Source organism: Nannobrachium achirus, assembly GCF_963921795.1.
Source record: "Nannobrachium achirus genome assembly, chromosome: 12".
Classification (NCBI taxonomy): Eukaryota; Metazoa; Chordata; class Actinopteri; order Myctophiformes; family Myctophidae; genus Nannobrachium; species Nannobrachium achirus.
In genome coordinates this window covers 51344814-51459957 of record NC_137832.1, presented here as the reverse complement: position 1 = coordinate 51459957, position 115144 = coordinate 51344814, and the positions used below count along the sequence as shown (strand labels likewise).

Here is a 115144-nt window from a genome sequence, read left to right as displayed (position 1 = left end):
ATTAGCAGTTTGCATAGGAAAAGACATGACCGTACATTTCAGATAGAAGGTCTACGAATAGGATTTAAACCCAAGAAAGCACAATGGCTTGTTTACATTGGGGTCCTTTGTACTCAGTTCATTGAGACATAACATGACAGGCAAATATACAACAATACTGAGCAACTGAACGCATCATATGACGGTCAAGTGCTCTTTTTCAACAACGCCCTGCTTCACATTGACACAAAAACCTGGGAACTGAATGTCTCTCCCCATCTTTCTCTCCCTGTTCCTGTCCATCTCCACTGTTCCACTATGAATAAGGGCTGAAAAGCCCCAAAAATATCTATAAAAAATAAGTTCTCTGAAAAATCGTGAAAATGTGTGCAAGTCTTTGAATATTTTGACCTGATTCTTTAAATGTCTTCTAAATCCTTCTAAAGTTTTTTGAAAAGCCTATGTTTCTTTGTCAGTGGTGCTCAAACATTTTCATGTGAAGGACCCCCAAAATTATATGTATTTGGCCACGGACCACCATGTAAAATATTTCGTTCCATGGACCCCCAGAAGCAAAATTTAAGTTACAAATGTTACATATTATTCAAAGATTTGCACACATTTTCACGACTTTTCAAAAATAGATGTGAGCTTGTGTATCTGCTATTTTTCAATAGCTAAAGTATAAAACAATTCCAGGCCTAAAATGGGTTAAAGAATCTATATTTGAAAAGGCTGAAAACCTTGCTGCTGTGCTCCACGTTGTCCAGCAGGTGGGCGGTCCGGGCGGGGGCGTCGTGGTCGGTGGACAGCGGTTCGGACGACTCCCGGCGCTGGTCGGACACGCTGAGCATCGACGAGAAGGACGGCTTCGTGTTCGTCAACTACTCTGAGGGACAGAGCAGGCCCGGGCCGGCCCACCCCCATCACCCCCACCCCCACCCCGGGGGTCCTCCACCTCAGCCCAGCCCTCACACGGCCCCCCAGAGCCAAGCGGCCCACCACCACCACCAGCCCATCACCATGGAGGCACGCTCCTACAACCAGCTCAGGGCAGGTGGGTCATCCGACGTCAGGATCTGCTACACCAGGGGTTCCTAAACTCTTTTGTCTCAAGGCACCCCATAAATATTTTTTTAATCCGAGGCACCCCTACATTATAATTTTCACTCCCAGCACCTTATATTTATAGCATATCGTCGTTGTCGGGTGGAAACCTTGTATGTCCAAAACCGTTCGTTTTGTATTTATCATCTATAAAATGGACTAAACTAGTGAAAACAGCAGATCTACAAGCACACGATGCGAGGCGTTGTGTGCTTGTAGATCGGCTGTTTTCACTAGTTTTGTGCGACAGTCTTGAAGCAGGGCTTTGCTTTACCAAAAGACGTACACATTTGAAACTTGGAGATACAAGGTTTCTGCCCGACAGTGGCGATATTTTAGTGATTATGTTGCGAGGAAAACGTTGAGATAATAGCCATTTTTGGTTAGAACTGACTGAAAATAAACATTCTCAAGTGTTATCAAATTATCTTGCGGCACCCCTGGACTGCCGTCACGGCACCCCAGGGTGCCCCGTCACCCACTTTGAAAACCCCTGCTCTACACAGTCAAATCGAAATTGCAGATTCATTGTAACTACAAATCTGACTGAGGCTAGAGGTGTGGTCCACAACTCTGGCCATGGTGAAACAGTAGAACCAGGGAAAACATCTTTGATTGTTGTCCTGGTTTATGTCCAGCCGCCACATAAAGATACTGTACATGCAATTGTACTGTTTTACTGTGCATTTAGCAATTACAAGCAGGTGTTGACAGTTGACACTACTGGGGGAGGGGTTAGTGTTGGGGGAGTGATATGGGGGGGGAAAATTGCAGATTTTCCCAAAGCAGATTCTCTCTGCCTTAAGTTTAAAATGATCATATCTTCTTCAGATATCTTTTACGGATTTCAATGAATTTGAATGATGCATCATTTGAAAGCTTACCTTTGCACTTAAAAAAAATTGCCCCTTGCGGCCCAAAGCATTGTACCCATGTACGCTCCATAATATCCATAATCTTTCAGAAAACAGGTAGAAAAGGGACCCAAGGCTCCGTCTGTATCCGTACAGTACATGTTTTTAACGTTGAGTATAAACAGATGTGAAATGTGGCTGTACAAGGCACCAGTGTTTGTGTGTGTAGACTTGATCCAGGTCTCACCTGGTGCATTGTTAACGTGTGTGTGTGCGTGCGTGTACATGTTCTCCGGAGCAGGCTACAGATGGGAGCGCCAGCTGGTCTTCAGGAGTAAACTCACCATGCACACAGCATTTGACCGCAAGGACAACGCTCATCCAGCCGAAATCACCTCACTCGCCATCTCCAAGTATGACAGCCGTGCCTGTGTGTGTGTGTGTGTGTGTGTGTGTGTGTGTGTGTGTGTGTGTGTGTGTGTGTGTGTGTGTGTGTGTGTGTGTGTGTGTGTGTGTGTGTGTGTGTGTGTGTGTGTGTGAGAATTTGTAATGTGTAATTATGTTGCTCTTAACTCATTGATTGCCCTTTTAAAGATGGCCGCCAAGTACCAGGCTGCCACGTTCCTAAATTTCTAGTGCACAGAATTTTTTTTAGTGCACGGATCGTGCACGCCCATGCCAAAAAAATCCGCTTGGAAATCCGTTCAGGCATTAATGAGATAGAAGCCTTCAAAGTCAGACAAAACAAACATTTTGCCATTTTGAAAGATGTGTTTGTTATGGGGCTAAACATGCAATTTCGCGATTGCGATCATGCCTAATACATTTTAGGCATTTTTGGAATTTTTTTTATTAATTGAAAAAATAAAAAAATAAAAAATGGCTGCCAATTCGGGAAACTCGGGCTGTGGCAGCCTGGGACTACTGTAATAACTCGGGAAACTCGGGCCTTGGCAATCAATGAGTTAATATTATCTTAGATCCTTTCAACTGCTTTTCTGCCTTCATAGATATCGTTGTTGTTGCGATATACTATGTTGTTAGTAATTCTTATGCTTTCATTTATATGCTTTGCACATACAACGTTCACATACACAACACTGTTCATGCATAAAGCAAGTTGAATTTGGAATGATGGAATGAATGCATACATAAATAGAGAGAGTTGTGCATCAATGCAGCAACCAGATGTCTGTTAGCAGGCAACACCCCCCCCCTCTCTACTCTCCTATTTTCACTGTCTCCTCTCATCTCCTCCAAATCTTCCCCTCCTGCCAGCGTGCTTGTCCTCCATTTATTGTATATGTGTTGTATATGTATATGAAAATGGACGACCTACAAGCTAACGGCGCGCGGCATCGCGACATATCGCGAGATGTCGATCTCGAATGAATTGCGGCTAGGCAACATATTGATATTGCGATGCGAGATTGTGAAGACCTTAGCCCTATGTGAAAAGGTAATGGCAAAAGTAGATGATCTGTTGATGGTCTTTCAGGGCGATTATTTTATGTGTTTTTCTGATAATATTTGGAATTTTGACAAAGAAACTTCCACCACAAGCCAACATGGCGATGAACCCTGTGCTCTCTCTCTCTCTCTCTCTCTCAATTCAATTCAATTCAATTCAAAGGGGCTTATTGGCTTGAGAAAGCAAACATTTACACTGCCAAAGCAGAAGTGTACACAATACAATACGATCAATCAATACACTCCAAACATAATATGTACAATTGAAGGGAGTAAAACAGTTTTCATACATCTGCGTGCAGGGTGTTCCATTTGATATCCTTCTCCACAGCAGCTCACCAATCTTGCTGCTGTGTTTGCACATTGTTGTACTTAACCCTGAGCAGATATGGGAGTTTGTTTTTTTTTATCATTGGGCCATGTTTTCAAGCTCTCCTTGGGTGGTTATGATCTGTGGGTAGTATGTGTCTCTGATGTCTTGGTCTCGCTCTGTGTCTCGGTGGTTACAGGGACCACAGTAAGATCCTGGTGGGGGACGGGCGTGGCCGCGTGTTCAGCTGGTCGGTGAGCGACCAGCCCGGCCGCTCGGCCGCTGACCACTGGGTTAAGGACGAGGTGGTGGACAGCTGCTCCGGCTGCGCTGTGCGCTTTTCGCTCACCGAGAGACGCCACCACTGCAGGAACTGCGGACAACTCTTCTGTCAGAAGTAAGCTTCTTTTTTTACCGTGGATTTAATCCTGTAAAACCTGGAACCCTTAACTATTATTTATGCTTTAGCTATTAGAGAATAGCAGATCTATAAGCTCACATTTTTTCAAAAATGTTGAAAGATTTGAGCAAATCTTTGAAGGTACTGTATACATTTTCAAAGCAAACATTTGTAACGCAAATCTTTTTCTCTTGGTCCCTGGAACAAAATATTTTCTGATGGTGGTCCGCGGTCAAATACATATAATTCTAGGGGGTCCTTGAAAAGGTTGAGCACCACTCATATCCACGGGTTTCCAACGCCCCATAGTGCATTGCGCAGACGTTGAGGACAATTCTTCTAAATGTCTTCTAAATGTAGTGGTGGTGCTCAAACCTTTTAATAATTGGTCCTCACTAATGCACATTATAAGATGGGTACCATTTCTGTCTACTCACTGTGTCTCAGAGGAGAGAAACCTGCCCAGGTTTGATCATCTGAAACCAGATTTAAGAAACCTGGGGCATGTATTTCAACGTGCTACATTTCCAGGGAGAGAAAGCCTATAGTTGCCACCATCAGGTCGCAGTTACTATGAGCTGCTCATGTCCATATGTCCATGAGTGTGTGTGTCACACTAGTAGCAATCAGCGATGCGCTGACGCACACACACAGAGACACAAGACCTGGCGGTCGCTCCTCGCCCTTAAGGCGTGTTATTTTGGAATCCCCATTAATAATGTAGTTGGTAGGCAGGTTTCTGAACTGTCCACACCCCCAACAAGACACAGAGTGAGTAGAGTGAAATCGTGCCATCTTATAATGAGCATTAGTGGGGACTGGGCAGTGCCAGCTTGTCTTGGGGAGCCAGTGACTTTTGGCAGCTCAACCAGCTCTAGCTGAGCGCTTCTGTAGCATTTTCTATGACCCCTAGGTGGCAGTCCAGCTACCTGGTGAAGTTTGCAATCCATCAGTCTGTCTGTTCTCTGGGTTTTAGTGCATTTTGGATGCCTCCAGTCTAGGGCAACAACTAGCTATTATTCTATCCAACACTCTTTTTGAATAAACCCATTCTTTATTATAGGTATTTTTTTATATAAACAAATTGATGCAAAAAGCTATCAATTAAAATTGATTGGTCTGATGAATCACTTATTTTTTGTGGTATAATAGTATCGCACAAAAATATAGGTTGTTTGGAAACTTTTTAATATATTATTTGAATAGAACGAAATGTAATTGTTTTCTCCCTAAAAAAACTAAAGGGCGGTGTCATCCACGGTACTGTTAAATTGTCAAAGTCAAAGCAAAGTACGTATAAAATGCCAGCGGTCATCCAATGATCCAATCTCGTTGTCCCCTCTCAGGTGCAGCCGTTTCCAGTCGGAGATCAAGCGTCTGAAGATCTCGTCCCCGGTGCGGGTGTGTCAGAACTGTTACTACAACCTGCAACATGAGGACGGCTGTAGAAACTAAAGACCCCCACACACACACCTACTGCCCCTCCCCCTCGCCACCCCGCCTGTCCCCGTCAAAGCCCCATCTTCCATCTCTGTGTCCTTTTCCTTCCTCATTTTAACCTCCGCTTAGACATCCAGTAACGACACATATAAACCTAACGCAGTGGTCCTCAAAGTGTTAAATCCAGAGGAGGGGTCTCCCTGAGGAGGTTCCAGGGGGGGTCCCTAGATAATTGTTATGGGACCCAAAAGGACCCTTACAGGTACGTAACTCTGAGTGTGTCCAAATGGAACCAAATGGCATTTGGTCCTTGAAATGATTGAACGTTTGAGAACCACTGGCGTACTGTAACATACTTACACACAAACAAAACTAAAAAACTAAAAAAGGAACCGGGAGTGGGCAGCGGTTCAAATAAAACCACACCTCCACAGCCCGGCGTCCCGTACGTCAGGTCAGGTCAAACAGCCCTCTGCTTTAATAAGCCTTCTACGACCCCACAGTTAGAACGGGGAGCGAGAAGAACCGCGGAAACAGACTTTGTTTATATTGTAAATAACTTAAAAACAACAGCCTTTTTAACTAGACGAAAGAAAAACCCAACAACACGAGAAAGAACTTTAAAAAACACAAAAAAACGAAATCGTCATTGCCTGTAACATAGCGTTGTGACTAACCACTCCTGGCTTTAAAAACAAAAACTAAATGATTGTGTGTGTAGTCGGTATTCACTTTAGTCACGGAGAGTGGGTGGGGGGGGGGTTCTTGGGTTGACTTTTACTAGTGGGACCTAGTTATGCAATGACTTAATTTTTATTTTTATTTTTTACGTTTAATTTCTTTGTTTTACAAATGCGATTTATGTTGTGTGTGTTGCCCACTGTATCAAAACCATTGCCATCGAAGAGAGATTGTTTCATTTATTTTTTCTTTCTTTACCTTTTTTGCCAAATTTGCTTTGATATATCATGTATGTAGCACACAACGACCAACTAGTATGTCTTTTTTTTATTTACATCCCTCTATCATGTCGTTCAGATCGACTTCCAACTTGTAGATTGTTTTGATATTGCTGCTGCTTTGTGAAGACTGGAGACCTTATCATTTCAGCTAATCTTTATTTCTCATATCGAGTGGCTTTTTTTAATGCATCCCCAACCTTACACTATAGCCATGAGATCATATGATAGGGTAGCTTGTCATCGAGAGGGGAAAACAAAAGGTTCAGCGACTGTGAAATATTGAATACTGAAAAGAAAAATTACATTTCTGCACAATTATAGTCTGTCCCCCTTGACACAGCAAAGACTGTGTCCATTTAGCTTTGAAAGTGTACTGCATTCGCACTGAACTGAACCCAGCTCACAAACAAGGGATATTGTAATTTTTCTGTCTTGTCGTTTTGTCTTTGTTCGTTTTTTTTGTTGTCGTCCTGGTTAGATTCCGTGTGGCACATTTCACATTTCTCAGAACCTGTGGCATTATTTCACTAAGATCACACCATGTCGTCAAACCCTCGTAATGTAAAAGATCTACGTTAACCCCGACATCATACACGAGCAGCAGTAGAATTTGTACATTCATTGTAGCGACAGTTAGGTGAGCAGTGAGCACCTTTTTCTTTTTTTGTTCTTAAGAACTCCTTTTATGTCACTGTCTGTCCCTCAAAGGAGAGAGATGATTTCTATTGCGAGCGCAAGGTGTAAATAATCAGTTTAAAAAGATCAGAGCTATGACAGAGATGAGATGTATTATGTATACTTTTTGAAAAGGTAACATCTGCTCCAAACAAAGGGCGCAGGATGTTTTGTTTTTTGTTTTTTTATTCTGGGGCATTGAGATTCTAGGCAGAAGCAACAGTACTGCTGTAGAGGTGTGTGCGTGTGTGTGTGTGTGTGTGTGTGTGTGTGTGTGTGTGTGTGTGTGTGTGTGTGTGTGTGTGTGTGTGTGTGTGTGTGTGTGTGTGTGTGTGTGCGTGCGTGCGTGCGTGCGTGTGTGTGTGTGTGTGTGTGTGCGTGTGCGTGCGCGTGTGGAACTAATGTAGAGCATGCAGGGACACGAGGGAACGTCACACATTTGTTGGAGGGAGGATCGTACAGCGTGAAACTTTACCTGATGTGATGCAGAACTTTTCTTTTACTGTCACAACAATGTCATGCCTAATTTATACTCCCCATCACATGACGGCGCCCCGTGTCCCGGAAATGGCCGATCTACAAGCTCACAAGGGAGCTGGTACAGTAGATCGACTATTTCCGGCCCCGGGCCGCATTCGTTCGAAGCACGTATAAATCCGGCTTTTGATGTCAGTCCTCACAAAAAGGGTTTTTCTTTTTTCACTCCAGAAACCGTCAATTTTTTTTGTCGAATCCTTCCCCTTATTGTGTCTATTTCGTCTCTGATTCTGTGGGCAACTTATCTGCACTCGAAGCTGCTTTCTTTGCTAGAAAGAACTATTCTTTATAGTTGTTTTTTTTTTGTTTTTGTTTGTTGTCTCCCCCACTTGTCTTGACACATGGTGAAAACGTTGAGCTGTTACACAAGTGCAGTGGGTTTACGATTCTCCTTAAAGCCCGATTCATACTTTGAAATGACAATATGGTGTTTCATTTTCATTTTAATCTTTTTTCTTTTTTTGTCTCGCGACACTACAAATTTAGCCTTTACTACACTCCCTTTCAAGACCCTTGCCATATAATATGCACTCTTATTGTTATTAATGTGTCATTCTAATATGTACTGTATCCACAGTAGCGTGCAATCATACCATCTCGCTGATAACGTTTTAGCTGCCGCCGTGGCGCATTGAGAAGCCGTAGTGGCTTATTATTTTTATTATTATTATTATTAATTTGTATTATTATTATATCAATCAGTTTCTTTGCACCTTCAGATGTACAAAAACTTGAGAGGAATCATGACGTTTTTATTGTATGCAAAATTTTTATGTTTGGGGCGTTATCATTTTTTTAACAGAAAGGTTGCATTTCGTCGGTGAAAAATGAACTGTACAAAGTATTTATGCAATGATACTGGTTTTAGAGTTTTTTAATGATTTATTGCAATTTCAGCAAGTTTTGTTACTTGTTGCATGTCTATTAACACAGCTGACTTTATGTGTCAGTACATTGTACATGTTCTTGGCATTATTATTGTTTTTTGGGGGTTCTTTTGGATTTTTGGGGGGATTGGGGGGATTCCGAGGAATTGTCCGTTGAGTTGTTCTCAGCCCCTTGTGATAGGTTGGCCTGACAACGGACGATCTACAAGTTCTGCAACGCGTCTCGCCACGACGCGCTGTAGAGCTTATAGATCGGTCGTTTTCACGCGAGTGGACGGAGTTATGAATTAAAAGCATTAAAGGACTAATGAGAGAAAAAGAAGAAAAAGAAATCGTGGATTATTTTGGCGGTCTTGTATGTAGGGCCGCATTACTACCGTTTATCTGGTGTGCAATCTGTGATAGCTGAATGTTCCTTGTATCCTTGTGTTCAGTACAACCAACAATAAAAGAAAATACAAATAAAAAAAATGTAGAGTTAACCCCTACAGAAAACAAAAATGTTACAATAATGCAATAGATCTGGTACTTATTCTTTTAATTTCATTTCAATAAATAATTGCTGTTTACCACTTAAGAAATTGCTTGGTTGATTATTTCCATCCAGGGCAATCTGTTTACACTCGGTTCATTCAGGTTGTCTATAAGTCTCCTATAAAACAAGTCGGTTCACTCCTACCAGATAAGAGTTGATTGATTTTTTTTATATTCATTTAAGGATATCCATGGTCATGTTACATCATTTTTCAATGTAACATTTCTTTCATTGTCCATAGGTTTTTATAACATACAAAAAACAACAAAAAAAAGATATCAATTGGCAGAGATAAAAAGGGGTGCACACATGGTAAAATACATTATAATACACATAAAAAGACATGAGAGAGAACATACAAGTTGTGAGCATTATTTACTAAGATAGATCACATGAGTTTTGGTCACTCAATTCTTGCCTCTACAAAGTCTGGTCGTAAAGCCCGAGACCCAAAAGAAAGATTAGTCTTTTCACCCTTTTAGCCTGCCCTATACTGTAATGGCACGCCCCAAAATTGGGATGTCAGGGTTAAAGCTATACTTGAGAGAACCTGGGAGACTCAGACTGGGATGTTATCACTTTATGCTGGCAGGTGGCAGTTCTGAGACAGGCATTCAATGTGGCATTATGGTTCAAGTATATTCCATGTTTGGGATTTCAATAGTTGGGTCTGCTTCCATCTTACATTGCAGGAGCAAAAAGGGCTGCATATTATACTTCACATGGTTGTTATTATATAGACGACAGAGGACAGTGTTATTTGAAGACTTGAAGAGGAGAAAATTCTACCAGCTAAACTAGTTTTCTTTATGTTGATGAAAAAGTATGCCAATGAAACAAAGGAAAAAGACTAATAATTCATGTAAATGCTGGGTAATTAATGAAGGGCGTGGCAGAATTGAAAGGAATGCAGTGTCACAACAGTTTGATGCAAAGGTGCCTAACTTTGATCAGAGGTGAGGAGGAGGAGGTCTGATGGTGAGGCTGTGGATCAAGCATGTCCATGGGTTATGCTTGTTGAGTGTTATCATTTAGTTGTTATTGTTGGACACTTTGAGTCCAGTCCAGCAGTTTGCGAGATTTTACACGCGCACACACACACACACACACACACACACACACACACACACACACACACACACACAAATAAAAATGATAAATAATAAAACATTTGGTCTAATGCAGAGTAAAGGTGTGCACTAAATTAGCAACAGTTGCAAAGTCAAAGTTAAAGCTAAAGTTAACATGTTGTGTTAGTATTAGCCTTACTAGATTAGATGCCTTACATGGATGTATTTTATCGATCTTGACATTTTAAATCGATAAATTACACCTACGAGAGTCTAAGGCTATGTTAGTATAGCCTACTACTGTATGTTTGGGTGAGATGGAGGAGGTTGTGCAAAGCATTTGATATAAGCATTTGTTTGTAGTCAATTGATATTTTTTGAAAACCCTATAGGGACATTTTATAAAATAAATGTGGAGCCCACAGTATAGTTCTAAATGCAAAATAACATACACATTTATGTTTATATTGGAGGTAATCTTCAACACAGTACAATGTTGAGTACAAAATAAAATGTTATGGGTCAATTTGGTTCCACATGTATATAATAGGGAGGGTTAAATTGTCACTGATGATTCTTGACAGTGTGTACCCTTGTTGCCCCTTGTCATTTAGATTTCTAGGGCAGGGGTCTTCAACGTTTTCAGGCCAAGGACCCCTTAGTTGAGAGAGAGATGAAGCAGGGACCCCCACATCCTTTTCATAGATTCCATATACCGCAGTTTCATTATTTGACAGCACAATCATCAGTAGGCCTATATTTTGGATTCATATCAATTTGTGTTTTCAGATATTAAACCTCTTGAACTGTCCATACTTAATAAAGTTGACCTTTCACTATGTACTTAGTCTGCACTTTTGTTTTTCCCCTCTACACCAAACCTCTTTGCCAAAAATAGCCGATCTACAAGCTCACAATGCCTCGCAGCGTGAGGTGTTGTGAGCTTGTAGATCTGCTATTTTTGGCAAAAGTTCTCAGAATAAGGACACTAATAGGGTTCAAGTGGTTAATATAAAAAAGGAGGAGCCCCTATAGTAACTCTGAGGACCCCCTAGGGTCCTGGACCCCCTGTTGAAGACCCTTGTTCTTGGGACTATATAGGCTATAGTAGATATATGGTGATTTGTTTGCACTTTGCCCCTGTGTAGGTCTGAAAGCAGTGTGTTGGCAGTCTACTCTAATGCTGCATGCCTAGCTGTCAAACCTGTACTGAACCTGTATTCACACGCACGCGCGCGCACACACACACACACACACACACACACACGGAGGCTAGTACTGGATCAGCAGGCAGGCTGCAGTAGGCAGGCAGGCATAGAAACAGATGCACAACATTAAACGTGTTGTGTGTGTGAAGGTTTTTAACATGAGCAACTATAAATACCCGAGCGACAGAAAGACAGACGTTAAATGAAGTAACGGACATCTCGTCGGTTGAATGAAGACGGATTAAAAAAACCAAGGACATTTTTAATCTGGAAGGAAGGAGGAAAAACTAGATTGTTGCGTTGATCGCCTCCCTCCTCTCTCTCTCTCTGGGAATCAGTCTTTTTATATGTGAGATAACGGTGAATAAAGAACACAGATCCAGCATGACGGAGCTGCGACATCGTGGCGGAGGGACGGAGGGCGTCAGTGACAAGGTAAGGAGACAGATGTCACTGGGAGAACGGTGACTTTTTTTTTAGAGGGATCTCTGTCTGTCATCCACTGAAGTCTCTCACACACAGCAATGGAAGCTAACAGCTAGCTTCTGCTCTCCATTAGCTAATGAGCTAGTTACGCGTTACGCCGACACCGGTGACCCGTCGAAATCTATAACCCCCGGTGCTTTATTATAGCATGACATATTTGACAGGGTTTGGAGTAAACTGGTGGTTACACCTGGTTTGTTTTATTATGGTCTTTACATTAAATTAATGGCGAGGGGAATGTAGTGTGTGTGTGTGTGTGTGTGTGTGTGTGTGTGTGTGTGTGTGTGTGTGTGTGTGTGTGTGTGTGTGTGTGTGTGTGTGTGCGTCAGTGCGTGTGCGTGTGTGTGTTACTCCAGTGTTTACAAATGTCACCAACGTAAACAAACACACACAGACACACACACACACACACACACACACACACACACACACACACACACACACACACACACACACACACAGCTAGACATCAATAAATAATCTGGAGAGTCGCAATTTTCGATGAGTCACTGGTTCTGGTGTAATGCCAGGCTGAGCCGTCAACGTCCCAAGGATCTGCTGGTCATAATATTGACATTAAAGACAGTCAGACACCGGTTAGCAGGTTATTTATTTGGTCTCAACGCACTGGTCTTCCCACACGTGTCCGTTGTGTCGTGCTGTCATCTTGAGAAGGGACATCATTTGTTTAGTTGTCACTTTGTTTAAATTCAAACCATAAGTACATGAGCCCAGGCTTGGCTGCTTAATTTAGCCTCATCATCACCAGTGTTGGGCAGTAACTAGTTACTTGTAATGTGTTACTGTAATAGTAGGCTATTACTTTACACAGTAACGATTACTCTGCAAAAACAGTAATATACCATATTTGTAAAAAAATAATAATAATAATTATATAGGCCTATTGCATATTACTTTTTTTTTTTTTACTTTTTGTTGCCTGTCTTTTGAAAACATTTCGTTTAAAAGTTCGAGAGATTGCTGCTATATTATAGCCATTTTGGCTGATTAGTGACTCTTATTATGATTATTATTAAAAAAAAATGATTCAGTTCTGGCCAATTAGATTGTGTGTTTTTGCTGTTGGGTTAAAAGTAATATGTAATGTAATATAATATGTAATATATTACTCTTGATTCCATGTAATATGATATTACTTTTTTAAGAAGTAATATGTAATAACTACTCTCCTGCATGAGTAATATTGCCCAACACTGGTTGTCACTTAAATTAGCTTCATCAACACAGTAATGTTATGTCATGATGATGATGATCATGATGGTTCAGGTTCATTTAGGGTTCTATAATGTTATGTTATATGGCAGCTATAACTATGCTTTTAGATTTGTATTGTGACAATTTGATTTGGGAAAAGTCTTTGGAGTGTTATTTAATATTGTGATATACTTATTATTTACTAGTCCTGTGCCCGTGGGTACGTGCACAGGGGTGTGCACAGTATCTGAGGGATTTAATGTAGGAGTCTCAGTCAGAAGTAATGTTGGAGTGCCCGTTGGGCAGATCTTTATGCCCATATATGGTGTTCATGTTGGAGTGCCCGCTGGGCAGATCTTTATGCCCATACATGGTGTTCCGTGTCCAGGGCAGTCTGTGATGTCAGTACTATGACGTAAGAGTATGATGTGATGTCAGCATGCAGACAGACGGTTACCATCCATGGCGGAGAAACTGTGTAGTATCAGTTATGTCACCATGCAGATGGTCAGACGGACAGACATTCGCTAAATTGATAGTTGGATAGATATTTGTGACCATTAATTATGAATTGAGTAAAAGGACCCCAATGTAAGCAGGCCATAATTGTGCTTTCTTGTGGTCTAAATCCTCTTAGTAGACCTTGTATCTGAACTGTACTGTCCTGTACTTTTTCCAATGCAAACTTCTAATAAAGTATTCAATCAATCTATGAATCAATCAATCAATCATTATTACTGTATCACCCATCTACAGTGTATGATAGCAGCAGTGACTGATATAATATCAATTAGAATAGAATATTCATTTGATTCATTGACTGAATACTTTATTAGCAGTTCGCATAGGAAAAGCACATGACAGTACAGTTCAGATACAAGGTCTACTAATAGGATTTAAACCCAAGAAAGCACTATGGCTTGTTCACATTGAGGACTTCTTTGTAATCATTTCATTGAGGAAATGGTGGTCCTCTGCCAAATACATATCATATTGTGTATTTGGCCGTCACGAGATAATTTGATAATATTTGAAAATATATGATATTTAAAAATATATTTATTATCATTTTAAACTTGAATTACAAAGTTATTTTCAATCAGTTCTAACCAAAATGGCTATTATCTCGCTTTCCTCGCAAAATAATCGCTAAAATATGCTATAAATATAAGGTGCTGGGAGTGATAATTAGGAATATAATAATGTAGGGTGCCTCGGATGAAAAGAATATTTATAGGGGTGCCCCGATCCAAAAAGGTTTGGGAACCCCTGATCTAGGGATCCCATAAGAGAATATTTAACAAGATGTTTAAATATTTTCCAACAATTAAAAAAAAAGAAGGAAAAAAAAAAAAGAAAAAAAAAAAATATATATATATATATATATATATATATATATATATATATATATATAGTATAGTATATATATTATAACTGTATATATTTTCGAGTAACTGAAAAATTAAATGTAACTTAAATATTTAAAATGCTGATAATGTTCCTGGGTATTATATCCACTCAAACCCCCCTTTATAGGAATAAACAACATGTCTTCTTTCATCATATCTCGTGCTCCCCTCTTGTGAAAGAGCCAGCCATGCTGCATCATCAGCTAGCCTAGCAGCTAGTTCTAAATACAACCCAACACAACAGTGTTCCGCTCCCCTAGAGGTCTGTGAGTGTTCTCCCTCCTGGGGGTTGATTCAGAGGTTAATTGGATGAGACGACCCCACCCTGCCCACAGTCATCCCCTGATGCATGATGGGTAGGTTAGTAGGGAGGCAGTGATGATGGAAGAACTACTCACAGGTTATACTTAAGTTTATAATATATATATATATATATATATATACACCGTAAAGTGTCAATACTCTATTAATGTAGCTATACTCTGTTACAAGCAGAAGTCTCTTGTTCACTTGAGAAAAAGTGCAAAAGTATTGGCATCAAAATATACTTATAGTACCAAACCTAAAAGTACTCATTGTGCGGATTGTCCCCATTTCAGAATTTCAAAATGTCCAAAAAACATTTTGAAAATAGACGATCTACAAGCTCACAATGCGTCGTTTCACCCAGATGATGGCTAGGCCTGTCACAATTATTACATAATCGCCTAATCGCAATTATTTGAGGTAATCACAGTTATTTCGCATAAAAGTCATAATCATCATTTCCATGTTGAGAAATGTTCATATAGTTTCAAACACTTGCAAAAAGTAGTGGAAATCGCGATGTGTTGTGAGCTTGTAGATTGGCTATTTCCACTATAAATGTATAAAGAATAAAGTTATTAAATATGCCAAACATTATCATTATCTTTGTATATTTAGGTTATATGTCATATCTGCCCTGTGCAACTTCAAAGCCAAACAGAAATGTAATTCTTATTCATTTATTCGTGTGACAATTAATCGTCACGTAAAATGTCATAATCGTGACAACCCTAATGATGGCTCCTCAGCTGGTTATGATGAGCGATGGGTGGCAGGGGGGACAGGGACAGTTAGGGGTTAAAGGAGTAGTTCACTCCCAAAATTTGTCTGTCCCAAATTAATATTTTTTTAGTTTTTGTCGCATTCAGAATGCGACAAAAACAAAAAAATATATATATGATTGAACTCAAGTCTCCATGGGGTGAGTAATCGATAGAAAACTACTCCTTAAGTGTCAAGCTCACTTCAACACAAAGAACCGGGGGAGTCCGGCCGGGGTACCCTCTGTTCCTTCGCTTTCTCAGACGGCGCCTCCTACCCATTCAGTTCCGGCCAGACTTGGATTCGAACCCAGGATCGCCTGTTTACTCGACAGGCTTCTTTAGCCAACTAAGCCACAGTGCCTCCTAAATGACGCAGGGACTTAACCCCAATCCAACCCTTGCCAAGGGAGCAAGGGAGCCCTATTGGGTATCATATTTATATTCTTTGGTATGACTCGGCCGGGGATTGACCCCCCCCTCGGTCTCGCTCTAACCACAAGGCCACTGTGCTGGTTCAATAATAGGCTACTGTACTTCACGGTCCCAGCTGTGTTCTGTTTAATATCACATACTGTGTAATAAGGGAACACACCAGAGCACTTCTCTCTCTCTCTCTCTCTCTCTGCATCAAGCAGCTTGAAACTGAGCCAAGGACTTGCTTCATTCTGAGTGACCCAGAAAGGCTGCTGGCCACAGCCAGCCCCTCCCACATGTGTACTGTAGGTATGTGTGGTTGGTTGTCAGTCCTTGATAGTGATGTATTACCTCTCCTACACCTCTGACCACTTATGCAGCGTGCGTGTGTGTGTGTGTGTGTGTGTGTGTGTGTGTGTGTGTGTGTGTGTGTGTGTGTGTGCGCGCGCACGCACCACTTATGCAGCGTGCATGCGTGCGTGTGTGTTTCTAATCTAGTTTCTATTAAGCTCATTGTATTATTATTTTAGTTGTGTACTTACTATGCTCGGCTGCAAAGTTGAACATTTACAGTGCTCTGTCTGTTGACTGTACATACTGTACATCTACTGTATGTTTCCAAATAGTAGTCCGGACGTTGAATCAGCAAAATCATTTTGAATGCTTAAAAGCGTTTAAGTGCTTAAAAGAACCGGCCAGCTATTTGCGATACTTATTTGCGTCCATTTGATTGGCAGTCGATGCGTACAACGGTGTCAGACCTAGGGATGGGACGATATGAACATTCCATATCACGATTATTGTGACAAAAAACGATATTATCGCGATAATCTAAATCCTGAGGTGGATTATCCTGAGGTGGAACGTTGCGACGCGTTGTGAGCTTGTAGATCGGCTATTTTTTGGCAAAGATATTTGATAGAGAGTGAAAAAAGAATGTATTTTATTAAGTACCTTTTACCAATTATAAAGGGTTTAAGTGGTACCGGATATGCAGCTCAGCAAATAAAAGGTGAATTGATCCCAGTGCATGATGGGGGACGATATCGCGATAAATTAAATCTCCACGATATGATTATCGTGAGTGTTTTTTATCACGATAAACGATAATATCGCGTATCGTCCCATCCCTAGTCAGACCCCCGGCGATTATTTGGAAAATGCTGTATTTTCTCTCTTGGCGATGTATGTCTCCCATGATACCAATAGAGCCCCTTTCAATTGAACTCAATAACGAGAGAGAGAGAGAGAGAGCCTTACACTGCACACAAACTAAGTCCTTTCATAGCTACAGTTGCTTAGCTCTGTGTGTGTTTGTGTTTTGATGTTCTCACACACAGTGCCACCACACTTCACAGCTCATTAATGTCCCTCCTTGTCTGTCTCCAAGCTACAGCTAACAGCACAGATAGCCTAGATATGGCAGCCATCAGCCAATGATTTCTGAGGGAATAAACATTCAAGCCATTAGGCCACACACACGCACGCACGCACGCACGCACGCACGCACGCACGCACACACACACACACACACACACACACACACACACACACACACACACACACACACACACACACACACACACACACACACACACACACACACACACACACACACACACACACACACACACACACAGTGTGTGTGAGTGTGTGTGAGTGAGTGAGTGAGTGAGAGAATGGTAATGTAACGCACACATTCTAAAACAGTTTTGCTCAAGTAAATGCACCATTTGTCATTCAATTTATAATTATTTTCTTTTTGCTCCGGACCCACATGTTATCCTTGAAGTCACAGCTACTATTCATAGATAAAGTGTTCCCCAGGCAGTCACAGTTGTTTTCACACCGCTAGCAACCACCTGGCTCTAAGGATGGGGATAACATGTCAGTCTGTGTGTAACACTGTTACCAAACAACATACTGTATCTCAACCTGCTCATTGTTGCCATGGAATGTTGTGTACCCCGCTTCACAGTGGTGTAAAGTAACTAAGTACATTTACTCAAGTACTGTACTTAAGTACAGTTTTGAGTACTTTTTACTTTACTGGAATATTTCCAATTTTCAGTACTTTTACTCTACTCCACTACATCTCAGAGGCAAATATTGTACTTTTACTCTGCTACAAATATTTGAACTTAGCTTTTATAGATTTTGATTATTACTACAAAACAATGAAAACATACATTAACCACTTCAGAGCTTTACATTTCGGCCATTTGAAAATAGACGATCTACAAGTGAGCTTATAGATATTTATATGAGCTATTTTCTAAATATTTGTATATGTTTCATGCAATTTTGAAATCTTGTGAAATGGGACATTCTGCATAATGAGTACTTTCTGCTTTTGGTACTTTAAGTAGGCTTTGATACCAATACTTTAAGTAAAACATATGAGTACTTTTCTCCATCACTGCTGCTTCACGCTCCTCAGGGCTCAAGAGTACAAAACCTTTAATCCCTATCCAAGTGGATTAGGTTAGGATGATTTTTACTTAGACTTATCTCAGCAAACATTATGTCAATATAAGAAATATACATTTGATTAATAAAATAATATATTTATAACACCCAAAATCGAAATGTGATCCACTGGGATCAGGGATTAAAGGTTTTGAACTCTTAGGGCCCGGAGGATAAACCTATAACATTGTGAGTAATCCCCTTTACTGACCTTTACTCTCTAGTGCCACCCTCAGGCCAAAATGTCCACTCTTTCCACTCAAGATCTATCATAATCTAGGACAGTGGTTCTCAACCTGTGGGCCGGTCGGGACCCCCAGGGGGTCCCCAAATTATTTTGAGGGGTCCACAGATGTTTAGCTGAATGTTAACATTGTTTTCTCACTCAACAGTAAACAGACCAACATACATAAGTGTATCTGCACATTTCTAAAGTGACAAATGAAAGACCTTTAAGACATTTTTAGTACCTCTGGTCAAACATTGACCAAATTGTCAAATATTAGAGACAGAAATTGTGAAAATAGCAGATCTACATGCTCACAACGCCTCGCAACGCAAGGCGAACAGATGGGGTCAAACTAATGTAAGGCCAAGTTCCAAGTGCTCGTCAGGGTGGGGGGTCCCCAGTTTAAATATGATTATTTGGGGGTTCACGGCCTTAAAAGGTTGAGAACCACTGATCTAGGAGGCTAATTGGCAGATGAAGCATACTGATTTTGATTTTGTCTATACCGGAAATGCAGGAATTACAGAGCTACAGTACATGACCACAGAATAGCGGAATGTCCTATACTTCCTGTACATCCAGTTAGGAACTTTCAACACTGGCTTGGGTTGCCAACTACAGTACCTGGAATTCAAATAAAGAACACCCAACCGACCATGCGTCCCTTATTCCCAAGAAGAATAAGGGGTGACAGGCTAGAAAAAGATGAAATCTCACTATATATTACAGTATTTGATCGATTGATTGTTATTAGAGGTTTGTGTAGGAAAAGGTACAGTACATGACCCTACAGTTCACTGGTACAAGGTCAACTAAAAGGATAAACACCACAAGAAAACTTTAGGGCTTGTTTTGATTGGGGTCCTTTTTTAACTCGTATAATATTGAATGACAAATAAAACACAGTACTATGCAGAAAATATCATTAAAACAAAGTAAATAATAAATGGTATTTACAGTAGAAAGGTCAGAGGGAGGTTAGGGTTTGTCTGTTTTACCAGTTTCGAGTAGCAGCCGCCTGTAAGTGATTTTCAGAGCAGTTTTAAAGGAGGGTAGGGATTTACACTTATTTTAGTAGGAGACCGAATTTAACCCTTTGTTTGAGCCAAATCTGGGTTTGACGTGATCTGTGGAGCTGCCTCTGGTGTTGTAATTGTGGACATCCTTGACGTATTGTCAGGTACATGGGTATCTTAGTGGTGGTGTAGTGTATCTTGACTTGTACACCAGGGGCCAGTTGCACCACCAGAACGTAAGTTCTGCCCTAAGTTAGGGAGTAAAGTCCTTACTAGAGGCTTAGTAACTACTAGTTAGTTTGTAACTAAGTGAGTTACTAACAGGTGTTGCACCACGACTTCTTAAGGCATAACGTAACTAGTAATGCGTAAACTGTTCCTAAAGAAATGTATAGTCGCATAAAATGACGTCATAGCTCCCGAATCCAATGAAAACTAACTGTTTCTAGTAAGGAAATAAAGCTTGTATCGTCTTTTGTCAACAGAGACCTCCGTCTCTCCACTGGCATGTACACAAGTCACTGATATGCGTGCACAGGGCGAGCGCATCCCTGCGCACTGCCCTGCAAACGGATTGTATCACAAATTATATTGGCCTCATACATTTCCCCCCGTTGTGAAGTAACGCAGGGCAATGCATACACGGGGGAAGAGAGCGCGGCAGCGCACCGTTCAATTCGCTGTTGTGCTGTATGCAGTGGTTGAAAAGTACTAAAATTAATTAAAAAAGTATCAATCCTGCAATATTAATAGCAGACACATCGTGAGCTTGTAGATCGGCTATTTTCAAATGGCCGAAATGTATATAGGGCTTAATGTATGTTTTAAACAGATGGGTCGTTTCATTGTTGAATTAATTAAATAGCCGATATAATGCTGTCTGCCACGTTAGTAGTGAAGTTGCTCTACTCCCCTAGAGATAGGTTACTTAGTAAAGACTTAGTGCTGCCCAAGGGGTGGTGTAAATATTTAGTTGTTACTTAGAGATACGTAAGAACACATTTGTGTGGTGCAACACCTGACATTTTAGTAATGCGTAAGTCTTGACGTAGAAGCCATTTACGTTACAACTAGGCTACGTTATAACTTAGTAACAGCTGGTGCAACCCCGCCCTGGCCCATTGCAATGCTGTACACTCATTATATTAACCCTTTAAACTACAGCATATCCATATTCTAGGGGGAACCATGGCCAAAATAGCAGATGTACAAGCCCACTTGTGATCTTGTAGATCTTTAATTATTATTATTAAAACATATTTTATTTTTATTTTTGTAATAAAACTGTATCAAATAGTATGTCAATAAATAGAAAATAGAAAACAACAATGGGCATCTTTCCCTCACCCCACCCCAGTATAGTAGGGAAAATGTAAACTCAACAAGAATATGTATGTAATATGCATTCTTCCTTTTCATTGGACATTTCTCATACATTTGCGTCTAGTCTGCAGTTTTTCTGAATATTTGCAGCGCTATTGATACTGTACCAGTGACGCTTCCTTCGACGTATCTTCTTGATTCTGCATAGTGGACACACGCACGCACGCACGCACGCACGCACGCCCGCCCGCCCACACACACACACACACACCCACACACACACACACACACACACACACACACACACACACACACACACACACACAAACACACTTCATCTATGGCTATGAGCCAGAGAACCACTTTTGGTGCTATTTATTTAGCACCATTTATATTCATTGTGAGATATGATCTACTGGTTCACAAAGTTCAACATAAGGTTGATGATAAAAATGTACCACTTCTGTAACTTGGTCACTTCTCTCTTATGGTATCTTTTGTAATCAGTTTCCTCCCATAACGTGTGAAAAAAGCAAGTAGTGTAAAAAATAACGAGAATAGTTTCATAAGCCATATGCAGTACAATACTGACTGTAGGGGTCTTGCCCTATTGATTAACATTGAATTTGTATTTATGTTACTGTTTTTTTGTTTTTAGTTTTTTTTTTGATTGACAGATGACCTTCAATACTACTTATCCTCCTATATGATTTTACAAAATTCTCCTCAAAATCTCTCTGTTCTGCCCGGTTCTCCTCCTTTAGCAATTGTTCTGGCATCGACCATTAGCATATGGTCGTTGTCGGGTGAAAACCTTGTATGTCCAAACCGTTCGTTTTGCATTTTTCATTTTAAAAATGATTCATACTAGTGAAAACAGCCTATCTACAAGCTAGATCGGCTGTTTTCACTACTTTTGTGCGACGGCCTTTTACGATGAAGCAGGGCTTTACTTTGCAAAAGAACATACCAATTTCAAACTTGGAGATACGAGGTTTCCACCCGACAACGACGATATGCACAAAATAATGATGCCGGTTTTTCACTTTCACAAAATGTAAGCTGTTTATTGGCGTTTTTTATGTCAACTCCGGAGACTCAAGAGTTAGGGCTATGGGACCTATCATCGTCGCACATAGGCTACTTTAAGATGCTCATACTGTATCCCCAGGACGGGTATGGTCTAGTTCTTCTTGGCTGACTTTTGTTTCCAGTCCACCCATGATGACATGAAGTTGGTGATAAAATTAACCACTTCTTAGTCATACTTCTCTTTTTTTTAATCTTTTGTCTTCAGTTTTTTCCCAAAAGCAGTTTCACAAGCCTGTTCAGTACCGACCATACTGTATACTGTATGTAGGGATGGGATGATATGAAAATGTCATAGAAATTGTGCTTTACGATATTATCGCGATAATCTAATTATAGCCAACATCCATATATCCTGGGGTGGAATATTTGCCCAAAGATTGCAGATCTACAAGCTCACAACGCGTCACAACGTGTTGTTGTGAGCTTGTAGATCAGCATTTTTTTGGCAAAGAGATTTGGTAGAGAGTGAAAAAAGACTGTATCAAGTACGTTATTGTATCAAGTACGCCTTGAAATCAATAAAAAAAAAGAATTGAATTGAATTGATTAAAGATTATATTTGAGAACGTTTAACTTATCCGTTTATAGATCTTCTGCTTTTGAATTATTTTAAAGCATTTGCCTATAATGACCAAAATAGAGCTGGGACACATGGTACCGACGTCATTAAAAAAAGATCTTTCTAATATATCGGTAGGGTTCCAACCAGCCATAGCTACGAGCTAGTTTCCACTGCTTCCAGTGGGCTGAGTCAGCCCCATCTCCCTGACTTGTTTTGCTATTTTTCAGGGTGCTACACACACACACACACACACACACACACACACACACACACACACACACACACACACACACACACACACACACACACACACACACACACACACTCTGTGGTGCTTCCCAAACAGTAGAGTCAGCAACAAGCCTCAGCAGTCTACACAGTGCACACCCCCACCGGTGCGGTGAGGCCCATGCACATCACAGCCTGTTTACACCTAACTTTTGGGGGGCGGCAGGGGCTCATGGGTAGAGCGGCCAGTTCGATCCCGGGCTCCCCCAGAGTTGGTGTCGAAGTGTCCTTGATAGGGATGGGACGATATGAAAGGTTTCATGTCAAGATTATTTCGACCAAAGAAATTGCGATTTACGATATTCTTGCGATTATCAAAATACCTCCTGGGGCGGAACATTTTCCCCAAAATAGCCGATCTACAAGCTCACACATTGCGACGCGTTGTGAGCTTGTAGATCGGCTATTTTGGGGAAAATGAGATTTGATAGAGAGTGAAAAAAAGAGTGTATCAAGTACGTTATTTCCAGGTCCGTTTTTAGGAGGCAGCAGGGGCTCAGGGTTAGAGGGGCCGGTAGAGAGGACAGATGGAGAACCACAAGGTTCCCAGTTCGATCCCGGGCTCCCCAGAGTTGGTGTCGAAGTTTCCTTGAGCAAGACTTGTACAGGTTGGTTGTCAAGTAATCTGTCGTAATGGAACGTCTTCTCTTCCCAAATCTACTCGCCGAAAATAGACGATCTACAAGCTCGCAAGCTGAGCATGTTGATTAGCTTGTAGATCAGCTATTTTCGGCAAATGTTTGACTATTCTAACCAAAATGTTAATGTTCTCCTGCCATATGACATACCCAGAATAGCAGAATAGGGAGACTATGGTACGCTCATTTGTTCAAAGGAATATATCATATAAGGTTTATTTGTCCACCACACACAATGTCCCCTGCAAAACCCCTTCAAAACAGCATGCATAATGTACATTTACATACAGCTTTTGCAGCAGTTTTGAAGCCAAACAATTACTTTGTGAAAAGTGCAAATATTCATCCTTTCTATTGATGTAGACCCCTGTGTAGGAGCGTAATGGAGGAGGGAGTTTGCGTGGTCTTCTTTGACTGGCTTCAGAAAACGTCCTGATTGGTATGGGGTGTTTTTTTATGGTACTTTATGGCCCTCGTTGGAACTCTAAAAGCTGGCTAGTGGACACCATTAAACCCTAAAGCAAGCAAACCTCTCCCTTTGAGTTCATTCTGTCTGTCCTTCGTTCCCGTACATCTGCAGTTACGCTCTATGAACTTAAATTGAATTAAAATAAATGTTAAACCGAGAGATGATCTGCTCAAATTGTTGTGTTTTTGTTCAGGGAATCAGCTTTCCTTTGACACTACTAAACAACGGTGTGTTTTAAACTGTGCTAATGTGATTAACACAGCAATCAGAGATGTCAGGAAACGTGATGGCGTTCATATTGGGCTGCGTTCATGGCTGGAGTGAAGAATGGCTAGTCCTGTCTTGTTGCTTGCTCTCTTCGCCGATATGACCCATTGACCCTACACACACACACAGACACACATTCTCTCTATCTCTCTCTCTCTCGCTCTCTTCTCTCTCTCTCTCTCTCTCTCCCTAAGCTCTAACTCCAAGGTCAATATTTGTTCCCATTAATTAGTCAGCACATAAGTGTGTGTGTGTGTGTGCGCGCGCGCACGTGTGTGTCCTGGTACCATGCATTCTCAGTACCATGTTGGAGAATGTTGCGGCCTCCTGCAGAGCTGTGACCTTGGCTAGGTTGTGCGTGCGTGTGCGCGCGCGTGCATGTAGGCTGACAGACTGTGTGTGTGTGTGTGTGTGTGTAGTCTGTCAGACTGATTGTGTGAGACCGGCGGCTGCACCGACGTGACAGCAGGCCGCTAGGCGCTCTCTGCAGATCTACATGAGCTTGCTTGATTGTGGAATAGCCAAAGTACAAAATAATAGTTAAAGTGGTTAAAATCTAATTTGACACAGATGTTTTCCTGGTCTTAATGTGTTGAGGGCTCCGTGTCATGGACCTGCATTTGAATAGGGGACAAGGGCACAAGTTACGTTACGTTGTGAGAGCTTTTATACAGTAGTTCTGCTTATTTTCTCACGATTGTTATTAGCCCCAGAATCGGGATGATGCTTGCGGTTCAAGTGGTTCAGATAAGAAGCCTCCCGTCCCACGACAACTAAGTAGAGAACAATAAGTGTGTTGCAGAAGTGGCTCAAGTGTCTTGTAATAGTAATAATAACTGTATCAAGAGCCCGATACAAACATGCCTGTCTGTTCATTCGTTTATTTGGTCCTGGAATTTCAGGGAGGCCACGAAGGCCATGGTCCCTCAGTTTGGCCTGGCTTATGCCCCTCAAAAGAATGGCATGCCCTGAGGCCATAGTGGCCTGAATGCCCCAGCTGACTGTACCACTTTCTCCTCTGTGTCTTTCTTCTCCTCAATATGTAGACTAGACACCAGTGTCTCTTTCTAGTCATGTAGACACCAGTGTCTTTTGTTGAGATTCTGAACTCCCCTGACTGAGTCTTTAAACCAATCAAGTAACTTTGATTGGTGCAGGGCTGAGCATGGATCAGATTGTAAATACCATCATTTATTTCACTGCTGATTGTCATACATATGAAATAATCCATAACCCTTAAATTCAATTAATTGTTTCAATGGACTAAAATCTTGTTTTATTTGATGGCCTTCCTGCCCTGGCATTTGGCCTTTGCACCCTCCCGAGATGGACAAAACCAAAGGCCAAGTGGCTTTGACCCTACAATGACGAAATTCCAGGCCTACCTGTGTCCATTTCTTTTTGACTTGACACTGATTCAGAGCCTCTGGCGCCAGAAAGGCAGTTAGGGTTAGGGTTAGTATTTGGTTGGTCATTTCCAATATTGGATGACATTAACCGAGCAAACAAATCCCTTGATTATTATTATTATTATGTGCCACTGACCGGCAAACCCTTGCTGCGACCCAAAACAATGTCAGGCTAAGCATTGGTTTGACTGATACAGAGAGGGCTTCAGCCTGTTTGTGTTTGTTGCCTGTCCATGTATGGTCGTCCTGAATTCCTCCTCTGGGTGTGTCCTGTGTGGTCGGACAGGCCAGGCTGCATACCGGGATACCGTCACTGTGTATCGATGAATGCTCACCCACTCTGTTGTTGTCTGCTACAAGTGGAAGTATTACAGTAACAGTGTCCTAACAGTCTCATTCTCTCTCAACGCTATCTTAGTATCTTAGCTTACTGCCAAGAGGTTGGAGCCAGAAGATTCAGACTGTGTGTGTCTGTGTGTGCATGTGAGCTTTCTCACTCACGTCAGGTGAACAATTACTTTCAACATACCCATCTAATACACACATTATTTTTATTATTTTAATATTTTGATGTGCCATGAGGGGCCAACATATACTATTCATTCAAGGCAAGGTTATTTGTATATCACATTTGAACACAAGGCAATTCAAAGTTTTGGCACAAGTAGCTGCATTGGGAAGTTCTTATATGGTTTATGGTTGAGTCATAGACCCGCCACCGGCCCCCCATTGTTTCTGGGAGTTTGTTCTATACAGTACTGTATGTGGTGGTGCAGAAAAAAACTAACGCTGCTTCTCAGTAACTCAGTAAATGAATGACTGACTGTCAAAGTGTCACTCCCGCTGAAAACAGCCAGCGATGTGCCTGTATCTCATTTCTGCTTTGTGCTGTCCTGACAGACTTGGTATATAATACAGCCCTCAATAATGCAGGCAAAACATACTGTCACTGTGGGTCGGAACCCTTATATGACCCAAACCGACCCTAACCAAAATGAGAGTTTTGAGATTTAGTCACAACTTCACAAGGCACTGTTTCAGCATGCGGCTGTTACCATGGTGGCGGGCGGTATCATTGATGTCAGACATTTCCAAATTTGGGAATCGTTTCAGCATGTGGGTGTTACCATGGCGGTGACGCATGCGCAGTACAGGCGGTGGTATCAGTTGTGTGTAGAGTGGAAACCACGTATGTCCAAAACAGTTACTTTTCAGGATTCTAATTCAAAAACAGTAAAAGTAGCAGATCTAATTGAGCTCAAAGCACGTTGCTTTGCGGCGTGTAGATTTTAAATCTGTTACTAACCACACAAAATTAGAATATGGAGATGAGAGGCAGCGACGTAGAGAAATACGTAAGCAGTTTACAGTTTGTAAGTGTTATCTTTTCTACATTTGTCTGATGAGACTGTGTGTGGCCTGATTTCAAGTCCACTGCAGTAGAAACATGAACGATAAAGGACTCATGTGGTGGAATCAGAACTGCTGTGGCAAAGAGCTAGAATACCTGCAGGTTTATATTACTCTCACCATGTGGTTTGACAGAGCGATTTTGGCCTGGGGAACCAGAGTGTACTGTAGCTGTGTGTAGCAAATCAGCACTAGTCCTCAGGTCATGGATTCTGGAGCATAGTTCATGATGCTGCTAAAACATAACAAACGCTGGAGGATGCATATTAAAGCCGGGGATTTCTCTTTCAAACCTGGACCCTATTTTTAGATCTCCTTTTGGAACACAAACAAAAGGTGGGGTGTAATATATAATTGGTCCATTCAGTGGCCTCCGGCCGTTTCATTTCTGGAAGGGCAAGCTGGTAATGCCAACTACTGTATGTTGTTGTTGTTGTTGTTTGTTTAGTTTTTTGTACAAAAATACATACAGTATCTTCAGAATGTCGAGCTAGGAATGCATCATGTGTACAACCAAATGTCTGTATGCCATATTATGGGCTATCAATTTTAAAGAATACTTCGCTGTTTTTCATCCTTGTCTGTCTTTCGGTAGACTACTCTAGTCTAGTGTACACAACACAGCCCACGTTGTAGACAAACACAGGCAGGGATGACATAATAAGGCTCATTCATACTCCAAGGTGCGGTGAGTAGCTGCTCACTTTTAGGTGAGTAGCTACTGACCTTTTGTCGGTCAGTAAAAACAGAGATGTGTCAGGATGACACACCACGGTGAGTTGATACTCACCTAAAACTGACCGACACAAATTTGCTACTCACCTAAAAGTGAGTAGCTACTCACCTCACCTTGGAGTGTGAATGAAGCTTTGCTGAGCTGCTGGTCACCTGCTGGTGGTGAGCTGCTGGTCACCTGGCTGTGAGTGGCTGCTGTTAACCTGCTGGTCCCCTGGCTGTGTGGGGTGGCTGTGGGACCGTAATAAGCAGAGTAGGCCAGCTCTTAAGCCTCCGGGAAGGACATCATCTCTGGCTCATGTCCTGAGAGAGAGAGAGAGAGAGAGAGCGACGCACGCACGCACGCACACACGCACGCACGCACGCATGCACACACACACACACACACACACACACACACACACACACACACACACACACACACACACACACACGTCTCTCTCAGTGAAACCTGGCTCTCACCGGGCCCTGAAAGGGCCATTAAGTTATTTTTATATAGTAGCCCTTCTTCTGACATTGATATCTCACCAAGTGTGTTGCATACAGTACGATTAAGACAGAACATGAAGCATAGAAACTACTGTAAGAGAAAAGACTGCATAATCACTGTGGTGAGTAGCAACTCACCTCTCACCCTGACACATCTCTACTGTGTCAGGGTGTCTCTAACGTTACGGAAATATTCCTGTAATGTTTCTGGATCCCATTCCTTGATTACTGATGCCAATCCCGATTTTGGAGAGTCACCAATTACTGATGTTTTGACCGATAATATATTGTATTGTAAAAAAAAGCGCCGCATTGTGACACATAGTAAACCTGTAATTCGGCTATTTTTGGTGAAAACATTTTGTGTAGAGAGAAAAAGGCAGTCCAAGTACAGTTGCAAGTAAAGAGGATTGATTGAATCACGTGTCCTGCATGTTCTGTTTACCAAAGAGCTGGAGAAACGGGAAGATCCCTGTTACTGAACCACGTAGCCAGACAACTATTCCACAATCTCTGAATGCTATGTAGAGTCTGGAACTACAACTCCTGAACGGCGTAGTAATGGAAGCTGGCATTTCCGTTCATGACAATATATTTTAAAATGTCATTTCTGCTAAGCAGCAAGCTAAATATGCTTAGATGATTTGTATTTATATTAGGATAAATGTGCGCGATGTTAAAAATGAAACGGAAGTGGGGAGGAGGCTTCACTTTCGCTTTAACCGGGCACTCATCATAAGAACTTCCGTCCCCCAGACTGTCTGACGGGAGCATTTGCAAATCGCGGAGTCAACAGTCTGGCCACGCAGAGTCAACAGTCTGGCCACGCGAGACTACTGAACCAGCAATGATTACAATCAGAATATAAAGCTTTAACTTTTGAACACCCAGAAGTTCCCTAACTAGTTCCACCAAAATGGTCAATCCCATGTTCCTGCAGCCAAGAAGTTCCAGTGTCAGCCAGCAGACCTGTAATGGATCAGTCTGGCTGGGATCAGTGTTTCCCTCATTAAAGTCAGAGTTGGAGTCCACACTCCACCGGCACTAGAGACCCTTTTCCACTGACATGGCCCAACACCACACCACTCCACACCGCCCATTTGTGCCAGGTTTTCCACTAAGGACCTGGGTGGAGTGGTGTGAAAGTGGTATTAAATGTGGTACTAAAAACTATCCAATCCAGACAGAGTAGGTCTGAGCTAGGCCAAACAGGGCCAAACACTTCATAATGACTGATCACTCTCTGACTTTTCATTTAGACCCCCAGGATATAGTTGTAATACATGATAATAGATTATATTGTGTTATAACCACTATTATAATCTATTATAGATTTGGTTCCCATGGCGAAACGTCTACGCAGCAGACGTTGTAGCTACAACGTGGAAAGGGAGCTTCTGGGCCTGGCGTTGTAGAGACGGCTGCGACCGAGGGCAGGTTTATATATAGAGCGCTGATCATTTCTGGTTACCGTTACCGTCTGCCTTAGCCGCCCATTGCTTAAAGTCGCTCGTGTCAGTCACACAGTACTGTGTGCCTGTCTGATACACTGTTCTCATCGGCTCACATGGGGTCGTCTTGTTAATGTTTGCATAAGCCTGCACGATGCATGTTACGCATTTTAGGCCAGTAGATTTTTGCTATTTTCCCCAATATCACTGATGTGCGACAAGTAGTTAATCGGACTAATCTAATTGGTCGATTATGAAAAATCTTGTTATCTATTTTATGTGTATATATAGATATAGATATAGTATCTAGAGAGATAGATATATAGATATTGTACAGAAATTGTGCTTCTTGATTTTTTTATTCATCTAAAAAGTAATTGATCGAATAATCGCTAATCAATAATTGATATTTGCAGCCCTAGAAACAAGTGATTTAAATCTGAGTTTATTTTTTACAAATGACGCCAATGAATTAATGATGATTTGGCTTGGCTCAGCAGGCAGGAAGTTAATATCCGAATGGGTTCCACAGGGAGAGAGAAAGAGGAGGAAGCCGTGTGTAAAAGGAGCTGGTACACTCCACCAGAGCACAGCCAAATCAGGCAGTGAGCCACACGCCGTTCTGTTCACAGCAGCAAAAAAATAGCAGATCTACAAGCTCGGTAAAATAATGGTTCGAGTGGTTCAAGTCTAACACGACACAGATGCTTTCCAGCATCTGGTTTCTTTCCAGGTCTTAATGGGTTAAAGATTCATTCAAGCTAACCACTTGAACTCTAGCATCCCTTTTCTTGGGGGGGGGGGGGGGGGGGGGGTCTTCGCCAAAAAATAGCCAAACTACAAGCTCACAACGTGTCGCAACACAACATATTGTGAGCTTGTAGATCGGCTATTTTTTGGGGAAGAGTTGTGGTGTAAAGCGGGAGCCTTCAATGTTTTTCAGGACCAAAGACCCCTTACCAGAGAGACACAGACAAACAGACAGACGAAGCCCCCCCCCCCCCCCCCCACACACACACACACACACACACTACATAATATTGCATAAAATGTTTTTTGGTTTTTAGAAAGCCTGCCATGCAACTTGATGATAGGCTCTCAAAGCTAGATCACCTTATTTAGCTGAATGTCTCGTCATAGACATAGTATCTGTTGACAGAGAGAGAAGTGAGACTAGCTTGAAGTAGTCCACACAAGTGTTCTTTTAAGGTTAAGCAGTTGTCTCCAAGTGCTGCTTCACCACTGATGGCTTCCAACTGGGGTCATGTTTACTAAGTATAGAGGGTTCAAGTGGCCAATAAAGGTTGCTGTCCTGCTAACCTAGCAACATGGCTATAGCCTTTCACCTTGGTGTCTGTGTGCTTTCTGTGATGACATGATAGCATGCCCCGGCCGGCCCTCTGGCTGTCACGGTGAAGGCTTAATAAAAGCTACAGTACTTCATCCCTTTTTTGATGTTATTTTGCTTTTGGTATTTCACAGAATATACGTAAGCACTGTACTTAAGTACAATTTTGAGGTATTTGTACTTTACTTGAGTATTTCCAATTTCCAATACTTTTACTTCTACACCACTACATTTCGGATCCAAATATTTTACTTTTACTCCGCCACATTTATTTGAAAACTTTAGTTACTAGTAGCAGCTAATATAATATTATAAAACATCCATAAACCACTTTAGCTCTATTTTATACCAGGCTATTTGAAAATAGGCGATCTGCAAGCTAGCAACGGCGCGTTGTGACCCTCCTGTCATAAGGGTCATGACAGAATTCCTGTTAACATTTGTGTGTGTGTGTGTGTGTGTGTGTGTGTGTGTGTGTGTGTGTGTGTGTGTGTGTGTGTGTGTGTGTGTGTGTGTGTGTGTGTGTGTGTGTGTGTGTGCGTGTGTGTGTGTGTGTGTGTGCGCGCGTGCGTGCGTGTGCGCGCACGCCTGGGAATGGAATACAACCACCCTAAGGACTACAAACAATTGAGTGACATCTAGACCTACCTGGACTTTTTTTTTGTAATGCTGCTATTTGTCCCAAATTGACTGCAAAAGATTGCTGCTATTTGTTTCAGTATATAACAACACAATGTGATACAGCTCTGTTTACACCAGCGGCGTAGCCAGGATTTGCCAACTGGCTAGGCCTGGCACAATGTGGGTGTGCACAGATGTGAGCTCGTACATCGGCTATTTTAAAATAGCGAACATTTAAATATTTACAGGGACATCATACAGTCATTTGTCATGGAAGTGGACTTCCCAAGCAATATGGGGACGTTTTAATTTTAGAAATCATAAAATAATAATTGACTAAGCTATGATCAAATCAAACTGGTGTCTTTCTTTGATTCCTAGATAGCCGTGCATCGCCACGCCGCACCGTGCATTGCCGCGCCACACCGTGACGCGAATGTTTTAGTTATTTTTGGTTGGGCACGAAAACAAAATGGGTGGGCCTATGCCTAGTCAGGCCCACCCGTGGCTACGCCGCTGGTTTACACAATGCTGTACCCCTTTTTAACTATATATACAATCCCCATTTTTGAATTGAATTGAATTGTATGCACACAGGAGGCGGAGGCAGAAGACAGACTGGGTCTTCCGGGCGAGCCAGAGCCAGAGGGTGAGGGTGAGGGCGACAGTAAAGTGGACACTCCGGACGTCCCGACCTCCACAGCAGACACCGATAACACTCCACAATGCCTCAACAAGGCCCTGGAGGGCCTGCCCCCCAGGTAACCCTGACAACCGTCCCATTGTTTGTTTGTTCCATGGATCTGTCCCAGTCCTTCCTGGCCGGAGCACCGTAGTCGTCATTCTAATCAATGGTAGAGGACGAGGAGGATGTTGTTCTCTCAAACTGTTTGAGACTGTTCTTTTTCACAAGAGAATATAGTACTGTGTTTGGCTCCTCAGGCATTGTAGCGGCTATTACCAATGCTGCGAAAACAATATAGATACATTCAATTCAATTTATTTAAGTGTCAAATAACAATAACATATATATTTTTTTGTTTTACTTTACTGGAGAATTTCCTGTTTTCAGTACTTTTACTTCTACTCTACTACATCTCAGAGACAAATATTGTACTTTTACTATATGTATATCCATCTCTTAGTCCAACTCGCAGCGGCAACTCAAGACTACACTTCTCAAGCAATTAAATAGGGATATTGGGCAATAATTCCGACGGGCCGTTGGTCCGTTCAGGTTAGCATTTCACCATGTTAGCATTCACCAGCGTCGGCAGGTTAGCATTTCACAAGGTTAGCCTTTACCAGTGTTAGTTTTACTGAGGTTAGGGTTAAGGTTAGGTTTAGGTGGTCGGAACGCACGTCTGCATATGGACGCGGACGCCAGGTCATAGGGGCGGGGCTGAACCAGGGCCAGGTCAGAGGGGCTTAACGGCTCTGGAGGAGGACAGTGATAATCCTCACGCTGCTGCTGACTGCTATTGATCTGCTGCGCTGCAGCACCAGGTCTCTCACTCTCTCTTTCTCTTTCTCTGCTCCCCTGTAGGGTGGTTCGATGGATGAAACACCGCAGAGAGAGAGAGAGAGACAGACAGAAAGAGAGGGAGGGGGGTAGTCAGGGAATTTTAATAAAACCCTGGGAATAAATTCCTTACCAAACGGTTTCTTCACCAATGTGTTGGTAAAGGTCTCTAGTAACATATCTAACAAAGATTGAAATTCAACATCCCTAGCAAAATGTTTGACAGCTAGGGTAATTCTGGGTCTCATTCACTTACTATACACTGTACTATAAGGGAAAAAAATCACTCCCAAAAATATGCTTTAAGTAGCATGTTAGGGGTCTAACTGGGTGTTTTTAATTATTCTGAATCCATTGCAAGCATTTGTTTTGCACGAAAAACATTCATTGGGCCAAAAACAGATGCAAAAAAACTATGGTTTAGTGATGAGTCATCACTTTTCACAAGGTGTATGGGCCCATTTTTGGCCCAAGGGATGTTTTTCGTGCAAAACAAATGCTTGCAATGGATTCAGAATAATTAAAAACACCCCTCACATCCCAATTAAAGCTTATTTTTTTTATTTTTTTTACAAACACATTGGTGAAGAAATTGTTTGGTAAGGAATTTATTCCCACATTTGACAGATATTCTGCTAACTTTCCCTGACTAGGGAGAGAGAGAGAGAGGAAGCGATAGAGAGGGAGAGGGGAGAGGAGGAGAGAGAAAGCAATAAAGCGATATAATAGAGAGGAAGGGAGAGACAGAGAGAGAGAGAGAGAAAGTGAATGAGAATGCAGTGCTGGGTGACAGCAAGCTGTTTTGTAATGACACAGCTGTTTTCCCCCCTCCATTCACACATACCAGCCTGGAAGATTATTGTTTTCGCCACCAGGCCCCACACTGTTCAAATCCTGAGAGCTGATTTAACTCAACACGTCCCATGTTGTGTACAGTCTCCTGAGTTGACTGCACTCTCTGGCTTTTTAATTAACGCTGAGGATTTTACTGTGGTTTTGTAGCTATTTTTTCCCCTACTTAGTAACAACAGGCTGCAGCCAATGCATTGTTTTGGTTACAGAATCAGAATGTCAAAACACCTTCTACTGTACACGGAATTACTGTGGCTTTGACATCTGTTGCTGTGATGACAACAACACAACAAAAACAGTTATTCTATTGCGACCGTCAGGTCGCAGTTACTACCAAAACCTCCACCGGCTGTCTGTCAGTCAGTCAGTCTGTCAGTCAGTCAGTCAGTCAGTCAGTCAGTCAGTCTGTCTGTCAGTCTGTCCGTCACGTCACACTTTTCCCCAACTCATATCTCCGCCACCGTTGCCCCAATCCATGCCAAACCTTGCACACACACTCCTTGCCTGCCAATCCACAACCTCCATAACCTCCAGGGACTCCCGGAGCTCCAGGGACCCCCAGGGACCCCCTTCCGCCGCCACCAAAAATTGCAAAAATTACCAAATGACCACCCTAACGGGGCTGTTCACGGGGAATTCCCGGGGACCACCGACTCCTGGTGATCCAGAATGGATGCAAAAGTGGTCGCACCCCTAGTGGAGGACCCCCTCCACTGCAGCGCACATAAAATGCCGTAACTGGGGCTAGGAGCGACTGGGAGAGCCGGGGCCGGTACCCACGCGTCCGCCTCGGCGGCGCCAAGAGAGCCGTCAACATGAATCTGTCCCATATAGCGCCACCATCAGTCCCATTTTTTCAAACACATTTTTGGACACTGCTCCAACAGATTTTGCCCAAAAATCACGCGAATTGGTACACAGTATGTCTACACTCATGTCTTCAACATGGATCTGTCCCATATAGCGCCACCATCCGGCCGATTTATTCAAACACATTTTTGGACACTGCTCCTACAGATTTTGCCCTAAAATCACGCAAATCAGTACACAGTATGTCTACACTCATGCCATCAACATTTTTGGAGCGTGTGCTAGCACGAGCTCCCTATACGTGGCTTTGTGTGTCCACTTGAAAAATTGTGTTGGTCAGCATGAGTTGGTCAGCACGGCGGGATCTGCGCATGTGCGACTTTTACCACGTGCACGCACGCACGCACGCACGCACGCACACACACACACACACACACACACACACACTCAGTCAAGAGATATAGAGCAGCAGCAGCAGCTCCACACAGACACACGCAGTGAAGGGCGAACGTGAACTGAACGTCCTTTGTTTTCGCTTGATGAACGAATTGTCGAACACGATCATTCTGACGCCCGTGAACGGCGTTCGTCGGCCGTTCATGCGGCGGTCCGCGCCTCCGTGCGGTCGTCTGTCCTCTCGTCTCTCTTTTCTTTCACATGCTCCAATAGTACGCACTTCAAGCAGCTCCTCGCCACACACACACATGGCTCGAATGACCGAACGAACACATCAACAGACAGAGAGGAGAACGTACGAAGTGTGTGATAGAGTCTGGTTTATTAACCAGGCAAATGTGGCCACACACACACACACGCTCCAGTTCGAACCGAGGTTTGATTTTTTTTTTAAGATTTGTTTTTGGGCTTTTTGCCTTCATTGGATAGGACAGTAGACTGACAGGAAATGGGGGAGAGACAGGGAGTGACACGCGGAAAAGGACGCCCGGATCGGGAACCGAACCGGCGACTCCGACAGGCAGTCTTACTGGTTACACAGCAAAATCCAAAGAGGTGATTTAATTCTCAGACTGTGAGATTAATTTAATGCTCAAATCCGGGACTTACTTTAATGAATAAAAGGTTATCTAAACCAATCTGTACGGTAGAGTTATGTTGATACAATTTAACTAGTAAGTGCAATATCTCCCCTGGAAAAGCTAGGACTCCCTGTTATGAGAGTGCTAGAAAACAAAAATGAGCACTCTCAAGGCCCTTTAATACACGTTAGCGAATTAGCGAAGCGACGCAAATAAACGACACCGGAAATGCTAAATATTCAGCAGAATTTGTATGCATTTGCCTATACACATCTAGCGCGACGCGAATATGCGTATAAAATTCGTAAAGTGAATAAAATTACCTGTGACGCGAGTTGTTTCGGTCTGGCATCACGCAACCCATCACAGCAGAGAGGCCACCACCTGTCCCACCATGCGAGAAAAGACAGACCCGACCACCTCGATACCTGCATGCTTTTGTAGTTGGCTCTAGTAGAGAGAAGTCACAACACCATGACATGACACGAGACAGCACTCGTCCTATCCTGTTTTTGACAGAATAACAGAATTCATCTTAAGTGAAATGAATTGGCGCTTCATTATAGTTAAACACAATTATTCTATTTGAAATGTTATATTGTTTAGTTATTAATCATTTAAAATGCTAGCCTTTATTTGGTAATAAACCCCTTCAATTTACATAACAAAATGCGATATGAGGTTATAGGTTACTTCTGTTTCGAAACTCCCTCACCTTGATCAAAGGTGTAACAATTCCACACCAGGCGGAAAAGATAGTGGCTGATTTTCGTTCTGTGGAAATTCGTTGCCGATGTGGAAGCTTGCAATGAGTTTTTTTTTAAGCGAATTATTCACCTCACAAATTCGCCCCCATCGTGTAAAAACCTTCAGTTTGTATAATACGTAGTTTACCGTGTGCAAGGCTCACGAAGATTCACAGTAAAGAAAGAAATAGCGAGGACTCCTTCTGGTACTTTTAGCATACAGACAGATAATGCCGACACGGACACGTTTCGGCCTCCAAGCCTTCCTCAGCGTGTGTGAACTGAAAATGTAAACATTTGTGACAGTTGTATAGGGGGGAACCTGGGTGCAACAATGAAATCCGTCAGTCTAAAAAAGACGGAGTGGCTTTGTCCGTCCATGCACTTAATGACCCATTGATTAAGACCTGGATGGAATGCATGTGTGTCACTTCAGATTTTAATCACTTTAACCATTATTTTATTTTTATACGTTGGCTATTCAAAAATAGCAGATATACAAGATGTATACAATAAATTGCAGATCTACAAGCTTGTAGATCTGCTATTTTTTGAAAAATCTTGAAAATGTGTGCAAATCTTTGGTTAGCCTATATTCTTGGAACAATTTTACCAAAATCTTTGCTTCGGGAGGGTCCCTGGAGCAAAATATTTTGAGATGGGGAAATACATATGATTTGGGGAGTGCTGGCTATTTATTTCTTGTAACACACCGCCGGAGCTGTGCTGCTTTGCCATGTAGGGCTTACATCATGGTGTTACTGCCAGGTCAGCCTCATGTAAGGTCAGTGGTGTAAAGTAACTAAGTACATTTACCTAAGTACTGTACTTAAGTGACACAGATTTGCGTTCAGGTCTACCATCTAAATGGTTTAAACATGAATCTGAGGAATGCAAAAACGGTGTAATAATATACTCTCCTTCTCCCAGATGGAAGAACTACTGGATTCGAGGGCTTCTGTCTCTATGCATGATATCAGGCTGGTTTTTAATCATCTACCTGGGACCCATTACCCTCATCTTTGTGGTAAGTCTTCTTCTTAGTCTTTAAAAGGATCCCTGGCCAATAAGCCTTATACTGTATGCCTTAATGCTCAATTACATTATCTGCCCTATATAACTAAAATGTAAAATTAAAAACACAGTAAATGTTGTTCATCTTTCACTCAATAGGGAAAACTCCTGTGGCAAGTTGACGATGTCATTTGTCCATGTGTGTTACAGCCCTATAGAATGTTTGGAATGCTTGTGCCATGAAACCATTTTAAATATTGCTCATATTAACCTTAGGAAGTATTAAGTAGTTTTTTTTATTAGCGCATTAATTCCATACATTCCATTGGGCTGGACCACACATGGCAATGACATCATCAACTTGCGACGGGAGTGGATCTCTATTGAGTGAAAGATTCGCTATTTCTAAAATAAATACAATATTTACGGTGTTTATAATTTAATAATGTCGTTATTTGGGACGATTCTAATGTATTAGGGCACACAAGGCTTGTTAGCCAGGGATCCTTTTAACCTCTTAAACCCTCCATAGTAGTGAAAGAAAAACGGACATGAGTTCGTTCTGTACTTGGTCTGCTCTTATGTGCTTCTACACAATGGTCCTTAACCCTTTAAGTGCCTATCCCGAACTAGTTCGGGATATTCGGGATCAAAAACAATTTTTTATTTGCTATTTTACTTACCCCGAGCTGCTTGGAGCAACGTGGGTGGTCCCGGCTCGCCCAGCGCTCACCAACGAGAGACGCTAGATGCTCCGACGATTTATTCCATTGAAAATGGTTTAAAATAAAGTTTAGACCCCCCCCAATGTTCACCAAATGTTCATTGTAGGCGGCGCGACGTATTCCAGGGTGCCTATCCCGAACTAGTCCGGGATATTTAATAAAATGAATTATTTTATCGGAGGCCTCAACGAAGCCCCGGTCTAGACGTCCATCCTTGTCCGGGACTTAGACTCGGCCATCCACGGGCCGTATTCGCGCTAACGGCCGAATCGCGCCGCCCACTCCAATAATAAATCACATCTTTAGACAGGATTTTCTCCGGATTGTGTCCCCAGACCCAATGAGAACGTTTTTTGCGGCTGAAATAGCTTTAGATCAGGCTTCTCAATGGGTTAGCATTTTGGCTACGTGTCAGCTAGCTTCCTCCTCTGGACACCCATAGGATTGACCGGAGTGAAAACACAGGCCAGTTGGGAGAGGGTCGACGAAAGCTATAAAGAAGGTCAATGGAGAAATTTCTGGCACTCTAGCACCCCTTGTGGCCGGATGGCACTGTATGAGTTAACCCTAAACTATTTTGCCAATTTTTACTATTTTGAAAAAAAAAAAAAAGGTTTAGAGATAAGGGGTAAAGCATGGACGAAAATAGAGTCCCAAATCTCTTCGCCCAGAAATAGCCAATCTACAAGCTCACAACCTGTCGCGATTGTGGGCTTGTAGATCGGCTGTCACTTATAGCAACTTTAATATTCTGACTTGCCTTTTGGTGTGCCTTGAGCACTAAACATTTTAAAAGTACTCTAAGATATGTTCCTCTCTCTTATGCTACAGGTGATGGGCATCCAAATCCAGTGTTTTCAAGAAATCATCCTCATCGGCTACAGAGTCTACCATTCCTATGAGCTTCCTTGGTTCAGGACATTAAGCTGGTAAGAAAAATACATGTTTGAGGGGCACGGTGGCGCAGTGGTTAGCGCTTCGCCTCACAGCTAGAAGGTCCTGGGTTCGATTCCCGCCGGGGGACGCTGTGGGTGCTGGGGGCGTGTTTCTCCCTCCGCGTCATCAGCGCCCACACCCTAGGTGGGGTCGGCGATAGGGCCTTTCTGTGTGGAGTTTGCATGTTCTCCCCGTGTCTCCTAGGGTTGATACCCTCACAAAAACATGCAGTAATCCTGGTCTCAATAATGCCTCCCCCTGGCCAGCCGGGGCGCTTGATGGAGGGGAAAGGAACTGGTTGGAATAACGTGTTCCTTCCATGCGCTACGTCCATCCCGGGGAAATCCCCCCTGTCAGGTGAAAAGAAACAACTTGGACTACTCATGCATTGAAGGAAGCATGAGGTCAGTCCGTTGTCTCCCCAGACGCGGCAGAGGGAGAGCAGAGCCCAGGATTACATAGGCAATTGGCACTGGGTGAAAAATGGGTTGCAAATCGTGGGATAAAAATTATATAAAAAAGAGAAAAGAAATACATGTTTGTAGTAGTAGGACTGCAACAGTTAAAGGAGTAGTTCACCCCCAAAATGACTTTTGTTCTAGTGATTACTCACGCCATGGAGAGTTCGATAATATTTTTTTGTATTTGTCGCATTCCTAAGACAAAAATTATATTATAGTAGATTTACCCCCATTGATTGTGGATGGGTACCCAAATGCATTTGGGACCCCATCCGGAATGAATGGGGGTACATTTATTGTCTTTGGAATGTGACAAAAAACCCAAAATATAATTGAACTCAAGTCTCCATGGCGTGAGTAATCAATAGAAAAAAAGTCTCGACTATTGTCCGTCCGTCTGCCCGTCCATCCGTTCATCCATTTTATTCCACTTATTCAGAGTCGGTGTGGAGGTAGCAGTTCCAACAGCGGTTAACACAACTACTGCCTCTTAATCTGAAGGTTTGCTTGGTGCCTCGGTGCCACGCCGTTTCCTCCATAGGCCGCCGCTATTATTTTGAAGGGCCGGAAAGGGGTTGTTTTTGTTTTTTTGGATTATCACTTGACGGCAACGATTACGTCATCTATTCACATGACAGTGTGAGCCCAGAAGAGAACATGGCTGCGCCCAGCTTTTGTTGGAGAGTGGAGACCATCCTTTGTATAAGAACTAGACCTTACCCGTTCGAAGATATGTGCTCCAAAATATGTCAAACGCACCCGGTGAAAGTGTGTGAGAGAGAGAGAGAGAGAGAGAGAGAGAAACATTCCTAACTGTGAGAGAAAGGGGTGTGTGTGTGTGTGTGGGGCTACAGATCCCATGGCCTGGAGGAACGGACCGTAACCCTGGCAACAGACAGCAGAGTTCAACAGAAGTGGTTAAGAAAACGCTAAAAAACTGCTTTAATTTGGGAGAAATGAAATTCGGGCTCCGTCAGTGTTGGTATAATGCTAATGGCCAATACCATGTGAACTTTGGGATCAGTTGCTGAAGCGAGTGAATAGATAAACGTAGATAAGCGTGAGCGTTAGAGTGTTATAGCGTGAGTGAGTTGAGCGTTAGAGCGTTAGAGCGTGAGTGAGTTTGGAAAATTATATGTTTGATGTCCCTTTTGGAGAAAATGAAGTCTCTTTATGGGCCTCTCAATGGATTTACTATGGAGGACGTTAACTTCGCGTGCACGCCCGACGTGCGTTGTAAACAAATCGCGGACATTACCGATGCGGGCGGGACCGGAGCGACGTACAGTAAGTAATAATATCTTTACTGTATATACAGTAAGATTGACAGTCCTCGCCATCAACGGCGCCATGGTATTAACCCTTTCACTGACGGTGAGCGTCGTCAAGGGCAGCAGAACAGTTAATTCTATTCATCGAAAAAGTAAACGCTAGAAAATAATCGATGGTTGCAGCCTTAATATGTAGGTGTAAACCACTGCAACACTTGAAGGAACTGCCCCATGGTAATTGGGTTTCTCAACCGTTTTTTTGTGTTTTTTTCTGTTCAAATGAGAGATTGAAACTCTTTTGCCGAATAATTTCTTACGCAATGAGTATTGACTCACATCACATGACTCTAATTGAAGATGGCTGATGTGATATTCTATAATGGGGAGCGCCGAGTCCGCCGAGCCAATTCAAGCATGTCTGTAACTTACTGTCGTTCATCATGATTCATCATGACTGGTGTTTCCTGACAGCCTGATTGAAAGAAACGTCTCACATCCTCTGCTTCAACTGAGCCTGCACGATGGGCATCAAGGCATTCCGTGAGCGTAAAATAATAATTAATCTATCTAACGATCAAATGTGTCTCACCTGACTGGAGATAATAGTGCCACCTAGTGCTTATCTCATGAGCCATATCCTAATATCACATTAAGAGTAGTGTTTGGGGGGACACGGTGGTGGAGTCGGTAGCGCTGTCGCCCAACCGGGTTAACTCCCCCCTGTCGGGTGAAAAGAAGCAGCTTGAACTCCTCATGCATAGAAGAAAGCATGAGGTCAGTCTGTTGCTCTCCCCAGGTTGCTAGAGGGAGTGTAGCGCCCAGGATCACAATAGAGAATTGACACCGGGTGAAAGAAATGGGTTACAACAATCGTGGGATAAAAATTTAGAGTATAAAAAAAGAGCAGTAGTGTTTGGAAATGTACATAACTGTACGTTTTCTTTTGTTGATTTTCAGAAAATGTGTTTCATACTGTGGTAGTTGCCATATTCTTTTAATGGAAGCCCAGTGTGTGTTTGTGGTTCATAATCATACACCATGAACAAGGTTTGAGATGCAACCTGTCCTGTCATTTGGCAACAACAACAACAACAACAACAACAACAACACAGCATGGTATTCCCTCTTGTAATGAACCATTTCCACATTTCTCCAGTTACCCAGAGTACCTTGTGTTCCCATTCCTCCACAGACGGACGGACGGAGGGACGGACCTGTTTTCTCACTAGAACGCTGACTGGTGTGGTTTTCCACTGCAGATAGTCTGCATATGTAACACCCACCTCCCCCCTATATAGTGCCTCTTTATTTCTGTTGGCGGGTCACCTTTGTACGCACACGCGCTCACGCACACACACACACACACACACACACACACACACACACACACACACACACACACACACACGCACAGTGACATTGGCGATGAGCTCAGAGCAAAGATCACTGCCGTGTTGGAAGTGAAATGAAAGTTCCTGTACTTGAAATGTGCCCACTCACAACAAGCCCACCCCCACGCACGTACAAACCCACCGACACACACACACACACACACACACACACACACACACACACACACACACACACACACACACACACACACACACACACACATTATTGATAACCATATTTATAAGGATAGCGTTGTCAACATGATAAACTAACATTAGTGTTTAATTAGTTTTCACTTAGGTTCACTCTTAAACCTGATTCATACCGAAACAATACAAGCTTGTAGATCGGCTATTTTCGGTGTGTCACACGTCACACAACCAAGTCGAAAAAAGGCCTTATTTTAAAGTGTGCCATTCTCATCATCATACAGGGTGTCGATGGATTGTCTAGTTGTCACCAGCAAAATGAACAGGGATCACACCGACCGACCGGTGCCACTGACAACCACTGACAGCATCATGTCGTGCAGGGACATGATGCTGAATAAGCACAAATACGGAAAAACTAACTAATAAGAGAAAGATGGAGTCTGCCGCTCTGCCACCTGCACTATAATATTTATTAACCCATTTAGGCCTAGGATTATTGACTGCTTTAACTATTGAAAAGATATACAAGCTCGCAGCGCGGCACTCATCTGCTATTTTTGAAAAATCATGTTTTTTCTTTGCAAGTCTTTGAATATATCTATTTAAAAGCGAACATTTGTAACTCAAATATTTGCTTCTGGGTGGTCCCTGGAACAACATATTTTGAGATGGGGGTCCGTGGCCAAATACCTGTAAATTTGAGGGTCCTTGACATGAAAAAGTTTGAGAACAACATGATTTAGGGGAAGGATTTAGAAGTCGGGTCAAAGATATTCAAAGACTTGCACGCATTTTCACGATTTTTCAAAAATAGCAGATCTACAAGCTTGCAGCGCGGCACTCGGTGCCGCGCTGTGAGCTTGTATATCTGCTATTTTTCTAAAGTTAAAGCATAAAATAACGGTTAAAGTGTTTAAAATCTAACGCGACTCGGGCGTGTTCCAGGTATTTGAGATTTAAACCCCACCAGATCGATATTTCCATCCACACAGAATAAAATTCATCAAGATAGAAGTAAGAGGCAGACCCAGTATGTACCGTATATATACTGCATGTGTCCTTGGATGGGTGCCCAGCCAGAATAGAACATGCATGAATGTTTTATTTTCATGCATCATCCGCCCCCCCCCCCCCCCCCTCAGCATGCTTGCGTGTGCGCGTGCGTGTGTTGAGAGGCCAACTGACCAATTACTCTTGTTTTTTCTCTCTCTCTAAATCTTGTGCCATTATCACACACACACACACATACAGTATCTGAGGTCCAAGCCCAGCATCATGGGGGTGCCAGAGAGGGCCTTTCACCCTCAGTTGCAAATCCTGCCCCCTCAGTTTTATTTCCGTCACTGTCGGGCAGAAACCTTGTATCTCCGAGTTTCAAATTTCTACGTTTTATCGTAAAGTAAAGCCCTGCTTTATCTTCCAAGACTATAGCACATAACTAGTGAAAATAGCAGATCTACAAGCACACAACGCCTCGCGATGCGAGGCGTTGAGTGCTTGTAGATCGGCTATTTTCACTAGTTTAAATCATTTTTAAAATGACAAATACAAAACCAACAGTATTGGACATAGAAGGTTTCCACTCGACAACAACAAAATATATATTGTTTTAATATATAAAAGTGAGATGTGCCCCATCACCATTTTCAACTGCCCCCTCAGTAATTTCATCCTGCAGCCGAGCCTGCTGAGGTCTCTGTGCTCAAATTACTGCTAGCATGGTCTGTGTGTACATCCCATCCTACGTACAATTACTGTTCAGTTTTATGTACAATTGACTGGCTGGAGGCTTGTGTAGCTGTAATGTCAATGACAGTGCAGTACAGAGTTTACTGTGGTATGTCAATGGTAGTCAATGAACATAATGTCAATGGACAATGGTTGTTACAAGCTGTGCTACTGTCACAGTACATGGCTCTAGGCAGCAATGTCACTGCATACTAGGGCTTCAACTAACGCTTGTCATCTTAGCGATTATTCTATCGATCACTCTTTTGATTAATTCGAATAATCAAGAAGCGTGTGCGCGTGTTATTTTTTATGAATAATCTATTTTAAGTTATCTACGTATCAGGGAAATCAATGTGAAAAACATACTTGTTATTTCATAACTGACTAAATCATAAGCCCTATTTTGTGCTCGCAGCACAGAAATGTTTTCAGTACTTTTCTAATCTTTTTAAATTGAATATCATCAGTAGGGCATGCCTCCTCCTTGCTTGGCAAACGTGCGCCAGCCGAGCACACCTTCCTTCCAACAACGTTATAGTTCCAACAACACGTGTTCCTTCGCCGCAGGTACTTCCTGATCTGTGTCAACTACTTCTTCTACGGAGAGACGGTTGCAGATTACTTCGGGGCTCTGGTCCAGAGAGAAGAGCCCCTGCAGTTCCTGGCGCGGTACCATCGCTTCATCTCTTTCGCTCTGTACCTGGCAGGTAGGTTCACGAGTAACACTGTACCTGGCAGCAGAGACGTGCAGTGAATGTTAGAGAGGCAGGGGGCTGACATTTCTAAAACGGCCTTTTGGTGAAAATATTGAAAATATTTTCGGAGCTTGATCCCACCTAAACTAAGCATAAATGAATACTGGATATGTGACGTAACAGCATGGATTTCTACACACAGAGAGGGCAATTCCTTCAACATAAGATGCAGCATTCAAGTTAACCCATTTAGGCCTAGGATTATTGACTGCTTTAACTAGTGAAAAATAGCAGATATGCAAGCTCACAGCGCCACGCTGCGAGCTTGTAGATCTGCTATTTTTGAAAAATCATGATTTTTTCTTTGCAAGTCTTTGAATATATCTATTTAAAAGCGAACATTTGTAACTCAAATATTTGCTTCTGGGGGGTCCCTGGAACAACATATTTTGAGATGGGGGTCCGTGGCTAAATACCTGTAATTTTGGGGGTCCTTGATCTTGAAAAAGTTTGAGAACCACTGATTTAGAGGAAGGATTTAGTAGTCGGGTCAAAGATTGGGTCAAAGATATTCAAAGACTTGCACACATTTTCACGATAGCTTTTCAAAAATAGCAGATCTACAAGCTCGCAGCGCGGCACTCGGTGCCGCGCTGTGAGCTTGTATATCTGCTATTTTTCTAAAGTTAAAGCATAAAATAATGGTTAAAGTGGTTCAAATCTAACGCGACTCGGGCGCGTTCCAGGTATCTGATAGTTAAGGAGAGTTTGGACAGGGCACTTCTCTTGAATGCTGCCTTCAGGTATGGCATGGAAAGGGGGGCATTTGCATTTCTTTCACCATAGTGAAACTGCATTCATGGTCAGGAGAGGGCACTTTTTACAGACGGATAAAAGGGCAGGGGCTCAAGCCCCCATTAAAGTGTGCACGTGTTGGCAACAGCGAGCGGTGGTCGGCCGTATTTCTCGGAAGTGCGTTATTTGTCAATGGGACTGGGCAACTACTGGCGATAGCAGGCAATGAGGCTAAGGTGGAAAAGTGGGTGGAGGAACATCGCCCAAAAACATGAAAATTGTTTATCTTTTGGGTGACATCGGCGGTGATAGCCAATCAAATTCACGTGTTGCTTTGTTTACCCAATGGAGGACGTAAGGTAATGATGTCAGAACGTTCACAAGGAGATTTTCATCTCCCAGAGTTGCCAGCTGTTGCCCGTTGTTAAAACGTAGGGTAACACTGTACTGGCAGGTAGCTTCACACACCCAGAGTAACAACACAACAGATACATAAGGCATATATGCCCTTTGCCCCGTGGACCACAGTCCACACCTTTGTTTGAGACTCGGGTGGGTTTTAGGCACCTTGGAAGTTAATTGTCAACCACAGCGAGCTGGTGTCGGGTTTCTACAGAAAATTCTGATTCATGTGATGGGGGTGTAGAGCAGTGTTGATTTCATCGACTAATGACACTTTTTTTTTAATGAAAACTAAATAAAAACTAAGCTCTGAGGACTAAAACTAAGACTAAATATATTGACAATTTCGTCGACAAATAAAAACTTGACTAAAATGTTAGAGAGAGACTAGTGGAGAAGAGATCCAGTAGAACTAAAAGACGTAAAGAAGTAATTTTATGTTTGGTTTGCGATCGGGTGTTGCACTCTGAAAAATTCAGACCTACAAGCTCACAATGTGTCCCGTCGCGTTGAGAGCTATATTAGATCGGCTATTTTCAGCATGCAACCAACTCATGCTGAAAAGCATTACGACACCATCAAGGCCCGACAAAATACATTGTTGTCGACAAAATCTACTGTACATTTAGTCGATTAAAAGCTTATATTTAGTCGACTAAAACTAAATCATTTCAGATGACTAAAATATGACTATTACACTAAATTACATTTTATTCAAAAGACTATGACTAAAGATAAATCAAAGATTTCTGTCAAAATCAACACTGATGTAAAGGTTAAAAATGTTTCTTGCTGCATCAGTCTTGGAGCTGACCCTGTGCCAGCCTGCTAAGTGCCAGGCCACTGTGAACAGCCAGTGTTCTGGCTCTCTTCTGCCCTGTCTGGGATAATGACTCCCAAAAGAGCCTCCATGACAAACCTGACACCCTAAAGTGGCCATGATTCAACGGTTTGCCGTTCGCTGTCCTGCCAAACACCGCTGTCTCACTAAATCTATTTGAGAGTCTTTAAAATCGCTCAGTTTTAGAGTTTCAACCTGGAATTTCTTCAATTTAGGGGCAAGCCTACTTAGCTTTTGGTGTTGTACTTTTTTTTGGGGGGGGGGGGGGAGAAGGCCAAATGAGGAAATGACAGGTCAGCAAAGCCATCAAATCAACCACATGAATAATAATAATACTTTTTAGGACTACTAGTCCATGGTAAATCCTAAACCCCTAAACTCCGTTGCCTTTTTTACTATTTTGAAATACATTTTTAAATAGTTCAAATAGTTGATCTACAAGCTCATAACGTGTCGATGTAGATCGGCTATTTGAAGTATTTTAAAATGTTTTTCAAAATAGTAAAAAAAAGGCAAAGAAGTTTAGGGTTTAGCATGGACGAAAATAGGGCCCTTATATTCAGAATTTCTCCAGATTCTTTGGGCTACTCACTTTTCCTATGCTATTAAAGCCTGATAACAATTAAAACTTCCTGTTAAAATGTACCAGAATAAAGGAAATTACATCTACTGTGTTAAAACATTCTTCAGTCAAAAGTTCAGCCCTGGACTAATCTCAATCACTGGACTCGTTTGAAGATGGGGGTGGGGAGTCAGGGGGGCTTGAGAATTGAATGTGGGACATCAAGGCAACTGTGGCATAAGTGTGTATAATTCTCTGAAAAGTATAAGGCCACTCTAAGGGGGAAAACTCCTGCCCTGCTTTCAACCCATACCAACGTATTCATGTCGTACTACGTGGGCATGTCACACACGCACCCACAGTCCAAATAGTACCTATATCACTTTTGTATACCAAGTTGTGTGTTTATTGTTTTTGTACCCCCTCCCCCTTTTTAATCTATGGTATTTTGCTTCAACCTCGGATCGAAAACTGACTGCATGTTATCTACTCTTTCACAGGTTTCTGCATGTTTGTACTGAGTTTAGTGAAGAAACATTACCGCCTGCAGTTTTATATGGTGTGTATCTGCAAGTAATCCATGACACGACCCCCCCTACATCCGCCTCCGCCACCCCCACACACAAATGCACACACACACACACACGCACACACACACACACACACACACACACACACACACACACCCCTCCCTAAGCACTAACTACCGCCTGCATCGTTCTGTTCTGTACTGTAGTGCTATTACTGTCCTGTGTGAAACGCTTTTGTCATGCATTGCTGTCTGCAAGGTCCAGTGTTTACCAGTATGTCACGATAGGGGTTGCAACACTTAACTCTTTTAGTGCTAAAACCGAACAATTTCGGTTCTTTTTTTCAATCCAATCCAATATTTTTTTTGCTATTTTACTTACCCTGAGCTGCTTGTAGAGACGTGGGTGGTCCTGGCTCGTCCATCGCTTTCCAACGAGCCATTCTACGTGTTCCGACGATTTATTCCATTGAAAATGGTTTAGAATAAAGTTTAGAGCCCCCCAAAAAAAACTCGATCTATGCGCGACGTATCCGAGGTGCCGAAACCGAACAATTCCGGTTTCTTTAATAAAATGAATTAAATAATCAGAGGCCTCAACGAAGCCTCCGTCTAAATTTTCATCCGGGCCGAAAACCGCGATCTCTTTCCACCGGCCCGTAATCGGGTAACGCCGCCGCATCGCGCCGCCTAATCCAGTACTTTCTCACATCTTTAGAGCCCATTTTCTCTGAACTGTATTCCTATGGAAGCGAAAAAGTTTTTTTTGCGGCTAAATAGCCTCAAATTGGGCTTCAAAAGAAAAAAAAAAGCCTATAGCCATCTGTTAACTCTCTTCATCCGGGTCATGTTCATTCCACTGTTCAACGTGAAATGAAGATCCACTGCTGCGTGGGTACCCGTATGTTACAGTGGTGGCCTACGGGGGAATGTCTGGCACTTTAGCGGCCTCTTGTGGCCCTTGGCAGTCATCGTGTTAATCAAATTGTTTGTTAAAAAAAGAAAAAAAAAAGAAATATATATATATATATATATATATATGTATATATATATATATATATATATATATATATTACAATTTTACAAAACAATTTAAATAAAATTATCTATTTCAACAGGCTTCACAACGCGAAGCATTCCCCGACACGTGAGCTTGTAGATCGTCTATTCTCACAACTTCGCTATATAAATTTATGTTGTCTTGAGCTCTTTTCGCACGGGGAGAAACACCAATACTGGGATCTGTGGGGTCACAGCAGGGGTCATCGCCATTTTTTTTGTAAAAATTAAATTTTTGCCACAGACATAGAAAATGACTCTGAGAATGACCAGAAACACATAAAGAGATATCCCTGAATGACCGTAACAGGTCTGTCTGTAACTCTGAGAGTGTACAAATGGAACCATTAACCCATTTAGAACGGGTACACATTATTGTGTATCATTATTTTATGCTTTAACTATTGAAAAATAGCAGATATACAAGCTCACAGCGCGGCGAGCTTGTAGATCTGCTATTTTTGAAAAATCGTGAAAAATCGAATTCTGACCCGATTCTACAAGTGTCTTTTGAATCCTTCTAAGATTTTTTGAAAAACCGATGTTTCTATGTCAGCAATCTGGCCAGCCATCGTCCAAGAAAAGGTCCTTCTCACTTGACCTGGAGCTCAGTTAGTCTGTTCTTGAGGGACTACTATGTCAGTGGTTCTCAAACCTTCCCCCAAACTGATATGTATTTGGCCACGGATCCGCATCTCAAAATATCTAGTTCCAGGGACCACCCAGAAGCAAAATTTGAGGTACAAATGTTCGCTTTAAAAATACATATATTCAAAGATTTGCACACATTTTCTCAACTTTTTCAAAAATAGCAGATCTACAAGCTCGCAGCGCGGCACTCGGTGCCGCGCTGTGAGCTTGTATATCTGCTATTTTTCACTGGTTAAAGCATTCAATAATTCTAGGCCTAAATGGGTTTTAATGGTGTGTAAAACTGAAAATCTCAAATATGTCACAGACGAGAGACAAGTCTGACATGTTGATGACCCCCACTGGTCACACTGATCTCATGTTGAATAGGCCCGTTTGTCCACCACGTTGTCAGGGTTGGATTTATTGGGGGGGAGAAATCCATGCATCTGGTCATTAATATTTATGGCTGGTAGGGATACAGTATGTTATTATCCCTGCCTCTTGTCATGTACAGTGTAGACTGTCTTATTTATATGTTTGATATTTATGTTCGATAATATATCACAGTTCAATAACGTAATTAGAAATGCATATTAACCAACATTAACCCTGGCAAACCTTCAGAATTTAACACATTCTGACAAAACAAAAACCAAAAAAAAAGCTACAAACCCATATCCCAACACGTTGTAAGCTTGTAGATGTGTTATTTTCACTATAGGGCAAAAACTGCCAAAATAGGACCCTGCACATCATGAACTGTCCTGCGCCCCCCCACCCTCCGCCTGTCTCTTCTTAAATTTGCAACATAATATCCCATCTGATTTCACGACATGAAACCCTAAATACTTTTAAGACCGTGACAACTGCCCCCCTGTTGCACTCTGAACCACAGAGCTCACGCTGTCATTCATTGATCCATTCATTCAGCTATTCATTCATTCATTCATTCATTCGTTCATTCATTAACACATAGAGCAGCGCGGCTGCATAGCAGTGCCATGACGCCTTGTGCTTGTGTTTGTTTTCGCAGTTTGCTTGGACTCACGTGACCCTGTTGATCGTGGTGACTCAGTCCCACCTGGTCATTCAGAACCTGTTCGAAGGCCTGATCTGGTAAGCAGCAGCCCCTGTCTCACCTACCTGTGTCTAGGGATGGGACCATATGAAAATGTCATATCACGATTATTGTGACCAAAGAAATCGCGATTTACGATGTTATCGCGATAGTCAAAATATCCCTCAACATCCATTATCCTGGGGTGGAACATTTGCCCAAAAATAGCAGATCTACAAGCTCACAAAGCGCCGCGTTGCGACGCGTTGTGAGCTTGTAGATCAGCTATTTGTTGGCAAAGAGATTTGGTAGAGAGTGAAAAAAGACTGTATCAAGTACGTATATTATAAGTACATTTTACCAATATAGGGTTTAAATGGTACCAGATATGCAGCTCGGCAAATAAAAGGTGAATTGATCCCAGTGCATGCCGGAAGACGATTTCACGATAAATTAAATCTCTACGATACGATTATCCTGAGTGTTTTTTATTCAATAAACTATAATATGGCTTATTGTCCCATCCCTCCTACCTGTATCTCACCTACCTCTGCAAGCCACGCCTAGACCACCCTGGCCACAATATGACTTCTGGTTGGTTCTAGCGGAAGTGGCGGAAGTGTTTAACAGAAGTTACGTCATGCGTTGTAGTCTTCCGTGGAAATTCTCACGGCGGAAGTTGAACAGTCTCTGCTTGATATTGTCACCAGGCTTTTCTCTTCGCAGATGAGTAAGCCTGGCTACGCGAGGCTACGCCTAGACTCGGTTAGGGTTATGATTGATATAGGCCTGGAAATGGGGTAAAATAATTTGGGAAAGGTTTTGAAAATGTATTGTTAAGAATGTAGGTGAACCTTGGATTTGAATAACTTCTTCCACCAAGACACATTGTTCTCATTTCACATGCATCATTTGAATAAACTCCTGTGTACCCGGTGACATTAACGATGTGCTAATTCATTCCAGGTTCATCGTCCCCGTCTCCATAGTGATCAGTAACGACATCTTTGCCTACCTGTTCGGCTTCTTCTTCGGAAGGACTCCGCTGATCAAGGTGGGTCAAAGCTCTGGCTCTCCAGAGCAGTGTTTTGTTTTTTTTTCACTCAAAAGTAAACAACCCAACATAAAGTTTAAGTGTATAGAGCAGGGGTTTTCAAACTTTTATGACTCAGGGCACCCCTGTAAAGTAAATAACTTTTTCATCCATGGCAACCCCTGAATTACACTGTTAATATTTTGAATCTTACATCATATTGGAGAAATATCCGTTTCATCAGAACTGACTGAAAATAAAGTTATACTTGATGTTTAACCACTTGAGCCCCAGCATGCCTATTCGGGGTGGGAAGGTTCACTAAAAATAGCCGAACTACAAGCTCACAGTCACAACGCGTCACAACGCGTTGTGACGCGTTGTGAGGCGTTGTGAGCTTGTAGATCTGCTATTTTTGGTGAAGAGAGTTGTCGTAGATGGAAAAAGAACTCATCAAGTACAATGCAAATCAGGTCTGTCTTACTAAGCATAGTGAAGTGATAGTGGTATTGATGAATTCCAAATATTATCAAATTATCTCGTGGCACCCCTGGACTGGCATCACGGCACCCCAGGGTGCCTCGTCACCCACTTTGAAAACCACTGGTATAGAGGGTATTTGCATTCTGCACTAAAGTGACAATTTGTGATGTTTTGTTTGTTGTGTCCACCCTCCAGCTGTCTCCCAAGAAGACCTGGGAGGGCTTCATCGGGGGCTTCTTAGGCACGGTGGTCTTTGGCTTCTTGGTGAGTGAGACTCCTTCACACTGAGTGCTGCATGTTCACCCCCACACACTGTACATTCTGTAGGTGAGACTCATTCACACTGGGGGTGGGCGATCTGGTGATAAATATCGTTGAGACGATACAATGTCTCAAACGATAGGCCTTTTCAGAGATCGTATATACTGTGATACAATGAAGGAGCCATATCAATCGTATCATCGTTGGATAAGATTTTGTCCATAATTCTATGCTGTATTGGTGTGGTATCATAGGAGAGATAACAGGCAAACGTTGATCAAAAATAACAATTCTTTAAGTAATGTAGATGTTTAACAATAATGTAACTCTTGAGAGAGCAACATTGGTTTCATTTTACACTCTCAAGTGTTAAAGATCTACACAAGGGTCCATTTGGTTACCAACTCTCCATCATTTAGCTGGGGACCACCTGGGACCCCCTCAAGGACAGACCACTGGTCGCCCCCGGACCCCTGGTTGAGAACCACTGACTTACATAGTCGAATCCTCAGTGTTAATATAAGAGTATGCAATCAGAACCTGTAATAAGGGTCTATTTCTACACTCTCAGACTCAGAGTTACAGACAGGTAAGGATCTGTTTGGTTCCAAATATGCTCTGAGTTAAATAAACACTGAGAATTGTATTGTGCAGCCTTACTTAGAAGGCTATAGATTTGTTTCCTGAACATTGCCAGCGATGTTAGAAGCTAAACCTTCTGTTCCATCCGATTCTGTGAATTTTGTTACCTTCAATCAAATCCCTTTCTTTCTTTTGTGGCGCAATCGTCTGAGAACAGGAGCGGAGAGATATTTCAATGAGAACCCCTGTGCAGTGTTAAACACTATATCCAAACAGAAAATAATTGATCACACAGAATCAGAGGCGACAGAAAGTTGGCAACAGGGACCCAAAAAAGAATCAATACCTTAAGACAGTGGTTCTCAACCTTTTCAGGCCACGACCCCCAAAATAATCATATTTTAACTGGGGACACCCCACCCTGACGAGAACTAAGAGTTGAGGCATTACATTTTGTATAACACGGTTCTATTGTGGAAATCTACATGCTCACAACGCCTCGCAACAATTTGTGTTTCCCAGCTGGCCACGCTGATGGGTCAGTTCCAGTACTTCACGTGTCCGGTGGGCTACGACAGCGAGACCAACAGGTTCACGGTGGAGTGTGAGCCCCCCGACATCTTCGTCGTGCAGGAGTACACGCTCCCAGCCGTCATCCACAACACCCTGGGCTGGGTAAGAGAGAGACACACAGACATACAGCCACTTAGCATGTAGCATCTAGCATAGCAACACACGCCCTGTCAAATTAATCCAGGCAGTTTCTTCCAGATGGTAGATTGTTTGGAAACCCAGGTGAACAGGGAGATGAAGAGCTGTTAGCTATGCTATAATGTTAACACATTTGTAGCTATCAATTAAATCTCTTTGAAGGACCAAGATGCCATGGTCTCCATAGACTTCCATGTAATTCATAGTGCACGGATCATGCACTCCCATGCCTAGATCATGCACCATGTGTGTGCACGCTGTTCACAGCTTTCAAACAAAAGAAATCCGCTTGGAAATCCGTTCAGGCATTCATGAGATATCAGCCATTCTAAAACGGCTAGTTCCATTCCTTGATTCTGATTGGCTGGTTGCTGTGGTATATGAGACTATAACCCACACCTTGAATCAGTTTATATCAAACCCAGGTGCGTTATTTATTTCCACAGTGCACCAATTATCTGCACCTGTGTTGTTTCTGCAGCCTGGCCGGGAAATACTTTCTTGCAGAGCAGACCTTATTGTGTATTATTAGTGAAATAGAACAGTTTTAATTGGTACATGTCTATGATTTTCATGTTGCAATATTGTGACCGTTTTAGAAAAGCAATAAGCCACGCGAGGCTTGTGGGTACCGGGGTAGTATACACCGGCTGAGAGGGTCGGAAACACTCGGCTGCGCCTCGTGTTTCCCAACGCCTCTCAGCCGGTGTATACTACCCCAGTAACCACTCGCCTCTTGTGACTTATTGCTTTATTCTAAAACGGCTAGTTCCATTCCTTGATTTTGATTGGCTGGTTGCCATGGTATACCTGAGAGTGTAACCCACACCTTGAATCAGTTTATATCAAAGCCAGGTGCGTTATTTCTTTCCACTGTGCCGTGAGGCTGAACTAGAGAAGCGAGCGTTTGATTTCCTCTCAAATCCTGCCGTGCGGGTGCTTCTAAGCACCGCCCACATGCATAGGACAGTGACTGAATGGCTCCGGGCGGGGCTTGTAAAGGCAACAAGCGCCCTCTATTCTCCAGGCACCACTCGGCTGTTTAGCTTAGGTTGCTATGCTAGCGTTTTTGATGTTTTGTTCACCCACATAGCAGCTAAATCTGGATGAAAATAAACATGTGTATGGATCGAATATGGTTCTTAACATGAGACTGATCTAACACAAGTGTTGTTTCCCTATTTTTTTGGCAAAAAGAATGACGTGACTTTGTAAACACACACTGCCTTCCGTAAGTTCCATTCCTGGATGTGACTGGTAAACGCAAGGAAATGTCTCTTCCTGGTGGCGGAGAAGTGTACTTTTTTCTTTAAATAATGCAATGCTATGATTTTCATGTTGCAATTATTGTGGCTGCGCCTCGTGTTTCCCAACGCCTCTCAGCCGGTGTATACTCCCCCGGTAACCACTCGCCTCTTGTGGCTTATTGCTTTATTATGTTTTTACATTATGTAAACAAACATGGCTGCCATGTTTGAAAGATGGGGTTTGTTATGGGGGTTAAACATGCAATTTCGCGATCGCGATCATGCCTACATTTTTGGAGGTCCAAAAAACATTTTTGAAAAAAGAAATTTTTGAAAATGAATAAATAATAATAAATCTTCAAAAACGGCCCAAACTCGGGGTTGGCACAGGTAAGGTACCTATACAAACTCGGGGTTGGATGTGTTAACCACTGATGTCATGAACATAATTGGATGGATATCTGAGGACTTATTTGCTATCAATGCAACATTCAGGGAATGGCATTGCGTGGCGCTATCATGGTAAATGGACTGCATTTATATAGCGCTTTTCTCCAAAGCACTTTTCAATGTACTTCACATTCACACACACCGATGGAGGAGGAAACCATGCAAGGCACCAACCTGCTCACCGGGAGCAGTTAGGTGTTCAGTGTCTTGCTCAAGGACACTTTGACACATAGCCAGGAGGAGGAGCCGGGAATCGAACCTGGAATCTTTGGATTCCAAGACGGCCGCGCCGCTCTACCTCCTGAGCCACTGCCACTGCAGCCTATCATATCATATAATATACACTTTAATGATTGATTATGGAGTATATTGTTCTCTTGCATTCTTTCACAGTGTTCACTCTGGAACTGTCTCTCTGCTAAAGAAATATCAAATATGCTGTACTGTAACGATGTTAACACTGTAACAATCTGGGAACCCAGATCAAAGAAAGGGCGACGCCCACTAGGTCTGTCTCTCAGAAGCGTAGCGACTCTGAGGCTGTCTCGAGAGATTAACACTGTAACAACACATGTTGAAATGAGTAATAATTTCGTTGCATGTGTGTTTTGTCTGGTGTCCTGTGCAGAAGACGGTCAACCTGTTCCCCTTCCAGATCCACAGCATATTCCTGTCGTCGTTCGCCTCTCTCATCGGCCCGTTTGGCGGCTTCTTCGCTAGCGGCTTCAAGCGAGCCTTTAAAATCAAAGTCAGTACAGCTTACAGTCAAAGCACACACACACACACGCACGCACACACACACACACACACACACACACACACACACACACACACACACACACAGTTCATTATTTAGGCAAAAACGCCATATTTGTGGAACATTTTGGTGGGACACAGAAAAACACTGGTCCATGTGGACTGCCTGTCAAAACGGATGCGTAGCCTACCCTTGCGGGCTAAACAAAAGCACTCCAGTTTATAACATATATAATAGTGCATTTCCATGACAGTCATGCCTTCTGGCTTAAGCCTTTGACCTTGTAATCAGGCTGTGAATTCAATCAATAACGCAGTGACAACAGACTAGGAGCCATCATTTGTGGCACCTTATTCTTCTAGTTGTCCCGTCGATGCCGTTTAGTGTCTAAATCACTGATAATTTAGAAACCAGCATTTTGTTGCTGGGCTAGAGGTATTTTTCAGCATCTCTTCTGTTCAGAGACAATGACTTGTAATTATGGAAAATGGAAAACACACACACACACACACACACACACACGCACACAGGGATTGTTAAGCTGCTCTGGCCATTGTGTTGACAAGCTGTCGTGTTGTGTCCTCCCGTCAGGATTTTGCCAACACCATCCCGGGCCACGGTGGCATCATGGACCGCTTCGACTGCCAGTACCTCGTGGCCACCTTCACACACGTTTACATAGCCAGCTTCATCAGGTGAGCGCCGCTGAACATACTGTAGCAGGGGTGCAACGGAAATCCACCGTTCTGTTTCGATTCTCGCAGGCCATCGTCAGTGTTAGTGGACTAACACTGCTCTAACAATGACGAAGGCCTGCGGGCAGAAACGTGTCTGTTGGATAGACTGCTGCTGCGGATCCTAATCATTATTAAAAAAAGACTCCGGCTAAGACTTAAAGAAAGTGCAGATTGTACATTCCTTTCTATGTGTGAATCTGCACCCAATATATCCTGAACCTCCCCAGACTGTCCTTGAGTTGAGCAAACCTTATTCCCTTGAAGTGAGCTGTACTGTACACAGCAGCAATCAATCTAAAATCTTTCCTGGATTGAAGGGTATGAGAAGGTAAGCGCTCTCCAGGTTTAAACGGGTTGATCCATGGGTGTTTTCTCTCCGCCAGGGGACCCAACCCCAGTTAAGTCCTGTTTTCTCTCTCCGCCAGGGGACCCAACCCCAGTAAAGTCCTGTTTCTCTCTCCACCAGGGGACCCAATCCCAGTAAAGTCCTGTTTTCTCTCTCCACCAGGGGACCCAACCCCAGTAAAGTCCTGTTTTCTCTCTCCACCAGAGGACCCAACCCCAGTAAAGTCCTTTTTTCTCTCTCCACCAGAGGACCCAACCCCAGTAAAGTCCTTTTTTCTCTCTCCACCAGAGGACCCAACCCCAGTAAAGTCCTGTGTTTTCTCTCTCCACCAGAGGACCCAACCCCAGTAAAGTCCTGCGTTTTCTCTCTCCGCCAGGGGACCCAACCCCAGTAAAGTCCTGTGTTTTCTCTCTCCACCAGGGGACCCAACCCCAGTAAAGTCCTGCAGCAGCTGCTGGTCCTGCAGCCCGAACAGCAGCTCACCATCTTCCACACCCTGCACTCCCACCTGAGAGAGAGAGGAATGCTGCCCCCTGCTGGGGGACAGGCGCACTAACACGGTCCCAACCCACAGAGCCAAGGGGAGTGAGGAAACAAAGAGTGTGTGTAATATGATGATGATGATTGGGGGCTTTAAGGAGTTTTATTTAATTTTATTTATGTTTTGTCTTCAGTGTGTGCGTGTGTGTGTGTGCGTGCAGCACACGTGTGCTCTGATGATCCCTGGGTGATCTGTCATTCGTTTAGATTGTCCGACCAGCTCATTATTGCATCATCCTACCTACCTTCCTACCTACCTACCGCTTGACTTGGCTCTCCTTGCGCCTTACTTCGTAAAGAAAAAGCAAGGGGGAAAAAAGCATTCACACAAAGGTAATCATGTGCAGACTTTTTATTTATTTCCACCAGGACTCGCACAGAGACAACAACAACAACGCTCCACAACAAGCAAAACGCACTCTTAAAGCACACGGTTTTCTCAGACGCAGGACGGACTTTATAAGCGCAGAGTTTCTTCCCCCGTCAATGAAGCATTTATTGCACTGATTTTTGCAACAGAACAGAGGCGCTAACGAGACGCTAAAAGCCTGGACCGGCATAGCTCTGGCTATAGGGCGGTGTGGGCGCGTTGAGCTACCCGTAACGCTGAGACTGTCAGCTGTGGGTTGTTTTTGGTGGTGATGTGTGGCGGTGGAAAAAACACCCCGGCGGGATTTACAAGACTTTGCTAAGTAACACAGTGGTTCCCAACCTTTGGGGGGTTAAACCAGCGTGGTCTAGTATGAGAGTGACGACACTAGCGTTGACTCCCATTGTAAGAATGGAAAGCGGAAATGCTCTGTCTATCTCAATGCCATAGTTCCAATGTTTGGAACTATAGGCAATAGAGTCCCAGCTTGTGGCGAGATCAAAGCGTGCCACAACTCTCTCTCTCTATGAGTCTGTGTTAAACAAAACCATAATATACTTTTTTATAGGCATACTACTTTCAACTTGGCATACCTATTTTAGGCACGTCGTTATATATTGAAAGAAAAGGTCAAAAAGATTTTCTAAATGTCGCGAAACAAATTCAAAAATAGCAAGTTGTATCTGGAGGAGTAGTGTGTGTGTGTGTGTGCGTGTGCGTGTGCGTGTGCGTGTGTGTGTGTGTGCGCTCGCGCTCGCGCTTTTGATAGATGTAAAGGAAAGCAAAGGTTGGGAACCTCTGTGCTTAACGTTGCGTAGTCTCTGATTCATCCAGAATGCTCGCTCTGTCTGTTGTAAACGATCGTAACAATGTATGGTTTATCATAAATATGAAGCATGTATACTTTTATGTCCTGCTGGCCAGTCGTAGCTGAGAATGAAAAAAAAAAAGCCATGTCAACACATCTCTCTTCCACATAATAACCCTAACGCTAGCTTTTAGGTTTCAATGTTAACCTACAGTACAGTAGAGACGCACTATAAAAAAGAAAACGATGCTTGACTGTAGGCATGAATACAGTAGCTTTCACTGTTGAGCTTAAAGCAGAAACTATAGAGTAAGAGCAGTTTATGGTGCACTGTGTTTTCTCAGTTGTATTACTGTACATAAATATAATATATACATGATATTTAGCTGAACAAAGACCTAATATTACACAAAGAAGAAAAGAGAGAGAAGATAACATTTTAGGCTGTGTGTCCACCAAAGCTTTTTCTTTAGTTTGTTTTCTTTTCAACGGAAGCGCTGCATATTTACACCGTGTTGGAAACACCCAGCAGTGTGTTGTTTCCACTCGCGAATAAGGATGGACCTGTTCATTTGTGTTGATAATGAGCACCTTAACAAACCTGCTTATTGATCCAGGCTTTTACCGAGCCCACTAAAACGCGGTTTCGCGTGAGACGACATATTCTGCGTTTAAACATGACGTCATGGCCGCTATATAACAGGCTTGACAAGCCCAAAGCTTATTGATACCGGTTTCTCCATAAATGTGTTATCGAGTTTTTTAATGGGATCAGGGTTTCGAGCTCCATCCCTACTCGACGCAAACAAGTGGCAACGTTCGCGCGTGGCAACGTTCACGCGTGGCTTGCTGAGAGCTGAAATATTTTTCAACTCGAACTTGGAAGCGTTTGTAGGCGGGCGGCGCCTTTGGCGTTTTCAGCTTTGAAGAAACGCTTTGTGCTGTGGACACACTGCCTTATGTGACCTATTGTGGGGGCTGCACCTTCACCTAGCATGAACAAGCTTTAGGGATTTTGTAGCTAAAGGATGTAGACTGTTCCGTTTGCTGCTGATTTGGGGGTGGGGTGGGGGGGCAGGACTTTTTCTTGAAGATTGTTGGGGATAGAAAAGCGATTTTATGCTGTGCTCTCATGCGTCAGAGTGGTCTTATTAAAACCAACTCGCTAATGTTTGTAAAACGTTTGGAGGAAAAAAATGGTTTTAGATTCTTATTAACAATGTTAATTGATCTTAGGGGGGAGGGTGGGGGGGGGTGAAGATAATTTTGAGGATAGTTTTGCAGGTTGATGTCAAAAAACGTTACCACTGCAGTAAATTTGTTTGTGTGTATATAGTCCAATATATGTACTGTATAGAAATATTATACTATTATAGAGATTGGTTTTATTATATGTCAGCAATACTTTAAACTTTATGCAAACGATGATTTGAATCTATGATGAAGATACGGAGAGGATTTCTGTGTTAACTTGGGCTGGATTGAACTGAATTCTACAGGAAATAATGTAGCACGGTTTTGTACTGTCCCCTGCAGCACTGTTTCTAAAAGGCAGGTACAGGGACCACCAGGGGGTCCCTTAACGCGTCTGCAACCCTGAGAGTGTACAACTCTTGACATGTTGTACACTCTCAGAGATAAATGACGTACCCCAAAAGTGTACATTTGGGGTACCTGAGATAAGAAACGGTATGGAATGAAAGGGGTTGAGAATAACTGCTCTTATAATAGGCAGTACACGTGTAAGGCTGTATCCCAGCAGGCCTATGGCATTGTGTCTATGTTCATTGAATCCAGTCCCTTTTTTTTACTGTCGTTAAAGTAAGAGATCCTTCCAGAATTTAATGTTTACCAAAGCACTGTCTGATCAACACTGAAATCCTCCCGTTTATTATTTTTATTTGATCCAAAACGGCTCAATTCCACACTGAGCCTCTCCTCATCCCCATTCATTCATCCTCTCTCTCTCTCTCTCTGCAGTCTGATCTGCAGAGACAGATCCCAATGGTCTCCCCCCCCCCCCCTTCTCATGGCGTGGCCGCTTCATGGGGAAATTGGTGACCTGCCAAAATGCGCGACCGCACGTCTTGTGGACTGCATGTAACGTCAGGTTATGTCCAAGCGTAAATGGACTTTTTCTCGAACTCAACCTTGATTTGTATAGCACATTTCCAACGACCAAGGTCCACCCAAAGTGCTGCACAGGCCTAATTAAAAATACAAACGAACAACAAAAGAGAAAAGAGAATTGATAAAATAACATAACAGGAGGTATACAGTGAGGGCAAGACACAGGCAAACGGCATTTAAGGCCAGTGAGAAAAAAAGTTTTTAGTAAAGGATTAAAAACCTCCAATGCAGAGCGCATGTGCAGTGGCAAGGCGTTCTGGAGTCTGTGGCCGGCCACCGCGAAGGCTGGGGTCACCTCTTTAAGTTAAACCTATAACCTCTGTTACTGAACAAATCCACAAGGGTGGTTGGTCAGTGGTCACATATTTGGACAGGTCACCAGTTTTACTGTAACACTGCCACACTGGAGGCGAGGGGGGCAGAGATTTTGAGTGTTGGAATTTGTCTATGGAGACGAGAAGAGAACCTGGCTGGAATTAAAGAGCCAGACAGGGCGCACACACACTGCTGTCTGTGGAGTGTTTGGCTCCGTGCAATGTTGTTCTTCCATGTTCATTTTCAGGACGTTGTCATTCGTGTTTTTTCCCCCCCTATCAGATATGCACGCGATGCATATTTTGCATTAGAAATGAATGTGGCGTGGCTCTTGGGACCAGCTGTAATGTACTGTATGACCTAAGCTTTTCCCGCTGGCTAGAGAAACCTTTTGTTTCACACACTGTCTGTGTGTGTTTAAGAAAGAGTTGTCTAAAAGGATTACAGGTGCATCTAAAAAGAAAAAATGATATTGTGTGGAATAGTACAAGCATGTAAGGAATGTGTGTAGGGACACAAATACATAAAAAGAAATGTGTTTAGTATTATTCTGGTTATTGTAATGTAAGAAGATTGAGGTAGACTTTTGAGATACAGGGTTGATATGAGCTGTATGCCGTAAATATCAAGACGACGACAGGCCTGAAATATTTGTCTTTGTGTCATGAATCTAGAATAATAGTTTCACTTTTTGAATTACATTGCAAAAAAGGCTTTCCGCGATATATATATTTTTTTGGTAGATGTACCTGTATTCATATACATCAACGGGGCCACATTCACATGTGACATAACCCCATGAACCCTACCTGTAGCTTATCTATTATGGGTATCTATCATAATAGACAAGCATTCCGCGAAAATAGGGAAAAGGAGGGGACCAAGTGTAGAGCCCTGGGGGACCCCGGTCAACTATGTTTTTTTTTAGGGTTTTTAAGTTGTTAAACTTAACCAACTCTGACCAAAAAGCTATTCAGACAACACAAAACAAGAGGGACAGGCTTATGAGACTATCAAACCTGTTTTATGGTTGAGTAGTTCAAAACTAGATCTAACTTATTGTGTGGAAACTATTTTATGTGATCTAAGTTATAGCATAATATTATATACTGTCGGTACACTAGTATAGCAATGAAAGCCGATTAAAAAGGTAAAGCTGACAAGTGAATTGTCAGGATGTATGCACTGCAACGGTCGGGTCGCATGTCTTTTTAATTTAATTACCTTTTGTTTTTGTATATATTTTCTTTTGAATTTGCATTATGCAGAAATGTTTTCTAATGAGAAATCTATTGCTCTTTGAGTGGAAAGAAGATCGAACTGTAGAAATTGTATTGAGGAACAATACTGTTAATATATGGGCAATACAAAGAGTGATGTATAAACTGCATATATTATTAATATGAAGAATTACTAGGGATATTGTTATGCCGTATACTGTATGAAGGTGAATAAATTCTTTATTTTTTTCTTTAAAATGACCAGTTTGTCTTTGTTTTAGGGGTGCAGCAGTAAATCGAACTAGTACTTGATTTTAATGGATTATTAAAAAAAATACATAGATAATTTAATAAATAATCGATTAATAATAACCATTTTGGGTATAAGATAAGATAAGAAAACTTTATTGTCCATCAAATTTGCATAAAATGGAAATATGTCTTCGGCACACAGGCAGTCATTCAGTATACAACAATAAAACATACATAGAATACACAAATGCATTAAAAACTATATAAAATGCATCCCATAACATAGCAGTGATCAAGGGCTGTAGGGGTTGGAACTATTTAAACATTTTCTTATTTAAAATTTCTACTGCAGTTGGCACAAATGATGTCTTGTAACCCTTCTTTTTTGCTGGAGGTACTTGAAGCCTCCCGCCTGAAATCACACCTGTGTGAAGTGAGAGGTGCTGATGATGATAGATCCACATGACATCACAGGATAGGGACATAAGACATCAGTATTTGATATAATGGAAAAAAAACACATGGACATACACACAAAGTCATGTATTGGAGCCGTTAGCACCGCTCAACAAAAATACTGTGCTTTTTGCATTAAAAACAGCAGGGCTTGACATTAAGTTGTGTCCTGTTGTCCGGGACAAGTAATACATCCTTCTGGACAAGGCTCATTAAAAATGTACTTGTCCGTTGGACAAGTGGCTCTGGGTTTCACTTTTTCTATGACATTCCTAGCAGTATGCAGACTATGGACTGGCGATACTATGGGGTGGAGGGAGCAAGGGGGGTCGTTAGCAGTCCTTTTATTTGTTCTATTTCAGACTGACTCCTATGCATGCATTTAAGAAAGAAATTACTGTGAAATGTTTTTTTATCCGGACAAGTGACTTTTGTGCCCAGACAAGTGCATGGGAAATGTACTTATCGAAAGGACAAGTGCCTCAAAAAAGTTAATGTCAAGCCCGTCACGAATGGTGCATGGCTCTTGGGACCAGCTGTAATGTGCTGTATAAAGTAATCTTTCCTGCTGGCCTCAGAAACCTTCCGTTTAAGAAAGAGTTGTCTGTAATCTACAACTCATTTTCTAAAAGGCTTCCCAATGCGTTTAAACCCCAGCATCCGTATTGCGGGGATTGGGAAAGATTTCACAGAAAATAGACTGACGAGCTCACAAGGTGTCATGCAGCAAAGCTTGTAGATCTGCTATTTTTGTTTTTTAAAAGATATGTTTATGGGCTTTTATGTCTTTAGTGACAGGACAGTAGACTGACAGGAAATGGGGAGAGAGACGGGGAGTGACACGCCGAAATTCTGGTCGGGCTCGGGAACCGAACCAGTGACACGCTGTCAGGCTACGGACTGGTAGGCCAGCGGGTGCCCCCAAAGTGTATTTTTTTCTATTGATTACTCACCACATGGAGAATTGATTTTTCAGTTTTTGTCGCATTCCTAAGCCAATAATTTGAGGAGACTCTTTGTGTCTCCATAGGAAACAAAGCGGGCTCTTCGTGTCTCAACCACTGCTGGTCATCAAATTATTGGTTTAGGAATGCGACAAAAACAAAACAAAAAAATATATAGATGAATTCAAGTCTCCATGGGGTGAGTAGGCTAATCGATACGAAAAAAAAATGGGGGGTTAACTATCCCTTTAAGTTTTTGATGCCTGTACTTTTGTTGCGACCGTAGGTCGCATTTACTACCAAAACCTCCACGGGCTGTCTGTGAGTGAGTCAGTCAGTCACACTTTTGCCCTGCTCATATCTCCACAACCGTTGCCCCCATCCATGCCAAATTTTGCACACACACTCCTTGACTGCCAAACTACAACCTCCAAGGACCCCCGGAGCCCCAGGGACCCCCAGGTCCCTGGGGGACCCCCAGATGTAAAAAATGACCAAATGTGCAAAAATGACCAAATGACCACCCCAACGGGGCTGCTCACGGGGAATTCCCGGGGACCACCGACTCCTGGTGCTCCAGAACGGATGCAAAAGTGGTGGCGCCCCCAGTGGAGGACCCCCTGCCACTGCAGCGCACATAAAATGCCATAACTCGGGCTAGGAGCGTCCGGGAGAGCCGGGGCCGGTACCTATTCGTCCGCCAAGGCAACGCGGAGACCCCACCCCTCATTTCTCACATGGCCCTATTCTAGCGCCACCTTCAGGCCGATTTTTAAAACACATTTTGGGACACTGCTCCTACAGTTTTTGCCCTAAAATCACGAATATCACTATACAGCATGTCTACACTCATGTCATCAACATGGATCAGGAAGATTTTGGAAAAACAAATTTTTGCCCTATTTGTGGAGATAAGCCACCTACGGTCGCTTATCTCCCGATTAGGGAGTCTTACTGGTACTTTTACTCAAGTAGCCTTACATTTTGAATACCAGACTCTTTACTTGCAAAGGAGTATTTCTATATTGTGGTAATGCTTACTTTGTCCACCACTGGGAAGGTGTGACTGGACACTCAGACAACCCAAGCATTCTTGAGGGCCATGCCATATCAATGCCAAACATCACGTTTTCCAATGGCCAAATTTCCTCTTCAGAAGGGGAAGTCTATTCTAGGAGTGGGTGAGAAATTGAGCTCCTGGCCAGAGTACAGATCTGTGTTTCACTAACAATTGGAATGAGTCAGACAGGGTGTGGTGTCAATAGGATATAATTTGTTATTTTTACTGCATTGAAATGTACAGTATAACCTGTCTGCTTCAGTGTAATAATCCTTTGCTAATAATTATACCTGCATCTAAAGAGAATGGAATTCATAAAATGGAATTTCCTCATTTATTAAAAAGGAACTAACAAAACAAAACTAACAACTAACAAAAGAGAACATCTTTTGTTAGTTGCTTTGTGTAATACAAGCTATACATAAGAGACCCATTGATTTTCAGTTCCAATTATCAAATGCTTCTGTCATACAGATTCCAGCATTGTACACTGCACTGCACAACTGAAGACAGTAGTCCCATTAAAGCATGTTACATTGCATTAATCCTGTGATACGGCTCATTGGTGAGAAAAGTAAAACATGAATATATACAAATACATTCTCTCCACACTTGTCAATAGAGACAACTAGAGATTCATTTAAAAAGAAGAATATTGTGTAAAGTTCATTTTCTTCTGTAGGCCTAATATAATACAAAATGTTCATATCTAGAAGATTGCGCATACAGTGAAATATTCAATACCTTATTTGTTTTACAAATACCACCATCATCATTGTCTCCGCCAGGCTGAAAGGCATGGCCGAGACTATGTTTCGCACCGCCTGTCCGTCCGTCAGTCCGCCTGTGGACAGCTCATCTCCGGCACCGTTGGCTTGATGTCAGTCACACAATTTTGAGATGTAGATGTTGTTTGACTGTACTTCTTCTCTTCACTTAAAGAATTTGCGATTTTTAAAACGAAAGAGCTCCACAGAGTTTTCTTAACCTCTTCGCCCATGAACGCATAGAGAAATGGATTCATGCAACTGTTTGCGCTCGCAAGAGTCCCTGATATGATGGTCCCAGTCGTAATGAATGCTTGGTGACTGTTGTTAATGTCCAGTAAAACAAAGATGTGGTAGGGGAGCCAACAGATGACAAATATAACTATCAGGGCCGTCATGACTTTGAATTGCTTAGTGATCCTGGCCCCCTGGTTCCGCAAACTTACAATGATGATAGGATAACACACAGTGATGATTGCCAGTGGAACTACAAAGCCTAGAACGAATCGAACAACAGGAATACTAACAGAGCTGTTTGGTAGAACTGAATAATTGTTGTAGCATTTAATAACCTGCTTATCGTCGTCGGATGTAACGTCACAAATGTCGCGAACCACAAAGGAGGGGATGCTCAGCACCACAGAAAAGAGCCAGGCAATGACAACTGCAACCGCCGCCCTTTTCACCGTGCGACCACTTTGGGCCCAAAACACAAACACAACAGTCACACAACGGTCAAGGCTGATGATCACCATGAGGAAAATGCTGCTGAACATGTTGAGGAACAAGACAAAGGAGGTGAACTTGCACATGAAAAGTCCAAAGATCCAAGATTCTGTTACCATCAGAATGATGTTGAAAGGGAGAATTGCGCAGTAGATGAAGTCGGAGATGGCCAGGCTGAGGTACCAAGTCGTGGTCATTGTCTTCTTTTTCATCTTGAAGACAATGACCCAGATGACCAGGCCATTCCCCAAAACCCCTAGCAGGAAGATGACCACGTTTATCACAGCCAGGGCGACATACCTAGGGATGGGACGATATTATTATTGTTTATCGTGATAAAAAAACATTCTATAATCGTATGGAGGTTTAAATTTAAACCTCCATATTTTTTATCATGAATCCGTCATGCACTGGGATCAATTCACCTTTTATTTGCCGAGATGCATATCTCGTATCGTTTTAAACCCTCTATAATTGGTCAAACGGACCTGGAAATAATGTACTTGATAAAACGTTTTTCTTTGTTTTTCTCTACCAAATCTCTTTTCCCAAAAATAGCAGATCTACAAGCTCACAAGGCATCGCGTTGCAACATGTTGTGAGCTTGTAGATCGGTTATTTTTTGGCAAATGTTCCACCCGATAATGGATGTTGGGGATATTTTGATTATCGCGATATCGTAAATAACAATTTCTTTGGTCACAATAATCGTGACATGACATTTTAATATCACATCCCTAGACATACCCTGCTTGGTTAATGGTCAACGGTGAGGTGGTTTTGTCGATGCTGTATGGAACTGGTGACTCGTAGTCATAATCAAACTCTGCACTGGTACCGGTAGGTGAAGGTGGCGGCACCGATGTCATCATGGAGTACTCCTTTGGAAAAGGAAAGTTACTGATGTGTTAAGTGGTTAAAGTTAAGTCCATTTTTGTCGTAAGGAATTTGTAAAATTACTAAAACAGTACTTTCCCACATGATTTTTGCAGTAATATATAAACACTACAAAGCATTTATTACGCTACATAATATTAATAATTATTATAATGTTTTAACTTCAGCATCCGGGGCATCAAATTGCATTGTAAATTTGCAATAAAAATGTATAGGAATCACAACTTACAGTGAATGTATTGTATACTGTAAGCACTGCTAATACTGGCTGCACCTGTATAAAAAATAAAGATATGAAAAGATTATGGTACACTGAAAAAGGTGTCTGTGTGTGTGTGTGTGTGTGTGTGTGTGTGTGTGTGTGTGTGTGTGTGTGTGTGTGTGTGTGTGTGTGTGTGTGTGTGTGTGTGTGTTGTGCATGCATGGTCCTTCCTTACCTGCTGTGAGATCTGCTGAGTGTGAGAGAGAGAGATATGTTGTGAGGAGAAAATATGTCTGAGATCCCTGTATTTATACTGGATCAGGTACAGCCATAGTGAAACTTTCAACATGGTCTCCCCTGTGCCAGTTCTAGATGAAAATGGCAATACAGACGCACGCACAAATTAATCTAGAGTACCACTGTCTCGCAGCACCTTTACTGCCACTTCCTTCGTATTTTCAGTTTCCTAGTGAAACTTTCAGAAACTTTCAGTTTCACTATGTGTAAATTATCCCGTAAATTATTGGTGTTATTCCAGGAGCGTTCTATTGTTGGCCTCATTTCACAAGTCAAAACGCTATGGTGGTGACGATGAATCAATTTGAGATAAATCACAATCATTTTGCATAATCCTGAAAAAAATGCATACATTTAAAAAAGAAAAGAATCCCAAAATAGTGGAAATAGCAGATCTACAAGCTCTCAACGCATCGCAATATGATGAGTTTGTAGATCAGCTATTTCTACTATTTTTGTATGAAATGATGGTAAAACTATTAAATATGAGTCTATGACTTTCTACAAAGCCCACTTCACACACTTAAATCGTTAATCACAATTCTACTTCTTCATACTGTCACAAAAGCATCAAACATAGCAGTGAGCTTGTAAAGTGAAAGTGAAAGGGGTTAATACTGACACTGACTAATAGTAGCATCACGTCTTTGCTTTGTCCAAAACAATGTTTTGTTCTGTCTTTTCTGCTCACTATATTTTTGTTGTCATCTTTTGTTTGTTTTCATAATCATATATATGTGTTTTTTATATATATATATATATATATATATATATATATATATATATATATATATATATATATATATATATATATATATATATATATATTAATACATGCATATTGTATGTAAATGTCTTGACTGCACTTTCCAGCACCAACCACCGCCACCAAACTCCTAATCCTCACCTACTGCAGGTCTGGCCCCCGGCACTCTGTCATGCTATGACTTGACACTTACTGTTCTTACAGAGGGTGGAGATGATACAATGATAACAAAAATGAAAAGTGTGCTCATGGTGCCAAGAGTGCAGAATCACATGATTTACAAGAAGCCAGGCAGAGGTTCTAATAAAAGTGGTATGTTGCATACCATACCAATAAGGTGGTGCCTCCTTTTGTTTTGGTTTGTTACACTAGAGCAGTAGGTGGTTTTGGTGTGTGTGTGTGTGTGTGTGTGTGTGTGTGTGTGTGTGTGTGTGTGCGTGCGTGCGTGCCTGCGTGCGTGCCTGCGTGCGTGCGTGCGTGCGTGTGTGTGTGCATGGACCCCCATCTGAAAACATGTTGTGCCAGAGACCCCCAGAAGAAAAAAACACAACAAAATACTTTCAAGATTTTTCGAAGATTTTCAAAAACAGCTTTCAGTGATCTGCTATTTTTTGTATAGACAGAAAAAATAAAGAAAAGAAAGTCTCCAGCTATTATAATATTGAGTAACTTTTTCTGGTTGGGATACCAATTTAACCCAACCGAGAAAACCCTACGAATATAATTGATCAAATTAAATGTTATGTTATAGCCTACATTAGGATAGAAGGACCTGGACCTCGTTTCCAATTCAAAAGACTCCAACAGTTTAATTATCAAATCAAATAAATCAGATGCGACGATGCGGGCATGCGGCTGCATCATGGCTGAGATTTCAGTCACTTTCTTTTTCTCTGATGGAGAAGTCTTGGTCAAACGGGTCAGTTCCCCTTTCTCACCACACAGATTTGTATTTGTTATAAAACAAACTCCTGCACTCTATGAGCCTGATACAGGCATACTTGTAATTAATTTGTCGGATAAATAAATTGGTAGAAATATCACTCACCTGTCAGTGACTGTCACCTGAGCTCACCTCTCTCACACTGTAGACTAGAGAACAGATCTAAAGAGGATGTTTCTGTGATTATTTTCCCCCTTACTACAAAGTTCCGCCTGTAGGGGGCGTTGCGGTATAATGGTGGACGTAATCTAAATAGGATCAGACTAGTGCAGACATATTAGCCTATCTTCCATTTCATGCTTTCAAAATGTATAAAATGATTTGAAAATAGCAGATCTACAAGCTCATAACCCGTCACATCGCGATGCCTTGTGAGCTTGTAGATCGGTTATTTTCAAATAGCTGAACTTGCTGAAGTCTATAGGGCTGAAGTGATAATGTATGTTTTTACAACCTACAAAGTAGCCTAACTAGCAGTGTTGGGCAGTAACTAGTAGTTACTAGTAATATATTACTGTAATATCATTACTTTAGTAATAAGTAATGAGTAATGAGTAAAGTAAGGGATTAGCCTACTCTGCCAAAACAGTAACATTATAGCCTACTTCGTAAAAAATATATAAGATATTACTTTTTATTACTTTTTTGCCGGCTGTCTTTTAGTTTTTGTTTTCGTTTTAAAGGCCAAGAGAGATTGCTGAACTTATTACTCTCCTGAGTAGTATTGCCCAACACTAGTAACTAGTAACTAATGTTTTCAAATAAATGTAGTGGAGTAAAAGTAGGCCTACAATATTTGGATCTGAGATGTAGTGGAGTAAAAGTAAAAGTATTGGAAATTGGAAATAGCCTACTCAAGTAGGCCTAAAGTACAAATAACTCAAAATATACCCAAGTACATTACTTAATTATAGGACTTCATGGATCTCCTTTTAGTTTACCTTGTACCAGTGAACTGTACTGTCATGAAACTGTAGTTCTCCTGTTCAATCTTCTAATAAAGTTTTCTGTCAATCAGTGAATGCAATAACATTGTATAGCCTATATAATCGTCAACACTAGAGGGGGCTGTAAGCTTTAGCACACAGTCTTGGCTCCCCTGGGTTACATTTTCTTTCAACTTAACTATGTCCAGTGTATAATACAGTGTGCACTGGGGGTCCCCTTTGTCATGTTGTTTGTGTGCTGCAGTACAGCACACCGGTGCTTTGTTGAATTGTCCTGTACTAGAAGCTCGGCCGCGCTTCGGGTGGCAGAGCGTCTAGTCGGCGACCCGCGACCGGCCTACTCAGGAACAATATAAATAGGGAATGAATGCCCCACCCTTTAATGAAAACCCCATTATAACTGTTGTCATAGGACCCGTTTTGACCATCTGTTTGCCTGTGTCCATTTATGCCCATAATGGAGATATCTGTATCTGTCTGTCTGTGTCCATTTTATGCCCATATATGGAGATCTCTGTATTGGAAAACCCTGATGTCAGACATCAGCTTTAGCACCGGTTCTGGAGAGACCGCGTATCGGGTTGGGTCGAGGCCGGCACTGCACTCCGCGCCGTGGCGGGGAACGCGCACGCCGAATCTGAAGCCGGTGGGACTAACGGTTCTCGAGATACACGGACTACATACAATACACACAGAGATTTCTTGCATTTATTGTAAAATAAGATTACTGATGTTCAACGTTGACATTTTGTAAGGGGTACTATTGAGCCATTAGGCCACAGCCTTTTTTGAAACAGTGAGTTCTTTGTTTTTGCAACAGATGTGTGCAAAGTTGCGCAACCTTTTCGGCATATTTAGGTCCTCAAAAACGCGATTCATTTTCAGCAAAATAATAATTCCACACATTTCAATGGGGCCTCGCACTGGTGCACCGCTCCGGCCCTATAAGTAGTGTCAAACTAATCTCCCGCAGAAAATGGACTTGGGATACCTTTCCTTCAAGGACGGCCACTGCACGAAGAAGTAGTCCGAGATGGGGTAGAGGATCCTCCCAGAGAGCGAGAGCGTCTCGACTCGACACACGCTCTCGGTGTAGACGATCAGGACCTTCTTCAGTCCGAGGACCCCCAGTAGGACCCCTGCCAGACACAGAGGGACGCAGGTACCCGGACCGTTACACAGCATCACGTCAGGTCGCAGCCTGAACACCAGAGCTAAGGAGTGGAGAAGGGCCTTCAGGAAGCTGACCCCGGACGAAACCCACCTCTGACCTACCTCGCGACTCCGTGGGATCTGGTGGAGGGCATACTTTGACTCTGCGTCTGCGCGACTTTCCGAGCTTTCGAAGCTATGGATTTTGCCCTCGCTCGTCTCGTCGGTGTCTGCGACGACGTAGTGGCGAGGGTTGTAGGAGGGGGACAGACCCCCCATCAGGCGGAGGATCTCGGCGGTGTGACCTCCCGATCCGGCGACGACAAGTACGCTTACGCGACCTTTCACTCCGGGTTTACAGTTTGAGCCGGACTTAACAACGTTCCATAACCGCACGATTAATGTCATCAAAACTGTCACGAAAAGCCAGAGCAATACCCCAGCAACCAGAGCCATGATTGCTGCTTCGAAGCTCCTTCGGATCAAAGATTACCAAGGCAACTCATTCTAGGCATATGATATAGAATGTGTTTATGTCAATTTAGATCTGAATTATCAGCCTATTCAGAGCTATTCTGCAGAAGGTTTACAACATAGTCTAAATAGTACTAAGTACTTAGTACTTAGTACTAAGCAACAAAACGCTAAGGATCTCATGAAGGAGGACTGAAACATGCCTTTATGAAGCGGCAGTGTCTGAGAACCGAGGGGCCCAAGCTTTAAAGAGGACATTATGACATAATGTGACGTAACAGTAGTATCCTACCTATACTCCTTCTTGGACACATCCCTATTTGGTCAAACCTGGAAAGGAACTCCATATTTGGGCATAGCTGACATCCAGTGCTTAATTTGTCAATGAAAAGGTGGGGGATCCTGGGTTTTGTGTGCACACGCGCACATGCACGCACATGCACGCGTGCACGCACACCTACACGCACATGCACGCGTGCACGCACACCCGGTGTACATTTTCCGAATACACCAAGTAGGTCTATAACATTATTGCGGAATCAACAGTAATATCTATAATAGGCCTATATTAAGTTATATTACTTTTTTTAACCCGCAAAAGAAAATAGATGTGATCTGTTTAGCCAGCTCCTTTTAAAACAGAATCCAATTTATTGGAAAAATAAGTCTCCAATCAGTAATACAGAATGTATTTGACAGCTGTGATCAGTGCATTTACCAGACATTTAAACTGTCAGTAATTTTACCCCATGCTCTGTATGGTCTGCTCTTTCCCCTACACCCTGGCTACCCCTCAGAATAAAGGGATAGGGGTTTAAGTCAGTGAAGTTACTAAATCACACAAGGATAGACCCCTGTAGATAGACCCCCTGTAGTAACTCTGAGGACTCTGAGCAACCCCCTGTTGAAGACCCCCTGCCTATATTATCCTGGCTTAAATAATACATATTTTCTTTTCTGGATTCTGGCTAAAAAGTGTATTTTAGACGTGAGGTGGGGGGCTCTAGCTGGGTGTTCCCACTAAGTATAGTGGGCTTTCAGCTCCCTAAAACAGTCCGTTTCGGTGAGTACACGTCAAAGTGTAGTTTTATTTATTAACAGGGGAGAGGCTGAGCAGTGAGCACATAACGTTAACGACCAGAGCTCGTCCAGTTTGTTTGGCTAACGTGAAGGCTAGGCTACGCTAACTGGCTAACAGCAACAGTCAGTGCTTGTCTGCTTGAGAATTGAATGTGCTGCGGGTGATATGCAATGCTTTATCATAACGTGCACAAAACCGTGCTTTTATTGTCCACGCTCCGCTCCAGATTTAAAGCAATCGATTGCTTTTTAAATGTAAACGTCGCATGATCCACACATGTAAGCGTGCCGGGCTGGTTACAGGTCTGTCCCCCTCACGGCTCCCGGCCGTTTGACAGCCCACAGCACAGCACAGCGCAGCGCAGCTGAATCTGATCCAGTCAACGGCCGCGTCATAACTGTGCGCAAGTTGCTGCGCTGACAGACCTACAAGCCATATTGCATCTCTGGTTGATATGGGTGGATAGCTTGTAGATCTGTTCTTTTTGTGCAGGGAAGGTCCCGGATCCTTGATTCCAAATCGAATAGGTGGCGGATCCAATCAAATAGGTCCCGGTCCGTAAAAGCGAGGTAGCGGAACAAGATCCGGCTTGTTCCGGCACAAATTAAGCACTGCTGACATCACAGAGATGACATTACCTGGGAACTGCATATTTGGGCATCTTTGCATTAAGACTGACATGAGCTGTCTTTGAGTTTTGTCGTTCTCTTTATAAATCATTTTGCCATGAGTGATGTCATCTAGATCAGTGGACGTGGTTCTTAAATGTTAAGGATCCTCAAATGAATATGTACGGTATATTAACTGCAGACTTGTGCCAGATCAGTATTGTTAAGAAGTTTCAAAGATATTCCAAGCATTCTGCAACATTTGTTAACAGCTCAGCCAGTCAGTCTCCATGCAGGAATAGAACTTCTAACCTTCTGTCTCTCAGGTACATTTTCAGTCCAATGAGCCACTGGGGTTTTCAATATGTCAGCTGGATAATAAGACAAAAGGTCCTGTTTCTATTGTGGTTTCAAAACATTCAAACATCTAGACAAGCAGCAGCAACAACAAACCATAGACACATAATGCTGTTAAAGGACGTCTAATAAGAAAAAAGACCATTAATGTCTAAGCGGCGAGTGGCTCAATGAGTTCGGATACGGGGCTAATGGTCCAGGGGCTGTGGGTTCAATTCCCACTTAAGACTTTACTTTAAAGACTGATTTCCAGCAGAATAATTTCTAACGCAGCACAGAAAGCAATGTGATACGAACTCTGGTGCAGCTGACTGGTAATGCAGTCTGTGACTTCTATAGCTAGATTAGGCCTATATTAGTCTATAGGCCTACTATTATCCTACTAGCTCCAAAAATGTAAAATACTCCTGTGAAGTAAAAGTATCGATACTGCAATATAAAAAAAAACTCTGTTACAAGTAAATATTCAGAATTCTGTCAATGGGAAACGAGACGTTTTTCTGCAGAAAAAAAGTGAGTCCCAAACAAACATCAGTGTCTCAGTGTCTGAGCAGCGGACAACATCGACGCTGATCGCCTGTCAGGACGTAATGGGTGGAGCCGGGGGAAGCGAAGGTCGCTTCTCGCCTCCAACCCTACGAGCGGCGGTCACACTATACTCTGTGGTCACACCTGGCCAAGTTGAAAAAAATCCACAAGTTGGAGAATGAACGGACTGAAGAGCTGTTTAACGGTGTGTGCTGCGTTTAAAGACCCCAAGGCAGCTCGCAGGTTGCTGCCCGGCTGATGAGAAAAGCACCACTGCACCAGCATGACAAACAAACCGAACATGACTTTAATACCTCTGGATTTATAGAAAATAGCCGAGCCATAAAAGATATTGTAACGACCCTGCAAGAGATGAGGCCGTAACTCGCTCCGCTAAACGAGCTAGCCTTGGGGTTGCGGGTTGCTTCCTCGTCTGCTGAGTGAGGTGCTGGGGTTCGCGTCCCGGTTGGAGCGAACTGTCTCCCTCAATCTGCTAAACGTTACAATATTATAGATTCCTTGGCAGATTGGCAGCCAGCAGCAATGGACTATCACATTACACGATAAAGTTTACGCCTCCTGCCCTCCTGTCGCCTGTCAATCAGTTAACAGCGCACGCTCATAGACCTACACACGGCTGCAGCAGTTATTGCGATGGGACATATGCCTATATTATAATAAATAGTTGTTATTTAAATAATGAGTGACAATAAGGAATGAACAATCTGGCGTAAGAGAGAGAGAGAGAGAGAGAGAGAGAGAGTCCTAGAGACCTATACAATCATCATCACCACAATTAATCTATAGTTTATAGAATATTCATGTTATTGTATAGTCTACTTGTATATTGTGTTTGTTTGATTGATTGATTGATTGATTGATTGAAGACTTTATTAGAAGTTTGCATAGGAAAAGGTACAGTTTCATGTCGGCATTGTATTTATTTCAATGGTCCGCCGGTTTCAAGGCAGCAGCAAAATGCGTGTTTTTGCGACGACTGGTGGTGAGGTCTGTGTATGGACGTCTAACTTTGGACGGCGTATGCACGTCGTATAGACGGCGTGCGAACGCTGGCCTAGAAATGGCTGTTTTTTGGTGTGTGGCAGGTCTGACTTGGACGTCGTATGCACGTCGTATGGACGGCGTCGCCAGCGGTTGTGTGAGTGGCCAGAGAGGACAGAGTCTGTAGAAAAGGCGTCACATTAACGCCTTTGTGCAACATTCAAATATGGCCTTTGGATTGAAATCGAAGTGTTTATAGATTGCCTCATGAAAACCCTGTACATAGGGTATATATATATATATATATATATATATATAGGCCTATATATATATATATATATATATATATATATATATATATATATATATATATATATATATAGGTCTATATACTATATGTATGTATGTAATGGAGGTAATCCGTAAATCCGAACCTCAGTCGCAGCCCCAGCCTGAAGCCTCAAAAGTTTAGTATGCCCTCATCATATAGGGATAGCCCTTTGGAGTAATGGTTAAGATGATGGACTTTCAGGGAGACCGGGGTTCAAAACCGGGTGGTGGATTCAAATTACCTCTGTTATATTAGGCTATAATATTGGGGTGAACTACTCCTTTGAGACGCAAAACATCATTAGGCTATGGTGCACTAAAACCAAAGAAACAGTCAGTCCATCGACTCTTCAGCATATTTTATTTAACTTTTGTCTTTTTAAAACACAACTAATGCATTTATAAACAGTCTTCATCTAATCCTTATTAAAGTGAAAATACAAAGGAACACAAACATATTTACATTGAAACAGAACAACAGTATGGGGGGAGGGGGGGCAAGCCGGACATCAGTTAAACCATTTAACTTCATAGTGTATGCTGTTACCCTGAACATTAACCAATTAAACCCTCTATTTAATGTTTTTAAACGTTTTAACACCAAATCGCTTCAACCAAAAACAGCCTCTTGTAGACTGTCTAGTTTTGGCGATTGATTCTGGGGGTTAACCACTTAAACCATTGTGAAAAAAAACTTTCAGCTGAAAATAGCCAATCGACAAGCTCTGTCTATTTTCAGCTGAAAAGGTTGTCTACAATACCAGAGAATAGAAAGGACACTAGTATAGAGCCCTGAGGGACACCGCTCAACAACATGGAGTAGGCCTGGGCTGATAGATCATGACTAATCCTATGGTACAAATTAAATATCGGGAATAAAATATAGTAAATATTGGCATGATGTTGTGAAAAGAAATGGGGGTGGGGGGACACGACAAAACAGATTTATAAATAAAACAAATAGAGGGGGACAAATCTATATAATCTTTATATTTATGACAAAACAAACTGAACATAAAGAAGAGAACATTGTTCGGAACAGGCTTCTGTGTGTGTGTGTGTGTGTGTGTGTGTGTGTGTGTGTGTGTGTGTGTGTGTGTGCGTGCGTGCGTGCGTGCGTGCGTGTGCGTGTGTGTGAGAGAGAGTGGAATCATCATATTCAGCCCACCTCAACAGAACTCATTCAAACTTATTCCATTCACTTCTAGACATCGACCACAAGATGGCAGTGCCAGCATACGTTTCTGTGTAGTGGAGTAGTAGAAAGAAATAGGATACAGCTAGAGATGGTTAACCCAGTGGTTCTAAACGTGTGGAACGGGGACCCTCCCAAGGATCCTTGTGAGAGTTCCACAGGGTCCCCAGAAAAAAGAAAAGAAAAAACGAGTAACAGTTTCTCCAATTTATACCCATTGTATAATTTGGCTGTTCGAAAATAGCCCATCAACAAGCTCACATGCGAAACGTTGTGGGCTTGAGGATCGTCTATTTCCCAAACATCTTGAAAAATCGCGATGAATTTGGAATCATTCAATATCTCTCATACTAAATATTTTTGAATGGGGGTCCGCTGCCAAATAATGATGTTCTCAATGTGGGGGTCCTTGACATGAAGTTAGAGAACCAGACTGGGTTAAGTGTTAGTCCTTCAGCAGATGGCTGAAGGCCTGAGTGCCCGAACCCCCCGCTGTGCCAACATGACAGGGAGCTATTTTAACACTGATTATCACTAACACACAGTGGTGGACATTCAGTACTCAACCCAACAGTACTTGAGTCAAAGTATATAGATACTCCTGGTCAAAATATTACGAGCGTGAAAGTGCGCTAGTAATGTTTCTCTTTCTACTTTAAAGTTAAAGCATTGGAGTACTTGCTTAAAAAAGTATTCAAAAGTACATTTGAAAATATTTAGGTATTCAAAAGTACAAAGTACATTTAGTTTTTTTAATATCAATGCATTGCTGTATTGAAATTTAGAAGGAAAATAAAATAAAAAAACATTTTTCAAAAATCATGAAAATAGCCTTATCTACAAGCTCACAAAGCAGTAGCTACATTACTACACAGCGTGAGCTTGTAGATCAGTTCTATTAGATATATTTGAAATAGGGCTTGAGTGGTTCATTCATAATGTACTTTTTGTAAGTTTGGGTCCCGCGGGGGTCCCTTCCTTCCTAGCAATGTAGTGGAGTCAAAAAGTACAATATTTGTCGTAGTGTAATGTAATGTAGTCGGAGAAGAAAAGAAAGGTACAGATAACTCAATATACTCAAAACAAAAATAATGTACTTAAGTACAGTACTCAATCAAGTATGTGTACTTTAGCTATTGTCCACCACTGATTATTTATCACCAACACACTATCATCACGCCTCCGTTTGAAGCACAAGGCCAAGAGTCCCATTGATAAAGAACAAGGGTCTGTTTCCTGATGAGGCTTTTACACATACACACACACCAACAAAAAAAATAAACATTACATCATGTTTAAAATGCAGCCAGTGCATTTTAAACAGCACAAAATATAACTTCTGCAGAGAAATACAAAGCATGGCTGACGACCACACACGACATTTTCACCATACATAAACGAGGAGAAATGCATACAGTATAAGAGAAACTATAAAAAAGGTTAGCTTTTATACTCGAACAACAGTGTTGCAGGTTGACATTGAGAGGAGTTTCTCAGGTTCTGAGAATGCTGGCATTTTTAGACAGAGAGAATCTTTTGTTTGTTTGTTTTTATGTTCTACCCGTTTGGAATGAGTTAGCTGACCTGCAGCTAACTTTTAGCTTCAGTGGATATAATGATACATGTTGAAGATAGCTGAGGAACCACTGACCCTCAAACCATACACTAACCGTCTACTGTGATGTTTAATTTGAATGCTGTTGTCGTATGACGGTATCCTGCGCCGAAAACGGCACAAGCTCATAACGCGGCGTGGTCGCGTAGGCCTTTTTCTGCCATTGGGGACACCAATGTGAGATGACATATGAATCAGACTCACAGCTTTGGAGAAGGAAAAAAACACCTCCCTCCTTGGCTATTACACGTGATGGTCGTTAGCACTGTTTTCAAGACTTATTACAAATTCATACAAAGAGATGAAAAAAAACAGCTGTCCCAAAATATACAGCACAAAAGAGTTGAGTAAAAACTCAAGTAGCCTCTATAGAAATTTGACACCGGAGAAATGAAAAAAATTAAAATAAAAAACTGTCCTCTTCAGCCAAAGTAGAGATTGTCGCTTTCCCTTTCAAAATGGGGATACTTCATTTGGACAAAGACAACAATGACTGGAGTGCTTTGCTTTGTCAGAGGGTTCAGCTTCGCTGCTTCAGCTTTCTTCACTTCACCACGCTACGACCTGCTTAGCAGAGTGGACCTGTGGACAGAAGAGGTGGCTATTAGAAACAAAAATAATTACTGAGATCTGTGCACAGATAGAAGAATAGTTTTGGAGGCAGACCGTGACCCCTAGAAGTGTCACAGACACATACAATATCTGCAGAAAACAACTTAAAAAGAACCACTTCTGGGTTAATTTTACAGTACAGTCTACACACCTCAGAGACTTCCAGCGGTCCTTCTCCATGTTGTTCTCAGGGCCTTCACTCTCATAGGATGCCAGGCACAGCGCTGTGGGGAAGAACACAGGACACAACGCTTAGTTTTTAACCAGGCCATATTGGTCTTCCTCACTAATGCTCATTGCTAAGATGACACCATTTCTATCTGCTCAGAAGTCTGTGTCTCACTGGTGGGACGTGGACAGTTCAGAAACAGTTGTATAAAGTGCCTACGTCATTGACAGTGATTCCAAGCTCATAGAAACTACAGCCTTTTCTCGTCCTCGAAAGTTAGCATGCTGAAATAGAAGCCCTTATTCTAGCATCATGAAATCTTCTTTGAAATTACCAAACCTGGCTACCGATGATGTCATCGTTAGGCTTTTTTTTTTCTCTCTCTCTGCACTGTCCACAGCCCTGCACACGACACCGACGGCACTCAACTAACAATAAGTTAAGCATACTGTAGCAGCAACACAATGGAGTGGATGAGTGATGACATCACCATAATGCAGCAGTCGTGGACAGAGTAAAGTGCAGACCAGACAGACAGGGCGTGTTGTTTTCTTAATCTGTGTGTGTGTGTGTGTGTGTGTGTGTGTGTGTGTGTGTGTGTGTGTGTGTGTGTGTGTGTGTGTGTGTGTGTGTGTGTGTGTGTGTGTGTGTGTAAAGTAAATCACGCCAGGGCTAGGCTAATCTGAATGTGATCCTATCTCTCTTGTCTGAGGAACAGCAGGGCTGTTGAGGCATCTCTCCTGGTGCTTATAGCATCAAGAAGATTACACACACACACACACACACACACACACACACACACACACACACACACACACACACACACACACACACACACACACACACACACACACACACACACACACACACACACACACACACACACACACACACACACACACACACACGCACACACACACACACCGGCCCGTCTGGCCTGGCCCCCATATATGTTGAGTGACAAGGCCTGGCAGCCAATGGTGGTGCTTTGACAAGGATGAAGGGGAGGGTCCGTGTGAGATTACATGCTCCATGTGCTACTGGTGACCCGAGTAGGGAGAGGAAAGGGTGACAGAGTGTGAACTGATTTTACTTTTAACTTGGAACCCTGGCATCCCTATTCTGGGGCGAACTTTCGACATGGACTCAAAACTATTTTTTGCAAGGAGTTGCGACTAGTTGCCTTGGTGTGGTTTGGGACTCGTTATGAGTTTTGTAGATCAACTATTTTCACTTGAAAATCGGAGAAAGTGCAAAAAAAAAAATATATATATATACAGTATATTTATGAAATACGTTGTTTTTAATTTGTGACTATTTTTGATAAATAGGAATATTTATTTGCGATCCATAAAAATGAGTATGCGACCCACAAATGGGCGAGCCACTGTTTTTTAAGCACTGCATCAGGAGCGTTTGCTTTACGTACCGTCCTCGCTGAAGACGGGAGCGGTCAGCAGGTACTGCAGGATCCGCCGGTCCTTCTCAAAGGGACATTCCACCTTCTTCCAGGTCATGAACTCACTCACTTGCTTGGCCAGCTCCCAGAATTTCTGAAACCGGAGATCGGAGAAAAAGACAACAACATTCAGTCAGTCACCAGGAAACGTCCTCCAGCTCTCAATGGGGAGACGAGCTCACAGTGCTCGTAGGTGGTCGGCTATTTTCAGCTGAGATATTTACTAGCGTAGAGAGTGAAAACTGAGAAGTCACTAGTATAGAGCCCTGAGGGACTCCACTCAACAACGTATGGCGTTTAAGTGGTTGACTGATTGATTGATTGATTGATTGATTGAATGAATACTATATTATCGGTCGCATAGGAAAAGCACAGGACAGTACAGTTCACATACGAGGTCTAGCAATAGGTATTTAAACCCAAGAAAGCACGATGGCTTGTTTACATTGGGGTCTTTTTGTACTCATTTCATTGAGAAAGGAATGTTAAGAAGTGCATATAGAATGCCTGTCCACAGATGTGACTTTCTCCTACTCACCTCAAAGTTGACCTGTCCACTCTGCAGCCGGTTGGTACAGCCCTCGTTGAGGAAGTAGATGTCTTTGATCAGCAGGCTGAAGAACGGGATGACGATCTGCAAGACAGCCAGGACAGAGGGGGATTTGATTTAATTGAAACCATGAAGGGCATACTGTATATGGTGCATATCGTCACTGTCGGGCAGAAACCTCGTATCTCCAAGTTTCAAATGTGTAAGTTATTTTGTCAAGTAAAGCCCTGCCTCACCACAGCAGATAGCAGATCTATAAGCACACAACGCCTCGCACCGCGTTCACCCATTCACACACACATTCTACAAACAGACAGCGGCAACCAGTGCAAGGCACCGATCTGCTCGTCAGGGGCAGTTAGAGGTTAAGAGTCTTGCTCAAGGGCACTGTGACCCAGAGCCATGAGGAGCCGGGGATCGAACCCGGGAACCTTGCCATTCCAAGACGGCCGCTCTACCTCTTCAGACAACTATTATGAAAAACTCTGCAACTGGTAAAGATCGGTACTCATGAATACCCTAAGTCATGCACACACAGCACACACAGTCCGCTAGTCTAGTCTGTACACAGATAAACAGTCTCTGTATGGAAGCCACCCTAATACGGATGGTCCAACTCTGTCCACAGTAGCCCAGGTCAGAGTTTAACAGTCGGCATGTCAGACAGAAACAGAAGGCTCAGGCTGCGGTACAGTATGTCTGGAATGTTCCATTCATTATCCAAATGGGCTGCGTTCTGTCAGGGAGCAGATGGGAGGAGAAGCAGCTGAATACATCATGTACTGTTACTGTAATGGCACAGGAACATTGTTTTGTTTTGGACTAGCGTGCCTAGTTTTGGGACTGTTATCTTACAGGGATATTATTATATCGTCCCAAAGTTTGTTGCTATTTGTGTCAAAAAGCTTTATATATACAACATGTATATAACGACGCGATGTGACATAGCTCTGTTTACACAATGCTGTACCCACCCTCCAACTGTATATGTTCCCCATTTTCAACTGTCTTTATTATATGTTGACACCTGCTTTGGCAATGTACATGTATGTTTTCTCTTGCCAATAAAGCTCCTTTGAATTGAATTATTATTACCGTATCTAAATCAGCAATGGCAGCAACTATTAGGTTTTTGAGATATTTGAGTACCTACAAGATCTACAAGCTCACAATGTGTCAAAGTGTGAGCTTCTAGTATCATTCTTCATGTATTTTTGTAAGTTTGGGTCCTGGAGAGACCCTACATTTCTCTGCGGTTTGGGAGCCCCTGCTCTAAACTGGGAGGTGAAAAAGTGTTTTGACGAAGAACATTTTGCATAAACAGTGTGTAGCGGTTCAGACCGCTACTTGGACAAAGTAAGACAAATCTGCAGGTTTCGAAGAGAAGATCCATAAACGGTTTCCCCCAAAAAGAAGAAGAGGTCAGAGCGAAAACATTCCAGAATGTCTAAGGAGAACATTGTGTTTTTCATGACCCCGTTCTCTGCTTGTTTGCATTAGTGGGCCCGGCCCAAACCACCGACTTGGCGAGATGCAGTTCTCACGGTAGACTTTCAGCAAAACATACTTCTACAACACTGTTCTCCACTTTAAGACACACTTCTACTACACTGTCCTCCACATTAAATGTGCGACACGGCTTCCCAAACTTTTCAATGCACCAAAGACACCCAAATAGACATACTGTACCTACCAGAACCGATCCATTTCAAACACGAATTCGGTAGGACCAGTCTGTATCTATTTGTCTGTGTCTGTGTATCTGTGTGTGTTCCATTTAACGCTTATGTGGATACCTCTGTATCTGTCTGTCTGTTTGTCTATGTCCCTTTCATGCCCATGTATGGAGATCCCTGCTGTCACCAACATCATGCTATAGACTGACCTCCAAGTACTACAATATTAACTAGTACTCTAACAACGGGTACAGCAGGTCTTGCATAAACATGCATTCCTAACGGGCATTGTATCCAACAGCTTAGCTTTCTACAAAAGCTGAGTTTGTCGATGTTTGGACATGTTTGATGGTACAGTCTTTTTTTTCACACTCTACCAAATCTCTTTGCCAAAAAATAGCAGATCTACAAGCTCACAACGCCTCAAGATAATGGATGTTAGGGATATTTTGATTATTGTGATAATATCGTAAATCGCAATTTCTTTTGGTCACAATAATCGTGACATGAAACTTTCATATGGTCCCATTCCTAGCGATGGGTCAGGGGGGCCTCGAGGAGCGGGCGCACCGGCGCAGGCAGCGCTCTATGTGATCTGGTGGGCGTTTTCTTCCCTCCCCATCCTCATGTCAACATATTTTGACATGGGGGGGAGGAAAAGCGCAGGCCCTCCTCCCGCCTGCCTGCATGTAGGCCTGATGATAGCGCTTGGCACTCGTGACCCACTTTATGACTCCCTGACCTCTGCAGCGCCTAACATCCTCATGCCATGTTATGCAACATATTTTCTCCCTCCGCTCTCCAAACCGAGGCCCCTTGAGTCTGCTGTGTACAGCATAAACAAGAGGGGAACGAACGCCACTCGCGGACGATAACGAGGCTCAAATGAGTGGTTGCACGGAAGGCATGTTCTCACAGTGGTGTAAAGTAACTATGTAGATTTACTCTAGTACTCCACTTACTGCATGGAGTGTCTTTTTACTTCTACTCCACTACATCTCAGATCCAAATAATGTACTTTTACGCCACTACATTTATTTGAAAACTCTGGTTACTAGTTACCTTGTAGATTTTTTTGTTTTCATTACGAAACATACATTAACCACTTCAGCCCTATATACGTTTCGGCCATCTGCTATTTTCAAAAGATTTTTATACAACTGAAAACGTGACATTCTGCATAATGAGTAATTTCTACTTTTGGTACTTTAAGTACATTTTGATATCAATAAGTTTGTACTTTTCCTCAAGTAAATTTTGAATTCCGCACATTTCACTTGTAACAGAGTATTTATACATTTCAGTATTGATACTTTTACTTAAGTAAAAACAAAAAAAGAGTAGTACTTTTTCCACCGCTGTAAATGAGTGAGTGGTTGCACGGAAGGCATGTTTTTATACCGGGGTGAGGGGGGAGGGGGGGGGGGGCGATGTTTTTCAAGTAAGTCCACTTCCCAAATAATGTCCACATCCCAAGCCGTTTTCAAAGTTCTCTCAACACATGAAAGAGTCTGGGGCTTCGATTGTGATCTCAACTTTTTACATAACTGTTTTGTTCTTAAATCTGCTTATCATCATCTGGGACAGAGCAGTTTGTACGTGCTTTGTCAAGTGGACTGCAAAATGCGTCACGAAAAAAGAAAAACACTTCAAAAACGGAACTTTTCTTTACATAAATGTGAGAAGAACAATCTGGATGGCAGATGTTGGGTAACTTGTACTGCTTACGTAAAATTTGAGGTCACCAGACCTCATAAGACCACGAGATCTTGCACATCAACTGCACAAGAAAACCCATAGCTCGGCTTTAAAAAAACAACAAAGAACAACAGAACTCTAAAAACTGGAGTGGTTCTGATAGTAATCATTGGTATAGAGCATCATACTGAACAGATCTTTTCAGGAAGTGAGTGACCTAGTTCATTTCGTTCTCCAAAAATGACTGGTTCATTTGAGCTGTTCGCTCACGACCGACACACAACGCTAGAGTGGTTTCATCCTCACCTTCTCTCTGCTGCTGTTGGCTGTGAGGGAGCGCTGAGTGGCTCCTCGCAGCGACGTTCTGTAGTTGTAGAAGTTGCTGGAAGGATCCATCTGGTGCTGGAAAAATCAAACCAAGTTTGAAGTGAGCGGTGGATGTGAGCAGTTCATTTTGTTCATCTCTATACCCTGTGTTTGTGTGTGTGAGAGGAATGTGTGCGTGTGGCCGTGTGTGTGTGTGTGTAGCAGTTCATTTCAGGGTCGCCCGTGTGTGTGTGTGTGTGTGTGTTTGTGTGACTCAACAGCGCCACTTGGTCACCAGCGGTATTGGCATGCTACAAAGTTACAGACATAGTCACATACAGACAAAGTCACTCAAAGGAGACGGTGTGACCACCGCTCAAAAACAACAAAGACATTCTACAACAAAGAAAGCATTGGTTTTTGACCCGAAGAGAAAAGCTCACATCCTCAAGAGAGAGAGAGAAGAAAACGCCTGTTTAGCTCTATCTACCGCATCATAAACTATTCAAGTGGATTCATACGGGAGTCATGAATATTCATGCAAGGCTACTGCTAACAGTATCATTATGAGTCATCTGACAGGCGTGCCCAAGCTCTATGCTACCCCCCAGCACACACGCACGCACACGCATACACACAGATACACACAAATGCACACACGAATAAACAGCTTGAATAAAATTAGAAGCAATGCCTTTGGCTGAACCCTTGTGTTTTATGAACAGAAATCAAGGATTGATGCCCTCACTTCCATGAACTGACAAAGAAGGCTATTAGTCTAATTGATATACATCAGTGTCTCTCTGCTGATAAGGGCAGAGTTCCCGGCTAAGTTAGCTTGACGTTCTGTTCTTTTTTTTTGCAAACGGGAGTACAGATTGGGCTTAATGTAGCCGAGCTAAGGAGAACCTCCTAATATCCTGTAACACACTTGCACGGAGGAGTCAAAGTCATGTCCAATGACTTCCTCCCACTGTTGTTGTACCCTATACTGGTCCCGCCTACCAGTGAGGAGCCCCCACCGGGAGGAGACAGGGCCTCTGTCCTACTCCTCCCGTTCAACATTCCCTGCTAACAGAAGTCAACCCAACCCATAGGAGTACGTGCAGTAACAAAGATGTGTTTGTATAGATAGATGCTCGGCCAAACCGGAAAATCAAAACAAAATACGGATGCAGAGAGACCATCTGATGGCTCGGGAGGGAGACCCCATCAGCTGCATCCCGTTAGATCTGATCTGTGCCACCTGTGATCTCCAGGCCTGGGTGGGTGGCTGGGGGTAAGTGGCGTGACAGCCTGGTTGGGGCTTCATGCCCAGTGCCCACTCGCTGTTCCACGTGTCTGGGACTTCCACAGGTGCTGAGAGGGGAACTGTGTTTGATCTAAACCACGGGTGGATTGTTGCACCATCTGGGCTAATAGCAGCCCTAGGGATGCCACTCCCCCACACCACCACCACCACCACCACCACCACCACCACCACCACCACACAGACACACACCCATGGAGCTATACAGTGGTGCACTGCAGTAACACAGTACTACTGTACTTACTTACTGTACACACACAAACACACACACAACCCCTTTGAACCGCTTCGAAATGCACACAGTCGCAGATGCTTACCTCCAAGATGTCAAACTTGGCGGTTTTGACTTTGGCCCAGGTCTTCTTTAGTCGAGACACTGGACTCATGTTCATCCCAGCTGCAGGGGAGAGCGAAACGACAAAAGTTGGATTGAGACAGACATTCGTGGACACACACAGTGAAATGCTCATTGTTCGTTACTTTCATGTCCAATTAAAAGGTGTGACAGACAACATTAATCAGTCACTAGATGTCGCACACTTTAGGGGGGAAAAGCACCTTTCCCAATGAGAACAGAAACATATAGATATTGCTGGCAGTCAGCTTACAAAGGTAAACAAAAACAATCATTTTGGACCTGACAAAATAATTAAAGCGATTATTTCACATCCATAATATGTTCAGGAAAAATTATAACATTCGACACTCTGTGGACACCGAATTCTCTATTTATCATTTGCCTGCGTTTTCTTTCTTCTGCGCTGAGATTGTGCTCTGTCGTTTTCAAATGTCCCTTTATATAATATGTTTATTACGCGCCGTGCCTTGATGTCTGAATGCTTGTCGTTTTTATGTAAAGTAGTTTGAATTGCCTTGTTATTGAAATGTGCAATGCAAACGCATTAGCCTCGCCTCGCATAAAAAACTGTTATCATTATGACCTTTAAATTGACACACACACATGAACATAGTGTTCGTCTCATGCACCCAGATGCAACATCCCCCCAACATCCCCCACCTTCAGTAAACCACCCTACCCTACCCTCACCCCACCCCACCCCCATCGCATCACCCCTGTTCTTCAGAAACAATGAGGGAAAGGCCGGAGGGAACAACCACTTTAAACCTTCTATTATTCTATATACTGACCAGTACTTGGACAGCTTTTTTTCACCAGGCTACACCAAATCTCTTTTCCAAAAATCGGCTATTTTGGACAAATGTTTTGACAAATCTTCCCCCCAGATTAGAAGCACACACGCCTGGCTTCCCCTTCTCAAACCTCTGCTTCCCATATGGTAATCCTCTCCTCTGTGCGCTCACACACGCGTGCGTATTGACAGTCAGAACTCTCTCCGCAAAACACAAAGACACACATCCACCGCTCAAGTAAACAAAAGGCTAAAAGTCTGCTCACTCTGCAGAACAGCGAACCAGCACACAAACCCGGTGAACCGCGTCCCTTTCCGGGAGCCAAACTTTTCCTCGTTGTAGCCACACCAGTCTCCACCACTCCTGCACTATCTTTGGCGCCTGAATTTCCCCAGCGGGATCGATAAAGGTCTTTATCTTATCTTATCTTATATTCTCTGTGTAGCTATGCAAACACTGCGTCGTCAAGGGAGCGTGTGTCTCATTTGGGGACAAAATGGCTCCGTCTCGGAGACAAAAGAGACAGGTGTTTGGTGGTGGCACCGCTAGTAGCCGTGCCTTTGGGACGCCCGCTGCTTTCATTCTCCTGACGTTAACAACAACAACTCCGTCCCCTGTCACTGACACAGAGACATTTAAAGGGACAGAAAGGAACAGACACCGGAGGTCAGGCGTAATGGGGACACAGGAGGCTCTTTCCCATCATCTGCATCGAGTCCAACTTTAATCATCGCACTAATATGCCATCTTCCCATGGCGGTCCCCAGAGAGGGCCTCCCTCCTGTGTGTGTATGTGCGTGTGTGTGAGTGTCTCTCTCTCTCTCTCTCTCTCTCCCCCCTCTGTGCCTCCCTCGCTCGCTCTCCCTCTGCCCCTGGGGACAACGACGGGCACAAAAAGGAAAGGACAGCTGGCACTCCGATATAGTCATCTACCCTCCCGTCACACGCTCCCAACAAATCCCTTCCTTTTCAGCCCCTCCCCCCAACACTTACCGAAAACGCTCTCTCTATCCGTCTTTAATAGCCCCCCCCCCTCCCCCCTACCTCCCTCCCTCCAACTCTCTCTCTCTCTCTCTGGCCACAGATGACCATCTGCCCGGCCCTGGATGAGTTGTTGTTTGTCCCTTCTTCCCGGCTGACCGCCCCCCCACCCCCCAGTGCTGTGGGCTGATTAGCCTGACCAGATGCACTCTTTCTCTTAAAGACCTCGGACATCTCCTGAATCCCATCAGCTGAACGCTGAACCCCTTGTGACAAAATCTCGAAATCTACTTTTGAAGATCGGCTATTTCTTCCCTGTTAAATCTGGCCTTGGCTGACGAGGGTGGTCAGTATGGCTGGAGTTTGTGAAAAGTACATTCGTTTGAGGAAATACAGCCAGTTCTCACTAACCGATAAAGTGACCGAAACAGAGTAAACAGTAAAACTCTTACAGATGATGGCCATGAGGGAGTTGAAGTTTCCGATGTTGAAGCACTCGCGGGCCACGTCGATGTAGAACTCCATGACTCGGGCTCTGTGCTTCTTCTTGACAGGCTGTAGGGGAACAAAATAAACGTAGATACAGGCTCGAATTAATCATCCTTCATGTTGATCGTGACCTCGATGTAAAAATCTGGATATTGTTCCAGTTGCACTTGCTCTATATATTTAGTGTTGACCAGCTTACCATGCAGATCTCTGTAGCCACCAGGAAGCTCAGTCTGTTGAACCAGTCCACGTACGCCTCCAGGTTGCTGGCCTTCTTGTGATCACTGAAGCAGCTCTGAAAAAACACACCACACTTTACCATTAATTAAATACAAATACCACAATTCACAATGAATGACAAAAATGCTGAAATTACAGTGCTTTAAAAATAAAGCTTACTATACAAACACAGAACACACACAGATAAAATCCTCATTGTCCATTTATATCCGTTTGTAACTCCAACAGTGTACACATTTTGTACATTTACAGAGATTTATGTGAAAGAATTAAAGTTATTTTAACCAAGCTGTACGGCAACTGATTCAATATTCATTAATTATTAACCCACAATGTACATATACAATTTTACTCTCTTCATACTTTTAGATATTGATGTCCTGACATTATCATATGCATGGAATGGAATGAATTTCATGTCTGAGACATTCAAAAAACAGTAGACTATAATACACAAACCACTGATGTCAGGTGGTCAGGTTTAGCATTGTTTACAGATACTGACATTAGCTATCATATGGCACGGGATGGAATGCATTTCACTTTCATGGCTGAACGTCCCTGAACAGAGTACAAAGCACATGGCCAGCAGTAACAGCGCTCATGCGGGACTAAAAGCTGATGGCTTCACATGGGGTAAAATTCACACAATGAACGGCGGTCGTCTCGTCCTTTGTGTTCATTCTAATTCCTGGCATTCCTTCGGCCTTACGCCACTCTCTCCCCCATACAGGCGCTGTTCGCGCCATGCGTTCACCTCTCAACCCCACCCCCCATGTTATGTCTGTCTCTCTCTCTTTCTTTCTCTCTTTCTATCTGACTCACACAAACGCACACACGCACGCACACACGCACACGCACGCACGCACGCAGGCACCCACACACACTCATTATACGCCACTATATTTGCGAGGACATCAACATTTTATAGCATTCATTGTATGAATGTCATTGTGAATCTTTACCATTTTTGACATACAATACATTTTTTATCCCTAACCTTAACCTGGCTTAACCTAAACACACCTGCTTATCCTAAGCTGAAAATGGCCGATCTACAAACTCACAGCACGTTTTGAGATTCTACACATTGCGGTGCGCAATACCAAAGGGCAACTATGTCATTCTATGCATAAATCTAAACCCAGACCCTTAAATCTTACCCCTAAATGCCTAATAACCCTAACCTGAATCTTTTTCCTAATTGTAAGTCTAATTCTGAAAATGCTTTTGAATCATGACAACCAGGAAAATTGCAGAATAAAAGATTCTGATATACTTGTGGGGACATTTGGACCTCACAAGTATACTATTACAATACACGCACGCACACGCGCACGCACACACACACACACACACACACACACACACACACACACACACACACACACACACACACACACACACACACACACACACACACACACACACACACACACACACACGCACTCCTTTGCATTGTGTGGACTGGATGGGTGGGGGCTGGTAGGAAGCAAAGTGGCCCGAGGCACAAAAGACAAGCGAGTGAACCTCAACCGCCCCTCACACTGCTTCCCCCCCAAAATAAAATAACAAACCTTGTTGCCGAGCAGCAGAACACACACACACACACACACACACACACACACACACACACACACACACACACACACACACACACACACACACACACACACACACACACACACACACACCTCTCAGACCGAGCCATCAGCAGCTCAACTGGTTGCTAGGAGATAAGGCCTGATGCAGAGGAAATGGCTCGACGTGTGCGTGTGTGTGTGTGTGTGTGTGCGTGCGTGCGTGCCTGGGATGGATCGACTGTCTCCTAAAACTGTGTCCTTATGTTGACCCTCAGGAGACCTACGTAGCTGCTGGCCTACAACTGTCTGTCTGGAGAGGAAATATGGGAAATATTTAAACTAGTGAAAACAGCCGATCTACAAGCATTGCACCGCAAGGCGTTGTGTGCTTGTAGATCTGCGGTTTTCACTACTTTTGTGCAACAACCTTGTAAGATGAAGCAGGGCTTTGCTTTGCGACAAATTTGAAACTTGGACATACAAGGTTTCTGCCCGACAGTGACAATATCTATGGTAAAGACGGGCTGGAGGAACGCTGCTCATCCCCGCAGCGACTTCTGCATCCAGAGTTTCTTTTTTTGCCAAAGCAATCTGGGAGCCTCAAGCTGAAAGTAGTTCACTTTCCTATGCAGAGGCTTGGAGAGACTCGACCACAATCATGGGAGCCGAGGTTGTCTGGCTCAGTGCATAATGGGTCACAGACACTTTCTGTCCAAAAACCCTTTCTGTGGACACAGTCACTTACACTTTTGTCGTACGGCGTTCTGAGCTCGTACATCGGCTATTTTCAGCAACACAGCATGGACGCAAGGGCACGCACGCCTCAGAAACTTCAGTTCCCCCTTTCATTTCAATTCTAGATGGGAACAAAGAGGGGGTGGATGGAGCGTCCCGTTTGCAGCGTTTTGAAGCACCGCAGACAGACAGCGAGTCCTGGGTTTGGGATTTATTTTGCTGCATGTCACTCCCTGGACTTTTCTCTCCACGTTTCTTGTCTCTCTACACTGTGACTATTAGGCTAGAAAAGCCTGAAAAAATTAAACAACAACAAAAAAGTCCAAAGTTAACCCACTTGGCAGGCATTTCACTTCATTCAGTGAGTGAGCCAACCACTATATATCAAAAATAAAAATAAATTGATGTGTCTGACGCTTCGGCATGCACTGGCTACAACGCTTTCCGACATAGATGAGGTGACCGTGCCCTAATTTAGGCATTATGCTGCAAATGTATTTAGCACGCAGACGTTACCTTATCGTTATCCAGCGGGTCTTTCTGGACGAAGGCTTGGACGAATTCCTCTGGCCCGATGTAACTGAGTCGCTCCTGTGAAGGCAAGGACACTTTGTTTGTACAGCCATGTTTCACGCATGAAGAACATTCAATCTCATCTCATCTCATCAATCACATTCATTTCACCTCGAAAACTGGCTTTGGTTTTTCAGGGTCAAGCTGTAATACTGCACCAAATCTCTTTGCCAAAAAATAGCCGATCTACAAGCTCACTGTAGATCATACATTTTTTGGCAAATGTTCCGCACCAGGATAATGGACGTCGGGGATATTTAGATTATCACGATAATATCGTACATTTCTTTGGTCACAATAATGGTGCTATGACATTTTCATACCGTCCCATCCCTATACTCACCAGTTCTATGTGTGTGAGCTGCTGGGCCACGGTGAAGGGGTCGTTGCAGATGGACAGCAGGTCTCTCTGGGCGGACGCCGCCTGGGGCTTGGCCCTCACGGTCGCCAGGCGCTCCGCCGCCGTGGCGTTGATCTTCACCAGCGCCTCCTCGTACTGGCTGAGCACCGTCAGCCTCCGGATCAGACCCTGGCTCAGCTGACCCACCGCCTTCCTGTACACCTGTGGAGAGAGAGAGAGAGGGAGACGGAGGGGGGGGAAGGGGGGGGAGTAAAGGAGAGGAAAGGAGAAAAGGAGAGTCTATTTTAAGATGCAGTCCGGAACTTGTTTCCATGAATAACAGGTTGTTTTGTTTTCTTCAGGGGCTAGCTTCGCAGGACACAAAAGGCTATACGGCTTCGTTGGCTGTAGGCCTATGCCTCTGCCAACCAGTTGTCGTTTACATCCGTGTCTGTTCACTATCATATTATTTAGTATATTTACTTTATGAAATGAGTAAAAAGGACCCAGTTGTAAACAAGCCATAGTGCCTTCTTGGGTTTAAATCCTATTAGCAGACCTTGTATCTGAACTGTACTGTCATGTGCGTTGCCTTTGCAAACTACTAATCAAAATCAATGTTTTGTATTTATAATTGTAAAAATGATTTAAACTAGTGAAAAAAGCCGAGAAATTACAAAATCAATCAAAATCAATCAATCAATCTGTAGTAATTGAAGGCATTTAATAAATTTGTTTTGTGAGGTCAACCCCAACTTCTGTTCAGTTCACTCTTTGAGTCCAAGTGGATGTTTTTGTCCCAAATGTCATGACGTTCCCTCAAGGCGTTCTCGAGTCTCCCAAGTTTGGGACATATGCACGACATACGGACAACCCCAAAACGAAATGCCATAAAAACCTTTGAATAGAAAGCGAATGTACGGTCCAGTTATAGCACACATGCAAGGACTTCATCAAGCGCATTTCAGATTAAAGCTTTACCACAGCTACTATACCGTACATGCCAGAAAGTGATACCAGTCTCGATGGAATTTACAACACAGACCATGCTGCTGCATGTCAGCACAATGTCTGCCAAGAGGCTGTCAACAATAACCAAACACCAAAAGCGCTGCTAATAATCTTGACACCTCCGTGTTGTGCAACACAAATTTCTGTGTGTTCCTAGAACAAAGCTTCCTCTCGTGGCCGATGCTCGCTGCCTGTGAACCGTGGCGGGCGGATATTCCGTGTTACGCAAGCCCCTCTCTTCCTGCCCGACCTAATAAAAGACCAGCTAGGAACAGCAGGCCGGACCCTCGCTGGGCCCCCGGGCTGCAGGGGCCGCGGTTTCATGCCTTTCCCCTAATTTAATACAGACCACTTAGATAACTGACACACTTTGGAACAGTTGCATAACTTGGAATGGTCCCAAAAGGGCACAACAAGGGCGCTCCCGCCTATACCGTTGTGCGAGCGGGAGGGATGTGTATCAATATCTGCTATTGTGCCAATGTTGTCCTGGTCCCTGCAGCACTTTAAGTAAAGAGAAAATACATTTCCAGTTTGGAATACTAATTTTATCCAAACAGGGAGAAAACGTATACGGGATACAGGATAAACATGTGAAGCAAATAAAATTGAAGCCGATAGATTTGTGGGGGTTCCCTCTCCTGGTTGAATAAAATTGTTATCTCGACCTGAAAATGTGTGATACTTAAGAGCTGGACATGTTTGGGAGACCCCTCTAACTCTTTAGCAATGATTACTATCAGAATAAGAGCTTTAAAGGGATATCCATGAATTCAAGTCTCCGTGGGGTGAGTAATTGTAGAAAAAAAGTCATTTTGGGGGTGAATGATCCTTTTAACTAAACAAAACAACCTTAAAGGAATAGTTTACCACCACCAAAAGACACATTTGTGTCTCCATCCGGAATCAAAGGGGGTACATTTAGGAAATGTAATTTGACATTTTGGGAATGGGACCAAAAAAATTAAATAAAGATTGAACTATTGGGGAGAGTAATCAATAGAAAATAAGTCATTTTGGCAGTGAACTATTCCTTTAAACTAAAAGAAAAATAGAAATATCTGAAAAGATATCACATACACCCCCTTTAAAATGAACACTGAGTGTTTTATTTGACTGTGTGTACAGTTGGACAACAATCACAGGAGAAGCCTCGTCAAAAGCCACCACCTGCCACCGCTCCTGTTCCCACTCCAGACAGAGGGCAGGCACAGCTATATATAGCCACACTCCTTTCAGATGACAGCATGCCTCGCATTTCTGAGGCAGTGGGGGTACCGCTTGTTCAACTCCACAATTGGTGATGGAATGGAAATTTTGTTTTTTGGGGGTGGTGGTTTGGGGGGGGGGGGGGGGGGGCAGCTCCTGAGGTCCTGGCACCGTCTAAGCTGGCAGGTGGGTTCTTGGTGCGAGTCAGTTCCTGGTTGGACCGCGGTGCCACCCGCTTGGCACCTTGTTTTGGTTTCGTTTCTTGGCTACGCGACAGCGCTTCTCGCAAGAAGCCTCCCAACCCATGCCAAAAGGGTACGCTGTGTTTGTTCTGCAAGTCAAGCGTCTCAAAAGCACACGATGCTTCGTGACTGCCTCCGCAGTGAGCAATGATCCGCGGACCCCCAGGGGACATGGAGGGAGTTACAGGGGGTACGACAACTAAATGATTGATAGTTTAGGAACTAAATGAACCGCTTTATGGATTTTTAATGCGATGGACATGGGAGAGATACTGGGGTGGGGAGGGTTTGTGCTTTTTTGCTTTGTATTCAACTTTGACTTTATCGTGATGTTTTAGTGTTTATGGGATATGATTGTTATTAAGGTTTTTCTTTGGTACACAGGTGGGGTGTACAAATGCAACCATTACATTCATATACTCAGTTAAAGTACTGTGTAGATTGGGGTCCCAGAGATAAATACAAACCAAAAAAAAGTATCAAATGGGGGTCTGTGGCCTTAAGCATATCAAATTCAAAGAAATCTTCTCTGCATTGGGCTGCAGGATGAGAACTAGACATTTCTGGATGAGGTCCAACAACTCCCAGTACTAAACCAGGTCAGGTCTAGATCACATGCATGCAGCAGCTTGTTTATGTCTTGACTTCTCTCTCCTTATACATCCAACCACATCCAAAATGAGGGCCTAAGCAAGGAGATCAAGGCCTGGAATGCTGGACTGTGGTCTGGGTCTGGCCCCGACCACTGGGAGCAGATGTTCAGGGCATCTATTCTGGAGGCGCTGCGGTTCGACGCTCTGAAGGATCAGCATCAAACTCCGGTGTCACTAAAGAGCAAAACACATTGGCGGCGAGGGGTGGGGGGGGGGGCATCAAAACAGACGCTCCAGTTATTGCCTATGTACAACCCCCCACACTGGCAGCGTTCACTGCTATGTGTTTATGTGTTTGCGGGTACCGGTGGGCCAGTCAACTCTTCTCCCCTAGCAGATTCCCAACTTGCAGACTATAGTCCCAATCTGTTGTTGTTGAGGCACAATGGACCAGGACAGACTGATCGTTGGAATAGAGCAATAGGCCCTATATCCAGACTTGTAATAGCAGTCATTATAAAACAATTACCCCAAAAAAGAGATTGGCTATTCAGGTGATGAATCAAGTTGCCTGTGGCTGCAATACTCAAGACACAACAAATATTCGGCACCCTGAGTGTTATCAATAGGCATTTAGGAGAGAAGTTAGGTCTCTTCTCACTTCCTTCAAAGGAACTCCCAAGGAACCATGAGGGTCCCTGGACCACACTTTGAGACCCACTGGTGTAGCAGAGTGTTTCTAGTGAGCCAACATGCACAATATCAGCACCCTGACTCTGTTTGACCCGAATGGAACAGAGCCTTCATTAGTATTATTGGTAACACCTGTGAAGGAAGCCAGAAGAGACCCAACTTCTCTCCAAAATGGCTGCTGTGCATAGAGCCTATAGTGTTCTCCCTGCAGCACATGGCACTTCCTGTTGGTTCTACAGGCGGCACCTCACGGGTGGCAGCGATGTGTGGCTGCGCTGCGCGGGCAGTGTGTTTTGCACTTTAAAAACTCCAAGGGCTGAAGCCACACATTTAAAACGCAGCGTTAGGTCTTCATAAACAGCTGCAGGCATCTAGGGGTAATTGCATGTGCTGATCACCAGAACGACTTCCTCCACTTTAACGGTTAGGATTCTTTGAAATGGCTCTCGTGGTGTTGTTGGCTTCCAAGCTGCCGAGAGAGGAAGGCGAAAGTATAGCTCTCACTCAACATTGCACCGTGTGTTCTACAGTTGGATGGCCTTCGTTGGCCTGACTTGCGCAGACTAGAGGTTGCATTCGCTGGGTGGGAAATCCACACATTTGCTTTTCATACCTCCTCTCTGGTCCTTCATTTTGAAGAATGGCCAGCAGGGGATGTGTTTTATCCCTGCTTCAGGTCAGAGTCAGACTGAATTAAATGCATGCATTTCCTTTTGGGAAATGTGGGCTGATGTTTGATATGTTAGATACCGTAATTGCTTTGCTAATATCACAATGTAACAATTTAATAAAAAATGGGTACAACGTTAACCTTGGTGTCCCTATTTTGGGCAAAGATGATCTGTGACTTCCTCAGCAATATTATATTCCCTTGGCTTTTTAGGCACACGATCGTGTGATTTATTACTATTTGCTATATAATGCATTAATGTTTGCAGATTTTTTCTTTTTTCAACACTGGAATGTAATGCAACAACATCTACAAGTAAAACAAAACATGACCTGGTCACCTGTTGTTGTTCCACATTGCACGTAACAATCACGTTTATTATGAACACGGTGGCTATCATGTTTCGTTTTTTATGAATCATGAGGGCGACGACGGTGTTTATGCATCTGAATGGACTGTGTGTGCTTTGTAAAAGATGGTGTGTGTAATTATCGCAGAGTTTCAGCACTGATAGGATCTGTCACAGAACGTATCATTTGGTGCTGCTGCCTCACCCGGGAACATCTTGTCCCATTTAAGACATCACATCTGCAGGGAGCGTCATGCCGGGTTTGATGGGAATAAAGAACCATGTCCTGCAGAAGTGATTTCAGCCGCTTTAAAACAGCCATCCTTTCTCAAATCGTTGCATGTCAGTTATAGAAACCTTGTACCTCCAAAATGTCAACTTTTTCAAGTTCTTTGGTAAATTTCATCATACTTCATCATACAAGAGTGTTCGCACAAAAGCAAAAGCATTATTTTAATTAAATATTAAAGACTAATAAGAAAAAGGGAACTTTTTGTGCAGACTAACAAAGGTTTAAACCCAACAACAACAATGATGTGAGGTCCAAACCACACAGTGCGACCATTAACCACTTAAACCCTACATACTTCATTAACCAGGCTCCCCCAGGGGAGTAAGGAGTAAGTAAGGACGACAATGAAAGATAATGTTTTGTTCCATAATATCCATATGGCTACATTGTCTTGGTTTCAGAGAGCATGGTAAATATTAACTGTTGCCCCAAAGTCTTCCCGGTGTGTTGTTTATTCTTTTACGCAGAAGAACGCATGCGTCAAGGGGCCCAATAAAGGATTTCAAAACCCTCCACCTACGGGCCCTAATGCGACTGCATTGGCTGCACCGCCTATGGCTGCTACGCGGCTGTGTGTGTGTGTGTACTGCTGCTGAACCTTTGACATACGTTGTTTTGTCTCCACGCAAACATCAGCCATTAGTCAGCGCAGTGTGAGAGATTTCTGTGAGGATACGCATATTACACGCTGACATGCACTGATGGAAATCTGTAAGCAACCCTGTGTGTGTGTTGTCTTGCTGAGTGAAATGTATTGACTGTGTGGATTTAGACCAGGATCAATATTGACGTTTGGCACTATATTGGCGAGTGGTGTGGAACCTGAATGAATGGAGGATGGATGGATGGGTAGGTGGTCTTTTTCTGTGGTGTCAACTCATCCATCAGAACGGAAGGGTGTGTGTGTGTGTGTGTGTGTGTGTGTGTGTGTGTGTGTGGGGGGGGGGCGTACTATACGTGTGAAGGCTTATAAAGACGTGTGAAGGCTAAATCCCCACACAAGCATGGTAGAATCGCGACCTTTCGTTTGCCAACGGGTCTGAGCTGTGTGTATCTATTCTGCATCTAGCTTAAAGGAGTAGTTCTCCCCCGAAATTACTTTTTTTCTATTTATTACTCACGCCATGGAGACTTGAGTTCAATAATATCTTTTAGTTTTTTGTCGCACTCCTAAGACAATAATTTGATTACAATACCCCTTTTGATTCCGGATGGGGGACCCGAATGTATTTTGGGTATCCTCACAACAAGTATAGTAATACAAAGAGTTGTGTGAGTGTGTGTGTGTGTGTGTGTGTGTGTGTGTGTGTGGGGGGGGGGGGGGGGTCCCAATAAACCCCCCTACTACTACCTATCATTAACTTCCCTTCCTCCACCCAAGCAGTGTGTGTGTGTGTGTGTGTGTGTGTGTGTGTGTGTGTGTGTGTGTGTGTGTGTGTGTGTGTGTGTGTGTGCGTGTCTGTCTGTCTGTGTGTGTGTGTCTGTCTGTGTGTGTGTGTGTCATGCATGCATGCATGCATGTGAAGTCACAGTGGAATGAATGCACCGGGCCTTTAGTTTTTTTAAACAAGGGGACACAGATATTATGCTAAATAAATTGGCGTGGGAAGAAGGCACACTGACCTGAATTCTTAAGGTCCTTACAAACAACACCGGGAGCCATTTCTGTCTGTCTGTCGGCCCCAATTTGGGCACAGATGAAGTCACCCATTACAGCGAAGTGGATTAGATTTGTTAAGTGTTATTGTGTGTCTTATTGTGTCCTGTGTATTGACGGCCTTTGTTCTGCTGAGTTGCCCTGACATTGCACCGCAGAGCAATCAATGTTTTTGATAAGCTTTATTGATCCCTGTGGGAAATCTGCTGTCTGCTTTTAGACTCATCCTGACTATTAGGAGCAGTGGGGCAGCCCAATTGCTCAAGGGCATTACGACCACAAAGCCAGGAGGAGCCTGAGATGGAACCCGGGACCTTATACCCCAGTTCTCTTCTCAAGGAGACAGCCGCTTCGTACCCAAAATGATAAGCGTGAGGAACTCGCTCATGAATGAATGTTTAGCAGCAAGCACAAACAATGGACAAAACCATATCTGCTGGCAAATAGTCGATCTACGAGATCTGCTTTACAGGAGTATGTCCATTTTTCAATACATTTTTATACTTCTACTGCACTACAGGCAGATATTGTAGTTTTTACTCCTTTACAATAATGTTACAATGTTCCTTTTAGATTTAGATTTAAATCTAAATATACGTTTTGGATTATTATCACAAAACATACATTCAACCCCTCTTAAGCACTCTTATACTACCGTACGTCCATTTGCAAATAGTCTATCTAGAAGTGCACAGCAGATGTGAGCTTGTGGAGCTAATGCTTTCATCAAGATTTTCCAGTAGGCTATACTCTTTTAAAGGCATTTTACATTTTTTAAATGTTTTATACATGAGCTCAGTAGATTTCACCCCGCATAACTCGTGGTACGACAGCGTATGAATCAGTCTTTTCAGGTATGGACATACCTCTTCTCCGCTGGCCAGCCGTTGGGTCAGTTCCTTCAGGCTTCGCATCATCCTCTCATCTCTGAAGTCGTACGGGAAGGTCTCCGTCCATTCTGTCAGCAGCTGCAGGATCTTGGGTGCGATCTTTCTGATTCTCATCTGAAAGACGAAGTTCACGCACAAAATGTCAACAGCTGGAGGGCTGGAGAGCAGATTTACTCTCAACCCATAAAAATTGGTTCATGATCCAAAGTGGCTCCTGGTTTAGAAGGCTGGAGGTTGTTGGAGGTTGTACCGTACCTTATCGGCCTGCGGGTCACTGAGTCTCTGGTGCTCTATGCACAGCTGACACACCTTGGACATGAGCTCATGAGGCCGGATGAAGAGACGAGAGCTCAGCAAGAAGGTGAAGATGTACGTCCTCTGTTGACCGAGGGACAAAACCAGAAGAAATATATTAAAGCCAGCACACACCTTTTGAGGATCCTTGACAGGGACGTGCAGAGAATGTTAGAGAGGCAGGTGCTGAGGTAGGGCTCAAGCCCCCTTTGATGTCTATGTGTGCACGTGCCTGATACTGCATATAAGGCCAGACTCACATCAGGATAATAGTCCACGGTGGGGACCAGGTGGTGGACCAGGGCCTCCAGGGAGCCAGACACCAGGTGGTCGTCATGGTAATACAGGCCTGCGTAGCCCTCGTCCTGATTGGTCTGGTTCTGGTACAGGTTCTTGTTGTAGACCACGACCCCTCCGCCACCGGAACCAAAGCCCTGACCCGAGAAGGGTGGAGTCTGAGGCATGGTGTCCTATAGGCGGGAGACAGAGAGAGAGAGAGAGAGAGAGAGAGAGAGAGAGAGAGAGAGAGAGAGAGAGAGAGAGAGAGAGAGAGAGAGAGATTCAATGTACTGTACATGCAAACAGAGGAGCTACAGTTTTATTAGTTTTTATTTATTGGTCCTAAAGGTTTTTAGTCAATGCAAAACATTGAAATACTGCATTTGTTTCAAAACTGTGTCCCGAGCTAACCTTTCCAACGTGGATGTATATAACTATTTCTGGCAGCAAATTATGCACAATTCTTTTGTAAGATATTTTACACATTTCTTTATTCCCACTTAATTGTACATACATTGTTTCGTTTTGATTGTTTTTGCTCCACTTTTGTTTTGTGGCAATGTGCCAATAAAGCCCATTTGAATTGAATTGAGATTTAATTCAATTAGACTTTATTGTCCCGGGAGGGATATTAAGGTTTCACAGCCTGTTAAACCCATTAGGAACATTAACATACAGCACAACATGTACATGTACTGTAACGGCAGAGTGGACAAAAGTCCTAAAGTGACCTCTTTCCTCCCCCATCTCAAAATTCTATAGTATATCTCCGTCCAAATTACATTAATGTGAAGTAACGATTGAGGGGTAGATTGGTACCATTTGCTATTGTGAGAGCTCTTGTGAGGGCCAGTGTTTCTCAATGATTTCGGAGGTATTATGAGTCAGTAGCTTTGTTTCAGTTGCAGATGGTCAGTATAAGTGTAAAAGCATGGGGGAAAAGTACAACAGGATGGGTTTAATGATGCTTTTGTAGAGTAACAACAAGAGATGAGGGGCAACACAGCTTATGGAGCAACACAACGGCACAGCATTGTTCAACAGCAGTGCTTTCTGGTGTTTTTCCTTTTTTCTTCTTTACAGCTGTTTGACCACAAAAGCCAAGATGGCACATCAGCCGAAGTTAAACAAATTCCAAAATAGCCCCGGGACATTTCCTCAGACGCAAACACAGACGCTGTGTTTGTTTGGGAAATGCTTTGGTCAGTGAACACCCTTCCTGCACCAAGATTCCTTCTGTCCATTTTAAAGATGCCGGGCGGGGAGTCTTACGAGAGAGGTTCCGCAACAGTGATGTATTGTACACACACACCTCTGAAACAGGCCTAATTAGTACAGCTTCCTAAAGCAAATCGTGCATTTATATTGTGCTTTTACTCAAAGCATGTATATAGCGCTTTTATCCAAAGCACCTCACAATGTGCATTACCATGCAGGCACCAACCTGCTCACCGGGAGCAGTTAGGGGTTCAGCGTTTTGCTCAAGGACACTTTGACACTAACCCAGTAGGAGTCTGGGGATCAAACTGAACCTTCTGATTCCACCTCCACCAAAATCGCATATCTACAAGCTCACAACAATGTGTCGCAACACGTTGTGAGCCTGTATTTTTCTTCCATTTTTGGCACGCGCAAATAAGTCATCCATAATGTTTCAAAGCAAAACTGTGCAGTTGGATGCAATGCATGTTCTGATAACAAAACTGCCCCCTGCCAAAGCTGCAAATTCATGGAAACACACTCGCCCCGCACATAAACAACATACTATATCCTTTGACAGAGGGGAACTACTCTATCGCTGCAAAGACAGGCCCAAGCATCCATTTAAAACACTGACTCATAAAGAGTTCCGTTTGCAAACAGTCAAGCACATAAAACAACACCGATAACATGTGGAATCTTGTGACAGATTGAGAGGAGTCTTGTCTATTGGAACAGACTATGGAATGCCCCGCCAGTACCTGAGGATATCCAGTGTGCTAAATTGGTGCCAGACACCTTTTAAATCACTCCTCCAAACACTGCTTTTTAAAGATGCTCCTAAGTCTCATTCTTGCTTGTTTTTCTTTTTGGAGCGGTGAAAGCGCTCCCAATGAACAGGTATATCCGTGGGTATGTGGCTGGCTGGCTGGCTGGGTGGGTGGGTGGCTGGCTGGCCCTGTCCGTAGCCTGGGCAATACCTTGAGTGGCCACACACAACACACTAGTTAAAGGAGGGGCGCTGTTTTGTGCAGGCCAGGCACACTCACCACTCACTCACAGGCACAGTTTACACTCACTCACTCACTCACATAGGGTACAGCTGCTCAAATTCACCGCTCCACTTCGAACCGAGGTTTGATTTTTTTTCTGTAATCTGTAACTCATTCAATCTTGCCTTTGTACTTGTTTCCCCTCTGTTTTCCTGTATGTAAAGCACTTTGAGACGTGCTGCTAGATAAATAAAGTTACTGTTATGGTTATTTGTGTGCAGGCAACAGGCTGCTCTGTGGGATGTAATGTTACTCATTCCACCCGCCGGAACAGTGAGCTCACATTGCCCACACACTCACACCCCCTCTCATGTGTTCCTACCGCCAAAACGCCTGATCAGCGCTGTGTGTGTGTTGGAGCCAAAATGTGACGGAGGGGGGCAGAAAAGAGACAGAGAAAGAGAGAGTAGGTGTGTGTTTGTGCAAGCCTGTGGGCACTCAACATGATTGCACAGTTACTTTGTGTAGGCTTATACAAGTTCCACACAGAGACGTGAATCATTGTGTGTGTGTGTGTGTGTGTGTGTGTGTGTGTGACTGTGTGTGTGTGTGTGTGTGTGTGTGTGAGTGAGTGAGTGAGTGAGAGAGAGAGAGAGAGAGAGAGAGAGAGAGAGAGAGAGAGAGAGAGAGAGAGAGAGAGAGAGAGAGAGAGAGAGAGAGAGAGAGAGAGAGAGTACGACTACACATGTGTGGCCAAATTTCCCCGCAAATACAGAAACGGTGAGGACAGTTTTTCCTGGTCTTCACTAAGAGAGACAGTTGTTATAGTTTACAGGGCTTTAGGGCTTACAATTAGGAAAGTATAAGGGTTGGGTATTTACTATTTAGCTATCTATTCTGGACCCATCGAACATGTAAAATGTTCCACTAAATTTGAACTGTTGAGCTGAATTGTGTCTTGGGAGATTAGGTATTTAGAGGTTATGTGTAGGGGTTACTAGGGTTAGAGTTGGAGTTATGGTTGATCTTCTCTAATAGGTACTTGGGTGTCACACACGTACCGGAAATAGCAGATCTACAAGGTCACAAGGTGTTAAGCTGAGAAGCTTCATGAGCTTGTAGATCAGTTGTTTTGCGTTGTGAGCTTGCTTGTAGATCTGCTATTTTGAAAATCTTTGATCTTCTTTGACAATTGTTTAATGTATATAAAAGGGTGATTAAAACCAGGACAAGACAACACTTATGCCATATTACGATATCTAGTCTCATATCGTGATATCGATACACATAATATGGAATATATAAATATATTTACCAAGCCCTATAGTGAGAACCACCATCTGACCTGCCAGTCTTCGAGAACCCAGGGCATCAACAAACACACTTCAGTCTGGCACGTTGGTTGGTTCCAATGCCAATCACACTTATGCCCTCCTTAGGGAGAAGGCCAATAAATATCTTGCTCCCTCAGTGGCCCTCCAGTATATAGGGACCATAGCCACAATGGGGCCCTTTCTTTTACGTTTGGGGGCCAGGCACACGGGGCACTGGGCACCCGCCCCGCCTCCGGACAATGGAGCCGGACGATGGATGGCCCTCAGCCTAATAAAGTGGTCTTTTAGGCTGATCATCAGCTGCAGCGTTGCCAAGAAACGGATAGCAGAGTGGGACAAGAAAGCCAAGAGTAATATATCTCACACTCACACCGTCCAATAATGCAGTGGATCTCAAACATTTCCACGTCAAGGACCACCTAAATTGATATGTATTTGGCCACTGACGCCCATCTGAAGTGAAAGGATGTTTGTGCCATTTTTACAAGCTCTCAACACGTTGCATAGATTGGCTATTTTCGAATAAACCAAAAAATCGAAGTGTTTCGACACGTCCTCATTTTGCTGGGGACCCCCTGGAACATCCTCGAGGACCCCTGGCCCCAGTTTGAGAACCAGTGCTGTAGTATACGACATTACCATCTCCACATGCACACACACACACCCAAACCCCATAATGCAAGCATACACTCACACACGCCAGCCATCCATCGCTATTATTCAGCCAGACAACCATGGCCATTTCCATAAGAATGGCGAGCGTGTGGAGTCAGTGCATGCAGCTTGTGCATCTGTTGCACCGTGCGGGTCCCCCTGGTGAGGGAGAGAGCAGGGAGATTCATGGACCCCCCGATGAAGGAAGAGCCGTGCGGGGGGCCGCACACTTGTCACGCCCCGTCACAGAGGAGATCACAAGTGTGCATTATACATCTTCGCAGCATCAATGCAACTTCGCGGTGCCAAGACGTTCTACCAGGGGGCAGGTGGCATTTGTTTTTTTCTCCAGAACGAACATCATGAATCAAGCTTTTTAAACCCATAAACCCCCATATGGTTGATCGGAGACCCTCGGGGCTTTATACCAGTTTTCTGATATTGTGGTGGAAAGCTTTAGCTGAAAATGGCCAATTGACAAGATGGGTTTAAGTGGTTGAGCCCTCAGCAATGGATTTATAAAAGAAAGCTGAATGTACAGTATTGAGTTGAGGGACCCATGATCTCTACACTGTGACACTCACTACTAGTAGACAACTAGACATAGGCCTATACAAACAAGTGCAGATATACGTATGTGTCGCTAAAGCAGGGGTTCTCAAACCTTTTTAGGCTGTGACCCCCAAAATAAACATATTTGAACTGGAAATTGCACTTGGAATTATAGGTATTACATTTAATGTGACTCGGTTCCACAGATAAATATTGCAAAAATAGCAGATCTACATGCTCACAACGCCTCGTGTTGCGAGGCGTTGTGAGCATCGGCTATTTTCACAATGTTCGCTTCTTGCTTACTTAATATTTGACAGTTTGGCCAGTTTGGTATTAAAACTTGAAAGTCCTTAAATTGACACTTTATAAATGTGCAGATACCCTGTATACACTTACTGTATACTGTGTGTTGTTTTGCTTACCATTGAGTGAGAAGGGAAAGAAATTACATTAAGCTAATCATCTGGGGACCCCACAAAATAATTTGGGGACCCCACTTGGGGTCCCGACCTGAAGTTAAAGAACCACTGCACTAGAGGCAGAGCCAGTGCTGTGAACACGGTCCAAGGTCAAATAATGGTAATTAGTGAGCAAGTTTTGGTAGCAGAGTGGGGGGGGGGGGCAGCTTCCACCGCCAAACCTCCCCCGCTCCGGTCCCCCTCGTCCGCGCAGCTGCGGCCTGGCTGGCAGTAGACATAATCGTATAAAAGTGTAAAACAGTGCAGGGATGGTTAGAGACGGGGGGCCGGCCAGTTGGCTCCCAGGTGTCCGTACGGTGGGATAGCAAGGAAGGGGGGGCGGCACATGTCAGGTCCTCGCACCCGGACAAAAACAAACTTTAGCACCCTTCTGTTTGTTTTAGCCTGGCTGTTGGCCACCCGGGTGGGTGGTAACTGAGGCATAAACAAACAAAAAACCCCACCGCCACTCCATCCGACGTCCCACTCCCCAACCACTGTTTTTTGGTTGTGGGTGCATGGTTTTAATTATAGCCTTGGCTGCTTGAGGTGCCATCTGTGCTCAGACATTAAGATCAATGTTTCAGGTTCAAGTTGAACAAAAAGACCCTTGTATTTCCCGAATATCAGACTTGAAAAGATCTCTTTGCTGAAACTGACATGAAAACTTTAGAGCACTGACCATGCCAGATTAATGCCACCGATTACCGATGTTTTGACAGATATTTTGTGGAGAAAATGTTTGTGTAATAATACTGTTCCAACATAAATTCTAATCTATTGGAAACATTCCGATTTTATTAACAGAATATTCTTAAAATAGACGACCTACAAGCTCAAAGCGTGCCGTGCAACCGTGTGTAGCTCTGCTGTTTTTGAACATGTTTTTTGAGCGGTGGTCACACCGTCTCCATAGCGTGGCTGTGTGTGTATCCGTGTGTGTCTGTCTGTCTGTGTGTGTGTCTGTCTGTCTGTATGTAGCCTCTGGTGTATGTAGCCTGAGTACCCTGGGTGACCAGAGAGGTGCTGTTGAGTCTAGCCTGGCCTGTGCATCAACTGCAATACACACACACACACACACACACACACACACACACACACACACACACACACACACACACACACACACACACACACACACACACACACACACAGAGCCCGAGGGGAAGGGGGGAGGGGGGGTTGGTGGGTAAACCACCGCTCAGTTCACACGGGTGTGATTTTTCACCTACAAAGACCTGCACATAGGAGCACCAGATTGTCGAAAGTGGTTAAAAACCGGGTCACATTGGCTGCATATGTCATCAAAAAAGTAATCAAATAATGAAAAGCTCACATCACCGCAACAGGCTGTGTTTAGTTTACCCTAATATACTGTATATATAAAGAAGCATGGTTCTGCAACTGCACTGAGCTCTCGCCCACAGACAGAGGACCAAGCATCACATGGTGGAGCAGTCTCTCAGATGACTGCCTGTATGTATGGGTGGGTGAGAAGTTTATGTAAGGTTGTCTTGTGCTTAGTCTCATGCCAGGGACTTTCTCTGATCATGATCCCAGGAAGAGGTGATGCTCTCTCACAACAAGAGTTCTTTAGAAATGAAAATGGCTCTTTCTTTCCCTTTTGGGAAACACGAAACTGCCTATTTTTAGAAATGAAACTGCCTTTTTCAAAATGCCCTAGGGGGAAAATCGCTTGTCGAAATGTCAAAGAACGCAGACCCAGGTCTGTTTTGTTCATGTTTTTGTACCACACAGGGAACTTTTTGAACACAGCTGAGGGGGACAACAGATTTTCCAAGGAAAATAGACGTCATAAATATAACGCCTTTTTTGTAATATCACCTTTGTTTCCGTAAAATTACTTTTACAGTGGCTCCGACTCTGTGATGATTTAAACGATGGGTCATTTCTGAAAGGCCAAACCATTACCTCACAAGCCAGGAGCTTCCCCAGGGGGGGCATGTTCACTCGCAAAATGACAGTAATGGAAAGTAATTGAGTACATTTACCCAAGTACTGTACTTACAACAACTCTGCCTGAGGTACTTTACATTCTTTGATACTTTATCCTTCTACTTCACAACATCTCAGAGGCAAATATTGTACTTTTTTTTAACTACAGTTATGTGACAGCTTTAGATATTAGTTACTTTAGCAGATTTAGATTAATGTTACAAAACATAGCACTTAAACCAGCCATATTTGAAAAATAATTTTGAATTGGAACATGGTGCAAATACTTTTGGTTCTTTAAGTATATTTTGATGCCAATTCCGGGAAAAAAAAGGAAATATATCGAACACAGGACTTTTACTTGCATTGGAGTATTTCTACATTGTGGTCTTGCTATTAAGAATCAGAGTACCTATTCCACCACTGACTGACCCTGTGGCCCGGAGCTTCTTCCCCAGGGAGGGGGGGGGGGGGGGGGGGGGGGGCCATGAATGAACGCGGTAGTTTCTCACTCCCAAAATGAGAGAGGCCAGAGCAGTACACTACCCCTCCTCCTGCCCCGCCAGCCAGCCGGGGGTGTTAACAACAGCTCGTGATAACAGCCCCAGCAGCAGTAGGGGAGCACAAACCATTTCCCAAGGTCTTCCACAGTCTACACACACAGGCCTTGGCAGCTTTTAGAGCGTCTAAATCAACACACACACCCTCCATCTCACTCATCCATGACCAGGAGGAAATGAGGTTGAGAGATAGAGTTAACTGCTCGCACGCCTCTTGAAGCAGGGGCCTGTGTATAGAGGTTAGTGCTGAGGCTGCGTGAGCCGAGGGAGCAACTAGGGCAGAACTGGCCCGCAGTGCAAGAAGTAAATAGTAATTTAGTGGAGCTGGGAGTCAGTCAGTGTGGTCAGAAGTATGTGCTTGAATCCAGTCCACCTCACGCTCTGCTCATGATAGCAGGCTGCAGTATGGGCAGCTAAAGCCTGCATGTTTAACCACTTACAGCATATTCTATATACTTAGTAAGTTGACTGGAGAACCCCAGGGGTCTATACTAGGCCACTTCCTTAGTTCCCTCTACACCAGCTTTTTATTTTATTTCAAAGACCCCCACACAACTCTGAGAGTGTACAAATGGAACAAAATGGACCCTTGCGGTTCCATCTGGTCCACACTGACACCCGCAGAGTTAGAGAGACCATTTGGAACTCCCTCTGAGGGTTCCTGGACCCCACCTTGAGAACCACTGCTCTACACTAATTTATATCTTCGATCTACAAGCTAACAACAGCTTGTAGATCTGCTATCGTTTGGTTCATGTGGTTAAACTCTGCTTGTGCTTGACACTGAAACATCTCATCAATGAATGAACAGCCTAAATAAAGATGCGTATATATAAGTGTGGAGGAGAGTGTGAAGGCTCTAAACACAGCTTCTCCAGACCAGCATAGCGCCTCCATATGACACCTGCACGCATTATGTCTATATGAGTTATAGTTGGCGGCACAACAGCACGCAACCAAGTGTAAATCACCCTTTGGTTTAACCATAACAGAACATACCATAACCCATCCATTATCATCACTGGCATGCAAGGTCACTGTCTGTGATTACATCACAACACATGCGCCCCACACACACACACACACACACACACACACACACACACACACACACACACACACACACACACACACACACACACACACAGAGAGAATCCCTTACTCCCACTGAATCTGTTCTTTGGCCAAGAGTCTTCCAAGATAACATGGTTTAAATCAGTGATTCTCAACCTTATATATCTGGGTCCCCACTCCATAATGGACACTGTAAAATCCTATATGCCCATTTGGTTCCATTGTGTACACTAACAGAGTTATAGACCTGTAACTAAGGGTTTCAATTGGACCCCAGGTGGTCCCTAGACCAGACATTGAGAACCAGTGATATAATATAGATTAATGTGATATGGTGTCATGGGACGGTAGAATCCTAAGCAGCCCCCATTGTTTGCACCCCAGGTCAGCCTACTGTGACAATATTGGCTTTCTCTGATAGGAGACTGAATGCATCTCTCTCTCTCTCTCTCTCTCTCTCTCTCTACGCATTAATGGAAACAAAGCTCCTAAAAAAAAAAATATATATATATATATATATATATATATATATATATATATATATATATATATATAAAGAATGTCACTAATTCACGGATTAACTAATAAACAGATTCAACTTGTCAGCACATCCCAGGGTTTGCTTTGCTCACAGCAGCGGGCTGTACAGTCAGCAAAGGCTGGTGGTCTGGTCTGGTCTGGTAGTAGAATGGATATCTATCTGGGTGGGATTACCTTTTTAGCTGATCCCTCTCTTGTCTTGTAAGGCCAGTGGAAGACCAGGGAATCCTCTTAATACAAGTTAAAAATAGCTTACTATCAACACAATGTCTGAAATGGGAGGATATTGTATTATGCTTCTATGTATTTACTAGACTATTATTGAGGACAAAGACTATACAAAAAGGTCAACATAGCGTCTTGAACATGCCATGCTCTCCCGAACCTGGAGGTGCCTTTCTATATGTAAATAAAAGCCTATATTAGCCACCATTGTTGCATTGCACTGAATTGATTGATTGAATAATCTATTATCAGTTCGCTTTAATAGGAAAAGCACAAGATAGTACAGTTCAGATACAAGGTCTACTAATAGGATTTAAACACAAGAAAGCACTATAGCCTGTGGCTTGTTTGCATTGGGGTCCTTTGTACCCAATTCATTAGCCATAAAATGAACGCAATGATCATGTAAAAAACGGTGAAAGTTTACACGTAAAATTGCACAGTAGCCTATAGTTACCAAAACTAAATTCCTTGCTGCTTGTGGGATGAATGGATGGAGCGCACACAGAAAGACACACCGTAGGAAAATGCAAGGTGCGCCCAAAGCAGAGGCGCTCTCTGTACACATGCACTCACTACACACAGCCTAATAATACATCGTCATTGCATTGCATTCACAGAGCACACAGTATTATTATAAGGCTATAATAACTCACCTCAAAATGAGCGAAAGCAATTCCCAAATGGGTGTAGTGTAAGGATCCTTCCTTGTGAAAGTAGCGAAGAAGCGCTCGTTGTGAAATAGAACTCCTCTCTCTTCACATGGAGAATGAATGAATCCGTCTAGCGGCGGCTGAAGTCTGCAGCAGCAGCAGTGCGCGCTCTGTTTAGCATGCCATTATTCTGATGCAAATGAACAAAACAAAACACTTGGGGTTCGTGTATATTCCAGTTCTGGTGGAGGAGAGGAGAGCGACATATGAATAATGTTAATAATATGAATAATATTGAATAGGTCCGATTTGCCTCCACACACACAGAGGAGCGGAGAGACGCGCACTCTAGGAGCGCATTGACTTGTATGAGCCTAGAGAGAGCGCCTGCAGGACTGTATATACTTTAATGCTCACAGCCAATCAGCGACGAGAACCACCATAGTTCCCTCCCTCTGAGGCTGTGGTTCTCTAAAGCAATGGTTCCCAAACACTGGGTCAGGACCCATTTGTGGGTCGCAGGCACATGTTTAAGGGTCCTTTCATTTTTGGTTTCCTACCTTTTGTTTTTAATTATTATTTCAAAATGAATCCAAAAGTATATTTAAAGAATGAATAAAAGAAGAATTTAAGAAATTATATAAATTAGAAGAAAAGAAAAAATGTTTAAGATGTACTGAAAATAGCCGATCTACAATTGTGGACTATTTTCACTATTTGGGTCCCGGGTAAACGTCTAATTTCTCTTTTGGGTCACGGGCTAAAAAGTTTGGGAACCACTGCTCTAAAGTGTGAGGCCGAGGCAAGGGTCCTTGTTGAGGGGTAACTTCAGGGGGTCTCCCAGCTAGAATTATTTACAGTTTAGTTAGGAACCAAATAAATATGGACCCTTGCAGGTTTGTAACTAAACAAGTGTATACAAATGGAAACAAATGGGAAAAATCTTACAGGGCACCAAATACGTCAGGACCGGTTCTGATATGGGAAAGTTATTTTAAGACTCAAGCTATCCAGGATCCTGGTGAATTGTGACCATAAAACCTTTGATTCTGTGTAGAAAAATAAATAGATCATATTTACAGAAATGTACACACTTTCTAGGCTTAAAATAATTGATATAAATAATGTAGTAAATCTCTGTGGAAAAAATGAATGGACGTTTGAGTGACCAGAGAACCATGCCCCACTGCCATGCCCCATTTACACAGAATGTTCGTATATTATGACATGCATGCCCATAATAGTAACACTAAGGTTGGTTGTGGTTACTAGATAAGTAAATAACCTATAAATAAAAATTGCTAAAATATTCCATCTCTGATGATGTCTTTCCCCAACTCTTTCACTTCCCCTTTCTCTTTAGTTCTGCTGTTTCCCCCTCTCTCCACGCACATAACCAGGGGATTTCAAAATGTGACGCTACATCTTAGGCGGGTCTATTGTTTTCCTCTACAAACAACCTTGTTGTCAGAGAGAGCAGTAGTGACATGTGTTATTAACTGACTAAGTAATTGAAGGTGACAGCTAGGTGCCAAAGCAATGGAAATGGATGCAGCCAAAGGAGCCTGCTTGCAAGATTGGGAATAAGGGCAATCAATCTGCTCACCTGTGACTTTGGATTAAATTAAAACAAATTTGTAAGGAATATTCAGTGATCTCAGTATTATTGAGCCATATACTGTAGTTCAGTCAGTCCTCAATTGACCAAACTAGTTATCTTACATAAGGAGGCCTTTCACTAAATGCTTAGAATGTCCATTTATCCTACATGTTGGGAGAAACAATGGTTGTTACGTGCAAAACAACAGCTGCTGTGTGATCTATCTATCTATCTATATCTGACTTGTAACGGTCCACTTGGAACCCATTTCAGGAACCCTGAAGCTGAGGGTCCCTGGACTCCACTCTGGTCTAGTGGATCTTGTGAACAGGTCACAGTGGAACAGTAATTTTGTATTGTAAAACGGAGCAGTTTGGAACAGGCGAGTATACCTGGTGTCTCAAGACAATGGGGGGTATTTTCCATTCCAATACAGTTAACACTTCATTCCTTCTGGGCAGCCAGAGGGGTGAATAGCTAACATATCTAGTTCAGCATATGAAAAGAAACCCATGAGACAGACAGACAGCATCGTTCACACCTGCTCTTCCTAGAAGAAATGCCCCCCCATTGATACTTCACTAAACATTCTCCAAAACACTGCAATGTTTAACCACTTGAAATGACCATATACATAGCATGCCATGTATATAATGTGACATAGCTACGTTTAACACAATGCCGTACCCCCTCCAACCATTACCGTACATACTTCCCCCTTTTTTAAATTAAATTGTTTTTTACTCACCATTATGATGTTATTTTGATCATAATATCCAATTACTGAATGTCAAGTCTCCAGGTTCTCTTTAGAATAGGTATGACACTAGTATTCCACTAGTATTTTATTCGCAAGGACCCCCTTAACAAATGGAACCTTACGGGTCCAATTTGAGTCACAGACCTGTTATGGTCATGCAGGGCAAGCTCTTTATTTATTTCTGGTAATGGCAAAAAAGAAAATTTGACAAAAGTTTTCACCACAAGACAATTGCACCGGTTGTGCCAACAAAGCTCATTGGAATTGAATTGAAGTAAAAATGTGAATCACTGGTTTCTTTCAAAATTGGCCTGAAAAAGCATGTATCAGGAGACCACAAGGGGAGGTAAATGTAAAGCCCCATCGAAAGGAGGTGTCATTCACTGCTGCCGACCAGTCTTTCCTTTGTACATAGCGTTTGTATTTGTTGACATGCATTATTGTGTTAATTCTTCATGCCGTGCTGATGAATTGAAAACATATAGGAACACAATGGAAACAAGTCCCCAGGGCCTTGTTGTGTTATCTTTTAGCCTTAATGTCTTACTATTACCATGTGCGAAATAGGCAAAGATTCAGTACAAAAATAGCAATTCTACTAGCTGTTAAATACTGTAAGGATGTTGCAGTGAGCCTGTATAGATCTGCAGTTTTTTGGGGGGGAAATGAGTTAGCGTAGAGGAAAAACAAAGGGGTGTGCCAAGGATAGACCCCTGGGGGACCCCGGTCGGTCAGTGAAGTATAATAGGGGTTTGAGTGGTTAAAATAGTTGGCCGTGTTTTTTCCTTGTTTGTGTTGAGGATCTGTTATGTGAGCACAGATTCCAGACCACTGTGGCGGAGAGGAAATAAATACTGTTCTGGGAAAATAAACTTCC

At 43.0% G+C, this 115144-nt stretch overlaps 5 protein-coding genes across 5 annotated transcripts in view; 2 read left to right on the top strand and 3 right to left on the bottom strand.

Annotated features, from left to right (window-relative positions):
* The window catches only part of wdfy3 (WD repeat and FYVE domain containing 3), a 165648-nt gene extending 159369 nt beyond the window's left edge, over positions 1 to 6279 (top strand). Inside the window, exons 63-66 of the mRNA XM_080739319.1 lie at positions 697 to 1036; positions 2242 to 2353; positions 3920 to 4117; positions 5467 to 6279. Coding sequence (XP_080595445.1) covers positions 697 to 1036; positions 2242 to 2353; positions 3920 to 4117; positions 5467 to 5575 — 759 coding nt within the window. The 3' untranslated portion in view covers positions 5576 to 6279. The remainder of the gene's footprint in view (positions 1 to 696; positions 1037 to 2241; positions 2354 to 3919; positions 4118 to 5466) is intronic.
* A 5268-nt stretch (positions 6280 to 11547) lies between these two features.
* cds1 (CDP-diacylglycerol synthase (phosphatidate cytidylyltransferase) 1) lies at positions 11548 to 60390 on the top strand. Its single transcript, XM_080739314.1, has 13 exons — positions 11548 to 11869; positions 32442 to 32605; positions 37742 to 37838; positions 39382 to 39479; positions 45061 to 45200; positions 48289 to 48347; positions 51043 to 51125; positions 52033 to 52120; positions 52778 to 52846; positions 53948 to 54100; positions 56462 to 56581; positions 57182 to 57285; positions 58094 to 60390. The coding sequence occupies exons 1-13, from the start codon at positions 11819 to 11821 to the stop codon at positions 58227 to 58229; spliced, it is 1362 nt and encodes a 453-aa protein (XP_080595440.1). The 5' UTR covers positions 11548 to 11818; the 3' UTR covers positions 58230 to 60390.
* A 5470-nt stretch (positions 60391 to 65860) lies between these two features.
* On the bottom strand, positions 65861 to 68130 carry LOC308295685 (chemerin-like receptor 1; the record flags this gene model as incomplete). Its single annotated transcript, XM_080738735.1, has 3 exons — positions 65861 to 65922; positions 66858 to 67561; positions 68009 to 68130. 3 exons carry the CDS (start codon positions 68128 to 68130, stop codon positions 65861 to 65863), a joined length of 888 nt encoding a protein of 295 aa, XP_080594861.1.
* A 4137-nt stretch (positions 68131 to 72267) lies between these two features.
* On the bottom strand, positions 72268 to 72921 carry LOC308295684 (UDP-N-acetylglucosamine transferase subunit ALG14-like; the record flags this gene model as incomplete). Its single annotated transcript, XM_080738734.1, has 1 exon — positions 72268 to 72921. One exon carries the CDS (start codon positions 72919 to 72921, stop codon positions 72268 to 72270), a length of 654 nt encoding a protein of 217 aa, XP_080594860.1.
* Positions 72922 to 80053: 7132 nt separating this feature from the next.
* On the bottom strand, positions 80054 to 101891 carry rasgef1ba (RasGEF domain family, member 1Ba; the record flags this gene model as incomplete). Its single annotated transcript, XM_080739313.1, has 13 exons — positions 80054 to 80237; positions 80419 to 80491; positions 81866 to 81989; positions 82434 to 82529; positions 86126 to 86221; positions 87752 to 87831; positions 90020 to 90122; positions 90256 to 90351; positions 93131 to 93205; positions 93531 to 93749; positions 101110 to 101247; positions 101389 to 101511; positions 101688 to 101891. The coding sequence occupies 13 exons, from the start codon at positions 101889 to 101891 to the stop codon at positions 80213 to 80215; spliced, it is 1452 nt and encodes a 483-aa protein (XP_080595439.1). The 3' UTR covers positions 80054 to 80212.
* Between the last annotated feature and the right edge of the window lie 13253 nt (positions 101892 to 115144).

What these genes read in the sequence shown, in the direction of transcription:
- cds1 (XM_080739314.1), top strand. Translation starts at nt 11,819, where the DNA reads ATGACGGAGCTGCGACATCGTGGCGGAGGGACGGAGGGCGTCAGTGAC. An exon ending in TGGTTCAGGACATTAAGCTG is followed by an intron (nt 39,480 to 45,060) that starts GTAAGAAAAATA and finishes CCTTCGCCGCAG; the next exon opens with GTACTTCCTGATCTGTGTCA. An exon ending in TCCACAACACCCTGGGCTGG is followed by an intron (nt 54,101 to 56,461) that starts GTAAGAGAGAGA and finishes TGTCCTGTGCAG; the next exon opens with AAGACGGTCAACCTGTTCCC.